Below are 144179 nucleotides of genomic sequence, written 5' to 3'. Positions count from 1 at the left end.
TGGATCTACATCAAGAAGTGCTTTGAATGCACAAAGCAGGGGTAGAACGATTGGGAGAGGAAGTCATTCCAAAAATTGTGGGAAATCAAGAGGAAAGCCAAAGGGGAGGAGGTCTCAATTGAGAGGACTGAACGAATGCTAGTATTGTGGGAAACTAGGTCATAAAAAGAAAGATTACTAGAATTGAAAGAAAAATGAAGGAGATAAACTAGATGGAAACAAGGAGGCAAATGTGGTAAGTAACAAATCTGAATAGGATGCCTTGCTTCTGTATTTAGAAAGTCTTGATGATCCATGGGTTTTAGATTCTGGTGCTTCATTTCATGCTACACCTCATAGAGGTTATTTCATTGATTATATCCAAGGAGATTTTGGCCTTGTTTATTTGGGGGATAATGAACCTTGTTAGATGGTTGGAAAGGGAAAAATTAAGATTAAGTTATAGAATGGGAATCATTGGCTACTACATGAGGTAAGACATGTTCCAAGGCTAAGTAGGAATTTAATTTCAACAGGGCAACTCAATGATGAGGGTTGTGTAGTTACTTTTAATGATAAAAATTAGAAGGTTTCAAAAGGTTACCTTATAGTAGCAAAAGGTGTGAAAGTAGGCACCTTATATCTTTGTACAAGTCATATTATTCATTCTACTTTAATTGTTTGAGAGAAAAATGAAAGTTCAGGAACAATTGTTGCAGTTGAGCAGGGAGAAAAAATAGCTGCTATAGATTCTAATACAACGTTGTGGCACAACAAACTTGGGCACATGAGTGAGAAAGGTATGAAAGTACTTCATTCAAAGAAAGTTTTATCAGGTCTAAAATGTGTTAATATGGATTTTTGTGAAAATTGTGTGTATAGAAAATAAAAGAGAGTGAGTTTTGTCAAGACTGGGAAGGAAAACGAAAAGGAGAAATTAGAGATTATGCATACAGATGTATGGAGACTTGCTCAGGTATGTTCCCTTGGTGGCTCCCATTATTATGTTACATTTATTGATGATGCAACTAGAAAAGTATGGGTTTATTTCCTTAGACAAAAATCTGATGTATTTCAAACTTTTAAGAAATGGAAATGCTTGGTTGAAAATGAGATTGTTAAGAAATTAAAATGTCTTAGATCTGATAATGGTGGTGAGTATTGTAGTCATGAATTTGAAGATTATTTCTCCACTAATGGTATTCATAGACAGAAAACTATTCTAAGGAATCCATAGGAAAATGGAGTGGCTGAATGCATAAACATAACTATGATGGAGCATGCAAGGAGCATGAGGTTGCATGCTAGATTACCCTTACACATGAGGGTAGAGGTTGTCAATGCTGCTATATATTTGATTAATAGAGTTCTCTCTACTCCTTTGAGCTACGTTATTTGAGAAGAAGCATGGACTGGCAAGAAGGTGAGTTATTCTTTTCTCAAAACCATCAGTTGTGAAGCATTTGCTCACATAGATTTTGAAAATAGAACCAAGCTGGAAGTTAAGTCAAAGAAATGTGTATTCATTGGATATAGAATTAATGAATTTGGTTATAGCCTTTGGGATTTTGAAAATCATAACATTATAAGAAGCAAGAATGTCATATTCAATGAGAAAGTGTTGTGCAAAGATTTGTTGCAGCAACATGAGAAGAAAGAAGATGATTATGTAGTGCTAGATGATACTCCAAAAGTTGATGTTCTAGCCATTCGTCATGATGTGCAACAATCACAACAAAAAATACCACACACACCAGTGAATTTTAGATGGCCAACAAGGAAAATTAGACCTCCAAAAAGATTTTCTCCCTCTTTGTATTCTATTTTATTAATAGATACTGGTGAACCTGAATGTTATGATGAAGCTATGCAAGTGGGTACTAAGATTCAGTGGGAGTCTACAATGAAAGAAGAAATGGAGTCTTTACTAAAAAATTAGACTTGGGACTTATGCAAGTTTCCTATAGGTAAAAGAGCTTTACAGAATAAGTGGGTTTATAGGTTGAAAGATGAGGAAGGAGGTAAGAAAAGATTTAAAGTCAGGTTAGTTGTGAAAGGATTTGTGCAGAAAAAGGGCATTGATTCTGATGAGATATTTTCTCCTATTGTTAAGATGACTTCTATCCGTACTATTTTAAGTCTTATGGCTACTGAAGATTTGCATGTAGAGAAGCTTGATGCTAAAAAGACCTTCCTTCATGGTGATTTGGATGAAGAGATATATATGTCTTAGCCACAGGGATTTGTAGTCAAAGATAAGGAGAACTTAGTGTGCAAACTGAAGACAAGTTTATATCGCCTGAAATAGGCACCTCGCCAATGGTATCTAAAATTTGTAAGCTTTATGCATGAGCATGGATATCGTAGGCATCATTCAGATCATTGTGTTTATTTTAAGAGGTTGGATGATGATAGCTACATTATTTTATGTTTATATGTTAATGATATGCTTGTAGCTAGGTCTAATATGGATCACATTAAGGGGTTGAAACACCAATTAGCACATGCATTTGCTATGAAGGATTCAGGGGAAACAAAAAATGTCCTTGGTATGAAGATTTGTAGAGATAGGAAGAACAAAACATTGACACTATCTCAGGCTAATTATGTGGAGAAGGTGTTGCAACATTTCTCTATGGAGAATGCCAAAGCTATCAACACCTAGTCATTTGAAGTTGAATAAGGAGATGTGTCTTAAGACACAGGAAGAGGAGGATAAGATGTCCAAGGTACCCTATACTTTAGCTATAGGAAGCTTGATGTATGCTATGGTATGTACTATGCCAGATATTGCACATGCAATGGGAATCGTTAGTAGGTATATGAGTCATCCATGAATTGAGCATTGGAATGCTATCAAATGGATTCTTAGATATTTGAGAGGAACATCTAATAAGTGTTTACACTTTGGGGGATCTAATATTGATTTACAGGGCTATGTTGACTCAGCTTTGGTAGGGGATATTAATACTAGGCAAAGTACTACAGGTTATGTCTTTACTACTGGTGGGGCAGCCATGAGCTGGGTTTTTACTTTACAAAAGCTTAATGCTTTATCCACTATAAGGGTAGAGTATGTAGCTACTATAGAGGCAGCCAAGGAGATGATATGACTTAAATTCTTCTTTGAAGAATTGGGACACCCTCAGAAGGATAATTAATTGTTTATAGATAGTCAAAGTGCCATACATCTTGCAAAGAATTCAACTCTGCATTCAAAGACCTAACACATATAGTTGCAGTACCATTTCATTCAGTTAGTTTTGAATAGTTAAAGCTAGAATAGATACATACAAATAACAATCCAACATATATGTTGACAAAGGTAGCAACAAGGGAGAAGGTGAACTCCTCTTCTGCTTCAGTTCGTCTTCTAGACTAAACATGAATAAAAGAATAGCAGAGTCCAGGGTGGTTTGATCTAGTGGGAGCATCATGGAGTAGTAGCATAGCTATAGGATTAGTCTCCAAGTGAGAGATTTTTTTTTAGTGTGGAGCCTGATCAATCCCCAAGTGAGAGATTGTTAGATTGTGGCGACTGATTAGGAAAGTGTTGTACACACTTCATAAATTCTTTGGGTCACGGGGCATTGCTTCAAATTTTTTTTTTTGGGTCAACATGTAATTATTAATTATAACCCTAAAGTGGTAAGAATACTTGTATAAAAGAGCTTAGGGTTAGGGATTGTTTTATAGTTGTGATGCAAAATTGGTTCTTGCGGTGATATTGAGCTATAAGGGATTACGAATTGTAATTAGGTTATAATTGCTGGATCATAATAATATCAAACTTCTTGTTTCTTGGATGTAGCCCAGGGATTGGGTAAACCACATTAAATCTTGGTGCCTTGTGTTCTTTTCTATGTGATCTATTATTTTCTATCATTGGTTATATTTGCACGTAATTGTTATTTTTGTCCATGGTTTAGTCCTAACACATTGGCAGTGTTAGGACTTGAAGAAAAGAAAAACCCCTTCCTTTGCCTTCAGTTGCATATTTATCTTTGTGTTTCCTAATAATTTCTTTTAGTTTGAATAACTGATTCTTTATTGTCTTTTCAAGATTATCCTTTTAGCGATATAAGACTTCACTTTTTATAAACATGAAATCCACCTTTGAATAATAATAAAATGACAATTTTGGATAGGTGATATAACTAATTGACAAACATTTTTTGGAGAAGGAACACTTACATTTTATTCATAATTTTTTTTCCACCCCAATCCTTGTTTGAACACTCCGAAAGGGAACTTGTCAATAGAAAATAAATTTCATGTTTATGTCATTGCCTCTACCTAAGAAACAATTGAAAATGATCCATGCATGCTCATATATGTTCTTTTCATCTTTGAAGGATGAATGACTACATCATGTATCATAAATTTAAAGAAGAGCACTAGGAACCCAATGTATATGAAGTTACATTCAATATCTTCATTTGTTCAAGAATTTTGTTAAGTAATTCTCATGGAATCATCTAAATCAATGTGTCTACTCACATCTGATGTCAACGGTACACTAAGAATTGAATTTTGTTTATTCAATATTTATGTTAGACAAGTGTTAATAGTTATTTCCAATTGGGATGGCGTTTAACAAAGAGTTAGTAACAACTTTTTTCGATATCATATGAGTAATTACCATGCTCAATATTTTATCACCCTCATTTTTGGAAAAGTCATGCTTTCAAAAGATTGGGACATGTTGGGTTAAAGCAATCTGTAGGTGACTTCATAATATTTATATACATTCAAGAGAATATTAGTTGTTATTTCTCTCAAAGCCTCTTGTTGTAGACACAATTCCTCCTCAACTTTGCAATATATTTTGAACATTAATAATCATAGAAGCATTCCCAATATAATTATCACCTTTAGATGCATTAATGAATTTAATGTTCAATGCTATTTCTTCAATTTGTGATTAAGAAGTAGCCACTACTTGCATCTTCCTCACTAGATATGTGAACTAAATTTGTACTTTCTACCCTAATAAATTATTCTTTGAATTTTATGCCATCTAAACCCTGGGAATCTTTGAGCTTTGGGTTGTGAATTTTGAACTTTGATTCAAAGAACATGACTTTCAACTTGGTACTTTAAGTTACCTATCTACACTGACTACTTGCATTCTCAAACCTGAACTTGGACTTTTGGTAATTTGACACCTTTAAATTTGCATACTTCTCAACTAGTGAATTTGCATCTCTGGGATTGAACCACTACTTTTAAATTTGGACCATTTGATCTTTGAACTCTAGATTTTTAACCTTTGAACTTTATATTGATGGATCTGCACTCTTGAACTATCAACCTTAGACCTTTAACTATGAAACAAATTTTGGACTTCAAATCATGACACTTAAATCTTAAACTACATTCTCAACTGATCACTTGTGTTCTTCAGATAGAACATGGACTTTTGAGGCTAATTTTTGATTTTGAACTCAAAATTTTGAACTTTTGAGTTTCAATTTCAAGTTCAAAATAAACTTCAGAATATTGTCTTCTCACAAGTCGTAATCTACAAAATCATCATTAGTAATAAAAACCAACCAAAACACTAGGGCAATTCAGGGATTCTTTTTATGGGGTTTATTTTCAAAGTTTGAAAATTGGGAGCTGAAACCACACTTATAATGAAAAAGGTTATTTTTTGACCCTACCAATCTTTTAGGTACTCAATGCCTCTGTATGCCCCTCACAATATTTGCACAACTCCTTAAATGTCCTCCTCTCACCATCATCTCAGCCAAATTGATAGCTCAAAAAGATAAGAAATCAATAGCACAAATTAATGCAAATAAGCTCCTTTCTAGCCCCCTAAGCCCTTACATAGGTCCTCTTCTAAGCACTTCTTCCTTATTTTTCCTCTCGGGTGACCCATTTTCCTCTCCCTAGTTATTTTTTCATCTTTCTTGTAATTTTAACATCTTTTGGCCCTTTGATGTCCTCATTTTGAATTGGGACCTATTTTGTCTCCCAACTACCTTCTTGAGTGGGCATTACCTAGACTAGTCTCTCATTCTCCTCTCAAGATTGGGGCAACCCTATTTAATTTAATTTCTAAAATCCCTTTCGATTAAATAAATCCCCTTTAATCAATCTTAACCCCTAGGATCACAATCAACTCGATCCAAACCATAATAAACTCACTTTATTAACTAATTAAATCTAGTTAATTAAGTGATCCACTTGCATTCTCCTAAAAATATCACTTGCACCTTAATCACACTCTAATCTAAGCCTAATCAAACACTAATAATTTTCACAAATTTAAACATGGAGATTAAGAAATCCTAACCCAAATCAAAGTCAACTCTTGTCGCATCCTCATATTCCCAAGCCCAAATATAATAAACTCTTTATTAAATGGTCTTATACAAGACTTATGCACTCCATCCATCTCTTAAACCTTTGTCCCCTTTACATCTCCCAAAATGGTCACATTCCCTTCAAAATCCTAATTTGGTCTCAAGTTCTCTTGTGACACTTGTCACAAGGATATGCATTTTGGAAAATAGAGTCCCTATAAACTCCTCTCCTTACAATTTGGCCACCCTTAATGAATTCCTAACCTTGCATCTTGACCATCTATTTCCATCTCTATTTGCCTATAAATCCAACCCTTCTCCCTTGACAAATCTGTTAGAGTGGGGTTGCCATTGCACCAAAAGATTGATCTATCAATGCTCAATACAATCGCTCAATATATAGTACATAGGAGGTGGTTAAGCCCTTGTCATGAATCCCGAGGGGAGCATTGAACAAATTTCTAACAATCTCCCCCTTAGCGTTACCTGATAATCTAAGGATTCAAACCTATGACCAATATCTGATACCACTTGTTAGAGTAGGGTTGCCATTGTACTAAAAGATCGATCTATCAATGCTTGATACTTATAGTACACATGAGGTGGTTAAGCCCTTGTCATGAATCTGAAGGGGGGTGGTGAACAAATTTCCAACAAGATCATCCATCTTGTATGTATTTTTATCATGCCATTTTCCTTGAAGAAATAGTCTATATACCCTAATAGTGTCAAAATACCTTCATAAGTCATCACTCATTCTTTGTTGTTGAATCATCACAACCCTTAAAGATGAGAATCCATCCATTAAGTGTACACACCTCATCCTTGGAAAAAATATTCTTCATTTGGAGTCATTGAAGGAGTGAGGTTTTTACTTCTTGGAATATGATGATGAGTACTATAGTTTTTGTCATTGAAGTCAAATATAAAAGGAACTTATAAAGATAAGACTTTTATACTATCGACAGATAAAAGATACTATCAAAAAAGATGGAAGTCAACAATCAGATTAAAGGAAAATATATTGAAGTCACAAATAAGAGAAGAGAGGAAGACAATTTATGGAAAGATCAAGAGTCAATATTGAAGGAACTACAATACCCTAAGATCAAGAGTTAATATTAAAGGATCAATAATAAGGATGAAACCTTAAGTAGAATATTAAGTAATAGTTATGTAGTTACAAGGAAAAAATTGAGGAGAAGATAAGAGAACCAAGACTTGAAGAGAAAGATAAAGGACAAATATTGGAGAGCATAAGGGATCTGATAAGCTTTGGAGGAAAGTGCAATTGGTCAATTATCTTGTAAGAAATCCTAATAAGTTTCTACAAGGTATTGTAAATCCCTTAACCACGATTATCTTTAAGAAATCCCCCCTCCAAAAAAAGATATAAAATATTGGCAAATCTTTCATTATTTTGAAAAAAATAAATTTCTATTCATGAATCTTCCAAATATTTTTATTTTAAACATTATTTATATTGGCGATTATTTTGGAATCATAATTTTTATTTAGAAAATATTGGTGAATCTCAGTAATAATAGAACTTTTATTAATCACCATAGAATATTACAAATGAAAACTGAATATTTTTTAACTCATGGAATATTATGAGGATCATTACATTATATTTTAAATCAATAGTGAAAACTAAATATTGGTGATATATCCCTAAATTAAGTAATAATTATGATAATTATTGGTGAATTAATTTTAATTTCTTCAATAATATATAATAATTAGGCGAATAAAAGCTAATCATATATCAAATATTATGGTGAATCTTTGAATATATTTTTTTTAATAAAAAAATTATTGAGCAAATTTAAATATTTTAGAACTAAAATTTATAAAAATATGGCAATTTAGGTTGCCGTAAATCTTAAATTCTTAGCCAAATTACCAACCAAAAAATTTAAAAATTAGCCAATTGACAAATATTAGCCACTAAAAAATACCTTTCCCTTAACCAAGTAATCTCTAACAAGAGTATTGAGTTTATTGTATGATCTTTTTGTAAATCCTTTAATAGGGTGAATTTTATATAGGCGACATAAAATTGCTTTGTGAAGTAGTCCTAATGAGAATACAAATACATCTTACTACATATCAGCCACTCCTAATTGGGTGTGCCATTCAGAAAGTGACATATTATCTAGCTCTAATTGACAAATCACTTTCTGCTAGAGTGAAGAGTTGTGGGTACAATCCCCACCATAGTTTTTCACTCTAACCATGAGTTTCTACAAGAACAAAAATCTGTGTTATGGATGTGTGAATTGTTTTATGAGTTAGTGATTCATGTAATTGGTCTCAATCACAAGGTTATCCCTAATAACATTCCTTTAACTTCTAAACCCTTCCTTAAGACACACTCAAGACCAGAGTGGTGGTGAATGACTTCCTCAACATTCCCACTTCTCCTTCCAATACCATCTCTATCTTCAAAGTGTCCTCAAGTCTTCTAAAAGGAAACCAAATATTATCCACACCTCACTACCTTGCACCCTCCAAGATCTTTGACTCTACTACACTTCCTCATACTCTTTTCCATCATTTCACCAAGTTTCACAACCGTTTGATAGGTTTTGGGCTTCCTTCTAAGACAAAACAACAAGTTGCTCTAGGAGGTCTAATGGGGGCTCTTTCCTAGTACCCTTGACAAACCAAAATAAACACTAGAATTCCAAAGAAATCACCCAACTAGTTATAGAATCTGTAATGAAATATGAAGACCTAACAAACTTCACAAGATGGGTTTTGGGTAGAGTCTCCTGACCCCTTAACTCTCTAGCCCTATTTTAAGGCTAATTAGGCTTACTACCATAGTTTTCACTAATAGATCTTCAAAACTGAAACCCACATCATAAATGTCTCCTTTAAAACTTAGGAAGTCCTCCCACCTTACCATCTTCCAAACCTCAAGCACCCATGACCTTCTTATTGCCTTCTGTAGTATTATTCTTGATTGTTAGCACACTAAGCACATACAGATGCTTAGCTTAATAGCTATCAGAATTCTTGCAGGTGGGTATTTTGCAAAATAAAAGGTAAATATGAATCTCCATCCTATATTCCTTCTATGGAACAAAAACTAGGTCTTTTCACTGTGGGGATTAGGAAGGAGACTCCATTTCACTTAAAACCCTAAGTATAGGTTAGGGTAAACAACATGTATAAAATAAAGCAAATCTACTTCAAGATAATCCTATTCACTTACAAATAATTAGTAAATTCAAAAGTAAGTCAAAACAAAGCTTTCCAGAATCAACACATGTACTTACTATAACTTTGCAAGGAAATCTCAAAATAGTACTTGTTTTCTATACTTGTTTTCCAAACAAAAGTTGCTTTATTATTTCAAATTCTATACATCCAACTCCAAAAACCTTACTAGGTTGAAGAACATTAAATGTATAGGCCAAGCCTCTTGACCTTACATATTCACATCTACTTGTTTGATCAAAACCTCACTATGACTACTGATCTTCCAAAATACCAGAAAAGTTGCATGACGACTTTTTTGACAATTTTAACAACTATTCAATATTTCAAATCAAATGACTTATAATACCCACAAAACCTTAATAAATCATGAAAGAATCCTAAAAAACATAAAATTTAAGAATTTTGGTCAACTCATAGTGTTGACCAACATTGACTTACCTTTGACTTGCTCATACGCCCTATTACAAGATGCAAGAAATTTGCCTAAATGCATTCTAGGGATGCTTGCGATTGCCTTATTGTCTTATGTCATCTTTGAAATTTATGAAACTCCTACTCTATCCAAAATTGGTGCTTGACCACCTTATTTAGGACCTTGGGCCCCTGCACCATACTCCCATAGTTTGAAAAACTCAAGTCCCTTGAGTTGCTAAGTTCTAAAGAGTGGTGTCATGCTTTATAATATCTTCCTCTATCATCTAGATTGTTTCCACATTAGGTAAGCCTTACCACTTCATCAAGTACTCCTTGTAGGTATTTTTTCTTGTCTTCTTGACTGTCTTAGTGTCTAGTATGCATTCTAATTACAATAGCTTGTTGGGTGCTAAGTCCTTCACCCATTCCACTTTAGAATCTACCTTGCTACTACTATTAGGACTCATACTGTTGTTATCCCCTTTGTACAATGTGAGGTCCACTAAATTGGAAATAGGTGATATGCCTATCCCCTATGGTAGTTTCATTTCATATGCATTATTTCCATATTTATGCAAAATTTTGCAAGGACCAATCTTTTTCATTTATAGTTTGCTGCCTGGACCTTTAGGTAACCTATCTTTATTTTAAAATGCCATAACTAGGTCACCCACTTTGAAATGAATCTCTTTCTTCCTCTAATCTTCCCCATCTTTATACTTGGTTACTAACTTTTCCAAATGATCTTTTAGCTGCTCATGGACTATCTTCATTAGTTTTGCAAGTGTCTCCCCTGTAGCAATTCTAGATTTCATATCTTGTAAATCCCTTATTTTCATGGGTCCCCTTGGATGAAACCCATATACATCCTCAAAAGGTGTCCTCCCTATTGACCTATTAATAAATTCATTATATGCATATTTAGCTTGACGGATTACTTGATCCCAAACTAGACCATGTTGTTTTGTTAGGCACCTAAGTAGATTTCCCAAGGACCTATTCACTATCTCAGTTTGGCAATTAGTCTGAGGGTGATAAGATGATGAATAAACCAAATGTGTGCCAAGTTTCTTCCACAAGGTTCTCCAAAAATTTCCAATGAATTTGGTGTCTCTATCAGTCACTATTTTCATAGGGATTCCATGAATTCTCACTACTTCTTTGAAGAAAAGGTTTACAATTGGAGATGCATCATGGTTGCTCCTACAAGGTATAAAGTGAGCCAATTTTGTGAACCTATCAACTATTAAAAACACCACGTCTACTCCTCTACCAATCTTAGGTAGCCCAAGCACAAATTCCATGCTTATTCTATACCAAGGTTTTACAAGTTTGGAAAAGGTTGATATAACCTTGCATTAGATGATGTGCCTTTGGTCCTTTAACAAATTAGATAACTTTCTACATATCTCCTTACCTCATTCTGCAATACAAGCCAATAATAGAACCTTGCTATTGTTCTAGTGTCTTGTTTGCTTCAAAATGACCTCCAAGAGCACCATTATGCTTTTCCTTGATAATATTTTCCCTCGTTGATGACTTAGGAATACATAACTTGCTGCCTTTGAATAATAAGTCATCTTGCAACACATAGTAAGAAAATTCACCATGAAAAGTGTTAGCATAGTCCAAAAAAGTTTTGTAAGTCTCTCTAAAATTAGAATCCTCCTTATATAGATCCTTGATCTTCTCCAATCCCACACTTTGTATTTTGACATCTTGGATTGAAAATATTCTCTTGCTTAAAGCATCAACCACCTTATTAGTAGTCTCCTTTTTGTGTTTTATTGAGAAGCTAAATGCTTTAATCTTCTCCACTCATTTAGCATGTCTATGGTTGATTTTATCTTGTCTATTCAAGAAGTTGAGGGCATGATTATTAGTATACATTATAAATTCCTTTGGCATGAGGTAGTGTTTCCATTTCTTTATGGCTTGAACCATGGAGTATAGTTCAAGGTCATAGGTGGAACACTTATGCTTAGCTTCATTCAAATTTATTGAGAAAAATGCAATGGGATGATTCTCCTAACTAATGACTACTCCTATAGCATATTTTCTAGCATCACACTCCATAATAAACACCTTATCAAAACTAGATAGCATTAGGGTGGGTAATTCTACCACTTTCTTCTTCAAAAGTTGAAAACTCCTCTCTGGTGTTTCAGTCCATCTAAACTTACATTTAATTCCTCCTTTGATAGTATCAAGGATGGGAGCTACTATCCCACTGAATCCTCTAATGAAATTCCTATAAAAGGTAGCTAAGCCATGAAAGCTCCTAACATTTCCCACTACCTTAGGACTAGGCCAATTCAAAATAGCTTCTAACTTACTAGGATCCATCTTTAGACATCCCTTTGAAATCACAAAACCAAGGTAAACCAATTCACATTTAAAGAACTCACATTTTTCAAAGTTGATGTGTAGCTTCTCCTCATGCAATTTCTTCATCATAAATCTAAGATGCTCCAAGTGTTCTTCTCTATTCCTATTCAATATCATAATGTTATCTAAATAGACTATCACAAATTTTCCAATAAATTGTACTGATACCTCATTCATTAATCTCATAAATGTACTAGGTGCATTGCTCAATCCAAATGACATCACTATCCACTCATATAGTCCCTCATTAGTCTTGAAGGATGTTTTTCACTCATCCCCTTGTTTGATCCTAATTTGGTTATATCCTAATTTCAAACCCAACTTAGAATAAACACATGATTCTCCTAGATAATCCATTAGGTCTTCAATTCTAGGCATGGGAAACACATACCTAATTGTAATCTTATTGATTTCTCTTGAATCAACACAAAGTCTCCATTTACCACCCTTCTTAGGTGTTAAAATTTATGGACATGCACATGGGCTAAAGCTCTTCCTCACTAATTCTTTATTCAATAATTCCACAACTTGTCTACTTACCTCTTCATTTTTCTATGGTGTGAGCTTGTACAAAATGTTATTGGGTAATGTTGCACCAGGCACTAAGTCAATTCGATGGCTTATGCTCTTGACAAGTGGTAATGCTTCTAGTTTCTCCTCTACAACTAGTGAAGGGTATTGTCTTAGCAATTTTGAAACTTCTAGAGGTAGTGGTTATTTATTTTTGACATCCTCTTTTGGCTTAGCAATCAAAGCATACCCTTGAAAATTCTCCTCCTTAATTAACTAAAGGAACTCCCTACCTCTGATCAGTCTAACTATATTATCATCTTGGTCTTGTACCATATGATTAGGTAAATGATCCATCTTAAACTATCTGTCATCCTTCTCTATTAAATAGGTGTTATTTTCACCATTATGTTGGGCCTTCACATCATACTACCATGGCCTTCCTAGGATCAAATGATAGGCATCCATAGGAATGATTTCACATAGAACCCTATCCTTGTACTCACCAAACTCAAATTCTACCCATGCTTTCTCTTCTACTATAAAACTATGACTCTTGTTTAACCATGAAATTTTTTGGGGAAATAAATGGGGTAACCTCTTAAGCTTACACTTCTTTTCCATCTGTAGAGATGCAACATTCTCTATGGATCCAAAATTAACTATAACTTTGCATAATTTTCCATATGCCTTACCTTGAGTTTTGAATAGGTATTTCCTTTGTGGTGTCTCTATCTTCAAAAGCATCTTTAGCATAGTCCTCCCTAGCATCATATTCTCCCCATAAAATACTAGTGTGAAACTCCCAACTTGTGTGGTACTACTACTACAACAAGATTCATCAATCATGGGTAATTGATTCCTTCTGTCTCTATTTTGGTTAGGAGGATTTGTATTTTTCAGTGGACACCGAGCCATTGTATGCTTTGGCTACCCACATGAATAACACTTTATGATCCCATGTCCCCTTCCTTTCCCACCTTCATATCCTCTACCTCTCTTAAATGGCCTCCTTTGCCCTGTAAATCCTTGATTCCCTCTGTGAGAGTTTTTACAAGTGTTACCACCTTCATTTCTCTACTCAATTTTTTGATGGTTTTCTAGCCTCCTTGGAATGTTTCCTCTTCCCCTTTGTTGATTAGTCCTTCCTCCTCTACACCCATTTGAGTTTTATTTTCTCTATTTTATCTTCTCTTCAATCTTTATTACCATTTTAAAGCACTTTTCCACTATATTGGGGCATAAGATGGTGACTTCTTCTTGTATATTGTACCTCAAACTAGTTAAGTATTTGGCTACCTTCACACTCTCTAGCTCCACCATTCTTGATCTTACACAGATCCTATGAAACTCCTATATATATGAGTTCACATTTAGCTTCTTCTGCCTTAGATTATGTATCCTCATATGTAACTAGACTTCATAGCCCTTAGGAACATAAGTATCTCTTATCATGTTAGCCATTACCTTCCATGAAGTAATTTTGTTCTTATCTTCTCTAACTCTATCCTCCTAGATGAAATTTCACTATGTGAGAGCTGCTCCTTTCATTCTTGATTGGGCTAGTCTCACCTTCTTCCCCTCTACTATCCCATAGCATTCAAAATCACTCTCACGAGTCTTCCCTCAAAAAATAGGAGTGTCAATGGATTTACTTCCAAAAGTTTCCAAAGATTTTATGATTGTTGCCTAGTCTACAAGCATGTTATCATATTCATCATTCACGTACTACTCTTCCTTTTCATCCATCTCTCCTTCTCCTTTTTTGAGATCTTCCTCAGTCTTCTTAGTAGTTTTCTCTACTACTCTCATCTTGTTTTCTAACTGCTCTAACCTCTCCTTTAGTTGCTTATTCTAATCTTTCTATTCTTGAAGTTCCTTGTCCAATTTTGCATTCATCACCATCTTTTGTATCCCTGATGTAGAACACTGATCAGGTGCAAACATCTAATCAACAAGCTCCAAGCTAAGCTTAGATATCACTTATGATGCAAGTAATGGGTGTCAATCACAAGGTTATCCCTAATAACCTTCCTTGAACTTCTTCTAAGTTTAATAAACTCCTAAAACCTTCCTTAGGACCTACTCTAGACTAGATTGGTGGTGAATGGCTTCCTCAGGAGTCCCACTTCACCGTCCAATACCATCTCTATCTTCAAAGTGTGCCCAAGCCTTCCAAAAGGAAACTAAATCTTATCCAAACCTCACTCCCTTATGCCCTCTAGGATCTTAGAATCTAATAAAATTCCTCATACTCTTTTTCATCATTTCACCAAGTTTCACAACCATTTGATAGGTTTTGGGCTTCCTTCTAAGCCGAAACAACAAGTTGCTCTAGGAGGCCTAATAGGGGCTCTTTCCTAATAGCCCTATTGAACCAAAGTAAACAAGAAAATTAAAAAACCTCAAACTAAGTCACCCAACCAATTACATAATCTCTAATGACATATGAAGACCTAACAAACTTCACAAGATGGGTTCTCATTCGACTCTTTTGACCCCTTAACTCTCAAGCCCTATTTTAAGGCTAATTAGGCTTACTACCACAGTTTGCACTAATAGAACTTCAAGATTGAAACCCACATTAGAAAAATCTCTATCAAAACTTAGGAAATCCTCCCACCTTACTATATTCCAAACCTCAAGCACCCATGACCTTCTTATTTCCTTTTGTAGTATTATTCCTAACTGTCAGTATGCTTAGCACATAAATATGCTTAGCTTAATAGGTATCAAGACTCCTCCAACAGGTGGGTATTTTTCAAAGTAAAAGTTAAATAAGCATCTCCATCCTATATCCCTTATATGGGCCAAAATCTAGGTCTTTTCACCATAGGAACTAGGAAGGAGATTCCATTTCACTTAAAATCCTAAGTACAGGTTAGGGTAAACAATAGGTACAAAATAAAGAAAATATACTTCAACCTAATCCTATTCACTTACAACTAATTAGTACATTCACGAGTAATTCAAAAAACATCTTTCCACGATCAAAACATGTACCTACTATAACTCTGCAAGGAAATCTCAAAATAATGCTTGTTGTCTATACTTGTTTTCCCACCAAAAGTCGCTTTATTGTTTCAAATTTCATACATCCAACTCCAAAAACCTTCCTATGTTGAAGAACATTAAATTTATAGGCCAAGACTCTTGACCTTACATATTCACATCTACTTGTTTGATCAAAACCCCACTATGATTGTTGATCTTCCAAAATGCAGGAAAAGTTGCATAACAACTTTGTTGACAATTTTAGCAACTTTTCAATATTTCAAATCAAATGACTTACAATGCCTACCAAACCTTAATAAATCATGCAAGAATCCTAAAAAACATAAAATTGAATATTTTTGGTCAACTCATAGCATTGACCAACATTGGCTGACCTTTGACTTGCCCATAGGATCTATTACAACATGCAAGAAATTTGCCTAAATGTATTCTAGGGATGCTTGAGATTGACTTATTGTCATGTGTCATTTTGGATACTTATTAACCTCCTACTCTATCCAAAATTGGTGTTTGACCACCTTATTTAGGACCTTGGGCCCCTATACTAGCTACTATTATTCACTTTGTATTCTAATTACATCATATTGGTAATATTGTAAAACATTATCGGCAAACTGTGATTGAAACTATATGTTTTGGTTAGAAGATTGAATTGGTGTAAATTTTTTAGTACTATGTATATGATTTGGTTAAAAACATATTGAATATTTTAATACTATGTATATGATTTTTATATACTTTATACCCAATATATCAATGAACAGATATTCCATTATCATAGGTGAAATGTAGAGAGTTCGTGACGGTGCACTAGGCTCCATCTAACTTTTTAGATTCTTTGAGAAAGGTTGGGTGCCCAACCTTTCATGTTGAACACCAAATTAGAAGAAGAATGAAAACCTCATTCTTAATCAAGTATAGAAGATGACTCATGTAATCTAAAACTTTGGGAGATGGAATAATTATAATGTCACCTCATCCTGTGTTTGATGTATTTGACCTAATGATCATCTATTGTACCCATCACTTGATGTATCAATATGTTGGTTTAAAAAGTATGATTGTGATATCATATCTCTATTATGAATTGTGATGACATATGTCTATTATGAAAAGATAATATAATTTTTAAATTGATAAAATTTCATTATTATTTTTACTTAATGATTTATGTGTTTATTTTAAAATTAAATCTTAATTTTGAAACATCAGCTCGTTCATAACTTTTAATTTCATCAATCTCAAAATATTCTTCTATGTCATATATATTCATTGATATTCTATTCATTAACTAACATAACTCCATTCAACACTTATAATTCCCTCTCACTTTCATTAATATTAAAAATTCATAAACAATATCAAGAAATATAACATCTATATTGTTGTTGACTAGACTACACACTTGAATTGTGAACATCACATACTAATGATTGACTCCTAGGTTATAAGTGTTACTCTTAGACCGTAAGTATAAAATAGTCATAGTGGACTTACTTTTTTTAAGCTTAAATTTTCCCTTAATTCTTAGTACATGATTTTTAAAATTATCAACTACACATATTTCAATAATGTCAAACTCTCCTTCATGAGGCTACAAATATTTTAGTCCTCTCAAACCTTTTCCAAACAAGAGTTGTAAGGTAGCATATTTCCTCCCAAATGTTGCAAGGAAAGTTTTGGAAAATAAAAGCAAATGAAGAAAAAGTTAAGAAAGAGAATGGAGAGATTTGCTAGATTTGACACAGAATGTATGCATATTTTATGTATAGTGAGGATTTACAAATTTTGGTTTTACTTACCAATACATCCCACATTGAAAGAAAAAAAGGTTTAAGAAGTGACCAACATGACTTGATGCATGACATTCTCCTTAAGTTGAAAAAATGCAAGGGTCTATTATTACTAGTACTTCCAAGTGTTGGGAAGAAACACATAGCCTTTCTACATCCTCCAAGGATTCTACAATATTAGTTAGATTTAGTACTACAAGATTTTGATGTTAATATATCCATTGTTCCTTTTCCAGTACAAAAGAGTATATTCAAATTAATCCAAACAAATTCCAAAATTTAATTATAGATCACATTTAATGATAAATCATCAATGGACAACTCTAAGATATTCTAATCTGCACTATGAGCTCATATTTAATGCTTATAACCAACACAATTCCTCCTAGAGATTCCTATCTAGACCCCTTTCGGTTGGCTTTCATAAATTACAAAACTATCAACCTATTAAATAATTATTTTATAAAATAACTAGGCCAATTAAAATGCAAATTATTTTGCTGAAAATTTTCATCCTCCAAGCTAACTTTGGTTGAATGGTTTGATAGGCCTTTTTCTATTTCTAAGATTACAACCCATAAATAGTTGAGCCATTTCATAAGTTATTTGGCCATTTCTAGTGTGTAAAATTTCCCTTGTAAGAATAAATATTTCCCTATATTTAGAATTATAAGTTTACTACCTTAAAATTGTACTTGTACTTACATGAAATAATAGAACATGTTAGCCATCAATATATGATCCTCCTACTCTAGTTTTCTCAAAATATCCATTATTTAGAACAAATTTCTATAAAGGCTTGAAACATTCCTTCATTAACAAGGAAAAATTAAAAAATGTTAAGATTTTGCTTAAGAGAAAATATTAGCTAATGAATAAGTGTAGCCACTTCTTAAGATAGAAAACATTTTAATAATGTGTAGGTTACAAGTTAAGATATATTACTAGGTTTAGTATTAATTATAGATTGAAACATTACACTATTTGGGAACTAAGCCATCCACTATATGTATCTTCCAAGCTCTAGAGAAAATTAAAGTATTATAAGGTAGCAAGTTGATGCATGCCTGAAAATTTTTCAAATGTCTTCAATCACATTATTTCAGGTTAAATTACTTATTCAATTTGTAATCTATAATTAAAGAAGAATAAAATGCATATTCACTTGGTAGTCAAATAAGGTTGTTTCCCTAAATTGTGGTGCCTTGAACCCGAGCTAGTAAACTAGAGCTCCTCATAAGAATTTTTGTTGGTGCCACAATTATTAATTAATTTGAAATTACAAAATTAGAAGCTTTAGAAATGATAAAATTAAGAAAATGTAAATGGAGGAAAAATTTTATAATCAATGTTGAAGCAAGAAGTGGGTTTCTTTGATACCTATATTCTCAACTAGGGATATTGTGTTCCACATTTGTACAAGGGCTCTCCTAGTTCAAGATTATCACCATCCTCTACAACTCATTGTCTTTTCTTCTAGTGTCACCTTGAAAAATCCATCTTTGTCAAATCATGTAGATTCAATATAGACAGCCATAAAAATTAAATATACTGCAAGAAATTTTGGTTTCAAACATAGATATTTCTTAAAATACTAAGATTCATGCAACTCTAATATATTATAATTTGTTCATACACTTTATAGCCTTAATTCCAAGAATTAACATTATTTGATAGTAGATTTACCTTGTTGATAATTACCTTGTGCACAAAATTTTATCAATGATTAATATAATTTATAGACTATATTTTGATGGGGACACCACCTAAGCACAAAATGGACACGAAAGGAAAGGGAAAATTGTATTAACTATGTAAATATGCTATTACATTCAGTACAGACAAAATAGACCTCAAAACATGCCCTAAGGGCTTACAATAGTATAAGTTTGGAGATAATTTATCCTTTTAGTACCTCCTCTCAAACTCCACTCCGAACTGCCTTTTACAATGCCAGAAATGTTCTTAAATAGACCCCAGAGGGTTAAGGATTAGGAGTACATTCTACAAAGTGCTAGTTGGCATCCACCAATCAAATATAATGCTCCAAAAGATGTGTTAGAAGTCGACACAAATCTAGAAGAATCCAAAAATGGTAACCGAACTTTCGGGAGGCATAACTTTTGAACCGTAGCTCCGATTGACGAACCGTTTACATTTCCAAAAAGCTCTTGAAGCGCTCTATAGCCCTATGGACCAAATTTTCTCATCCCCCATTTTTGGCCCTTTTTGAGGTCATTTAATGCTCCTAACCTAACTTTGAAGCATTCTTAGGAGGTCTCCAAAAACAAAAAAAATTGCAATAACTTTCAAACCATGGGGCCTTTTGACCTGATTATTTTTCTGGAACTCTCTAAGTTACAATTACATTCATATAGCCAATTTACACCTTCTAGTTCACCAAAATGATGGCTCAATTACATACTCCTATTTTTTTGGCATTTACATGTATCTCAAGGTGTTCAAATACTCTATCCTAGAACATTGATAGTGGAACTATGAGAGTTGGAACCTTTATTTGACCCAAATGGGTATCCAGAAATGAAAACACATGAAATAGAAAATGAGTCTAAGTACATTTTTTTGGTCGACATAGGATTGCCCTTATACCTCTAAATGCTCCTGCATCAGACACCCAAGGTAGATTGAAAAGTGACCTTGTCACTTTATGAATGGTAGAGGAAATCTGAAATGGGAAACCTTAGCTGCTGATATCCAAGTTGAGTCCTCTATCGACCGTCCTTTCCAGTTGACCAGATACTCTTCATACTACCTATTTCTAGTACTCGTTCCCACATGATGATGTAGAATGTCTTCTATCTCCTCCTTCTTAGAAGCAGGAATTGGACATGGCTCTAACATCAGCTCCTCATTTGCACCATCATCATGACACTCTGTTAAGTCTAAATTGTTGAAAATAGGAGAAATGTGAATACCATCTGGTGACTCCACCTCATATGCATTTACTAAGTCATGTTTCTTGAGAATTTTGTAGGGGCCAAATTTCTTCATTTTTAGCTTGTTGTAAGTACCGGATGGAAATCTTTCTTTTCGTAAGTGTACCATAACTAGATCCCCTACTTGGAATTCCTTATGTTTTATCCTTTGATCAGCCCTAGCTTTATACTCTTCATTCATCTTGGTAATGTGTGCCTGGACCTCCTCATGTAGATGCTTGATATGTTCAGCAAATTCTTCAGCTTCAACATTTGTCCTCTCTCCTTGCTTTATCTTCCTCAACTCTGGTGCAATCCTTGGGCTACTTCCACATACAATTTGGAATGGTGACCTACCAGTACTCCTGTTTATAGAGTTATTGTAAGGAAACTCTGCTTGTGGTAGAATCAAAGCCCACCCCTTGGGCTTATCCCCAACTAAACATCTCAGCAAATTGGCTAGACTTCTGTTTGGCTGTCAGTCTGTGGGTGATGTGTGGAATTGAATTTCAAGTCTGTTCTCAACTTCTTTGATAATGTTCTCTAGAAATATCCCACAAATTTGGTATCTCTGTTAGAAACTATACTCCTTGGAAGACCATGTAGTCTTACCACCTCTCAGAAAAACATGTTTGTAGTATGGACAACATCATGAGTTCTGTGGCATGGAATGAAATGTGCCATTTTAGAGAACCTATCAACCACCACAAATATTGAGTCATTACCCCTTTGTGTCCTCGGAAATCCAAGAACAAAATCCATACTTATGTCCTCCCATGGTTTTGATGGAACATGCAACGGCTGATATAGTCCAGTATTGTGACTAAATCCCTTGGTAACTTGACAAATCTGACAACTCTGTACAAACTTCTTCACATCATATTAAATCTGAGGCCAAAAATAATGTTCCCTAAGTATGGCAATGGTCTTATCTCGACCAAAATGTCCTGCCATCTCTCCACTATGTTTCTCCTTAATTAGATTTTTCCTCATGGAACTCCTTGGAATACATAATTGACTACCCTTGAATAGCATACCATCCTAAATCAAATAGTCTAACCACTTCGTTCTATCTATAGCAACATGCTTCTTACAAGCTTTCCATGCTTTAGCAAAATCAAGATCCTCAGGGTTCAGATTCTTGAGTTTATCAAACCCAACTACTTCAACCTACATTACTGTAAGAAACAATTGTCTCCTACTTAGTGCATCTACAACCCTATTAGATTTTCCACTTCTATGCTTCAACATAAATATATAGCTCTACAAGAACTCTACCCACTTCATATGCCTCTGATTCAATTTACCTTGGCTATTTAGGTACTGTAATGCCTGGTGATCAATATATAAAACAAATTACTTAGGCAATAAATAATGCCTCCATTTCTTTAAGGCTTGAACTATTGCATACAAATCTTGATCATAAATAGAATACTTTCTTTTTGCATCATTCAATTTTTCACTGAAATATGCAATAGGCTTACCTTCTTGGCTTAATAAAGCTCCAATAGCATTGCCACTAGCATCACAATCCACCTGGAACACCTTTCTTAAATCTAGAAGTGCCAACATAGGTTGTTCTATCACCTTCTTCTTCAACAATTCAAAACTTCTTGCAGCTGTCACAATCCATTTGAACTTTTTTCTATCCCCTCTTATTGTGTCAGTCAGGGGTGCACATATGCCACTGAAATTCTTAATAAACTTTCTGTAAAAACTAACTAGACCATGAAATGATCTTACCTCAGTAGCAGACCTATGAGTAGGCCATTCCAAGATGGATTTTACCTTCTCTGGATCCATTTTGAGACCTTCAGGTGATATAACAAACCCCAAGTAGACTAACTCCCTTTTTGCAAAGATACACTTCTTCAAATTAATTAACAGTTCCTCTTCCCTTAACCTTTCAAGGACACTACGAATATGCAATAAATGTTCTTCCAAAGTCTTGCTGAAAATTAAAATATCATCCAAATAGACAATAACAAATTTTCCCAAGAACTTCTTAAGTACCTCATTCATAAGCCGCATGAAGGTTTTGGGAGCATTCGTTAATCCAAAGGGCATGACTAACCACTCATAAAGACCCTCCTTGGTCTTGAAGGATATCTTCCACTCATCTCCTTCTCATATTTGTATCTGATGATAGCCACTCTTGAGATCTATCTTTGTGAAGTACTGAGCTCCACTCAAGCAGTTCATAAGATCATCCATTCTTGGCAAAGGAAACCGATACTTGATGGTTATCCTATTTATAGCTCAAGAGTCTATACACATCCTCCACTCTCCATCCTTCTTTGGTTCCAGTACTATAGGTACTGCACATGGACTTAGGCTCTCTCGAATCAAGCCCTTCCTCAATAGCTCTTGAACTTGTCTATTTAGCTCCTCAATTTCAGTAGGAGTCATCCTGTGAGCATCCTTGTTAGGAAAACTAGCTCCTGGGATTAAATCTATCTAATGACTAATTTGCCTTACTAGTGGCAATCCTTCTGGAACATTATCCAAGATAATATCTCCAAACTCACCTAGTAAATCTGAAATTTCAAGTGGTATTTCACTACTACCTTCTTTATCTTTCCTAGGAATCAAAGCATTACACATACGCTAATGTTTCATGCCATCTAAAAACTTCCTTCCATCAACAAGAAAAATCCTAGCACTGCTACATACCTCTTCACCATCTTTTTTCATGGGCTTTAGTTTGTGACAAACTCCATCCTTTGTTAGAGAGTATGTGTTTGCATGGCCATCATGTACTGCATGCCTATCAAACTGCCACGATCTTCCCAACAATAGATGGCAAACATCCATTGGAATAACATCACAGAGAACTTCATCATGGTAACTCCCAATTTTGAATTTCACTAAACATTGTTCACTTACCAGGACCTTATGATCATCTTTCACCCAAGCAATCTGATAGGGCTGGGGATGTTTCTCCATCTTGAGCTTCAGCTTAGAGACCATCTCCTCTGATACCAAGTTATTAGTGCTACCACCATCAATGATCACATCACAATATTTATCCTCACACTTGCATCTAGTACGGAACAAACTCCTCCTTTGTCCTAGTTCAATCTCACCACTTAGTAGGACCCTTTCATTTACTAAAGTCTCTCCTCTTTCTGCATCCTCTAAATGTGATGATTGTGCATCCTCATCCACATGAGAAACCCTAGCTTGACCCTCAACTCTCCTATCTATCCTTCCTTGTCATTGAGGGCATTTAAAGGTATGATGACCTTCTTCATTGCAATGGAAATAGGTACCATGAAAGCCTCCTCTTCCTTGTCCACATCCTCTACATCTTCCTCTCTGATTTCCAAAGTCTTGATCACGAGAGCGGTTGAAACCCTCGTTCCTCTAGTTCCTGCTAGTATCCACATCTTCATTTTTCTTTTGGGTTTCATTTCGGCCTCCAGATGACCTACCACTACCCCTTCCTCCTTGACCACACCCTCTTTGTCTCCCTTCAAACCTCTTATTTAGCTTCTCTTCAACTCGTAGGGCAAACTGGTATGCCTATTCAACGCTGGTCATTCTTACCAGACTTAATTCTTTCTGGATGCTAGGTCACAACCCACTGATATAATGAGCAACCTTCTCCTTATTTGCTTCTACATGCCCTACTCTAATAAGAAGTCAGTAAAACTCCTCTGTATATTATTGGACTAATTTTCCTACTTGCTTTAACCCATGCATCTTCTTAAACAAATCAAGCTCATAATCAACAGGAATGAATTGCTTCTTCAATTTGTCCACCATACAATCTCACCTTGTGATCTTCTCCTTTCCTCTTCTGTTTCATTCCAATTGAACCTGTTGCCACTAGATTTTGGCATGGCCTTTTAGTTTGGCCTTTGCAAACTTAACCCTATTTAGATCCCTGATATCCTCATACTCAAAGTACTCTTCTAGTTCATTGATCTAGTCGATCAACTCATCTGGTTTCAAATTTCTTGAAAATACACCCACATCAATTGTAGGTCTTTTCCCAAACTTAGTAATGGACCTAAAAAGCCTTTCCTCTTCTTGATTTAGAACTTCCCCATCAAATTCCTCTTCTGGTCCAATTTCTTCTTCTTCATTATCGTCCTCACTTTCGTTGCCTGCGGCAACATTTGTTCCTCTACGGACCTCCTCCTGCAATGCTTGTACCTACCTTTGGAGGGATCTAACTTCCTCAGGATTAATAGCTCCTATCCTTGCACCATGCTCTCTTTGTGGAGGCATCTTCTTAACTCAAACTCACAACCACATAGTCCTGGTGCAAACTACCTCATAGTGGGCACTCTGTCTACACACTCAGGAAAACTAGCTTTGATACCACTTGATGGGGACACCACCCAAATACAGAATGGACACAACAGGAAAGGGAAAATTGTATTAACTGTGTAAATATGCTATTACATTTAGTGCAGCGAAAATATACTTCAAAACATGCCCTAAGGGCTTACAACAGTATAAGTCTATAGATAATTTCTCCTTTTAGTACCTCCTCTCAAACTCCACTCCGAACTACCTTTTACAATGCCAGAAATGTTCTTAAATAGACCCCGGAGGGTTAAGGATTAGGAGTACATTCTAGAAAGTGCTATTTGGCATCCACTGACCAAATAGAAGGCTCCAGAAGCTGCGTTAGAAGTCAACACAGATCTAGAAGAATCTAGAAATGGTAACTAAACTTTCGGGAGGCATAACTTTTGAACCGTAGCTTCGATTGACGAACCATTTACATTTTCGAAAAGCTCTCAAAGCGCTCTATAGCCCTATGGACCAGCTTCACTTGTCCCCCATTTTAGGCCCTTTTCAAGGTCATTTAATGCCCCTAACTTGACTTTGAAGCATTCTTAGGAGGTCTCCAAAAATTGAAAAACTACAATAATTTTCAAACCGTGGGGCCTTTTGACCTGATTGTTTTTTTGGAATGCTCTAAGTTACAATTACATTCATCTGGCCAATTTACACCTTCTAGATCACCAAAATGATGGCTCAATTACATACTTCTATTTTTTTGGCATTTACACGTATCCTAAGGTGTTCAAATACTCTATCCTAGAACAATGATAGTGGAACTATGAGAGCTGGAACCTTTATTTGACCCAAATGGGTATTCAAAAATGAAAACACACGAAATAGAAACAGAGTCTAAGTACATTTTTGTCAAAAAAAAAATGTGGGTATGAATTCCCTTGCAGATTTGCATCCTAAATGTGGATGTATCGATAATAAATTTAAATTGTCTTTCACAAATTACTAAAAATTTATAGTAATTTGAATATCATGATTTTAGGATATGCACAAAGTGGGTTTGTTGCAATCTTTTAGAAACATTTAAAAGAAAATGTTGGACCAAAGAAGGGTAATTCAAATAGAAAAGGATTCTCATCAGTCAAATCAATGCTAAGATGAGATTGAGAAAAGAGGAGTGTTCTATTGTCCTAAAAATAATAATTTTTTTGTGACTAAAAATCATATCATATAGAAAGGTAACAATTTTTAAGAAGGGCATGTGAATCAAAAAACTCACTATGAAGAAATCCACAATCATTCATGACCAAACCCCAACGTTTGAATCTCTAGTGCTTGGTATCATATAAATAGTATTGATGATTTCCCTTCTCACCCAAATTTACTAAAATTTGAGCCTCTCTCTACTATTAGGAGTCAGTCTCTAAAATAGAATAGTATCTATCAAACATTACAAAAAAATGGTGCACAAAATCGATCTAGTTATTGTCCATTTCTTTCCAAACCTGAGATTTGCAGTAGTCAGGATCTTAATTTCTTAGACACTTCATATTACACTAGACATTTATTAACACTACTTACTCCCAGATCTTGTTCACATACATAATACATGTGCAAAGTACTTAAAAATAAATCACAAATAAAAGAAAAAATGAACAAAAATGCATTTTACATTTCAAAACAACACAATATAATGTTGTAAGAATCACAAAAAGAGATGAGGTAAAACTATGAAATATAACTAACTAGATAAAAATATGAAAGCCTAAACCAGAAAAGAAAAAATGTGTTCCTCCTCTTTTACTTCAAGTGTTGTTCATAATTGAAACTATTTTTGTTTTGTACAAATAAGTAGAAAATGGCTATTATAATTAAGGGTAGATTCAATAGACCATTGGAGCCTATGACAAGTGCAACTTCCCCGATCGTCCACCTCAGAGTAGTATGCAAAAAAATTAAAAATTTCCAAACATGACAAAGAGAATGCTAAGAGCAGGTTCCTTACAATACATAATCATCACTACTTTTGATAGTGCATAGTCACTGAAGCTATTGCCAATCACAATCATAAAGAAGGAATAAAGTCTAGAAGGAGGTGTGCTTGTTTGCATTGAAAGTCTAAAAAGTCCTACATAGAAGTAAAATAGGTTTATGTGCCTCTTCAAATGTTGCACAAGCTTTGCCAATCAAAATAAACAAGAGAAACACCAATCAGAAGGCAATCAATAATATATAATTAATATGACATAAAAACCTTGCAATTTAATCTCTTAAACATACAAATAGAAAAGGTGTTAGAAATATTGAATTCCAATTGGTTGTTGAAATATGGATGATTACTAATTAGATGTTGAGGCTTGACCCTAATTCTCTCCCATAACAAAACTAATAAAACTTACCAAAACCAATGCCTTCAACTTCCTCCAAAAACTTCTACTCATCTTCCAAAATATACTAAAATTCTTCTTCCTCCATCTTCATATGCCTTGCCTTCAACATCTCTTCTCTGCTGAGTCATCTGTCCCACAACCTCTAGCATCATTCATTAACAAAGTATTTCCTACCTTTTTTATATGAATAATTTTATATTTGAGATAAAAACGTCAACTCTAGTTTTATATCTTACAAAGAGGCCATGAAGATTATTATATATATTATGAGCCTGCACATTCAAATATTATTATAATACCCTTTATGTCTTCAAATTGTTTATAAATCCATGAAATTTCTTATCAGTGGCTTTGCATTAAGATTTTGTTTCTCCTTGTTTATTTATATATATATTTGACCAATGTCTATCGAAACATTCCCATTGTTTAATCAGTTTGTTTGGTTACTAAACTTGTAAGTTGGCATTTAAAAAACCAAAAAATGATTTGGTGTTGGTAGTTATCTTGATATAAGCATCTTGACCCAAATTTGTTATTGTTATTGTGAGTATATGTTGTAATATATTATTTTTTAAAACCTTTAATATCTATAAATTCTTACAAAATTCATTGAAAGGGCCAACTGAATGGAATCCATCTGATTGTTTATTTGTGAGCATGCATCAATATTTTGTCTTTCCTTCCACAAAAATGGTCAAGAATGAAGACCTCAAATACATATAAAATATATGCACTCTTACGTGACTTGTGATGTGTATTGCAAACAAACAAATTTCTTGATTTTTTTAAGTCAACTTGCCTTGACATTATTAGATTTACAGAAATTAATTCATTGAATTGGGATTTTTTTATTGGAATCAATTAGACTAGTAGAACATAGGGAAGGGGCATTCATATTTGTATTGTACCCTCGACCAGTTCATGCCACCAAATCATTATTGTTATTCAACTGTGTTGCATGTAAATTTGTGAGAAGTTAAACAAAGAACAATTATTTTTCAATTCTTAACATTTTAAAATTTGGTTAGATGTTGATGGTTATGCAACTTTATAGTTCAATTGTTCTTATAGGCATAATTTTATACATACTCACACTATTATTTTTATTGGTTAAAGATGGTTTTAAGTATTTATATTCAATTTATATTTCAATTTATATATTTAAAATATTTCTCATTGATCGTATTGTCTATAAATTTTTGTTCACATGTGAATTATTTTGAATATTAAAAGAATACTCTAAAATACATAGCTAAATTTTTTCCACTGATTCAACTATATTTTGATTGTGCATGGTGGTGTATGTTTCTAAAAGTTGTATATTATAAGCTAGATTTATCACTATAACAAATTAGCTAAAATAGGGTTTTGAATGTTCATATGTGTAAATAATACATAAATATATTAAATTGTCTAAATAATCAATTACTACAATGTTGTTATGTACAAGTGTTCAATCTTATGTGATATAAAAGATGAAATTATATTATGTATCATGCTTGTAATCATCCAAATTATTCTTCTTAGTTTATTACCACCAACACCACCCCATATATCAATCTACCTATGACACACACATATGTATGTAAACATAATTAACACACGTTTATTTTTGTGTCTCATTTTGTTCCTCCCCAAGTTGTATTTGTAGGTGGTTTTTTAATATTGTACTTCATTGTGGATAAAATTATATCACAAGTGTAATATTTTATTTATTTATTAGATATATTTTACTTCACCTATGTAAGTAATAATATGTGGGCTACTAGTTTGAGCTCATCAAGTTTAACTACTTCCTATTTAATTTTTTTATTAGAAGAATTTAACTATCACCCTTTCTAAAAGGACCACCCTTTACTTGAATAGATCAACTCCTCTCCTAATTGTGTGTCTGGTAGCATTTCATTCACCTGGGTTAGTATTTTCCTAGAAAATCATTTTGATGTTTTTGCAAACACAAAATAATGCTTCAATGGGAGATGTATTGTCTAATGTGTTTGTGAATTCTTACATGTTGACAAAATGTATGAGAAATGTGTTTTGTAATGTCCCAAGTTACAAACCTAGGACACCTAACCAAAAATATCATATATGAAGAGCAATATATTAATAAATCAAAAAATAAGATACAACATTAACGTACATACATCTCATCACATGTCAATGCATGTGCACACGTGATGTTCTAAATGCAAAAAATAAGACATGACTAACCCATGAGATGATGATCCACACCATGCATAATGTTAGACAAAAAAAAACACTCAAAAGACACAATTATTCCCACAATAAATATGGCCCACAAGACTAAAATTAACCAACCAAAAAATGAAACTATCATGATTAATTTATGAGTGTGAAAAAATGACAATTAGCTATTAGATGCATGATTGCATTCTCTTCAAAAATCAATGCAAGGATAGAATGATAAAACCATTTAGCTCAAATTCATTCCTTAAATATTGGTGATGTCACTCACAACATGAATAGAAACTTACACAAGCAATGAGATAACTAGGAGATATCACATCTCAACTACGCAATTGGATATTGTTTCCCTTGATGCAAGATGCACTTCCTAAATGATTTAGGATGCTCCCATTATCAACACAAACACACAAAAATAGAGGGATATCAATAATTTGCAAAAATAGAAAATGGGCTTCTTTTTATCTATAGAATTACAAATTTCAAAAATTCAACATGTAATTCCACATGGTAATTTTCATTACAATATTATTCTATAAGCCAAAGCCACCACCAGTAACCCCCAACTAGCCTAGACAACCCCAGGCCTTCTTTATATAGACAACTTTCCACCACCCAAGAATGTTCTAGAATTTTAGCCCCTGAACCTTAGGCCAACTAAACCTAGTTTTTAATTATATTTCATATTTTATTACATTAGAGTCAACCTAAATAATTTCATTTTTCATAATTTTAGGTGGCACAACTCCAAAGACCATAACTCAAAAATCATTGCTACGATTGACTATGATACCCCTTTTACAGAAACAACACCACCTGATCTACAAGGCTTGATTATTCAAGATCTAGTTTTTTGGGGTTGAACCCCTTTTTGGAGGCTCAAAGAAATTCAAAACTAAGTTAACAAAATTTGTACACAAAATTCTCAATAACTTAACAAATGCACTTGGTATTGCAATGAAACTTTACTAATAGGCCAATACATCTAAAATGAACCTCCATGGATGATATTAGAACATTATCAGCTTGATTGACCAACTTATTCAAAATAGTAAGCTTCTAAATAAGAAACTTTGTATAGAAACAACCCTTGTTGAAAAGACAAAAATATTAATTTTTTTGGGTGATGCAAGATTTCTACAGGCCCAAGATGCTCCTACATCATACACCTAGTATAATGTCACGTCTTAGGTGTTGAGAGGGAAACTAAGATGGTTAACCTCTTCCTTTGTCATCCATGATGAATCTTCAACATATTGTCCTTTCCATTTGACAAAATATTTTTTATATATCATGTTTCTTTTTCTTCTACCAGCATAATTGTCTAGTATATCTTTAATCTCCTTTTTAGTTGAAGTAGTTTCTAGAATATTCTATTGTTCTTCTATGATCTCATCTTCAATGCTTCCTTCATGATACTTTGTCAGTTCTGAAATGTTAGATACTAGTGAAATATTCAGTTCATTTGACAATTCTACTACATAGGCATTTCCTAAATCATACTTCTTTAGTATTTTTCAATGTCCAAACTTCTTCATCTTCAACTTATTATATGTTCATACTAGAAGTTTCTCCTTTCTCAAATGAACCATGACTTCATCTTGAACCTAAAATTCATTATTCCTCCTTTTCTCATTTGCCTTAGCCTTGTACTATGTATTGATTTTAGTGATATGCTTCCTCACCTCCTCATGAATTTTCTTCAAGTGCTCTAAAAAATCTTTAGCTTCAACATTACTTATTTCCCCTTTGTCCTACTTCCTTAATTCATAATCATTTATGGGACTACTTCCATATGCAACTTGGAATGGTGATTTACTATTGCTCTTATTGGCATAATTATTGTATGCAAATCCTTCTTCTAGTAAAATCAAATCCCATCATTTGGTTTATCTCTGACCAAGCATCCCATCAAATTTTCCAAACTCCTATTCACTATTTATGTCTATCCATTATTCTATGGATGATGTGATGAGATAAATTTTAAATCTATCCTTAATTTATTCCATAATGTGTGCCCAAAATACCCAAAAAACTTGGTGTCTCAATATGAAATTATGCTTTTTGGTAGACCATGCAGTTTCACACTTATTGCCACATGAACAACATCATTATTCTTTTTGTAGGGATGAAATGTGTCAACTTTGGGAACCTGTCAATAACAATTTTTTTTTTGAATCATGCCATTTTTGTGTCCTTGGTAAGCGAAGATCAAAGTCCATACTAATATCCTCCCATAACTTCTTTGATACAAGTAATGGCTAATATAACCCTTTATTATGCTTTGCTCTATTTTTCATTTAACATACTTTTTAACTCTATACAAACTTGTTGACATCTTGTTGGAGTTGTTGGCTAGTAATAGTTCTCACTAACTTGAGAAATGTTTTTATCACAATAAAAATGTCTAGCCAACCCTTTACTATGCATCATCTTGATGAGATTATCTCTCGTAAAACTCCTTGGAATGCACATTTGATTTCCTCTAAATAGCATACCATCTTGGATGATGAAATCCAACCACTTAGTTATCTATAGAGTAATAGGCTCTATACAAGCTTTTCAAGCTTCACCAAAATCAAGATCTTCTGGGTACAAACTCTTGAGTTCCTTGAACCCAACAACCTCAATTTGCATCTCTACTGGAAAAAATTCCCTTGCTAAGAGCATTTGCAACCCTGTTAGAATTCACATTCCCATGTTTCAAAAAAAAATGTATAACTCTAAAAAAAATTAACAAATTTCAAATTCCTCTATTTTAACCTTCCTTGGCTATTCAAATATTGCAAAGCTTTATGATCAATATATTAAAAAAATTCCTTGGGAAGAAGATAATGTCTCCACTTCTTCAATGCTTAAACTATAGCATAAAATTATTAATCATAAATATAATATATTCTCTTTGCATTAATTAGCTTCTCATTATAATAGAAACATGCCTAAATTCTTGACTCAAAATAGCTCCTATTGTATTACCAATAGCATCACAGTCTACTAGAAAAATCTTATTAAAATATGTTAGAGCTAAAATAGGGTGTTTTGTAACTTTCTACTTTAATGATTCAAAACTCTTATCTACTCATGTAGTTGACTTAAAATCCTTCATAACCTCTCCCTTTTTTTTATTCAAGGTTCCTATTGGATATTTTTTTCCACATTCATCCCATCATTGATAATTGATTTGAGAAAATTTCAATGTGATGAAATCTATTATAGCGGGTTAGCATGTAAAATTTGCAGCTTGCCTTCATGTTATGAACATTTTTGTATTTTGCAGGGTAACCTTTTTTCCCCTTACAAAATGAAAAAATGCTTATGTTGTGTCATGTGTCTCCATTTCATTCAAGTAGTGGTAATGTAACATTTTTCCAAGGTTAAAGGATCACATTGATTCCATGTGTCCCAACCTTCATGTCATACATATTTTCAATGGTTAATGGGATTGTGCCATGTATAAGGATGTTAATATTTCATACTATCCCTTCTTGAAATTTCTTCTACCTTTTTTATGGGGGATTGTGCCAACTATTTGACTAAAGGGATTTTCTTGTAACAATGGGTGTTGTAGGCCCATGTTAGTATGGTATTTCTCAAGATTTTGTGGTGTGCACATTTTTTATGATCAATATAACAAGTTTATTTTTCATTTTCATAACAACTTGTTGGAAGTGCTTGTGAAATGGTGATGGTCAACAAGTCAACCATACTAGTGTATGCAGGTGGGTTAACACTTTGTGTTATCCTATCCCTGTATTTCTTGATAGAGGCATGATTTGATTTGTTTACACCCAAAACATGTTTCCAAGGCTAATTGTTTTTGGGCATTATATTTACTATGCCAATGCACTCCATGCCTATTCATTTCTTTTAGGAGTAGAATCTATTAGATTTATCCTTGTACTAGATTGGTACATTCATTTTAGATTTTTTTATTACTTCCAAGAGCAAGTTTAGTAGAATGATCAGATTTGATTCTCATTTTTTTTATTTCTCTCCTTTGTAATCTAACTCCACTATGGTTGGATTTTAAACTTAAAGTTCTATTTGAGTTACACCTACAATCTTAGAAAGGCAATTCTTTATACATATTCTCAGTTCTTCTCTAGTTCTTTGTAGTAGCATTATACTTTGCATTTGTAACTGTATTTTCCCTTCCATTAAAGAAAATCTCTTTTTTGACAAGTCTTCTTTTCATTCTAGTGTCTTGTGCATTTTCATTTTCCTTGTAGTGAATGTTTCATTTTCTATATTCTTGATTTGTATATCATTTTTTATCTATTGGGAGTTGTTGTGTAGTGAAATTCATTTTCCTTTTAGCATTTGATAAGTTCTAACCTCCATACAAGTTAGTGGAGGGTAGTTTAGAGTTATGATCTATGTGTGTTGGGTTTTTTATTGATATTTAGTGTAGATATAGGTAGAGGTACTAACCATGTTTCAAAAAAGTGCATCACCCCCTTTCCCTTTCAACATACTTTTATGTAATCCTTCTCTCATTTCCCTCAAAGTAGTAGTTTTGGTGCATTCTAATGGTAAGGAGGTTTTCCTTCTCTAGAGATTCAACCTAAGAGCATAAGTCCCAAAATTAGAGGTTATTTCCATGTTACATGAGGTCTATCATAGATAACACATCAGGCATGGGTGTAGACTTTTGTATGAATAGTTTTGGGCATGCTTGGTGTAGGGACATAGATTCAATTGCATAAGCTTGTTGGTATCTAGTTTGACCTTCATTAATTGAGAATTCAAATATTTTTCATAGTGATAACATTATTTCAAGGAATTTCATCAAACATCTTAGAAAATCTAAGTGCAAATGTATCGGTTTCAAGTAGAAACAGTGTTGGTATGAATATGATGATATTTGATCTTTTATGTTTCTTTGGGATTTTCATGAAGTTTTTTTTTTAAGTGTTACACTATCGATTCCCTCTATAGAGATTCTTCCCATTTTCTCCCATAACATGATATTTCTCCACCCCCCCTAACATTTTCCATCTCAATCAAGACTACAACTTAGTTTCACCCTATGTTTCCCTACTCTTCTAAAGGGCCCCATAATGATTCTACCAATCTAGGAGGAAGATTCTCTCTGATTATATAAATAAAATAGTCCTTGGATTTGCTAAGTTATTGAAACATTTTTATTATGTTCATAATCCATGTGAGAGCATAGATAGTGGGAATTTATATTCTATTAAGCTCGAGGACTTATGTCCAGTTAGTTCAAGGAGTTGTATAAAAGCTTTGAGTAGTAGAAAATGATCTGTTGAGATATATAATATTTCCAATGAGGCTCACCAAGTCTTTCTCATATTGTAGAAAAAGGATGAAATAAGAGGGGAAATTCGAGGAGGACCTTGATATAAGGAATACTATTGCAAATGAGGAGGAAACAAGGCTTAGCCTTGCTCAAATACAAGCAGCTAGAGAATAAGAGTCTACAAGGCATAAGTTCTATAGCTCTAGACAGAGAAATCCTCCTAAGATTAACATCTCAAGGTTCTTAGATCCTCAACCTACACTTTAGATACCTCTCAATTTTGATGGTTGTGAGCCCCCAGATGATTACTGGTATTTCTTCATCATTGATGAAGAAGTGAATATATGATGGATTAATTCACAATGAAATCATTGTCCTTGAGGAGGAACAAATTAATGTGCAATGTCGCAACAAAGAAGATAGTTGAAGAAGAAGAGTTTATTTGTAATGCCTCACTCGGGAACCCAAGAGAAATAAACCTAATAGGTTACAATGTTTACTGAATTTTTTTATTATAATAAGTTTAAACAACATCAAAGTGACAATATTGGAGAAGAAATATATATACACATCAAGTACACATAGTAAAATTACAAATACATTTTCCATTCCTCAAGGGTTCCTTCATGTTGAATCATATTAAAAAAGTTAGTATTAATTAGTTTCAGTCTCAAGTACAAAGTATCTTGATCATAAAGAAATAAAAAATACATTATCACATAAGCAAATGCATAACTACAACTAACAATATGAAATCACATCTAATGAAAACATCCACTACACATGTCACAAGGTATGTATATACAATACAATATCCCGTAGGATCTCAAAACACATGATACATAGATACATCAAATGAATAGAAGTCTCCAAGATAAGAATAAGAATGATAATGGTACCACTGTATCAATAAGCATCCAACATCTAGCGATGTAAGGGGGGACATAAATGGTAAGAAGACACTACATCTCGACCATTTAGTCACCTAATCAGGCTCTCACTCCCACCATGCATGAGAGAGAATGTATGATCCATACATAATAATAAAATCATAAACCAATACTAGGTAAGGAATCTTGATAGTGAAATCTACCTCAAGGGTAACACCAACTACGCAAGAAGAAGAGATAACCAAAGTAAAAAAGACACTCATCCAAACCAACATCACATACCAAAATCAACAATAAACACCAAGTATAAATCAAATATCAAAACCAAAAAGATACAACCTCCTCAAAATCAATTCAAGTGTCACAAGCACAATAGCCATCATATAAAAATTGTCATCAATAAAAGTAAACCACTAATCACTAACTCCAACAATAAAAACACCACCAATGAATAACTGATCATTCATTAATAAAAGTCAACTATCAACAATAAATGACATCCAATCAATGAGTAATGAATAACAATGAATACACCATCAAAAATAATATCTGACAAGTACACCACTAAAGGAAAATATTAAAAAACCATTAAGGAGACTCAAGCTACATACTATGGAGTGCCATCACATGAGCCAACTCTAAGGTTACCCTAATAGTCTCTCAAGATCCCAACCCCCTAGTGACTCTATGTGGAACCAGAATACTCTCTCATGAAGATGAGGAAACTAGTCATACCTCTCAAGGTATCATCTCATTCTCGTCCTTAGTCTATACAAGTACTCAATGAATGGACAAAGAAAAAACTCTATCTTTTTAATTTATCTCAATGTATGGGGGAGGAAAGTATTTTAATTAAGATGTTATCACTTGTTACACAACTTACAATGAGTTACCATAGCAACCACTTTGGGTTCCTACCCCAATTGCAAGCCACTCCTATAAACATGCACCTAGACTACCTTCCTAAAACTCATAAACCATAATTGTGTCTCATGCAACAAAAGTAATATTGATCAAATTTGGTTCCTTAATAGGCAACCCAAAAATAACATTGGCTCTCAAAACCCAAGTTCTCATAAATGCTCATCAAAAGAAATCTCTATTTAAATCATAAAGTACATCATGACATCTATTCAAATCATCATAAAAGATATCTCAAAAATGCCTCTAGTGCACATCCTAACTTGGCCAACTAAAGAACTCACAAAGAAAAATCATCACAAAAATAAACATCACAAGACTATAAATAGAATATTAGAAGACATATAGTTTTCAGCCACATGATTTAATTTCGTCAATGTCTCTTGTTTAGTTTGGGTAATAAGGATGTGCTTAGAAATAAAGTAAGAGTATACATGTTAATATAAATTGTTATACTAATATACTTATTTAAATCAATAAGTGTTTAAATGTCAAAACTCTTTGTGCATTTAAAATATTATGTAACATTATCATGGTTTTAATTTAAATAATCTTATCATGAATGATTTAATTAATAACATAAGTGTAAATTGAAATTATTAGTTGAAGTTAGAACTTTCATTATGCAACTTTTCCGCCCATTTTCTTTTTGAATTTTGAATGATGGAGGACCCTAATCCTCCGGATCTGCCACCATGCCCGGACCTACAATTGGTGCTTGTGGTGTGTAGAGATGTAGACTACTTGATTAGCAGTGGGTCCATTGATGTAGATAGGTCAGGTAATGTCAAGTCAGCTTTGGAGGAAGGACGGTTGAGAGTGGACATCCCTAAGCTGGGGGGAGGAAGTTCTGCTTGCTGTTAGCAGGGAGATACCCAAAAGTTGGATGTGGGTTCTCTATTGAGATGGAAGAGTGCGCTTATGGGTACCAAGATGTCCAACCCCAAAATAGAGAATCCCAAGGTAATGCATGGACAAGAAGGTCCTATGATTGCACCCCTTGATAGTATGATGGATAATGTGACTTCTGGCCTCAAACTTTGTGTTGTAGGCAGATTTGTTGCTTTTTGCCCTTCTATTGAGATAGTAAGGAAATGGATGGACCATAAGTGGAAGGTCAAAGGAACTCTAAGTGTTTCTGCCATGCCAAGTGGTCTTTTTTGTTTCAGATTTACCACGAAAGAAGATTCAATGTGGTTATTTTTGGGACTTGGTATTTTGGTAAGCATTGTCTGGCCCTGACTAGATGGCATCTGGGATTTGATGCTAGTTTGGAACTAAACAAACTTGCCCCAGTATGGGTAAGATTACCTAGCCTCCCTCTAGAATTTTGGGATGAAAGGATATTAAGATGGGTGGGGAACTTTGTTGGTAATTTTGTTACTACTAACAAAGTGACAATGCAAAAATAGAGACTTGTCTATGCTAGATTTTGTGAATGTAGCACTGAATAGAACACTACCTACTATGGTTGCTTTAAAAACTAAATGGGGTGAGAGAATGCAGCCCATAGAATATGAGAATGCAAGCTTGTTTTGCCAAAGATGTGGGCAATTTGGTCACCTTATCATGGATTGCAAAGCTAAAATGCAAAAAGACAAATAGAAGGAGAGCTCTCCAGGGATAGTTATGGAGACCATTGGGGAACCTTCAGTACTGACTGAGAAGATAGTAACGAAACCTTCTATGACCTTGCCCAATATGACCTCCACATAGGATAACTGTTTGAGTCCTAGGGGAAAGGATACTAAGGAAGATGAGAAGGCATAGGAGGAATACCCTTTCAAAAGAGATTTGGAGGATCTTCTGGGCTCACCTTTGGTGAGAACTTTGGTGGAGGAGTGTCTGAAAGATGGAGAAATAGAAGGAACCAATAGTCTGCAAGATTTGACAACAATCTAGATTGGGGGGAGCAAGCTTGAAACCCCTTCTAAGGAGAAAGAGGTAACCCCCTCTATTATGGGCTCCTCAACAACATGGGGCGGGGGAGGGGTGGGGGACCATAAGCATAAGGAAGGTGATTTAAGGGAGTTAGTTTGCACCCTTATGAGGATGGTCAAGGCCTCATAGGCTGAGATAGGAGTGAGAGTAATAGAAAGCATTGATAATATAGATAAGGAGATGAGCCCCTCTTCACCTCAGGAGGAGGATAATGATGAATGGGAAGTGCAAAAGAAGAAGAGAAGGGTAGGGAAAAAACCATATATTGGAGTATAAGGAACAACAAGAAGACCATCAAGAAGAGTTACCAGGACAAAACAAACTGCTAGAGATGTAGCCAGTGGTAAACAACTTATACTGGAGATAGTAAAAAAATGTAAGAAATGAAACTCCTTTCATGAAATATAAGGGGATTGAATAATTCCCAAAATTAGTATGCTCTAAAGCAATTAATATCTTAGGAAAACATAGATTGTGTATTAATTCAAGAGACAAAAATGTCTAGCTCCAATTTTGATAAAATTGATAGCTATATTTCGTTAGGGGTGGGGTATTTAGATATGGATTCAAATGGAGCATTGGGGGGAATTGCTACCATGTGGAGTCTAAACTCATTGAAGGGCTATGAGATCTGGAAGGAAAAAAACTTTATAATTACTCATTTCCAATCAAATAGCCACAATTGGAAACTGATTAATATCTATGCACTTGATAGAGAATTAGGGAGGAAGGAAATGTATGACAATTTGATAAGGATAACTGAAACTATGTTGGAGGAGCAATGGATGTGTATGGGTGATTTCAATACTCCTCTTTACCATTTAGAGAAGAGGGGAGGCAATAGAGAATGTCAGGAGAGCTTGCAAGACCTAAGAGAATTTATGAGGAAGTTGGACTTCATGGATGTGGAGCTGAGGGGTAACCCATACACCTGGACTAATAATAGGAAAGGTGAGGATCTCATTCAGGTTATACTAGACAGATTATTACTATCAGGGAATTGGAGTAGCATGGGTAACTCCTACTTGGAGAATCTCAACAGAACGGTGTCTAACCACTCAACCATCTTATTCCATTGGGAGGATGGCTTTAAAGGGGGAAGAAACCTTTCAGATATGAAATAATGTGGGAATCACATCCAAAATTCAAAGATAAGATTTAGGAGTGGTGGAATATAAGAATAAAAGGTACTGCAATGTACAAACTTACCCAAAAACTTGATAATATTCAAAGAAATGTCAGAGCATGGGCTAAAAGTTCATTTGGGGACATTTTTAAAAGTAAAGGAGAAGTAGAGGAAAAGCTAAAAAAACTCCAAGGGGTTATTGCAGAAGGGAATAACTCAGAGGAGAATATTTAGGAAGAGGAGAAACTTAGAAGGAGGTGGAAAGAGATCATCCAAAAGGAGGAATTTTTTTGGAAACAAAGATCTAGAATTCAATGGCTGAAGGAAGGGGACAAAAATACTACTTTCTTTCATAGATCTGCTTCTAACCACAAAAGAAGAAACACTATCTCAAAACTAAATGAAGAAGGGGGAAGGGTGTTGAAAGAGAAGGAGGAAATGGGGAAACTTGTGGTAGACCACTTCAATAAGGCACTTAAGAAAGATAACTTCGTTGGGAACCAAGTGATCAGAAGAAGTCTGATTAATTCAATCCCAAGGAGTATAAGAGAAGAGGAAAATGATCTAATCCTTGGTAAGATCATGGAAGAGGAAGTGAAAAATGAAATGTTCTCAATGAAATCTTTCAAGGCCCTAGGGCTTGATGGTTTCCACCTGCTTTCTTTTAGCATTTCTGGGAGGTGATCAAATCAGAGGTAATTTGGGCAACTAGGGATTTTTTCAGAACAGGTAAACTACTACGGAGCATAAATAATACCTTTATTGCCCTAGTTCCAAAAAAATCCAATCCTCTAAATTTGAATGATTTTAGACCTATAAGTCTATGTAATACTATCTACAAGGTCTTTGCCAAGGTTTTAGTGAATAGGTTAAAGCCTTTCTTGGAAAAAATTATTGGTAGTCCTCAGAAGGGGTTTTTGCCAGGAAGGAAGATCCTTGATGCGGCTATTACAACCCATGAGGTTATCTATTCAATGGAAAAGAGCAGACAACTAGGAATGGCATTCAAGTTGGACATTTCCAAAGTTTATGATAAGGTCAATTGGGACTTCCTTCAGGATGTACTAGAAAGAATTGGATTTAAAAATATGATTATAAACCTGATAATGTTGATGGTGAGCTCAGTGCAATACTCTATCCTACTAAATGGGTCCCCATGGGGTAACATAATTATAGGAAAAGGCTTAAGATAGGGTGACCCACTCTCACCATACCTGTTTATCATGGTAGCAGAAGTCTTGGGAAGGTCATTCTATAAATTAGTGAATTTGGGCTGCATTAAAGGTGTTAAACCAGCCACTAATGCTGAAGCTAAGGTTATACAACAATTTGTGGATGATACCTTCCTATTTGGGGAATCTTCAATCATGGACGCTGAAGCTTGGAAAATGATTTTACATAATTATGAAGAAAGCTCAGGGCAATGGGTGAACTACCATAAAAGCAAGATTTATTTCTTTAACACTGATTCTTCAGTTCAAAGAAGGATTGGGAAACTATTGGACTGCCAATCCGCTTGCCTACCAGACACTTATTTAGGCCTCCCCCTCACTACCAAGGAGGTTTCTAATGAATTTTAGAATACAATAGTGGAGAGAATTCAAAAGAAGCTTGCAAGGTGGAAAGGGAAGAAATTAAGCAATGCCAAAAAATTACAACTGATTGTTGCTGTTCTTTAGGGAATCCCTATTTATTTCTTATCCATATATAAGATTAATCTAAATATGGTTGAGAGAATTGAGAGAATTTAAAGGAGTTTCCTATGGTCAAGGACTGAAGAGAAAAATAAATTAAATCTGGTCAACTGGGAGGAGGTGCGTAAACCAAAAGCTAAGGGGGGGCTTGGGATTAGAAGAATGAAAGACCTTAATAAAGCTCTTCTCAAAAAAATTGGATGGAGACTGGCAGAAGGAAACACGGGATGGGGAAATATTATGAAAGCTAAATATTTGTCTAATACCTCCTTTTGGTGGAACCTATATAATAATGACCTCCTAAGAGGTTCAAAGATTTGGTAGAACATTGTTACAAATAGAGGGCTACTAAGAGAAGGATTGAGGTGGATTGTGGGCAATGGCTTCAATATAAGGTTTTGGGAAGACAAGTGGATGGATGAGAAACCACTGGCCTTAAGTAAATATAGTGGTTTAATGGAACTCCTTAAGGAGGAGGACATTGGGGTTAAAGTGGGAGACTACATTGACCAGGGGAGGAGATGGAATAAGCTATATAAGGAGGACTATCCACAGAAGATAGTTATTCTCATAGAGAAACTAGAAGAACTAATAAAGGAATAGAGACTCCCATTATTGCCACACAAGGATATCATGGCTTGGGATTTAACTCCGAATGGGAACTTCAGTGTCAAATCTTCTTATACCTTAATGTTTAATAAGGAACTATGCCCAACTACTTAGTGCAAGGTATGGATCAGTAACCTTATACCTAAGATTAATTTCTTTTGGTGGATGATTCAACATGGAAAAATTTTAACAATTGGTAATTTGAAAAAAAGGGGATTCTAAATAAAAAACCATTGCTGCCTTTGTGAACAAAAGGAAGAAAGTATTTACCACCTTTTCATTGAATATCAGTTTGTGGTTGACATCTAGACTAAGGTTTGGGAAAGATTGGGGGTGGTTTGGGTTATGAAAGATAACTTGGGATAGTTTGTGGATAATTGGGATTGTCCATTCCATCATCCAAGACTAATCCTTTTATGGAAGATTATCCCACCATATGTATGCTGACACATATGGAAAGAAAGGAATAACAGAATATTCAGGGAGGAAAATAGGACGGTTGAAGTGGTTTTTGGAGCGATGAACAAACTGTTGAAGGAAAATCTAAGGGTAGCTAAATATAAGATGCCAAAGGAGGAACCTAGAAGACTTGAAGGCATTGTGGCTAAGAATTTGGGTTGTGAAGAGGATTTCTTCGTATTTGATAACTTCGCTAGAAGGAGGAGACAAAAAACAATATGGAGACCACCCATCATCACACAGTATAAATTGAATTTTGACAGAGCTGTGAAAGGAGGATAGGGAGCAGCCGGGGGTGTGCTGAGAGACAGGAATGGTGATGTGCTATTGGTTTATGCAAGCTAGGAGGGGATTGGTAGCAATAATGTGGTAGAAGCTATGATGTTATTATGAGGTCTTCAACTCTCTAGGGAAAGAAACATTTTAGAGTTAACTATAGAAGGGGACTCCAAACTAGTGATTGATTGGGTAAAGGGGGAGGCAAAATTGGGATAGAAGATTAGAAATATCATCTTGGATATTAAAAATATATTGGAGGAAATGAGAATGGTCCACCTGTAGCATATCTACTTGGAGGGTAATCAAGTGGCAGACACTGCGGTTGCCATGGGGTTTAACGTTAGGGCAATCACATGCTGGGAAAATTTAGTTGATATCAATGAAAATCTAAGGATGTTGATATCCAAGGAAAAAGGTGGCAAAATTCAAAATGGTGATCACTAAATTTAAAATTAAGGCCAAATTAGGCAAGATGGAGAACTTTGTTGCTAAATTAAACTTTAGCATTTTGGAAATAAGAGATAGACATGGTCGTACAAATGACAAGTGGAGTAATTACAAACTAAGGAAATTGTCTTTTTGTAATTATGGAAACTTGTTACAAGCATCAAATCACTCTCCAAAAGGAAGTACGATAGATATTATGGATTGGGATGTCAAAAATCAAGGGGGAGAGAAAATTAGGTTTTTTAATACCCACGAATCTCATAATAAGATGTTATGGGATTCTAGAGCACATCATACATGGGTCTGTAATTTTGATCCCTATTTCCTCAAAGGATTTAAGAAAGAGAGTAGCCATAGAGAATTTGAAAGTGATAAAGTTTTGATGCATATTTCTAAGGAAGAGAGGTCAAATAGTGGAGGAATTGAAATGGGAGGTGATCTAAATTGGTTGGAACCAATGAGATTAGAGAACTTCAAGGACAGGATGGCGACCTAGTATCTTTTGAAAGAAGGGGGTTTTTTCCCTAAATGATGTCCATGGCTAGGTACGATGAAAATTGTGGATTACAATTTGTGAATAATTGGAATGATAGGAAGGTTACAATCAATGACATTACATTTCAAGTCACAGAGGAGGTAATTTCCATAGCAACAGGACTCACAATGAAGGGCAAAAAAATTCACTAAAGTCTTAGATGAGGCTAGCACAAATAACTTCTTTGTGGAGAATGAGGAGCTAATTCACTATAGAGGAGGGTTTAAAAGGGATAAGTTACCTCAGCCCTGGGATGATGTGTGTCTGGTCCTGATGAAGTATCTCACACTGGAAGGAAGGTTTGGAGTGTGCTATTATTATCATTTTCCTTTGTTTAATCACTTTAGAAATAGGGATTTCATTTCCATTCTATTTTTCCTTCTGCATTCACTTGAGGATATGATTAATGATATTAGGGAAAAAAAGAGTAAAGGCTTAAACTTCACCATTATTCATCAGGGGTTAATTTTTTGTCTATATCAGTTCCACTTAGCTTTGTGTCCCCCTAGAGAGGTTGTAGTGGAAAACCCCCACCATAGACTTATTTCCCCCTGAGCTCCAATACAAGGACGAAAATCTATACTCCCAGGCCATCTCCTAGCAAGGATGCTAAGAAAAAGATAAAACCTAACATAGCCCTACAACAAAAGGGAAATAAGAAAATTAAAGTTGATAAGGTGGTTGAGGTTTTTGGAGAGGATTCTGGTGAGGATATTGGGGGAAAAGCAAAATGAAGGTCTGGTAGGTTAGATCAGTCCCAGGCTAGGGTTAAGCAGAAGTCCATCAGATATTTTGTTGAGGAAGTTGAAGAAGATATCTTAGGCAATAATAGTGACAGAAGGGAGGAGGAAAATATTTCCAACTCCAAAAAGGATGAAGGTAATGAGGAGTGGGAAAAAATTTTCAATTCTGGAAACATTTTGATGGATGATACTCAAACTCAAGTGTTAGATGACAAAGAAAGGAATACTGAGACAACCGATGCTTCAGCCAACATCTCACTTAAACCCATTACTTTTTGTGATGAGATGAGCAAAAAGGATAATTCCCCAATTACCATTTCTTCCCCTGTTAAGGAAAATTTGAAATTTTCCTCTAACCCAAGGGTACTGTAGGATAAACCACAGGGACAGAAAATGAAGGAGGTTGCTGCAAAGAAGGTCGAGGAGCATAAAGAGGAGACTGAAGTGGTGGAGGAGCATCACATGAACCTAGAGGAAAGGGTCAAAGCTTTGGAGGAGGGGTTTTTCACCTTCTCCAAGTTTGGACTTAAAGTTACTCATGCTGCTGCTACTACCCTACAATTGTTGGCATAGGAGAAGGAGGAAGTTGGCTTGGACATGGAGGACAACAAATTACTCTTCAAGTTTCTTGCTGATGACTGGGCCCAGATTCTACTTCATGCAAGGGGAAAAGGGAAAAAATAAATCTAAGTCTTTTTTAGTTCTATTCAGTTATGGGGATCTAAGGATCCAAAGACTTTATATACTTTTATGGCAGTTATGGTTTTGTTGGTAATCAGCTATATTTAAGATTTTATTAGGCCTGGGTACCTTTATGGACAATGTGGTTAGTAGCTAGGTTGTTTCCTTTTTGGTTCTAGCTTTCTGGTTTATGATTTAAGTCTCTGCCTACTGGTACTCCTATTTTTTTTGTTTGTTTTTGTTACTGGCTAGTAATGTGTTGGTTACCAGCCTTTTGACTGTTAGGGGCCGACCCCCTTGTTTTTGGTCGCTTTTAATTTCAAAAACATAAGTGTAAATTATTAGATAAAATATTAATATCAATTTCATTTCCAAAATATTAATTTGACTTATATATAAGTCCAATATTAATATTTACTTTTTCTTTAATTCATGATGTAGCTAGAGATAACTCAAACTTGAAATTATAACTTTAATTAAGTTATTTATAATTTCTCTCAAAATATTTAATATTCATAACTAGAAGATTATACAATGAACTCCACTATAACTTCTCTTAAAATATAACTAAATCACAATTATATATTTATTTATTTCTCACTTGCATAAATAAATATAAAATAATTTATATGCAGCTAATAGTTTAACTAAACTTAAAGATTCTTTAATACCAACATCCACTTTATAACTAAATGAGTAGTATTAATTTAATTTTTAAAATTAATAAATAATAATTTTTATTTTTAATTAATATTTTAATTTTTTGAATTAATAAATAATTCCATTTTTAAAAAATAAATCCTAAATCAAAATTAATAAACATTCATTAAAAAATAAGTTTTTATTTTTAAAAATTATTATTTATATTAAAATAAATCTTCCTAAAAATAATAGAATTATGTAATTTTCTGTTTTCACATGGCTAAGATCTTCTAAAACATGCAATCATAATTCCTTTCATTTCTTGAATGCATTTGTGTTCCAAAAAGATTTTCAAACAACAATTTTGTTTGAAACAAAGAAAATTACATGTTTTGCTTGATGAATCTTTACGAGGGTTTCTATTGAAGTTTTCATATAATTTTCTTTCAAACCCTAACTGATAATAGTCATTGTTCTTTAAAATTTAATGTTGAATTCTTTTCGGTTGCTCAAATTGTTGGAAACTTACAATTAGTACAATTGTTGTTTTGTCATTGATGTCAAATCTATGGATGAGACATATTGCTACCTAATCTAAATGTCATATCTATTTGATTAATGAAGAGTATTTGAGAGTTGCACATAACTATAAAACCTAGAGGAAAAGTTGAAGTTATGAAAAGGAGTTACAATGGACATTTGATTAGATAGAATTTGATAAAGAAAAGAAATTATTTATGTCAAGAAAGATAATCCAAGTTGAGAAAAATAGTAAAATACTAAGGAGTGCCAAGTAATGCTAGTGTCATCCAAGCCACAGTTAGTAGAGAGAAAATCTAGTGTTGATGGAGCATTAACATTGGTTGAGAAAGTTAAATGATGCTGAGCCAGAAATATTTTCAACGACCGAGTATTTCATTATTGATTGTGTCAAAATTCAGTGATTGCTGAGTGATAGTAAAAGATCAAATTCAAAGAAATTGTAAGATCAAGCCGACCAAGTTGGTTTCTTGGGAGATGTAAAATGTGTTGAAGATAAGATTGATTAGTTGGATCATTAAATTCAAGGTGATGATTAGGTAAAGACCTAATAGAAGGATTCTAGGGAAGTTTCTAGAGGATGTTCAAGAAGATGTAAAAACACATTAAATCAAGTTGAATATGATCATAAACTCTAAGATCTACAGTGGATGTAGAAAATAATAAAGCACATATTGCCTATTTAAGATGATACAGAACCAAACATTTGGTGCCCAGTCTAGCCCCAACAAGTGCATGTGCAAGTTTGTATGTGAAGCAAGTCATACAGAGAAAGGTTGATCAAATACACACAAGTGAGTGGATGTGAAGCTAAAAGAGAAAAGCTTGTTGCTGTGATGCTATTGGTAATAAGTGAAATTGAGAAGAAGGCTTAAGTGTTGATGAGAAGAGTAGACTAATTTCTTGAAGGGTGTCTAAGAAAATCAAGATCAAAGATGACAATGAAAGGATTATCAGTGAACCAACATAAGGACCAAAAAAAGATCTAAACTAGTAAAAGTGAGTCGTAATCACATAGATCAAAACCTACTAATTTCTTTCTTATCATTATAAATATTTTGTATTGAAATCCTTTTAACAGAGCTTGACCGAACAATCACTTGAAGTCTTAAAAGTCTATGTAAATCCTTTAACTAGGTGACATTCTAAATGGAATTATCAAAGTCCTCTTACAAGGCCACTCCTAATAAGGTGATTAAATCTGCTAACTAGGTCACATTTAATACTGTGTATTGTAACCTTTAACAAGTTTGGCTCCTAATAGAGCTCACTTTGAAATAGTGAAGAAGAGTGACATGTTGCTAGTGGTTTTTTCCAAATTGGGTTTCCACATGAAATCCTAGTGTCAAACTATGATGAATGTCTTATGAATGTTTTACATGTGATCATGTTTTCATTATGCAATGCAAGTTAAGTTTATGACAGTTTTGCAGTAGAGATCGAGCAATAGCAGGCTATGCAAGATAAGTTGAACAATGATGTGTTCAATGTTTAATTGTTCAAGTGGTACATATAGACCTTGAGTAACTGATTCACCACCCCCCTTATTTATTCTAAAAATTTCTAATAATTGGTATTAGAGCTCAATGCTTATAGAGAAAATTTTGAAGGTATTTAAAGCTAATGATCATGACAAACAAGAGAGATGTACCCAAGCTGAATAAGGAGAACTTTCTTGCATGGAAAACCCTCATGAAGCTTCACATATCTAGTATTAGTGATGCTGCTCTCAATTTTCTAAAAAATTAATATGTAGAGGTAACAACTACTGCTCTAAATGTTGAAGAACTGAGATAGAAGTTAGATCACAACCAAGCAATGTTGGAGATTTCCTCGACCCTAAGCTATCTCAAGTTTGATGACCTAAAAGATTGCAATATTGCAAAGAAGATGTGAGACATATTGAAGACAATATATGGAGGTGATGAAAATTTACTAAGAGCCAAAGCAAAAAGCTTAATAGGTAAATTTGATGATATGAGAATGAGGGAAGGTGAAAACATAGTACAATACTGCACAAGAGTTAAAGAGGTTGTCAATACTATTCGAGTAGAAAAGGGAACAATTGAAGATGAAATAGAGATAAGCAAGGTATTGAGGACTCTACTTACTATCTATGCTATTAGAGTCTCTACAATGTAGGAATTGAGATCCACACCAGGTAACAATTTGACCTTAGAAGGTGTAGCTGGTAGACTTATTGCTTTTGAGATGTTTAATTTTGATAATTAAACACTTGCTACCATTGATTCTGCTTTCAAGTCGCAATTGTTTCTTAGTAAGAAGAAAGGAAAATATGTGAAGAGTGAAAGTGATAGACCTAGTGATGAGATAGATGAACTTAAAGCCCTCATTACAAAAAGTTTGGAAGAGGAAGAGGTAAATACAAAGGTAAATTACCTATCATTTTTGTTCCATGCAACAAAGTTGGTCATATTGTTGTTAGATGTCCTAAAAGAGAAGACAAGGATGAAAAGAAGGAAAGCAAATACACAAGAAGAAGAGATGACAAATACTACAGAAGAAGAAAGGATGAAAAAGGTAAAAAATCTTATTATATTATTGAAGAAAAGAGTGATAATGAGTCTAAGCGTAATGATGATGAAGTTATCTATGTTGCTATGAAAGAATAGTTTGATGAAGATGAGGAAATTACATTAATTTCTTATGTGAACAAAAGTGAGTGATGGATAATTAATGGTGGATGTTCCAATCATAAGGACAAATTTGAAGATGTTGGTCCATACAATGGTGGATGTGTTAAATTTGGTAATGATATCCCATGTACTATAAAAGGTAAAGGCACTATTCAACTAACTGGCAAGATAACATGTGAAAATATTTACTAGCTTGAAGGACTTAACCACAATTTGTTGAGTGTTTCACAGCTGAAACAAATAAGGTTGTAGAGTTGAATTTCACAATAGAAAGGCCAACATACATGATAGTGATGGTAAGCTAATTGGAATTGGTGAGCAAATAATAGGTAACTTATTCTATCTAGACCTATTAGGAGAAACATGTATGTTTGCACAACAATAAGATGTTTGGTTATGGCACAAAAGATTATGTCATGTGGGTTGGAAGTATAAGGTAGGCTAGGTTATTGAGAGGGGAGGGGTGAATTAGGAACCAATAAATATTTAACTCACTTCACTAATTAATACTTCATATATTATTCTAATTTAATTGCATGCATGAATCAATGAAAGCAATAAAATATTCATAACACTTTGACACAAGATATGGTGACCCAGAAACCTTAAAATTAGAAAGTAAAACTAAGGTGAGGATGATACCCACAAGCTTTAGTATTGTAGTATAAAGATGGCCTATTAAGACTTACAATTGGCCACTTCTGGTGATTTGACCTATTAGGAGCAATATGGATTGTTAGGTCCACCTTGTTAAAGCATTTACAAACATATAGTGAAGTATGCACTCTATTAGGAGATTTAGCAAAAGGCTTTTAAGTCCACCTAGTTAAAGAATTTGATTGATGCACCTATTAGAATGAATTAGTGGTTGATCTCTGGTTTGCAACTATAATGTGTTGATTGAGATTCCTTGAACTGAAATGATTACCTAAATATGATAGATAAGTCTTTGTTGTACCATATAATTCTTGTAGCCTTCAATTCACACTTTTTGGCTTATACTTCTTCACATACTCAATTGATTAAAATACCAAATTCATTATAACTACTTACTAGAGTCAGATACAATACCAAATTCATCATAATTTACAAAGCTAGACCATTTTTGTAACTTGGGTTCAAAATAAAAAATCAATGATGTTCTAACACTCAGAAAGCTCTGGCACTCAATTGAAGTTGAAGCTCAATCCATAGTAATCACTTCGAGTAGCATGAACTGGGTTAGTTTTGTATGACTTGGTGAACACTAAGAAACTCGGTAGATAGAAAATCACTCGATTGATTATGTATGACTCAGTCAACACTGGATTCACTTTGTTAACAATATGAGCTTGGTAGACACTGTAGAACTTGGTTAACACTACAGAGATTATTTAACACTAAGATCTTCATCACTTCTACTAGATAGCTTAGTAGACATTGCTACACTCATGCTATGCTATAAATTGTCTCAAATGCTCAGCAGCAACTAAAATACTTGGTTAACACTATTGGATGAATGATAATCTTAGTAGTAACTATAGAGATTTGTAGCAATGTAACCAACTGACTAATTGTTAAGTCACTAATAGACAAATTGACCTTAATTTCAACAATCTCCCCCTTTGACATTATTGAAAAAACACTTATCGTACCAAAATCAAAATTCTCAAAATTACAAATCAAAAACTTCCTTTATCAAAATTCAACTCAATTTTGACTTCCTACTCTTGTATCTCGGTAAATTACTCTAATTTTCCAAAATTACTTTTGTAAACATTTTACTAATTATCTATACATATTCTTAGTTGTATATTACCACTCCCCCATACATATATCTCTCCTCTATACATATATCTGGAGCATGATAATACTCTCTAGACACATAATCTTCTTCTTTCATTTTATCAATAACATTCTCATCCTTATTATTAATAAGCATATTTACTCTTTTAATTCTCCCCCTTTTTGACATAAATTCCAAAGGTGTATAATATCAAAAAGTTAACACCAAAATGTGATAAGAAGTCAGTGTGTACCTTCAAAGTGATTGACATAGTCTTGTCCCAATTCTCTTGCAATACCTTACTTGCATGCAAGGCTATTTATACCTCCACTTATAGTTCCATCATGTGCTTATCTATGGAGAATTTTTTGTCATGGGTGAGTGTATTTGAATTTGCAATGTGCTTTTGCAATTCATCCATGTTTGGAAGAATCATGCCCTAAATTTTTGAGACTGTTGTCCTAATTCTGGCTTCTTCCCTTAACAATTTTTCTTGTAGATATGTTAAGTATCTGATCTTTGTAAAGTGTTCAAAGGTAAAACTTGGATCAAGTGATAGCTAGCATGGACTTGCTTATGGTGTTGGATCTTCATAGAAAATATTCTACCTCTCTGTTGGGTTTGGAGTTGGGTCTATCCAATACTTTTGTGTCCCCTTTGTTGGGTTTTGGTGTGGGCTCTATGCATAAGGTTGGGTCCACTACTCCCCCCCCCCCCCCCCCCCCCCCCCCCCCCCCCCTCCCCCTACAAGGGTGGGTGGAAAGATGTTCTTGTTGGTGACAAGGTGGGAAAAAACAAGCTTCAGGATCCCAAGGTCACCAATGGTATCACAGGACTAGAAATTTATTACCCTGACAGTGTTGTGGACAACACTTCTACCTCTCTCAAACATTTTGTTGTGGGTCATTTTAGCTCCTTCAAGCCATCAATTGAGATGACTATGAAGTGGGTGGCATTGAAATGGTCTATGAAGGGAAGTGCTAGTGTCTCAGCCATGCATATTGCCCTCTTCTTCTATTGCTTCACAACTATTGAGTATCTATCGGCTATCCTCTTAGGGACCTCATATTATGCCAAACACTATCTGGCCATGGAAAAATGGCATCCTAGCTTTGATGCCAATTTAGAACCCCAAAGCCTGGCCTTGGTGTGGGTCCACTAGCTAGGACTGCCATTGGAATTCTAGAATGAGAAGATATTGAGATGCATTGGAAACACCTTTGGTCATTTTTTGTAGAAAACCAATAACACTAATTAAATCTAGACTTTTGTTTGCTAGGTTTTGTTTGAATGTTACCATTAATACAACTCTCCCGACCATGGTCACATTTTCCTCTAAGTGGGGTAAGTGGGTCCAGCTGATTGAATGTGAGAATTTTGGCCTACACTACAAAAAATGTGGGTTCTTTGGCCATGTGCTAATGCCTTGCAATGCTCTGAAGGACAAATAAAAGGTGGACTTTCCTGGCATTGTTAATGACTCTACTATGCTAGGGGAACCTTTGGCTTCTCCTCTAGGAGTAGTTACTAAAGGTTTGAAGGACATCTTAGGTGTAGTGTCACTAATGGCATGCCTCATGCATGGCAAGGTTGAGGTAGCTAATAAGTTGATTAAGGATTGAGTGACAAAATGAAGAAAGTGATAGATATGGAGGAATACCCATTTAGGAAAGAGATAGATGATTTACTAAATTCCTTTATTTTGGGTGAGGGCACTATCAATCGTGCTCTTTAGGAAGGTTAAATCAAAACCCCTAGTGGTGACATTATGGTGTTGGTTGAGACCACAAGGAGGTAGACCCTGCTAGAAGTGCTTCTATTGGGAGTTATGTGAGCCTAATTAGAGGGCCTATAAGGAACCCAGATCCCCTACCTATGGTTCAAACCATAGTGTTGGTCACTCCTACTAAGAAATCCCTACCACTTATGGTGGTGGTGGGGGGGGGGGGGGGGGGGGGGTTTAATAATGGTGATCCTAATATGATGGAACACTAGGGGATCTTTACATTGAAAAGACTCAAATTGGTGTCTCTTGAGGTAGCAGAGGATAAAGGCACAAGAAGACTTGAGGTGGTTGAGAGAAAGATGGCTCTCTCAACCTCACCTCATCCTCTCCCCAAAAAAGTGTTATGAGTGAGTGGGAATTCCCAAAAAGGAAAACCAGGGGTGAAAAGAAATTAGATGTGGGAGTCGCTACCTCAATAGGTTGTGTTAACAAAAAAAGGACTCATATGAAGCAAGTAGCAAGGGAGGTGGCCAGTGGAAGACAACTTACACTAGAGAAAATTAAGAAAGGTAAGAAATGAAATTCCTCTCATGGTATATTAGGGGGTTGAAAAATTCCCAAAAATAGTATGCTCTTATACAATGTATCCTTTTGAAAAGGATTATTGTATCCTCATTCAAGAAACTAAGATGACCAATCAAAAATTTTCTAAGTTGGCTAATAAGATATGGCCTGGGGAAACTCTTTACCATTTGGAAGTGAAAGAGGATTTAGGGGGCCTAGCTACTATGTGGAACCCCAATGTCATGAAGGGTAGTGAGATCCATAATGAAAAGAACTATGTGATTATTAAGTTCAAAAATGATAGAATGGTGTGGAATCCGGTAAACATTTATGCCCCAAATACCAGGGTTGGTAGAAGGGAAGTTTGGGAAAAGGTTGGAAGAAAGGTGCAAAACTTGAAGGAAAAAACCTTGAGGTGTATGGAGGACTTCAAATACCCACTTCACCCTTTGGGAAAGCTTGGGGACATTAATGACTTCTCTAAGAGAATGTAGGATCTTTTGGATTTCATTAACACCTATGACCTTGTGGATGTGGACCTGTAGGACAACCCCTTTACTTGGTCCAATAATAGAAAAGGCCAAGACTTGATCTAAGAATTGTTGGACTGACCCCTAATTTTTGGAGACTATCCCCACATCATCCCCTCATCCCTGGTCAACCTCTCAAGAACTATTTCTAGCCACTTCTCATTTTTGTTCAATTGTGAGGATGTGATTATGAGTGGGCCTAAACCCTTTAGATATGAAATCATCTGGCACTCCCATCCTAATTTTAGGAATAAAGTAGAAGAATGGTGGAACATTAGAGTAGATGGGACTGCTATGTTCTGACTGACTCAAAAATTTGATAACATCAGAAGAAATGTTAAGGATTGGGCCAAAAGATCCTTTTGGAATGTGTTTAAAATAAAAAAAGGAGATTGAGAAGGAGCTTAAAAGACTACAATCATCCATGGTAGTGGGAGATGTCACTGAGGCTACCACTCTTGAGGAGGAGAACTATAGGAAGAAGTGGAAGGACACTCTTGGTAGGGAGGAGATCTTTTGGAAGCAAAGGTCTCGCATTTCCTGGTTGAATGAAGGTGATAGGAATATTTCCTTCTCCCATAGATCTGCTTCAATTTATAAAAAGGGGAATGCCATTACCTCTTGGGAGGAGGAAGTTTAGGGAGGACCTTGAATGAACAATAAGATATGGGAAGACATGTAGTGAAGTTCTTCACACAGGCCTATAAAAGGGAAGATGGGTGAAGAAACAATTTCAGGAGAAGTATGCTCAACAATATCCCAACTATCTTAGGGGGGAAGAAAATGATAAGATCAAGGAAAAAGTATTAGAAGAGGAGGTTAATAATGTTGTGTTCTCCACGAAAGCCTATAAGTCTCCAGGCTTAGATGGCTTCCTACTTGCCTTCTTCTAGCACTTCTGGGAAGTGATAAAAAAAGAACTTATTTGGGCCACTAGGGATATGATCAAAATTGGGAGGATGCTAAGGAGGATCAATAAAACCTTTACTATCCTTGTGCCTAAAATCCAAACACTAGGCACCATAGGGAATTTTAGGCCAATCAGTCTCTACAATACCATCTATAAGGTCTTTTCTAATGTGTTAGTTAATAGGATTAAACCTTTCTTGGACAAGGTTATTGGGAGTCCTCACAAGGGGTTTGTCCTAGGTCATCAAATCCTAGATGTTGTGATTACCACACATGAAATCATCCACTTTGTGTACAAAAGTGGAAGACCAAGTATGACCCTCAAACTCAACATCTCCAAGGCCTATGATAGATTCAATTAGCCTTTCCTCTATGATGAACAAGTGGGGTTCAGTAAGAAAATTGTGAATATCATAACAACTATGGTGGAAACCACCCAATTTGAGGTGCTGCTTAATGGGACTCCTTGGGGTAGCTTTGAAGCTGAAAGAGGCCTGAGATAGGCTGATCCTCTTTCCCCTTACCTTTTCATTATGGTGGCTAAAGTGTTAGGAAGGTCAATTACCATTTTGGTTCGAGTAGCTTGAAAGATATCAAGCCAGCTACTACTCTGACACTTGAGGTTATCCAACAATTTATGGATGGTGCTTTTCTTTTTAGAGAATCCTCTATCCAAGAAGCAAATTCTTAGAGGACCCTCCTCACCAATTATGAGAAATGCTTAGGTTAGCAAATTAATATAGTTAAAAGTAAGATTTATTATTTTAATACACCCAAGGTTTTGTATGTGAAAGTTAGAAATGTACTTGGATGCTAGTTGGAAAACTTCTCGAATACCTACCAAGGCCTTCCTTTGACTATCAAGGAAGTATCTACCACCTTTTGGAACTCTATTGTAGAGAGAATGCAAAAAAAGATGGCTGGGTGGAAAGGAAAATTATTAATTAATGCGAGTAAACTTCAAATCCTGGTGGCAGATCTTCAAGGAGTACCAATATACTTCCTCTTAATTTTCAAGATAAACTAGAATATGGTGGATAAACTTGAAAAAATGTGAAGGAAATTCCTTTGGTCTAGCACGAAGGAAAGAAACAATGGAGCCTCATCAATTGGGAGATTGTGTGCAAACCTAAAGATAAGGGGGGCTGGGAATTAAAAGAATTTCTAATATGAATAAGGCTCTACTCACCAAGGTTGGATGGATAATGGTTGAAAATAAGACCAACTAGGGAAGGGTCATGAGGGCTAAATACTTAGCCAACACTCACTTTTGATATAACCTCTTTAATAATGACCTATGTAATGGCTCAAAGATCTGGAACATCATCTTCAAATGTAGGCCCCTCCTATGGAAGGGTGTGAAATGGCTGGTTGGGAATGGTAAAAGAATAAGATTCTGGGAGGACAATTTGATAGGGGGGGAACCATTCATATACAACAAGTTCATTGGGCTATAAGAACCCTTAAAAAGTAATGTGGGAACAAAGGTGGAAGATTATATTGATAAGCAAAGGAAATGGAAGTTGTTATCCACCTTGGATATCCATAATAGAGAGGATTGCCTTGTTAAATAATATGAGGAAATGATGTGCCACCACACTTTCCCTATACATTCTCGGTGGGATGAGGTGATTTCGGATAGGAGGACTAATGGTTAGTTCTCAATTGGCTCTACTTACCAGCTTATTTTTAAGAATACTTAAACCTCAATTAGTTGGAGCAAGGTCTAGAATAGATAGTTACTACCAAAAATCAAATTTTTCTAGTGGAAAATCATGCATGGTAAGATCCTCACTACTAAAAACCTCTAAAGCAGAGGTACTCAGATAACCAACCGATGCTACCTCTACAAGGAGGAATAGGAAAGTATTGTTCACCTCTTTTTAAAGTGCCATTATTCTTTAAAATTCTAGTCCTACATCTGGAATAAAGTATAGATGGCTTGGGTCATTAATAGAGGCTTGAACAATGTGTGGAGATTTCGAAATGCCTCTTCATCCACCCATGCCTCAGAGTCCTCTTGAATCTCCTCCTCCCACATGTTTCCTAGGGTATTTGGAAGGAGAGAAAAAATAGGGTTATTTGAGAGGAGGGAAGGGGGGAGGAATTTGTGGGAGAGATTTGTGTAAGCTCATCATGGAGATGTTAAGGTGAAAAATTTTAAAATGTCATAGAAACCCCCAAGTAGGAAAGAGGTGGATGTTGTTGGGAAGTGGAATATTCTCCTCAACTTCTAGAATTTTGACAATTAAAAATTGGTTACTAGAAAAAATACCCATTGGTTTTCTCCCACTGGGTCCATAGTCAAACTAAATTTTGATGGTGTTGCACTAGGGGTGCAAGACACAACTGGAGGTGTAGTGAGGAATGAAAAGGGTGATGTGGTTGCCTACTCAAGAAAATTGGGTTAGGGAATCAATAATGTGGTAGAGGCTACTACCTTACATTGGTAGTTAAAATTTCCTATGGAACTAAAGGTGAAAAGACTAACCATAGAGGGGGAATCTAAACTCATCATTGACTCTATTCAAAGAAGTATTCATCTTAGGTGGGCTCTGTGTCATATATTGGGCAACATATGCCAGTACCTCACAACCATGGATCATTATAACTTACATCACACCTATAGGGAAGACAATGTAGTGATAGATACCTTGGCTAGTTTGGGGTTTGATTTAGAGAACATAAAATTATGGAGGAGTGTTGAATCATTGCCTAACTCTATAAATTCCCTAATTAATAGGGAAAAGACTCCTCTAAATTAGGTCAAATGACCTTCTAATATTAGAGAAGGGGCCAATTTGGAAAAATTTCTATCATTATGATAGTTAAGATCATCTTGAGTTTGAAAAGATGTTTCACAAGGTTTAATTATGTAGATCAATTCATGAATGGGCACAAAGAAGGGGATGCAATTAATAATACTAGCTTCAAAATTTGTGCCATCATTTTTGAGTGTTATGGCAAAGATTATGAAAAGAAATCACATTATGACTAAGGCTAGATCTTTAAGGTATTACGTGTGGAATTCTTACACTCCCTATGTATACAAGGATTAGTAATGCAAAGAACACTAAATATCAAATCAAAAGTATTCACAAAAGTAAATAAACGTAACCTCAAGATAGACTAAGATGAGCTCTCAATTGAGAATATGAGCTATTAATGGGTTCTCTCAATGAGAAGCTCTCTTGTTGAGTAGCTTTATCTAATTAGATAGGATGTATGCTAAATTCTCCAAAGGATTCAATGGTTTTCTTGATGGATTTTGGCTTGGGTGAATAGATTTGATGTAAAATGGCTTCTCAAAAATTGCATTATGGCTTTACTTCATGATCAAAATGGCATTACTTTGTTACTATGAGTGATTGTGTTAAAATGGCTTGGGAGAGGATTCCTTAAATAGGCAAAGGGCTTGAGGGATCAAGGGCTAGGATGCAAGGATGGGAGAAAGCTTATGGAAGGTTTAGATTGAATGACAGGAGAGCACATGGATTGTGCTTCCTTACAGCCAATAAGGGAGTGACACATCTCACAGGGTCATTGGTTAGAGCAAGAGGGGTTGAGGGGTCAACAAAGGAGCCTCAAAGCTCATAAAGACCCTCATAATGGCTTGTAAGAGCAATGAATGGGCTTTTAAGAGTCATTTATGGCTTTGTGAGCTTCATAAAGTTTTATGGTTGGGATATTTGTGAGAGAGTTGAGATATTTTGACTTGGGTTGGATTAAGAAAGTCTTAAGCTTGACATAGGAATGTGCAAATGATTAAGGCTTGGATTAGGCTTGGGTTAAGATTAGATTAGGCTTGTTAGAGATGGGCAAGTGGATGGCATTTAATGAGGGTGGGTGAAGGAGGAGATATTTGTTGGCTTTGGCTTGGGTTAGCAAGTCTTAACCCATGTTTAGGGAATGTCACAAGGTTAGGGATGCCATTAGGACTAGGGTCGAAGATAAGGATTGACATCTTCTAGAAGAGTCTAGGCTTTGGATGAGGATGACGACATTCTAGAAGAGTCTAGAACTTCCTAGGATGAGGATAAATAAGGTTTTTAGGAAATAAATAAAGTTTTATTTATTTCAAGGGTTTGGGTTAAGGAGATATTTATTAAAATATTTTTAATAAACATGAGGATTAATATTTAATCTTGATTAAATATTTTGAGTTGGGATTAGGGGTAGGAAATGATGGGATTAGCCTTTAATCAAAATTAAAGAAGGATTAGAAGATTTTGGAAGAGGTTAGTGGTCTTAAGAAAATTGGCCAAGCTTTGGACAAAGAATAAATAAATAATTTATTTTGGGATTTTTGGTCAATTTATTAATTAAGTAATTAATAAATAAGGAAATAATGTTTAAATAAGAATTAAACATTTTTGGGAGGGATTCCTTAATTAAATATTTTTAATTAAGATAAAGGGATTTAATGGCATAAAAATAAATTAATTAATTAATTAAATAAATAATAATTTCATCAGGGACTTTTTCAGAAAATAAAAAAACTTTATTTTCTAAAGGATTTAGGTTTCTACATTTTTCCCCTCTTTGACATAGTGTTGAGATAACACTATTTCAAAGAAGTTTGAATATAAACGACACGAGGAAGATGTTTTAGCAACAAAGTTACCCCAGTCTTGGATAAGAAGGAGAGACTAGACTATGAGATGCCCCCTCAAGAAGGCAATAGGGAGAGAGAATGAGGCTCAATGGCTTCTTGAAAAATACAAAAATTTGGGATAAGCAAGGAGACTCAGATTGGCAAAGAGAAGGGGCTGAATTAGCTCAAAATCTCACTATGGGAGAATGATAAAGGAGAATGAGATGCACAAGAGGAAACAAGCTTAAGACTTTAGGGAAGGTGGAGGATGAAGGAGTGGAGTGCTATAAAAAGGAATCTAGGATAGGCAAAAGGATGAGGGGATTATAAAGCTGATGCAAAAGGATTTCAAAGAGTCAGATTGGCAGAAGATGGGTTTTGGAGATCCCTAGGACTAGGATTGTGGATCTTGAAAGATGAGGCTTGGTGGATTGATTGGATTGGTGGATGTAGTGCCTACTCTCATTCACATCTTTTCTGGACATATTGTTGCTATTATTATTAGACTATAATGGACTAGTTTTATGTTGATGGATTAGTGGTATTGTTTTGAGACTATCAGACATTATGTTATGGATTTAGAGGTTATGTGATGAGATCATTTAGACTTTACATTTCATGCATACATGATGATCATTACATTGATTTTAGTTATTTTTGATGATTAGTTGATGGTTATTATCTCATGTGTTTTATTATGGATACTTACCCCATACTTGCATGTGTATGGTGTGCATGTTTTCTTATTGTACGACATTTTTGATGTGGTTAAGGAAGGGAGTCATAGTCACCTGCTTAGTCGAGATCTACATGATGCACCACTTCTTACCATTGTCTGGTTAGCTTAGCATTATATATATTGTATGTACATGCATGGTTTTTCTGCAGGTTGCAAGTACTGGGTATCGACTTCCCTGAATTGCCAGGATGAGCGTACCCTATTATACTATCTCACTGATAAGAGAAGGGATATAAATTCTCAAGTCCAAATCCCAAACCCTTAAGCCAATTGTCCTAGTGAGGTAGGACAAGCATCTGGATATCTTACCCACCGAATGTGTCGGATGACATAATTCATGATTTTTAACCCTTTAGACTGAGTTTGTGTGATTTTCTCTATGATGGGTTTTCATATTTTATCTTGGAGCTCTATGGCGAATTTTCTATTAATTAAGTCTTAATAAATAGATTTAATTAATAAATTAATTGTTTGAGAAAATTAATATAAAATATCATGTTATTTTATATTTTGGTTATAATTAATTAAATGTGAATTATTTGTGGAAAAAGGTGTAAATAAAAGAAAATTAGAAATTAAACTTAATAATAATAATAAAATAATAATAAAGTAGTAAATAAATAATAATAATAAAAGTTATAAAAATTAAAATGAAAGTTATAAAGATTAAAATGGAAGTTATAAATATTTAATAGAAAATTATATTAAAAGTGAATTGGAGTTATAAGCTTGCATGGGAGTTAACACACTTTTCTATTTCTCAAGTGTCAACAACACGGGGGTTAGTGCATTAATTAAGCACATGGTGTCTACAACCCTATGGCTCATCTTGAAGGTTGGAAAAGACCCATGCTTAGTTGGTGACACCTTCCAGCTGTTTCTAGAAGCATTCTAGATGTTTCCTGAGAGCTCTTTATATTCATGCATTCATAGAGGCTTAGAGGGAGCGTTTCGAGTGCAATTTGGAGCATAGGAGGATTCGAGAATTCTAAAGAAGGGAGCTTGCTTTGCAAGTTTTTCAAGGAAGAGTGAATTAGAATTAGAATTCGGGTAGATTCTTGTGATTTTTCTTATGCTATTTTCGCATCATGCTTTCCCTGTCTTCTTCATTTCTTCCATATGTCTTCTAAGAAATTTCATATTTTTATGCATTCTCTATATGGGTAGTCTAATTTATTTGAGAATTTTATATGCATAAATCTGAGAAGAACACGGGGCTAGGGTTTAAATTTTTAGCCAAATCCATTAGATGATTTAATGGATAAATTTTGAGACCAAATAGTTTATAGAAAAATTCTAGAAATTGAGATTTTTAAATAAATTGTGTACATGTTCATTGTAAAATATACATGTTTATAATTTTCACATCTGCATACACACACACACACACACAGATATATATATATATATATATATATATATATCTATATATATACATATATATATATATATATATATGTATATATATAGATATATATACATATATATATATCTATATATATACATATATCTATATATATACATATATATATATATATATAGATATATAGATATATATATATGTATATATATATATATATATATACATATATATATATATGTATATATATAGATATATATATATGTATATATATCTATATATATACATATATATATATATATATGCTGTGATATTTGATTCTGCAAGTATATTTAAATACACACACATATATATACATTGGTTAATCGTACTTAATAATCGCAGTGAGAAATATATATATATAAATCGCATTGCGATTTGTATGGGATCGACGTTTGAAAAAATGTTATTGAAAATACATTTGTGGGCGGACGGATTTATTTTCCCTACCGCTGCCAACTTTATTACCACTGCAGTATCGCAGGGTACTGCAGTATCGCAGGGTACTGCAGTATCGCAGGGTACTGCGAGATCGCAGTGTACCTACGATCGACAGAGTACCTGCAACCCGCAGCGTGCTTACAATCTGCAGGTCATACATGCGCCGGCAGTGTTAATAATTCCATGCAGTTTGTTTTTTTAAAATGGACATTGTTAAACAATATTCCATATGTTATGAATTTTGGCTTTTCAATGATGCATTGTTATTAAAAAATTAAATGTTATATATATATATATATATATTTATTTATTTATTTATGTATGTATATAAGTATATATATATATATATGTATATACATTATCAATAATAAAAAATTATATATTATTTGATGTTTGGAATTTAAAGAGAAATTCTTTAATAACAAGATATTTTATAATGGTGAGCAATATAGATTCAATATAATCTTTAATTTAGAAAGATGAACATGGAAGGATTTTCAAATATTATTTTTAAAAAAATGATGGGGGTTTAAATGGAAATATAAGAGACATTTAGAACATTTAGGAAATTGAGTTTAATGGTAGAAACTTTTTACAAAAACTTGGGCTAGGTTAAACATGAAGTTTCTCCACTTGACAATCAAATTGGGAAACATAAATGAGACTTTTGCATTTAAATTTAAGTTGAAAACTTAGCAAAACCTAAACATGTGTTTGCATTGTGTATTCTTTATGCTATTGTTTTGGGTTTTGGGTTGACTAGTGTTGACCACTTATAGGACGTCTACCAAAGGCTTGGGGGGGTTATGTGATTGTGATGTCATGATGATGTTTAATCTTGATCTTTATAAACCCAACCATGGTTATGTGATGGAATGCTCTATGTATTGGATGTGACTACTAATTGTTATAGTTGAGATTCTTATGTATGAGATACTTGACTTAACCATTATTTTTGGTCATCGATTAGTTATCCATGGTTATTTTCTAATCGCCATGATGGGACTGTGATGTGGATTTATTCTTGATGATGTCATGTTGTGACATGTTTGACTCAACCATTTTTGGAGTCTTCAATCAGTATGATTGAGATATATTTTGGTTATTGAGAACCATTGGATACTTTGATTATCAGTGATACTTCAATTGCCAATAGAGAGCTGTTGTGTTCATGATTTTCTATGGATGTTTGCTCATGGAGATTTGATGCTTTTATGCATATTTGATGATTTTATTATGGATTATCTTTTGTGATTTTGAGATTTATGGTTCCATGAGCTTAGGGTAGGATATCTGCATTTAGTGATGGGAAGTGGCTTGCAATGGGGCCGGGGCCATAAGAGGCTGCTAGGGTAACTCATTGTAAGTTGGATTAATAAGTGATAACATTCACACCTAATACTAACTGAATGAACCTAAAAATATAAGAGTTTTGTTCTCGCCCATGCCTTGAGTGCTTGTACAGGCTAGGATGGGAGTAGTGAGATGCATGGTTGTGACCTTGCATTCCGTAGTATGCCTTGTCAGTATGAGAGGATAGTAGTGGCCGCATAAAATTAGTATGGACCCATGGAGTTTAGCTAACTGCCAGGGTAACTTGTACGTGATAATTGTGATGACACTTTCCTGCTTGCATTGTAGGTTCCTACATGTCATTGTGTGCCTCTGGGATTAGATGTCAGATTTTGTGTTTGGAACCTTTGATTTAGTATACTTTTAGGATTCCTGGACTTATAGAGATTTGTGCTATGTGATTTTGTTAGCCTGTTTGGGACTTGAGATTATCTCCTCAGCACAATGGGAGTGGACCACTTAGGTACCACACGGTCGGGTGGTAGTGTATTTTCCACTCTTATCATTTGAGATTCATTAAGACATCATGGTTGATGCGTCCTTCACGATGGTGGATATGTATCCTTTCATTGATGATTAGCATATGTTAGATGATGTTACCTTATTCTTTTATTTGCATCTTAGATTATTATCTACATATGATGTTGTATATGTTAGGAGTGACATTCCTACTATGTTAATACCGATGATCTCTTCAATGATTTGGAATGTTATGCACAGAGGGATGGCTAGGGCCCACGATGGTCTAATGATGCTATTAACGGTTGGGAGGAACCGTGCACTTAGTTTATTATGTTTGATCTTTATGATGGATGTATATGACTTCTATGATGATGTATCATGTGTACCATGTGATTATCTTTACTTTGATGTATCATGGATTAGAATAGGATGATGTACCTTATTCTATGTATCTATATTCTTTTGAGCTTGTCATACCCTATGACATGTACAGAGGATGAATAAGCATTTGAAATGTAATGTATAAACATTGTACTTATCATTATTATTTCATGTGGATGTTGTACTACATGGATTCATGTATCTAGATGTAATCCAATGTTAAGGGATCTTAAAGGATGTAATCTATTATGTATGTTATGTTTAATTTTAGATGGACATTGCTATTGCTTCCGTTATTGTGCATAAGTTATACGTGGTGTTTACCTTCATGTTAAAAAAGAAAATGCTACTAAACTTAGTGAAATTCTAGGTTAATTCTTTGGATCCCTTGGCGGGGCATTACAATGGATCCCTAAGAGAAGGATTGTGGATCCCTAAACCTAAAACTAAAGATTGATTCAAAGAGATACTGATGCATAAGCTGGGGTAGGAGAGATAGATGCTGGATATGGATGGGGGATAATGGAGATGAAGGGAATCCATTGAAGTGTTGTGGTATCCACAACACATGCCCCATTCCTCACTAGGAATGGGGACCCCCTACTTTCTTCTGACTCTCAGGCTCATAGTTCAAAAATTAGAAGAAGGAGAAATTCTCATTTAAATCAGTTAGAAAAATAAAAAATAAAAAATTGCACGCATGCATACCGAGGCGTGCGCACTTTGTAAGAACAGGCAAGGAGAGGGGGTTATAAAACCCCCTCCTTCCTCCTACTCATTTCATTTATCCACTACCTTGTTTTTTGGCTAAGGGAGGAAGGTGAGGAAAACTCTCCCCCCCACCCCCCTCTCTCTCTCTCTCCATTCACGCTGCACGCGCCCTTTAGGGCTGCGTGAGCGCCGTGCCGCCCTTTTGGACGCATGGCGCACGCGGCGCTGCGTCCTCATATATATATATATTTATTTAGTTTATTTTATTTAATTATTTTTTTAAATATATTTGATCAAAAAATCCAAAAAAAAATTTTGAAAAAAAAAAAAAAAGATTAAAAAATCATAAGTAAAATAAAAATGGTTTTTGAGTATAATTTTTTCTAATGTGTTTTATGTATCAAGTAATTAATTATTTTTTCTTTTTTTGTGACATGCAGGTAATACAATCAAATGGCATCCACATCTGGATCAATAGAAAAGCCAGTCGTATACAAGTTCTAAGGCGTAACCCCAAAGTCATGATTGCACAATGAACACTCTGAGATCAAAGACACAAAACTTGGACACACGAACTTGGAAGAATTTTTGAGGGTTTGTAACAACCCAACGGAAAGATCTTCTTTGAGATCCACCTTAATACGGTCTGGATTGGTAAATGCAGCATCACATCCTGGGACTATTCAGTTAGCTAAATTGATTATGACCTTATCCCGACATTTTGTTCCCAAGGAAAGGGTGGTAAAGAGTGTCACTGCGGAAGTAGGCTTGGATCTACGACCTGATAATATCGAGAGACTCTTTCACTTACCTAGAGCTGATCAATTTTTCAAGCTTTCATATGAAGCAGCTAAGAGGTGGCATAAGGATCATCACCAGGAGGCCATGGACATCATATATTCCTCATACTTCATTGAGAAGACATCTCGACGAAAGACAATCAGAAAAGTAGATATGGCTCAAGGATATATGAGGTATGACATTGGATATTCAATCATTCTCTTGAGCAGAGTTATGGGATTGTCTGTAGCAGGTCATCTCACTCCATTCATGGTTAACTTCATTGAAACCATCAGACATGCAAAGATGCCACTAGATTGGGCTACCACAATTAGTGAGAACTTGTGTGATCAGTTGCAGATAGTAAAGGACAAGAAGAAGTTCTATATGACTTCTTATGTGATATATCTACTTGTAGCAAGAGCCATCGACTATCCTGAGTTGTACAAAAAGGGTAGTATGCAGGATCCTAATGCATGGCCGTATATAGCTTATCCTCAGCTAGTTAAGAAAAAGCTCTCACTGTAAAGCAAAGAGTATAGGATTGTGAATGATGCCTTTATCTTTGCCATCATTCGATTCATCGAAGGAGACTATGGAAAGAGATTGTCTGATTAGGCCAAGGCACAGATCACAGCTCTCGATGCATATTTTATCCAGTTCTAGACATTCACATACATTCAGGTTAGTGGTGCATCTATCCATCCAAAGAAGCTCCCAAGCTACCCAAGTGACAAGTTGGTTCTGATGAAAATTTCTCGACAGATTGAGTCAGCCTATGAGAGGATCAAGAGACAACAAAGGCCTTGTTGGGATTGGCATTTTCGAATAGGGGCATACCAAGTAAAGAGAAAGCAAGATATCTCGACTTTCAACTGGGAGTGGGAGAACTATCCGCTTGAGGAATATAACTCTCCCTGGCCGTTCTTTGATAGTGTTGGTAAAGTGGAAAATTTGGCAAGAAAAGAGTTCTACCAGGAGGATGCCATTGAAGATCATTGGATGAATGCCACAAATGACTATGATGTCCATATCAAGGACTATTGTAGAATGACTTTGTATTTAGCAAAGTGGGCTCTCCATTTGACCATCTCGGATGAGATAAGGCTACAAGATTCGCAGGAGCTACTAGATCCCTTATTCAATATAGATAAAGTTGATCAGAGGCCCATTCTGAATGCAAAAATTAATAGAGAGGAAGGAGATGATATTAATCATCGAGCAAGACATGTCATTAAAATGACAAAGATTTGGATCAAGAAACCCTTTCCACTTGATCCAATTTTGGATACAGTGATATTCCATATACATGCTTGCCCAGAAAAGGTAAAGGGGAGGAAAGTCACAGTTCCTATCTTTTGGCTCCAGTCTCCTATCAGGCCGAAAATGGTCTACCAACTTGATCATTCAGTGGGATATTACCATCCACCAGAGAAGAAGAAAGAAAATAGGAAGAGAGCTTCTCCTTAGAGGATCCAGATAGAGCATGTTGAAGAACAGGCCCCTTTATAGCAACATGAATCTACTCCCCAGGACCCCCACAACTCTGAGATTTCTCATATCTAGGTTGATTTTCCATTACCTCCTATTTTGTCAAGCCAGCAAGAGGAGGGAGAGATTCCAGAGACATCCATTCCTCTGATGCATCAAGAGCTCACTTCTCCTATGGTTCCACAGAAGCAAAGGAGGGTCAAGGTTAGAATGAACAAGAGGCAAAGAGTTCATAAAAGATTAGTGCCTAATCCATATGTTCCTGAAACCATTCCCAAGGAAGAATTAGATGAGGATGAAAAAGAGTCAGATGAGGAGGAAGAGCAAGTGCCTCTACAAGGGAGAACCTGACTTGCCAAAGCTACAGAATTGGAAAGAAAGAAGAATGTCACAAATACCCCACCACCCACCCAAGCTGAAATAGTAGAGCTCTCTTCGTCGAAAGACAAAGTACAATGATGGGTGAATGAGCAAAGAGAGCTAGGTGATGATATTCTCTCCATTCCAGATTTTGATTTCATGCCAGTAGGTATAGAATTGGTTGGAGATAAGATTAGACATACTCCTACAGGTGAAATTCAATAGCAAGATTGGACATAGATGCCACCTGAGACACACGGTCCTCATCCAACGCCCCCATCTTCACTTCAGTCTATGGTGGTAGATAAGGTTTCAATGACACCCCCACCTCTAAGTTCAGAGGAACATGTTCAGAAAGAATCATCATTACAAGGAGAACCAGAACCAAGGACTAATGAGCCACTGAAAGAGGCACAGGTAATGGAATGTTTACAATAGCCTTCACAACAAGTTGAGGATCAAACTACAAGATCTATAGAAACTGAGACTATAGAAGAAGAACCCTCACAATAGGAAACTCCAAGCAAAAATAACAAAGGGAAGGAGGTAGTTGAACACATCCCTTCATCATCTAGAGCTAAGGTTGAAGAAAGACATATCCCGAGATGGTTCCGAAAGGAAATAATGAGAAGTGCTAAGCATCAGTTCCTTGCTTCAAAGGATGATATGTATGACATTATAGAGATTTTGAGCAAGCCTGACTCTCCATTATAGGATGCAACACCATTTTCATTCATTACTACTACTTGAAATTAAGACCTATTTGCACAAGTGGCTCATCCCTCGAAAGGTATAGATGAAGAAGCTGTTAGCCTTTAGGACTATGAAGTAAAGGATATCACGTTAGGGAAACCTACATGGGATACTTCTCGACAAATGATGACTATGGGAGTCAAAGAGGTTCTTAACTACATCGAGCATGATGAGATTGAAATCAAAGCACTTTGAAGGCAAGTTGAGATCTTGAAAGGATATCTAGCTGAAGTTATTGGTCCTTTTGATTTTGAATGCCCCGAGGAGACTTTGACTACCATTCTTAAAGAAGGTGAAGGTGTACGGCTCAATCCATTTTTGAGAGCTTGTCAGGATTGGCGAGACAAGCTTGAGGATAGGGGTATCACTATAATTACAGGAAGTCTGAAATTATTGCATGCTACACAAGACAATGTTGATAAGATCATGGCAATTTTGAGGCAAGACTTCAGCATTATGGATGAGGTACGGGTTTGGAGCAAGGATTTGCAAATTCTACAGGCCATAAAAGGACAAAGGTACCGCATTTTGATTGATTTATATACTGGCAAAGATCTAGACATGATAGATGATTGGATAGAAAATAATGTAGAAGGAAATAAAGTGATGGAAACATTGCATGATGAGATACATAGGCTCAAGGACCAAGCTCGAGAGCAAATTTTGGAAGCAAAAAATTTATATAGTGATGCATGCTTGGATATTTTTGAACATGAAGAATGAGAGAAGCTTTTATCAGTTGAGGTAGTGGTAGAAAACTTTAGAAAGACATTAGAGGAAGGATCTAGTGATGAAGACATCAGACAAGCCTTCAGGACAGAAGAAGCATTGTTAGAGTTGGATACCAAACTTGGGGATTTTGCAGAAACTTGAACTGAGGTGGACAACTACAAATAGAAGGTTAAAAATAAGTATGAGGCTTTGGATCTTCTTGATGCTGCTAATATTACTGAGATTATAGAGAAATTCAAGGGCAAATATCCAAACATATCTTTAGGATGAAGATGAACAAAACCCAGAAGCCAAAATTTCAATTTTGACACTTAGAAAATTTTTGAGGTTTTTGACTCAGTCGAGGTCCACAGGTCCACAAAATTGTAGGTCCCCAGCTCTGCAGGTCCACAACTCTGCAGCTTTGCATTTTCATAAAGATCCATAATTCAGAGGTGCGCTGACAGTTGACTGCCAGTTTCAAAAATAGCACTTTCCATGCATTGGAAACGCATTTTGATGGCAAGTTAACTCCAACACACATCCAATAAAGGGCTAGCTTCTATTTTGGGTGTCTCCATGCACTTCTACTTCGACTGATGGCTTCCTCCTACTTTCTCTCTCATGATTTCATTATTTTTGACATGTAAAGGGCTCATGCATCCAATTAATAAATAAAATATGGATGGAGTCCCTCTAAGCACTAGCTAGATTACTAGTTTGTATATATTTAGTTTTTTTTAATGTTTTAAAAAGCATTTTATTGCATTAAGATATCTCTCACTCTCAATATAAATTGAGGAGACGATTTCTTATAAATACCCCATTGTAAAATGTAAAAAAGGGCCACCGTTATTATGCAATAAAATTATGTTTTTGGTGTTAGCATTTGGAGTGTAGTTATTCTTGCCTGAATGTGTCACTGTTTTGTGGATTTATTCATGAGATTTTGATTGAGCCAAATCTTTATTGCATTATTTCTCGTTGTGCGATCTTTTAGTTTTGGTGTTTGCTACAGATATATGAATTCCGTTGACGTAATGAGCTTGAGAAGAGATCACCCGGTTGTGTCTACATAGCTTTTTGTCTCGCATGAGCGCACTTTTCGTGGCATTGGTTTTTGATGAAGAGTGAAACATCATTCGATTTGTTACAAATTCTCACCGACGATTGCATCAGTGGATTCTAGGAAGTGCTACTCCTATTTTCATTGGTTTCCTACCATTTTTTTCAAAGGTTTAACTTGCAGCGTGTTGTGTTCTGTAGCTTATGTCCGTTTAGGAATTTCACTTTCAAGTTATTTGATTTCATGTTATTTTCTTTCAGTTTTGTTATTTTCTTTGCTAACCCCCCTGTTATAATAGGACCTCATAGTAGCTGCATTGTTAGAGTTGCATTCATTGAAAAATAGAAAATACAAAAACATTGTTCTTTTGGTGTGATATTTTGAGATAGCGAACAAATTTTACTTGATTTCAAGGTAAAAGAGTTTTTGGAACCAGCAAAGGCCTCCTCATGAACATTCACATTTATCTTCTACTGAGCGAATTTTGGTACGTCACAAAACAAACACTGAACCTTGGAGTGAGTCCTTAAAAAGATTTTCTTTTCAAGAGAGGAATTACACTATGGATTCCTGTTGTTGACCTTGTGCAAAATGAACGCCCAACAGAAGTGGCACTAGAAGGAGGGCCCCTACAAAGAACATACTATTGAAAACAAAAAAGATTTGATCAAGTTTCAAAAAATTTGCACCCTTGCAATTATCCTACACTACTTAAAAAGTTTAGAAATCACTTCTAAATTTTTTAGAAATTCAGGTTCGCAGCTCCGCAGGTCCATAGTTTCGCAAAACTCTGTGGTCTACAAAATTCAGAAGAAGTGAGGAAGTGTGCTTCTACAAAGGTGCACTTTTCCTAGAATTGATACAAGCTGGGAGATATTGATCCTAGATCCCCATTCCAGCAAGCATTAAGATCTTCACCAAGTGCCCAAGAATTTCTAGAGCTTACCCATTTTCGTAAGCCACGTAGTGATAGAGGAATATCCCAAATTCAACCACTTCCATTCGACATTTCATCATCTTCTTCTACTCCACCACCCATTCAACCACCAAGTGGACCTCCACATATTTCAACACTCCCATCACCTTTCCACCTGCCTTTAGGTCCACAAAATCCTCCAATGGCCTTTTTTGCAAACAAAGTTGATTCATCCCTTAGCTTGAGAGGTGCCCTCCACGAACTCCCTAAGAATCCCGAGAAATTTTGTGCAAGTTTTTTTATGGAGAAACAAGAACTGCCAAAGATCATGTCAAGATTTTTTAGGAAATTTGCAATCGGAAGAAAATTGCTAATGAAGATGTGGTTCTTCATTTTTTTCCCTACTCTCTAGGGAAAATTTCCTTCAATTGGTACGTGAACCTACCACCAGGATGTATTGGAGATTGGGACACTTTTGAAAAATCATTTTTGGAACAATTCAAAACATTCATCAATCTAGTAGTGATACATCAAAAATTCATATAGATAAAAAGGGACCCAGCTGAAACGGTTTCACACTTCAATCATCATTTTCATATAGCCTACCGCAAGTTGGAGACACCGTACACAATTTTGGTTGAAGCTTCCATCCAAGTTTATTTCAATGCCATGGATCCTATTACTGTGATTTTTCTAAGGAGACTCCTTGCAGCAAATATTGACACATTGGACAAAGTCTTTGCAGAAGCAATTATGTTCACAAAGCAAGCTAATCCTAATGGAGGAGGAATGATGCTTTCTACGGAGGCAATCCCTACAATGCCAACGATTCCTATGGGAGCACCCACCGTACCTAGTCAGTTCATACCTATGAACCCAATTCCATTACAATAGGTACTAGCTCCACAAACTCAAGCGATAACATATCCAGGGTATGAGCCCCTAAAAATAGCCTTCTTTGAACTAAAGGCGATAGTTCCTGTGGAAGCAGATAAAAATCTCCTGTCAAAAGTTGGTCAGATGAAGAAAACCATGTTGAAAATGAACAATGAATTGACGTGTATTAGATTGTCTCAAGGACAAAGTAACAACTTCTAGAGAAATAATGCTGGCCCCTACAACAACAATTTTGGTCAAAATTACAACAGGAACTTCGACAATAATGGCAACAACAATCCAGGAAATAATGGGGGAGGAAACAATTTCAATCCTCCTGATCGCAACAATGGCTTCCAAAGACAAAATCGACAATGGAACACTAGACCAAATAATGGAAGCATTCTTGCCGATAAAAACAACATTCAGTATGCTGACATTAATCAGTATGATGATAGCCAAAATATGCCTAACAACGATGGTGCATACTACAATGGTAATCAGGATGTGAATCAAAACTCGCCAATGAATGATAATCAGCCTCTTGTTCAATTCAATGCAATGCTATTAGAATCTTACGATTCTACCCAGAATGTACAAGTGGAACAACAAGAAAATGAAGAATTCTCGTTCCCTTTTAGTCAAGAACCAGATCTTCAACATGATGAGATGTTTTCCTTTTGAAATGATAATCGAAACACATATAATCTCATAAACAAAAAGGATTCCTTGACTGATGGAATTCCTCCTAGTTTGTAACCAACCCCACCTGATCCTAGAGCAAGCAATAATCCACCATCGGTAAGGCCAGCCCAAGGAGGACCACAGTATCAGAATCAAGTAAACATATCGACAATACTGAGGAACCCTTCTTGGTCTAGTAAAAAATATAATGCGGTTGAGGACCTAAAGAAAACAAAAGCCAATATGTCCATGTTTGACATGTTGCAGAATTGTCCACAACAAAGAGAAGCACTCATGAAGACATTGGATAATACAAAGATTTCCCATAATATGAATAATGTTCCCCAAAAGACGGTGCCACAACAAGTAAATACTATAGAAGCAATGCCTACTATGTTCAAGGACAAAGTCAAGGTACCCCCATTTTTGCTGAGCATAACGATATATGGAAATAATCTACACAATTGTCTTATTGATTTGAGAGCCTCTTGTAATGTGATGCCATTATCAATAGCTCAAAGGCTAGGATTTAATCCTCAACCCTCTAATCGAATGGTAATACAGTTGGATAAAATAGAGGTAAAATTCATTGGAGTATTGAAAGATGTGCAGATACAGCTAACAGTTGATCCTCGGATCTAGGATATTGTTGACATGCATGTAGTTGACATCCTAGAGACATACAAATTACTCCTCAGCAGAGAATGGACAAAATGTCTGAGAGGATGGTTCTCTATAGATTTCACTCAATTATGGTTTCCATGGAAAGGTTTGAACAATCAAATCAAGATAGATATTGAGGCCAAATTGAAAATAATGATCACGAATTACAACGCCTCGAATGAGGTAGCATTCTTACAATCTAACTTGGGGTCGTACAAAGTGATGCTATTGAATATGGTCCCAAACAAGACATCTCAAGATCAAAATGAAGAACCTAAGGTGTCGGTACCCAAAAGTGAGACCGTGACACAATTCATAGAAAATTTGGTGACTAATCTACAATGTTTAGGAGAGGAAGCTGACCCTAGTATCCTCCTCCTTCCAGCATTTTGCCATTTACACAAAGTTAGTCATTCAAAGTTTGAATGTTTAGCATGACAAGAAGCAGTAGCAAAGGTTTTGACACAAATAATGGAAAACAAGAATATAAAGACCTCAAGTGATGAAATTATTGAAAGTCAAGATTTAGCCAATTCATCCAACCTTATTGAACAAACTGAGGAGGAAAGTGAAGACCTAAATGTATCATACAACGATACCTCTTCAGATGGTGGAGGTTTATCTTCTCCTCCTCCCGGGATAATTAAAGTTTAGAGAAGAAGATGGTATGTCAAAGGTAAAGGATGGACTTCAGTAGTCATTCATCCTGAACCTAAACTCAAACAAATCAATGAGCTAATAGGGAAAATTTAGGAGAAGCAAGAAAAACACACTCTTCCTCTATCCACAAGATATGAAGGAGATTCATCAAGCCCTACATGAGAAAAGTTACAATGGGTGCACAAGAAATAGTTGTTCAAAGCTCAAGTAAAAGAAAAGTTAAGGAAAAACAAGCACAAAGTCAGAAAATTGATAGAAAATACAATTTAGACACTCCACTTCAATGGGTCCAGATGCAAATCAGGAGCTGGTGCAGGTATTGAACTAATCAACCCAAAAGATAGGTCTTTCTATGTCGCATATCGATTGCAGTTTAGATGTACTAATAATGGTGTAGAATATGAAGCCTTGATTCGAGGACTTCTCTTTGCATTGGAAAAAGGAGTTACTGCTCTTATAATCGAAGGGGATTCTCAACTAGTGATAAGACAAGTAAAATCCATATACTCATGCAACGACAAAAGATTAATTGCTTACAAGAAAAGGGTATGGGATATAATGGATGACTTTGAAGCTCTGAACATCAAATCCATTCCAAGAAGAAAGAATGTGGTAGCAGACACCCTTGCAATTCTAGCCAGCGCTTTACAACCAGTAGAAAGAACAAAGTTGAAAAGATTCTCAGTTGAATTAGTTGTTGTTCCTGCCATTCTTGAAAATATCACAAACTTTCAAGTCTTTCAAGATGATCAACATATACTCGAGTTTATTATGTGCAGTCACCATTTCTAAGGACAAGAGATTGATGATACACCTGGAGACAAGCTCGAAGATGATGAGCTTGAGGATGGTGATGGAATCCTTAATTTGAAAACCAACAACATTCTAAAAGGGATGGTTGAACTTGAATGCATCTTCAACCATGACGAATCAACACTCCATAGAAGGGAAACTCAAGAGAAAGGAATCAAAGAATGTGACTCGTACAATTTAGGCACTGATGAAGAACCAAAAATGGTGCCAATAGGAAAAGCATGCAACCAAAAGGAATGGGAAGACATGCTCAAGTTTCTCATTGAGTACAAAGATGTCATTGCTTGGAGCTATGAAGAATTAAAAACTTATGATCCTGAGATTATCACACATGACATCCCGTTGAAACAAAATGCTAAACCTTTCTGGCAAAGACAACGACTGATAAATCTAATAATCGAACCACTGATTATGAAAGAAGTAAAAAAATACTGAATGCTAAGATCATATTCCCTATTTGTCATTCCACTTGGGTAGCAAATTCGGTCCCTATACAGAAAAAGACTGGAGAGATTCGCCTTTGTGTTGACTTTTGTAACTTGAACTTGGCATCTCAGAAGGATAACTACCCTCTACCCTCGTTAGATGAAGTGTTGCAAATCATTAATGGTTCAAAGATGATGTCATTTTTGGATAGTTACTCAGGATATAACCAAGTGATGGTCGATGAAGAAGATAGGCTAAAAACTTCTTTCACGACCAAGTGGCGAACCTTTTCCTACAGAAGGATGCCTTTTGGGTTGATTAATGCGGGAGCTACATTTTAATGAGCAATGGATGAAGCCTTCAAAGGATTGATAAATAGGTGTATAGTCATCTACATGGATGACTTGACTATCTTTTCGAAGGATCGAAGTACTCATATTGCTGATCTAAGGTAGGTATTCAATAGATGTCGCAGGTACGGCATATCACTCAATCCCAAGAAATGTTCATTCGGTGTTACTAAAGGAAAGCTCCTGGGACATGTCATTTTTGAAGTTAGAATTTCCATTGATCTAGATAGAGTTGAGTCTATTTTGAAGTTAGCACCTCCTCATAGTTGGAAGGAATTAAAATCTTTTTTTGGAAAGATAAACTTTGTATGCAAATTCATAAGTGGTTTCACAGAGATAGTGCACCCCCTCAATAATTTACTAAAAAAAGGGGCTAAAATAGAATGGGTACTAGAGATAAGAAAATCCTTCCAAGATATTAAGGTTGCCATCTCCATAGCCCTGGTTTTGGTAAGTCCAGATTATGGGATACCCTTCAAGATCTATTCCTTTGCTTTCGAACATTCTTGCGACGGGATCTTGACAAAGAAAAGAGAAAAGGAGGATGAATGACCCATTGCTTTCATGAGTTCTCCTCTAAAGAATGCTGAGTTAAAATATTCAAATCTTGATAAACTGTCCTTTGCGTTAATCAAGGCAATAAAGAAGTTATGTCACTACATACTCAGAAGTAAGGTGTATGCAATTGTACCTGACCCAGTAGTAAAAATGCTTTTGATGCAGAATGAACTTGGTGAAAGAAGAGGAAAGTGGATGCCAATACTTCAAGAATTTGATCTAGAGATTCAACCTATGCGATTAGTTAGAGGCCAAGGATTATCCAAAATGATCGCTGACAATCAAGAAGGAAGTCAAAAGGAATTCAAATTTGATTATGAAAATGATGAAGATGATCAAAAGAAGATGGTTGTATCACAAGTTGATATCAATCAAGGTGTGGTGATAGATGTGTGGTACCAGGATATTGTCTATTATCTCCTACAAGACCAATGCCCCAAGTGGATGAACAATTTGCCACGTAGGGGACTTAAGATGAAATGTGAGTTTTACAAGTTACTTGGTAACAAGTTTTATAAAAGGAACTACGAGGGGATTTATTTGAAATGCTTAGAACGTGAAGAAGCTAAGGATGTCCTAGAAAAGTTGCATGATAAGTGTGGTATGGGACACGGTTCAGCAGAAGCCACATCACACATGATTTTAAGATCGGGTTTTTTTTTTCCCTCAATATTCAAGGATACGTTCAAGCATGTGTGTTCTTGTCATACATGCCAGACTAGTGCTAACAAAGAGAGGCACCCAGCAATGCCACTCCAACTAGTATACGAGGTGCACCCTTTTGTAAAGTGGGGACTAGATTTCATTGATTCAGTAAACCCACCATCATCAATTGGACATGCATTCATCCTTCCAGCTACTGATTACTACACACAATGGATGGAGGCTGAGACTTTTAGAAATTGCACTGCTAAGGTGGTGACAGACTTTTTGGAAGAACATATTGTTACCAGATTTGGAATGCCTTTTGCTCTTGTATGCGACAATGGATCTACATTTGCATCTGCATTTTTGACACAATGGGCATTTGAAAACAAAGTCATCATCAGATTCTCTTCAAATTACTACCCGCAAGGAAATGGGGTAGTGGAGTCTACAAACAAAAATTTGATCACTATGATAAAATGACTGTTGAAGGAGAACCCTATGGATTGGCATACACAATTGAAATGTGCCTTGTGGACATATCGGGTCAAAGTAAAAAAGGCCTTGGGTACTTCTCCTTATCTACTTGTTTACGAACAAGAACCAGTATTCTTGCTCAATCTTAAGATTCTTGTTTTAAAATTCATGAGTGGGTATGTGGATGACACTGACAGAGTACAAATCCGATTGATGAATCTTTTGGAAATGGAGGAGAAATGAATAACTGCATTAGAACACATGGCTAAACATCAAGCCGTTGTCAAGAGATGGTTCAACAAGAGGGCCACCATAAAATCTTTCAGCATTTTTGACCTAGTCCTACTTTGGGATAAGGCGAAAGAAAAGCTGGGAAGCCATACTAAGTTTCAACCCTTGTGGACAGGGCCATATCATATTGCGAAAATTCTCGGAGAAAACACATTCAGGCTAAGTTCCTCACAGGGGGAGTTTCTACCTTGGCCCTTAAATGGGCAATTTCTGAAACATTATTTTGAAGCCTAGAAAAAAAAAAGACGAAAAAAAAAAATTAGTTAAGTTTCATTTCCGCATGTAGATTCAATTTTCATTTTGGTGAGAGTGTTTAATTCTACAAGTGTGTTTCATTTTTTCAAGTTGTGTGTTTGCTTTTAGTCGTGTGTTTTCTTTTAAAGTCAGGTCTGCCCTAGGGGGTAAGGTGTACTTGGGATTTTTCTCAAGACTTTACTAACAACTCTTTGGTTTTGATTTCAAGAAGAGGTATTTCTTTGTCAAAACATTTGGATGATTATGTGTCTTATACCAACCGAGCAACCGAAATTTCTTGTGGAAATAGGGGACTTTCAATTTGGAAATCAGAAGTTTGGACCAACAAGTTCTCAACACTTTGCAAATTTAAAGATTTGAGTGTGTTAGATGTTTTTCAATTTCAAGTCGAAGATGACGAGAAATGATCCAAACTCTGACTAGTTCAAGCAAGAGGGGTCTCCTCAAAAGGTTACTAAGATCATTGTTTGGCATGAGGGTTTCCTAAAAAGTTCTAAAAGAGGAACGCAAGGGATGTTCATAAGAGATCGAATCCAAGAAATGACACTGATGTTTTGGCTACATAGTCTAAGTGTAGTCAGGATACAAAATTCAAAAAAAAAAATTAAAAAAAGAAAGAAAGAAAGAAAGAAAAGACAGTGTTAAGACTGAAGGATTCTAAAGATTTGAAATGGCTAAAGATATGTTGCAAAACAAAGTGTCTCGTATTCAAAAGTACTATTTCATCAAAAGTAACATGTTGAATGACAAGGAGCAATTATGCAAAAGGCCATAAATTAAAAGAACATGACATCCTGCTAAGAGCCCTCAAACTAATTCTCTCATCTAGTCAAGCAATTAATTGATAAAGAGTCTTCGTGGAGATTCCAAATGAATGAGCTAGGAGGAGTGGAAGATTGTTTCAAGTTGTTAAAAAACTTTGACTGACTATAGCCTGACATATCAAAAGGAATGAATACACAATGCACACACTGAGTCAGAAGGTTTTGAGTTTTGAGATTTGGACTAATAAAGTCATCCAAAAGATGCTTGGGATGTTTGAAACTCGGTCGGTGTTTGACACACAATAGAAGAATGTTTTCTGATGAAGAAATACCTTGGTCATTTCTTCCTTTTTTCGGGGCTATTTGTTGTGGTATCCACAACACACACCCCATTCCTCACTAGGAATGAGTCCCCCTACTTTCTTCCGACTCTCGGCCTCATAGTTTGAAAATCGGAAGAAGGAGAAATTCTTGTTTAAATCAATTAGAAAAAGAAAAAAATTTGCGTGTGCGCTTACTGAGGCGCATGCACTTTGTAAGAACAAGCAAGGAGAGGGGGTTATAAAACCCCCTCCTTCCTCCTACTCATTTCATTTTTCCATTAGCTTCTTTTTTGGCTAAGGGAGGAAGGTGAGGAAAACTCTTCCCCCCCCCCCCCTCTCTCTCCATTCATGCTGCGCGTGCCCTTTAGGGCTACGCGCGCGCTGCACTGCTGTGTCGCCCTTTTGGATGTGCGGCGCTATGTGCACCTTGAAATTTGCATGCGTGGTGTTGCACAAGCCTTTGAGGCGGCGCGCATGCGGTGCTCCGCCACGATGCCCCTTTTGGCGCGCGGTGCAAGCTACCGTGGCCACCGCCCTCATATATATATATATATTTTTTAATTTTTTTTTTTTATATATTTGATCAAAAAAAAATTTAAAAAATTTAAAAATTTAATTTTTTTAAAAAAAAAAAAGATTAAAAAATCATAAGTAAAATAAAATTGGTTTTTGAGGATCATTTTTTTTAATGTGTTTTATGTATCTAGTAATTAATTGTTTTTTCTTTTTTTGTGATGTGCAGGTAATACAATCAAATGGCGTCCACATCTAGATCAATAGCAAAGCCAGTCATATACAAGTTCCAAGGCGTAACCCCAAAATCACGATTGTACAATGAACACTTTGAGATCAAAGACACAGAACTTGGACACACGGGCTTTGAAGAATTTTTGAGGGTTTGTAACAACCCAATTGAAAGATCTTCTTTGAGATCCGCCTTAATACGGTCTGGATTGGTAAATGTAGCATCACATCTTGGGACTGTTTAGTCAGCTGAATTGATTATGACCTTATCCTGACATTTTGTTCTCGAGGAAAAGGTGGTAAAGAGTGTCACTATGGAAGTAGTCTTGGATCTACGACCTGATAATATCAAGAGAGTCTTTCACTTACCTAGAATTGATCAGTTTATTAGGCTTTCATATGAAGCAACTAAGAGGTGGCATAATGATCATCACCAGGAGGCCATGGACATCATATATTCCTCATACTTCATTGAGAAGCCATCTCGAGGAAAGACAATCAGCAAAGTAGATATGGCTCAAGGATATATGAGGGATAACATTGGATATTCAATCATTCTTCTAAGCAGAGTTATGGGATTTCCTGTAGTAGGTCATCTCGCTCCATTCATGGTTAACTTCATTGAAACTATCAAACATGCAAAGATGCCACTGGATTGGGCTACCACACTTAGTGAGAACTTGTGTGATCAATTGTAGATAGTAAAGGACAAGAAGAAGTTCTTTATGACTTCTTATGTGATATATCTACTTGCAGCAAGAGCCATCGACTATCTTAGGTTGTACAAAAAGGGTAGTATGCAGGATCCTAGTGCATGGCCATATATAGTTTATCCTCAGCTAGGTAAGAAAATGCTCTCACTGCAAAGCAAAGAGTACAGGATTGTGAATGGTGCCTTTATCTTTACCATCATTTGATTCATTGAAGGCAACTATGGAAAGAGATTGTTTGATGAGGCCAAGGCATAGATCACAGCTCTTGGTGCATATTTTATCCAGTTTTGGACATTCACATACATTCGGGTTAGTGGTGCATCTATCCATCCAAAGAAACTCCCAAGCTACCCAAGTGACAAGTTGGTTCTGATAAAAATTTCTCGACAGATTGAGTTAGCCTATGAGAGGATCAAGAAATAATGAAGGCCTTGTTGGGATTGGCCTTTTGTAATAGGGGCATACCAAGTAAAGAGAAAGCAGGATATCTCGACTTTCAACTGGGAGTAGGAGAACTATCCTCTTGAGGAATATAACTCTCCCTGGCCATTCTTTGACAGTGTTGGTAAAGTGGAAAATTTGGCAAGAAAAGAGTTCTACCATGAGGACGCCATTGAAGATCATTGGATGAATCCCACAAATGACTATGATGTCCGCATCAGGGACTATTGTAGAATGACTTTTTATTTAGCAGAGAAGGCTCTCCATTTGACCATCCCGGATGAGATAAGGCTACAAGATTCGCAGGAGCTACTAGATCCCTTATTCAATACAGATAAAGTTGGTGAGAGGCCCATTTTGAATGCAAAAATTGATACAAAGGAAGGAGATGATATTAATCATCGAGCAAGACATGTCATCAGAATGACAAAGAGTTGGATCAAGAAACCCTTTCCACTTGATCCAATTTCACATACAGTGATATTCCATATACATGCTCGCTAGAAAAGATAAAGGGGAGGAAAGTCACAGTTCCTATCTTTGCACTCCAGTCTCCTATCAGGCTGGAAATGGTCTACCAACTTGATCATCCACTGGGATATTACCATCCACCAGAGAAGAAGAAAGAAAAGAGGAAGAGAGCCTCTCCTCAGAGGATCTAGACATAGCATGTTGAAGAACAGGCCCCTTTGCAGCAACATGAATCTACTCCCCAGGACCCCCACAACTCTGGGATTTCTCATATCCAAGTTAATTTTCCATTACCTCCTATTTTGTCAAGCTAGAAAGAGGAGGGAGAGATTCCAGAGACATCCATTCCTCCGATGCATCAAGATCTCGCTTCTCCTATGGTTCCACAGAAGCAAAGGAGGGTCAAGATTAGAATGAACAAGAGGCAAAGAGTTCATAAAAGATTAGTGCCTAATCCATCTATTCCTAAAACCATTCCCGAGGAAGAATCAGATGAGGATGAAATAGAGTTATATGGGGAGGAAGATCAAGTGCCTCTACAAGGGAGAACCCAACTTGCCAAAGCTACAGAATTGGAAAGAAAGAAGAATGTTACAAATACCCAACCACCCACCCAAGCTGAAACAGTAGAGCTCTCTTCATCAAAAGATGAATTACAATGATGGGTGAATGAGAAAAGAGAGCTAGGTGATGATATTCTCTCCATTTCAAATTTGGATTTCATGCCAGTAGGTACAAAATTGGTTGGAGATAAGATTAGAGATACTCCTACAGGTGAATTTCAACAGCAAGATTGGAAGCAGATGCCACTTGAGACACAAGGTCCTCATCCAACGTCCCCATCTTCACCTCATTCTATGATGGTAGATAAGATTTTAGTGACACCCCCACCTCCGAGTTCAAAGGAACATTTTCAGAAAGAATCATCATTACAAGGAGAACCAGAACAAAGGACTAATGAGACACCAAAAGAGGCATAGGTAATGGAATGTATACAATAGCCTTCCCAAGAAGTTGAGCATCAAACTATGGGATCTACAGAAACTAAGACTACAGAAGAAGAAACCTCACAACAGGAAACTCTAAGAAAAAATGACAAAGGGAAGGAGGTAGTTGAACACATCCCTTCATCATCTAGAGCTAAGGTTGAAGAAAGACATATCCCGAGATGGTTCCGAAAGGAAATAATGAGAAGTGCTAAGCATTAGTTCCTCACTTCAGAGGATGACATCTGTGACATTGTAGAGATTTTGAGCAAGCTTGACTCTCCATTACAGGATGCAACACCATTTACATTCATTACTACTACTCAGAATCAGGACCTATTTGCACAAGTGGCTCATCCCCCGAAAGGTACAAATGAAGAATTTGTTAGCCTTTAGGACTATGAAGTAAAGGATATCATGTTAGGGAAACCTACATGGGATAATTCTTGACAAATGATGACTATGGGAGTCAAAGAGGTTCTTAACCACATCGAGCGCGATGAGATTGAAATTAGAGCACTTCGAAGGCAAGTTGAGATCTTGAAAGGATATCTAGCTAAAGTTATTGGTCCTCTTGATTCTGAATGCCCCTAGGAGACTTTGACTAACATTCTTAAAGAAGGGGAAGGTGTACGACTCAATCCATTTTTGAGAGCTTGTCAGGATTGGTGAGACAACCTTGAGTATAGGGGTATCACTATAATTATAGGAAGTCTAAAATTATTGCATGCTACACAAGAAAATGTTGATAAGATCGTGGCAATTTTGAGATAGGACTTCAGTATTATGAATGATGTATGGGTTTGGAGCAAGGATTTGCAAATTCTATAGGCCATAAAAGGACAAAGGTAACACATTCTAATTGATGTATATACTAGAGAAGAGCTAGACATGATAGATGATTGGATAGAAAAGATTGTAGAGGGAAATAAAGTGATGGAAACATTACATGATGAGATACAGAGGCTCAAGGACCAAGCTCAAGAGCAAATTTTGGAAGCAAAAAAGTTATATAGTGATGCATGCTTGGATATTTTTGAAGATGAAGAATGAGAAAAGCTTTTATTAGTTGAGGTAGTTGTAGAAAACTTCAGAAAGACATTAGAGGAAGCATCCATTAATGAAGACATTAGACAAGCCTTCAGGACAGAAGAAGCATTGTTAGAGTTGGATACTAAACTTGGGGATTTTGCAAAAACTTGAATTGAGGTGGACAACTACAGACAAAAGGTTAAAGATAAGTATGAGGCTTTGGATCTTCTTGATGCTGCTAAGATTACTGAGATTATAGAGAAATTCAAGGGCAAATATCCAAACATATCTTTAGAATGAAGATGAACAAAACCCAGATGCCAGAATTTAAATTTTGACACTTAGAAATTTTTTGAGGTTTTTGACTCAGTTGAGGTCCGCAGGTCCACAGCTCCGCAGGTCTGCAGCTTCGCAGATTCGCAGGTCCATAGCTCCGCATTTTAATGAAGCTTTGCAATTCAGAGGTGCGCCAACAGTTTACTGCTAGTTTGAAAAATAGCACTTTCCATGCATTGGAAACACATTTTGATGGCAAGTTAACTCCGACACACATCCAGTGAAGGGCCAGCTTCTATTTTGGGTGTCTCCATGCACTTCTACTTCGACTGATGGCTTCCTCCTACTTTCTCTTTCATGCTTTCATTGTTTTTGACATGTAAAGGGCTCATGCATCCAATTAATGAATAAAATATGGATGGATTCCCTCTAAGCACCAATTAGATTACCAATTTGTATATATTTAGTTTGTTTTAATGTTTTAAAAAGCATTTTATTTAATTAAGATATCTCTCACTCTCAACACAAATTGAGGAGATGATTTCTTATAAATACCCCATTTTAAAATGTAAAAAGGGCAGCCATTATTATGCAATAAAATTATGCTTTTGGTGCTAGCATTTGGAGTGTAGTTATTCTTGCTTGAATGTGTCATTGTTTTGTGGATTTATTCATGATATTTTGATTGAGTTAAAGCTTTATTGCATTTTTTTTGGTTGTGTGATCTTTTAGTACTTGTGTTTGCTACTGATATATGAATTTCGTTGACATAACGAGCTTGAGAAGAGATCACCCGATTATGTCTACATAGCTTTTTGTCTCGCATGAGCGCACTTTTCGTGGCCTTGCGATTTGATGAAGAGTGAAACATCATTCTATTTGTTACAAATTCTCACCGACAATTGCATCAGTGAATTCTAGGAAGCACTACTCCTATTTTCATTGGTTTCCTATCAATTTTTTCAAAGGTTTAACTTGTAGCGTGTTGTTTTTTGTAGCTTATGTCCGTTTAGGAATTTCACTTTCAAGTTATTTGATTTCATGTTATTTGCTTTCGATTTTGTTATTTTTTTTGCTAACCTCCCTATTAGAATAGGACCTCATAGTAGCTGCATTGTTAGAGTTGCATTCATTGGAAAATAGAAAATACAAAAACATTGTTCTTTTGGTGTGATATTTTGAGACAGTGAATAGATTTTACTTGATTCTGAGGTAAAAGAGTTTTTGGAACCAGCAAAGGCCTCCTCGTGAACATTCACATTTATCTTCTATTGAGCGGATTTTGGTAGGTCACAAGATAAACACTGAACCTTGGAGTGAGTCCTTAAAAAGATTTTCTTTTCAAGAGAGGAATTACACTATGGATTCTTGCCGTTGACCTCATGCAAAACGAATGCCCAACATGAAGCTTTTTGAGCAAGGGGATACTTCGAAGAGAAGTACCAGGATATAGTTGAGCACTAGATTTGCTATAGGACTATTGGTTAATTGCCAAGGTTACCAAGAACATCAAGGCTATGTCACCAACCATCCAGAGGACTGACGAACTAACTTGAAACAAACACACAAGGATTGCCCCAGCATCACACATGAAACCTAGAGGATACAATGTGAAACTGAAACTGGGTAACCCACAAGCAAAAAAGAAACAAACAAAAGACTTGATCAAAACTGTACATTTAGAGTGCCCCATTCATAGCATACCATGATATGGAAGATCATGGAAACCTTGAGGAGGGGACAAAAAGATTGCTTGGAAAAGATACTTCAAGACCCAAAAGGAAAGATTCCAAATCAAAAGAAAGCGAAAATCCAAAAGAGAACCATTTGCCAATGATATGGGTAGGACGAGGTACTAATAGACCAAGATCAGACATGAGGAAAGCTATATCCTACAAGGATCTATCGAAGAGCACCTAAGCTGGTGGATTTGGATGAGTGATGCACTGGGCAAGCTGAACTGAGAAGGATAACACTTTGATGATAGGAGATCTAGCTAAAGGATGCATTAGAATAGCTAACCAAGATTTGTGCGATGTGTGCAAGATGCTGATCAAGGATGAACTTACACATAAGTTGGATAGATACAATGGTACTAACCTAAAAAGGATGTACAAGCTGACGGACCAAGATATGGTACAAATGTACAAGTTGTTTTGGAAAAGATTGGATATACAAGGTATGATACAAGGTATAATACAAGCATTGGATACAAGATTATTTACAAGCTGTATAGGAGCTCTAGATGATAAGATAGTGGGATGGCTCAAGTTGGTTCAAGATGCAGAAGCTAAGGATGAGGTGATAGCGAAAGATATGGATTTCGCAGGATGCATCCAATGATGATGATAGATGTGCAACCAAGGATGGGGACAATGCTAAGGTGGTGGTAGCTGAGCTGATAGATGGTGCTAGAGTGAATGGCTAATGAGAGGATGACATTGGATTTGCATGAGGATAGCCTAGAGTGAGATACCAATGAAAATGGAGGATGGACAAGACAAGATCTCCCAAGAATACAGTTCACCTAGTTAGAACATGACATGCGCAAGGAGGGCTTACAGTGGATGTGATAGGATTGAAGCTAGGATGGAAAATCTCAAAGTGCTAGGGAGATGGATGATAGATGGGATGATGGGGTGAGGTTGTAGAACATAAGTGGATAGTGATAGATAAAAGCTAGAGGATGAAAGATAGGTGGATAAATTGGAAGATGGAGTTGGATTGCATGATGTGACCAAAAGCATGAGGATGGACTAGAGCGAGATACAAATGATAAGGGAGGATGGAAAAGACAAGATCTCCAAGGAATACAGTGCCCCTAGTCAGAAGATGACATGTGGAAGGAGGGCTTATGATGGATGTGATAGGATTGAAGCTAGGATGGGAAATTTGAAGGCACTAGGGAGATGGATGATAGCAGGGATGAACGGGTGAGGTTGCAGAAGATAAGTGGATAGTGATAGATAAAAGCTAGAGGATGAAAGATAGGTGGATAAATTGGAAGATGGAGCTAGATGGAAAGATGTGACCAAAAGCATGAGGATGATAGGCTAAGCTAGGGATGGTTGGATTATGCATTACGCTTCTTTACCAAGTTTTCATCATGGTACTTGTCCAAGGCGCTTGAATTGCCAAGTTTTCACTAGTGTATGCTTTATTTTTCTTTTTTCTTTTTGACTTTTTTGACTTTGGACTTAGAAGGAATGATTTTGGCTTTCTTCAGCTATTTTTGGCTTTTTTGGGATTTTTCACTAGCTGTTGAAATGTTCAATTTTGTTGCTAGCTGTTGGTACACCATATGTATGATTTATGCAATAGATCAGATTAGATGGGATTGATGGTAGGAGATGGAGGGATGAAAAGGCTAGAATGGAGCATGAGATGGGGATGCTTGCAGGATCAACATTGGCATATGTTGGAATGGGTGTGAAAAGAGCATATGGGGGATAGATGGTAGATGCGGGCTTGATGGAGGATTTGTGGAAGTGCACTTGGGGATATAGGCACCAAAGATGGACTTAGGAGATGGGGGACACAAATCACTGGATGGGGGATTAGCAATGGTGGATGCCATTATGCATTAGGTTTCAACTTTTTTGTTTTGGATCCACATGGTTTTGGATTTTCTTTTCATAGGCTTTTGCATTGTTTTGAATTCTTTGATTGGATTTTTCCTTTTTGGAGTATGTCTTTTAGAATAGACATATGATTGCCTAGGATGTGGATTTTTAGCTTTATGCATTTTGAAGTTGGCATTCACATTTCTGTTGTAAGCTTTTGGAAGATGGTTAGGAGAAGCTTTGTGAGATGGAGAGGATATGGAAGAGTGTGTAGGGGGATGATGATGGATGATGTGCCCTGATATGTGCCTTTGTTGATGTTGCATAGGAATGGAGGGAATAGGATTTTTATGATGGCTGATAGGAGGATGGACGATGGTAGATTTTGGGACATGGGGACCCAAAATGGATTTAGCAGATGAAGGGGGGATATGGTAGGTTTTTTTGGGTTGCAAAGATGGTGGAGGGGGGATAACATAAGATTTCTTGAAGGAGTGATGGGAGGCTGGTATGGTAGGCCTGGAGATAGGCTTGGTTTGGGGATGGCATCTACCAACACTTTTAGATGGTGAGCCTTTGGATACATATACAAGACCATGAAATCCTAGATTCTTTTATGCAATAATAGGCTTTTGGATTCCTTGCTCTTGTGGTCCTAAACCTTGACCTTGATAATGCCATCGATTGAGCATTTGAACGAGCTAAGGAAACTTTTTTCTTGTAGAAAATGGTAAAAGTGCTTTATTAGATGTACTACAACAGGGAGATACTATTCTTAATTATTTTTCTGAGAGGGGGCCACCATGGATTAATGTAAGTGAACCAAGAGGGTAGATTATAGATGGTGGAATAGCTTGGATAGGTGGTAAGATGGAAGCATGGAGCGGAGGAGATGGCAGGATAGGATCTTGATTTAGCTAATGGGATGAAAAGATATCCTGTAGTAGAGGAGGTATTGCTTGAGGTTTTTGAGATGGAGGGGATGGTGACTGCACTATGGATGGAAGACATGGTATAATGATATCTTTGTTTTTTCTTTGGGGGATGTCAACATGCTTTTGGGCAGGATCTTGATAGGATTGGATTGGAGTGGATGGTGCGATAGGAAGTAAAGGGATGTATTCTTCAAAGGCAGCAGATGGATAGATGGGTGAGTAGAAGATGGATGCATAAGGGTCATTATGAGAGATTTGGGAAATGCTTGGAGGTGATGTGGATAGGATTTGGAGGGATTTGACAGGTGGTGGGATTTTGATGCTTGCGAGAAGTGGAAGGATTTTAAGAAATTTGATGGATGGTATGGGGATGATAGTTGTGGGAGATGGAGATGATATTATAGATGGTCAAGCTTCATCACTGACTACTTCACATGGTTGGATTAGATGACATGGTTTATCAACTGTTGGAGGCAGCTTTTCTTGTATTTCTTCTAGGCGATTCCTGGGAGACTCGTGTGTCAAAGGTGGACATAGTGGATTGATAGGAATAGCTGATGTGATGGAGGTGGAAGATTGGAAGCTTGGTTGATTGGGTGATGGAGGCGAAGCTGGGATATGAGATGGCATGACTAGATAGTTTGGAGGAATGCTTGGATTTTGGGGGATGGTTGGCAAAAGGCATCTAAGGTTCTCAAGATACCCATCATAGTCAACAAGATTTTCATCATCATTGGAATAGGATGTAGCAAGAGAAAGGACAATGCGACCAAACTCATCATTATAGGGTTGGGATTTCATGTTTTGATGATGAGTGGGATGGGGATGGGGTCTTGCATATGGATGAACATGGAAGCTCATGGTTGGATTTGGATTAAGCACAAATTTTGGATTGGTTGATGAAAGATTTCCTAGGGAGAATCAAAGCTGCATGACAGACCTAAGGAGGATTGGCATGAGATTTTTGGCTTTCCTTTGGATGGAAGACTTCAAGGGTATGCTATCAAAAAGTGAGAGTTTTGCTTTCCTATGTGCAGGATTGGTGGCTTTTGGTGTCAACTTGAGGATAGACAAATGATCCTATGGGCATGGCATGTGATTGACCACTTGTGGATCCCAACCTTTAGCTTAAGTTGATGAGGGATGACAAGTGACAAGGCTAGATTACCCTAGACAAAGCTCTGTCAAAGGGATAACCTTGGGGAGATTGAGGGATTTGGATAGATTGATTGGATAGCAAACTCTGGTAGAGTAATAACTATTTCTTAAAGGCTTGGGTGATTTTGGATTGGGTTGCTAGCTGGTTGGGGGAATGATTTGGATGGACTTTGGATTTCGGATTGTTCTAAAGCAAAGAACTAGATAGATTCGGTTGTGGCGGGGGAGCATGGATGATTTTTTGATGAGGCAGTGACTACAATAAGTATGCCTTGAGCTAGGAGATTTTTGCTTTTCTGGGATTTTGACCAAAGTTGGCAAACATTCATTCAAAAGATATGAACAAACAAGAAGACAAAAGTTTGGAGCAAGCATGTCAAACACACCAACATCTTAGGAAGCTTTCTACAAGGATTAAATTTGGATTAGCTAGCAAGTACTTGATATACGCAAGGCACGTGAGGCCCAAATCCATAGATAAAACCAAAAAGATGTCACACAGTCGAGAGGAGTGGTAACCCACTTCTCCTCTTTCACTTCTCAAGGGTATAAAATTCCTTGAGGCTTAGCTCAAGTGAATGAATTTTGATCCCAAGAGAGGTGTCTTTGGATTCACCTCCTGATCTTTATACTCTACCAGAACGCTAGAGTTGAGGTCATCCCAAGGGATGATGAAATCCCCAAGTAGGTTTCCTAAAACTTAAACAAGATTTTGGATCCTAATCTTATGCATGCAAGATGGCCTCGAAAGATGACAAGGGGAGAGTAGACTTGGATGATCTTGGGCTAAATGATACTTTAAATTGGTTAGTACATTCTAGAATTTGTAGTCTTGTGAAGCATAAGAAAGTTTTTTTTATCATTGGCTACTACATTTCTAGCCCCACCTTCACGATTTTTTGAGTGCAAATGAGAATTACTGAGATTGAGGAAGGGGTTATCGCTAAGGAAGCTATTCATATGGGTGAGTACTTGAATAGGTTGGAACCCACTAAAATGGAGGAATTTTCTAAAAGAAAGGCCACTTGGATTCTGTTGAATGATCTAGGTTTGTACCCTACATCTAGGCTAAGGTAGGCTATAATGAGAACCGTTCACAACAATTTGTTGCTAACTAGGAGGAAATGGCAGAAGGTTATGAAGGTGGTGGATGAGGCAAGTATGACTAGTTTCTTCGGAGTCAATGAGGCACTGGACCATTATTGCAATGGTTTTAGGACAGATAAACTGTTAAAACCCCAGGCTGATGTTTTTCTAATGATTGTGAAATACCTGATGGTGGAAGGAAGTTATGGTGTGTATTACTTTTATCACTTCCTGCTTCTTAACCATTTTTGTAATAGGGAGCTTGTTTCCATTCCTTTCTTTTTAGTGCATGCACTTGAAGAGGCTATGATGGATATTAGAGAAAAAAGGAAGAAAGGGGCAAACTTCAATATCCTTCACCAAGGGCTCATGTTTATCCTTTTCTAATTTAAATTTTCCCTTAGCCTTCCCTGTGTGATTTCATTTGATAATGTCCTCCCCTTCGGGGCTCCCCTACACTTAGAATTTGTAGGTGGAAGTTATGCCCGCTCCCCTCACCCTTCCTCTAACAAAACCCTTCTTAAGGGTAGGAAGAACAAGATTATCATGGAATAGACTAATAATAAGAGAATTAAAATGGAAAAGAGGGTGGAGGTTAAAATTGGGGATTCAGATGAGGAAGTTAGTGGGGGTAGAAGAAGGGCAGAAAAAATTGATAAGACCCATGGAAGAGTTAAGCAATTGGCTTGTCACTCTCAGAAGGACAAAGAGGATGATACTAACTCTAAGGAGAGTGATAAGAACTTGAGGGATGACCAAGAGAAGGAGAAAGATGAAATAGAGGAGGTGGACAAATGGGATGATACCCTAGATGGTACATGGGATTTTGAGGCCAACAATCCCATCAAGGACCCCTCCCTTGACCCCACCCATGTGTCTGCCACCATCACCCAACCTCCAACTAACAACTAGGAGAACTCCAAAACCATGATTGACTCCCTTGACACCATATCCTCCCTAGTCAAAAAATATGGTTTGGTTAACCTAAATGCCCCTAGTAAAAATCTTGTGGTGCAGGATAGCAGCACAATTTTGGAAAATAACAAGGTGTTAAAGTTGGGAATGGAGAAGAAAGGGGAGGTTACCCTGAAGGATCTCTAAGACTCAAAGATAGTGTAATACTGTGGAGGAGGGTTTCTCCCTATTCTCAAAGTTCACCCTTAAGGTGACTCACATGGCTGCTACTACTCTACAATTGTTGGCTGATGCATTGTAGGAGGACAACTTAGGGAAGGAGGACTCAAAGCTTCTCTATAGCTTCCTTGTTAAAGATTGGACCAAGGTGCTCCTAGATGGAAAAGGAAAGAAAAAAGATTCCCCATAGTGACCCTTTATTTTCTGTTGTGTTTGGCACTCTAATGGTTTTCATTCTCCATCCTTTGCTGATGGTTTGGTTTTTTTGGTTAAACTTTGTTCTAGGCTATAGGTGGTATGATGTGATGACCACCTATATGTTTTTTGTTAAGCTATTAAATTTTATTGGTCCTAAGGATCCCTAGTACTTTTAATTAATGTTATTCTACTACTTTTTTTTTGGATGTAAATCCTTAAGGGTAATGTGTGTGGTTGTCTACTGGTTTTTGGCTAACTTTTTGTTGGTTGTGCCACCCCTGTTGTAATGGGCCAGTCCCCTAGTTTTGGCTACTTTTATATCAAAAACAAATAATAAAACAAAATTATTGATAGATATTTCTAGTGAAGTAATAATAGTAGAAAATTGTACTTGATCAATAGAAATCTTCTATGCTACTTGCTCCAAAACTTTATTTTCAAATTTTCTCTTAGCTCTGCAACAATTTTCTTGTCCATTCAGTTCTTCATTGTACTTGTGGATAATTTCAACTAACTGATCCATAATATGTTGTTTCCCATCAACCTCAATATTTGGAGCATCAAAAAAAATTCTCTCAATGTCATCAAGGACTTGATCAATCTTTTTCCTTTCTTCTCTAAGATTTTTTTTCTTAGCCCTTTTCTTCCAAAGTTCTCCAAATTTTTGTGCTTAGATTTTAGACTACCATCCACACGTAGTTTTTTGTATGCCTCATTCATTTCTAGGGTTCCAAGTTCCTGAATAGAATAAATATAAAATGATTGGATTTCATGAACAAGAAGTACCTTAGGTGGAATCTGAGATTGCACTTGAGTAGGGTCAAGTGCTTCTACAATCGCTAGACTCAATTTTTAATGTGGGAGCCTTGCAATCAACTCCACAAACCAATATTTCATAACCTTTATTAACCTTTTTACTTCAAGATGCCATCACTAAATAGGATTTCAAACATAGGATTAATCTTCAACAGCAACTGCTTAAAATCACTTGGAGGCTTTGAATTCACTCTTTTCTCTATGCTCTAAAAATTTGTGGTGAAACAATACATTCGATTTCCTCCTTTTAACAAATTTCATTCTTTACAATTTCCATTAATTCTTCATACACATATCCACTTGGTTTCATCTTTAATACTTAGAAGACACCTTCAACTTGGTAAGGTCTCCCGACTCAATAGGAACTACCAACTCAACATCTGCATCCTAGATAAGATATGTAGCTTGACCTTTCTCGATAAGGTCTTCTAACCTAACCTTTCTCAGTAAGTTCTTGAACTTCCATCATCACTCAATGATCCTTGTGCATCTTAAATGCTCATATGGATCTTTCTTCTTACTAGCTAGAACTAATGTTTGATGACTTTTTCTGAATCATAATTATAGTGATCTCCATAGGGAACTAAGTCAATGTGATTGAGCCACCTAGCTCATTGACTTTGGTGTCAACAACTTCATGACTTTGGCTTGCATTCTCTAGATATTTCTATATACATTTTTGCCTCATTTGTTTTCTAATATTGTTAGCTTTGGCTTTCTTTTCATCCTTAATTCTACTAATGTTCATATAGTTCTTGGAAAGGTGTCCAAGTTTTGTGGAAACAAAACATCTCTTTGTAGTGTCTCTTTTCCTCGTGTGATGTTTTACACAATTTACTCCAATGTGCCCAAACTCACCATAGTAGTGACATCTACACCATGTGTTATAATCTCATCCAAATATTGCTTTCACAATTTTTTCTTCTAGGTTCCACTTCTTGGTCTTACACTTTGAAGATTTGTGTCCTTTTTTGTTGCAATTATGACACTTTCCATCAAACTTAGGTTTCTCTATGCATTTACTTTCTCTTTGACCATGCTTATTTCAATTAAAAAATCTTCCATTGAATTTTGGTTTACCATTGCTCCAAGACTTATTTGATGTATGACTCATCTTGCCACAATGATTGTAAGTAGGTCTTTTTTTTCTTTTGATCTCCTTGCTAAAATGATTTACCTTCTTCAGTATATCCTAGTCTAGCTTTTCTTTCATGTCTATGTTGAATTTTCTCATTCAACTAATTCATGCTTTCTTGATATTTCATCATTATTTCATTAGTTTTCTTTTCAATACTAAGATCATTCTGCAAGCTTTCATTCTTTGTCCTTAGATTGATAAGCTTAGTATTTGCATCATTAAGTTGATCAATAAAGTCTTCTTATTGAGGGAAAGGTGTTGAATTTCATTATCCTTTTCTTCTATCTCTTCTTTGGCTTTGTCTTTTTTCTTCCATGACTTCACATAATCTGACTGTTGGATTTCTTGCTCCCTCTTCAACTTTTTGACTTCTTCTTGAAGATTGGAATTCTTCTCAAGTAGGTCTTTGATTATTGCATTAACTTCATCTAAATTTGTTACTGGACATAAGTCTTCAATTATTTCTTCAATATAGAGATTGTGATCCATTTGTGTTGCAAGATCTTTCCTTCTTTTCAATGATTGAGAGTTTTGCTCCTTTTTTGTCTTAAGTTATCCAATGGCTAATTTAAGATCCATCTTTTCATTCTCAATAGCCTTATCTAGCCTATATACCTCCATTTCTTCTAATATTTTCTCAAGCTATTAAACTTTTGATGTGAGAACAAAATAGCTCTGATACCAATTGTTGGAAATATAAGGTAGGCTAGGTTACTAAGAGGGGAAGGGTGAATCACAAACTAATAAAACTTTAACTCTTTTCACCAATTAATCCTTCATCTATAATTCTAATCTAATTGCATGCATGAAATAAATAAAACATTCATAACACTTTGACACAAGATATGGTTACCCAAAAACCTTCCAATTAGAAAGTAAAACTAGGGTGGGAATGATACCCACAAGCTTTAGTATTTTAGTATAAAGTTGTCCTATTAAGGCCTATAATTGACCACTTCTATTGATCTACCATTATAGGAGCAATAATGAATGTTAAGTCCACCTTGTTAAAGAATTAACAAACATACAATGAAGTATGCACTCTGTTAAGAGATTTAGCAAAAGACTATTAAGTCCACCCGGATAAAGGATTTGATTGATGCACCTGTTAGAATGAATTAGTGGCACATCTCTAATCTACAACTATGATTTACTGAATGAGATTACTTGAATTGAATGTGATATATACTTCTCTATTGTAACATATACTACTTGTAGCCTTTAATTTACACTCTTCTTCTTATACTTCTTCACATAATTAGTTGATTACATACTTGGATATGATACAATACATTACATATATATCAATCCAATTAACTACTTACTGGAGTTGGCTACAATACCAAATTCATCATAATTCACAAAGTCAGCCCATTGTTGTAACTTGAGTTCAGAATACAAAATCGGTGATGTTCTAACACTCGTTTGAAGTTGAAGCTTGGTCCATACCGATCACTTCAAGTAGCACAAACTCAGTCAGCTCGGTATGAGTTGGTGAACACTGAGAAAATTGGTAGATACAGAATCACTCAATTGACATTGCATGACTCGGTCAACACTAGATTCCCTTTGTTAACACTATGAGTTTCGTAGACACTGTAGAACTTGGTTAACACTACAAAACTTAGCTAACACTAATATCTTCATCACTTGTACTAGATAGCTTGGTAGACACTGCTACACTCATGCTATACTATAAACTATTTCAAATTCTCGGTAGACACTGTGAAGCTTGACATGAACTACATTATGAATACTTAGCTTGGTACTAATTGAAACACTTGGTTAACACTACTGGTTGAATGATAAGCTTGATAGCAATTAAATAGTTTAGTAGCAATGTAAGTAACTAACTAAATGTTAAGTCACTAATAGACAAATTATCCTTAATGTAAACAATGTGAGTTTTGATAATTTGGTGAATATTAGTAAGATGAGAAAGTGAGAGGATTGCCTAAACTAAAGAAGCCCGACAATGCTATGTGTAAAAAATGCCAATTAGGAAAGATGCTCAAGTCTAGTTATAAGAGTAAGACATATACTGCCAATGATATTTTGGAATTGGTTCATACCGACCTATGTGGACCCATTGGTGTTAAAAGTTAGTGTGGACATTAATATTACATTCTATTTGTGGATGACTATGATGTTTCTTAAAGTTAAATCTAATCTTTTCAATTATTCAAGTGGTATTTAGAAAGATTTGAAAAAAGAAAGAAAAAAGGAAGAGTTTGAAGTGTTTGAGATCTGACAGAGATGGTGAATTCATTTCACATGAGTTAAACACATTCTACAATGACAAAGGAATTAAAAGATAGATGTCAGCACCAAGGGCCCCTCCTTAGAATGGGATAGCTAAAAGAAGAAACAAATCAATAATGGACTATGCAAGAGCACTAATGATGGAGAAAAGTGTATGAGAAAAATATTGGAGAGAAGCAGTTAGTACTATTGTCTATACCTTGAATAGAGTCCAAGTCAAGAAAGGTACAGATGCTACACCTTTTGAAATATGGTATGGTACAGAGTCTATAACTAAAATTATCATGCATGCATATAAACATTAAACAATGATAAGGGACAAACATGCATCACCACATAACACTTGAGATTTTGGTGACCCAGAAACCCTCCAAGAATAAGAAGGTAAAACTAAGGTGGGGATGATACCCACGAAATTATTGCAGCAATTGATTTCAACCACTTCTGATTGTTTGCCCTATTAAAGGCCTGCCCTGTTAAAGGCTACAACACACTGTTAATATGTGACCCTACTAAAGGATTTCTACACCTTGTTAGGAGTGTGCCTTGTTAGAGGACTTAAGAACATTCAACTTAGAATGCCACCCTGTTAAAGGATTTACGTAAGCCTTTTAAACCTACCTAACTCAATAGGATTTCCAAATTCCTAATACAATTGCGAGAGAGTATTAGAATAATACACCTGAACTAATGCAATCTCTAATGTTGATCTTAGGCTCTTTATTTTCTCATCTTTTTGTGATCTCTGCTAGATTTGATCTACTATTTGTGTTCCTTGTTCTTTTTTGATCAACTAGATGTGTAAATGTTGTCCTTTCCACTAAATCTTTGACACCAATGCTCTACAACGACCTCAATAAAAGGTTCTACTGTTCCTTCTTCTCTCTAACTCCCATTCAATGGCATCAGGACTCCCTTATAAAGATTAGTGGATCATTATGCATCCTTGGATAAAATGTTCCCGCTCAAACTCTAGAAATTCACCCATTGGCTGCATGCAATTCCAATTTTTTGATTGGCTGCATGAGGATCGCATAGGTAAATGGAAGGATTTGATCTTATCTCCTTATCCTATCATGAGTCATGCATAACTCTTTTACATCTTGTTTTGTATTGGCACAAACTCTTATGCTAATCATGTGTTGCTCGGCTCATAAAGTAATATTGATGCTCGACACCATCTATTCTGGATTGCTTAGCATCCACTGTGCTTCTTGCATTACTCAGCTCCTGTTAGTTTTCTTACATTTCGTGGCTTCTATTGATTCCTAAATCACTCGGCTCCTATTAACTTCACAGTGCTCAGCACACACTATCTTTTGATCTACTTGGTACATGTTGAATTCTGTATAGCTCAACATATACTGTAATGTGTTATGCTTGGCATCAACTATAGTTTTCTTCACACTATCTATGACTCAACATGTCTAGTAAAAATGGTTAAGTGTGTTGACACTCATTTGTCAATCTTATTTATTTGATCAACAATCTCCCCCTTTGACATGAGTGTCAAAAATACTTAACTGATCATTCATGATCTAAATCTTATTTGTACATTCTTCACTTTCAAAATTTCAAAAAAAATTATTGTGAACAATAATATACTTGATGACTCCCCCTTAGTTGATTATGCCTTGTCATATCATGAATTCTGTTTTCTTGTGCCATTGTGCCTAATGTATTTTATTTTCTCCTTTAATATATCTCTCCCCTTATGATATTAAATCTAATATATCTCTCCCTTTATGATATCATCTCCCCCTTAGAATATTATCTCCCCCTTTTTGATACTGATGTCAAAGGGTCCTAAATGGTAATGCCATGCTTGGCCAAAAATGTCTTATTTACCTCAAGGAGTATCTTGAGATCTGCATCCTAGTTATTCAATGCAATATCCAATGACTTGTTTTGGATTGCAAGCTCTGTTGCTAGATCAACAAGTCCTTCATGAGTAGATATATTTGGATCTTTCTTCAGGACTGTTTCTACATACATTTTCTCCTTATGTAATATCTCTAAGTGAGGAGTGATAGAGGCTTGTATTTGTATTAGCTTTTCTTTAATAGTAGCCTCTTATGCTGATAATGCAGCTAATTCCCTCTGAGTGTGAAGTGTGTGAGCAAATTTCTTTTCACTTTGTGCAGAATTTGAGGGTAATTGCATGCTGGAGAGGTTAAGTTTACTCTCAAGAATCAAAAATTTTGAATTTATTTCTTGTGTGAACCTGGAAAAATCACACAATTTTCTATAAAGGGAAAAGATATTCCCTAACACAATCTTTACATTATCCAATTTCTTAGCTAGATCAACCTATCCCAAAATTATGTTATTAGCTATCCTCTAGTTGACCTTGCCTTCAAACTTCTTTTCTAACCATTCCATAAGTTTTGCATTTGTATCATGGTCTTCATTATTCACTTGATCAACTATATCAGATAATTGCTCAAGGATTGGCCTGCTTGAATCGGGAGGTTGTAGGTTGAAGGCAACCATGAATATATCTTTGATCTCATTCATTGCCTACTTGTATTTGTGGTCTTTCCTCATTGCCTCTTGCCTCCTTTTCTTATCCAATGCACTTTGTATCTCATACATCTTTTCTTCAGTCAAAGTGCTTGAATCATAATAGGTTATTTTAATTTCTTCATCAAGCTCAGGAATGCCATAATGAATGGTCCTTGCTACCCTGGTAGAACTTGAGCTTGGTGTACTGACATGTAAGGTCATCATTTTAGTACTCAGCTTCTGAATGGGTTTGGTAGGAGTACCTATTTTGGGCAATTCAACCAAGGTTTGTGTTGCAAACTCCTCCTTATCCTATGTGTCTTCCCTATCCTCTTCTTGCTTGGCTTCTTCTTCTTCTTGTGTCACTACTACTTGAGGTGTACTTGTTGTCTATACTGTTATCCCTATGACTTCCTCTACTATTGCACTCAGCTCCTAATCATCTTGTATGGCTATTCTTGGTGGTGATGGAGGCGGTAGAAATGAAATTCTGGTAGTTTGAGTGATTTGAGGTGGTTCTTGTGGTGACACCTTGGCTTCTTTGAGTTTATCTACTAACTTTTGGAGATCATCTACACTGACCAATATGGGACTTGTACACAATTGTGCTTGAAGAGTTATTTGGTCAAGGATCATAGTGAGATGCTCTGTAGTTAATGGATTGATGTTTTGACAAGAGGTGTCAACAACATCCTTAATCTTTATGATTTCTGCAGGTGTGGTAGTAGAGTGAGGATGACTAGGAGGTGGAAGTTGTGTGTCTTGCACACTTTTCTACTAATCAGTACCCTTGTCTTCATCTTTTCCTTCCTCCTCTCCTTCTTCCTTGTTTTCCTCTTCTTCAATCTTTTTCTCTACTTCTGTCTTCTCTTCTCTCCTCTTCCTTCTTTCCTCTGGTTTAGTAGCAGCTTCTTCTTTGTACTCCTCTTCAAGGACATCTTTAGTTTTCTTATACAAGTTCTTCCATGCTCTTGTGGTTCTCTATACAACTTCTTCAATTTTGTTTTGGAGAATGGAGAATGCCCTATACTTAGGTGTAAACCTAGTGTTATGCCTTTTGACTACTTGAATTACCTATTCCTTTGTCAAATTAGGCAATATGCTTGCTAGTGTTGATTCCCTCATTTCCTTCTCCATCATTAGATAGAAATACCATCTGTCTTCTACAATTTTAGACAATTCCTTTGGCAATTGTCCATCTAGTTCAAGAGTTGTGTACTTGAACTATGCCATTAATGCATAGACTGATTCTTCTATGCTATTATATTCCTCTTTACTAAACTTATTGAAATCAATCTTTTTCATTTCACTTAAGTCTCCATTCCTAATATTTTCATATAATATATCAATTGAAGACTTAGGAGGATGACTTACCTTTTTAGTCTGATCTTCCTCATTAGTATCAGGTTGAGCCACATATCTTTTTCTTTTCCTTGGCTCTTCCTATGTCTTCTTGACTGTCTTCTTCTTCTTTGTAGCTTCCTCTTTGATCTTTTGTGTAGAGGCCCTTGTTGTAGCTCTGGTTGTTGGCTTTTTGGGTGTTTTCATGTTAGCTTTCTTTGGTGAGGGTTGAGAAGTAGGAGATGTCTTTGCCTTCCTTTTGATGACTTTTCCTTTGATGGGTGCTTCCTTGGTTTCTTCTTCCTCGGCACTCTCATCTTTATCTTCACCTTGGCCTTGTGACAATTCAAGTGGCCCTTGTTCTAGTTCATCCTCATCATTCTCATCATCACCTTCTTCTTCTCCTTCACTAATATCCTCTTCTTCACTTGCTGCACTTGTTTCCCCAACACCAAACTTCTTCTTTATTTTCTTTACTAACTTTTCCTTTTTCTTTATTGCTATGGCTATCTTGAGCTTGATAACCACTCTTGATTTGATAGTGTCATACATCCCAAATACCTTTGTAGATTTGTCCATTTCTTCTGCAAGTAATGATGTGATGGCTGCAAAATCTTGGTCAACATCAAGCTCATATCCCAATGGTCTAAGTCATCTTACTATTAGAAGGACTATTTGAATGTAAGTATAATCAATCTCAACCAAAAAGCATATGTCATTTACATGCTTTTCTACCAGTGAGACTGGTATCCTCCTTCTTTTCTTCATTGCAATCTTGAAATCATCAAACTAGATAGACATTTGATCATCAAAGCTATCCCCCATTTGTGCAATGAAATCATTTATTTGATCAACAATAGTTTTATTTTGACTCAAGTTGACTTTACCAAATGAAGGGAATTCCTTTATCACATAGAAGAACATACAAACTAGTACTGACCCAAATTTACATTGTGCTCCCTTAGACTTTCTAATAGCTCCTTGATTTTCATTAATCTGCTGCAACATGAGCTCTGCAAGGTCATAGGTGTGGTCTTTCTTTATAGGCTTATATGCCACATCCACTTCTATGCAGGGTACACTATTCAACCTGCTGGATTGATAAATTTATGTGATATGATTCTCATAGAAAAGTCTAATAGGGGGTCTTTTATTGTGTCAATTGTCATTCCCTTGTTATTCCATTTTGCACCTATGTTCTTCTCTATTGTTTCCTTCATTTCACTTCTCAATGTCTTGGTCCGATCTATTGTTGGAAATTTTGTAACCCTATGAACCATCTTCTTGGTAATCTTGACTGGTCCTTGTTCTAGCTAGAATGATCCATCATGGATTCTGCTGAGTATTATGTGTATCCACTCAATTTTAAATACAATTGGAAAAATTAGGGCTTTGGTTAAACCCTTCTTCTCTATGATAGAAAACTCATCTTTCAATATACCATTATCATAGAGTTTGTCAAAGGCATTCAAGATTTCCAAGTCTCCTATGGCTCCTATTTTGCAGTTATAACACTTTTGCACATCCTGAACCATAACAACTTTTTTAGGGATGGAAGATAGGGCACCAGCCGGATCATTTTTATATGCAACTTTTGGTATGGTCCTAAACTCAGGTTGCTTAACCTCGTTGCTAACAAGTCAAATCTCATGGCTCTCTTTCCCTTGGGTCATCTTTGAACTAGACACCATTTTAACAAAACTAGGGTTTGATGATTAAAGAAAACTTCATAAACTATAAAACTCGGCACCTAAAGGAAATATCTGGTTAAATTCTTAGATCACTTGGGTAGAAGGTTAATCAATGTAAATCATTGGATGAAAGATTGAAAATTGCTCAGTCGTGCTCTTGGTAATCGCTCTTCATTTGAATGGCTCAAAAATGAATTGATTTTTTCTTTTAAGTGACTCAAAAACCTTGCATTTAATGCATTTTTGTACCTTTACTTGTCACTCAGCTTCCAAAGGTTTTTAATCTCAGCATCCACTCAACAGCTATACTTACTTAGTATCTACTAACTTTGTTAATAACTCGGCCACCACTACAGTTTCACTCGGCATCCAAAGACAGCTTGGCATCATCTTTCAAAAAAAAAATTGTCTTGGCATCTTGTCTCATGCAGATTTATACTTTGCAGTGCTTCTTCATGGTTTAGGGATGATGTATGATACTTCCTTATATGTATCAGCCTTGTAGGCTCATCTTGTGATTAATTGGATGAGAAATGATCACTTGACCTTGTGGGTGAAGTGACCCTTCCATTGGATGTACTTGATTCATCCTTTTTATGCCATGTCTTCTTCATGTCTATTCTGATGTGTTCCACATCAATCTTTTCTTTGCCCTTATTTACTTTAGTCTTGGGTGCCTTGGCCTTTGTTAGACAATTCCTGCAAACGTGTCCAGTTTTCAAGCAACTAAAGCAAGTAGTTTGGTTCAACCATCTTTTATAGTTTCTCTTGAAATGTGTTCTTATGCATTTCTAGGGTATATGTCCATACTCTTGACAATAGTGACAACTATGCCTTGTATTGTAGTCCCAATTCTAATTGTATTCATAGTTGTCCCTTCTTAAATGTTGATTTGGTGTCCACATAGGCTTTGATCTACATTCAAAGCCTCTATGTCCATACTTCTTGCAATTATGGCAATGTCCATCAAATCTTTGTGTCCTTGTGACTTTAGACCTGCAGTCTTGTGTCATATTTCCTTGCATGTTGCACTTGTGACAGTAACCCTTCCTTTTCGGTGTGTTTGGCTGATTGATCCTCCTACTCCTACAAACATTAGCAGTATGCCCACTTTTATTACAGTAATGAAAAGTGGGCTTAGAATCCTTACCTTTGTCACTCCTTTGCTTAACAATCTTTGATGATTCCCCAACTTCAATGCTATTGTATCCAAGTCCTTATGTATCATGGGCTGATCTTGGGGGTTTTAGCAACTGTTCAAATTACTTGATGGCTTCACTTGACTTGTTGAGATTTTCTACTATTTCTTTTTCTCTGTTCAATTCATTTTGTAGTTGTTCATTCTACATCCTCAAAGTAGAGATCTCAATATCTTTCATATTGAGTTCATGATGAAGGTTCATCATTTGGCCAAGTGTATCCATCTACATGTTTGAGATTCTTGTTGATTCAGTACATTTTTCTTCAAGTCTATTTGCAAGATTTCTTCTGTCATCTTCTATCATGACTCTATCCTCAACTGCTATTTTCTTTTGTTCAGTGATTTCAAAAAGCATCATGGCCTTTGATTCATGCTCTATTTTAAGAGTTCTTATCTCTTCTGCTTGAGCTCTATTTTTCTCCATTAGTTATGCTATTGCTGCATCAAATTCTTTGGAATCTCCTTTGGAAAATACTTGTGTGGTGTCAATCTCCTTGTAGTGAATATCATTTTTGGCTATAGCTAATTCCTTTCTTCTTTTTAAGGATTTTCTTAATTCCTCTCTAGCTTTCTCTACCTTGTGTAGAGCGAGATGCACATCTATCACCTGGTTCTCAGTGATCTTCCCAAGTTTGAAGACTTCCATCTTCAGATATTTTCCTCCAAGTTGTTAGGCTTCTTCTTGAGAGAACTTGGCTCTGACCAATTGTTGGAATGTCTTAATGGAAATAAATCTTCTGAGGGGGGGGGGGGGGGGGGGGGTGAATTAGAAGTGTTGGCTTTTTATCCACTTTAAAACCCTTAATAACATATAACTAAAATTATCATGCATGCATATAAACATTAAACAATCATAAGAGACAAACATGCATCACCACATAACACTTGGGATTTTGGTGACCCAAAAACCCTCCAAGAATAAGAAGGTAAAACTGGGGTGGGGATGATACCCACGAAATTACTGCAGCAATTGATTTCAACCACTCTTGATGGTTTGTCCCATTAAAGGGTTGCCTTGTTAAAGGCTAGAACACACTATTAATATGTGACCCTATTAAAGGATTTCTACACCCTGTTAGGAGTGTGTCTTGTTAGAGGACTTAAGAACATTCAACTTAGAATGCCACCCTGTTAAAGGATTTACATAAGGATGTTAAACCTACCTAGCTCAATAGGATTTCAAAATTCCTAATATAATTGTGAGAGAGTATTAGAATAATACACCTGAACTAATGCAATCTCTAATTCTAATCTTAGGCTCTTGATCTGCTCATCTATTCCTGATCTCTGCTAGATTTGATCTATTTTTTGTGTTCCTTGTTCTATTCTAATCAACTAGATGTGTAAATGTTGTCCTTTCCACTAAATCTTTGACACCAATGCTCTGCAATGACCTTAATACAAGGCTTTGTTATTCCTTCTTCTCACCAAATCTCATTCAATAGCATTAGGACTCCCTTACAAAGATTAGTGGATCATTATGCATCCTTGGATAAAATGTTCCTGCTCAAACCCTAGAAATTCACCCATTGGCTACATGCAATTCCAATTTTCTGATTGGCTGCATGAGGATCGCATAGGTAAATGGAAGGATTTGATCTTATCTCCTTATCCTGTCATGAGTCATGCATAACTATTTTACATCTTGGTTTATATTGGCACAAACTCTTATGCTAATCCTGTGTTTCCCATCTCATAAAGTAATACTGATGCTTGACACCATCTATTCCGAATTGCTCAGCATCCACTATGTTTCTTGTGTTACTCGGCTCCTGTTAGTTTTCTTGCATTGCTTAGCTTCTATTGATTCCTAAATCACTTGGCTCCTATTAACTTCACAATGCTCGGCACACACTATCTTTTGATCTACTTGATACATGTTGAATTCTGTATAGCTTGGCATCTACTATAATGTGTTTTGCTTGACATCAACTGTAGTTTGGTCGGCACTATCTGTGACTCGGCATGTATAGTAAAAATGGTTAAGTGTGTTGACACTCATTTGTCAATATTATTGATTTGATCAACATATTCCACCAAAAGAAAAGCTTATAAGTGTTTAAATTCTAACACTAACAAAGTTGTGGAAAGTGCAAATGTGAGAGTTGATGAGTTTATAGAACAAGGTGATGCTTCATGTAATGAAAAACCAAAAGAATATAGTACATTCATCTATGTGGATGATGATGCTCCCAACACTCAAAATGAACACACAAGTCAAGCTGCAAGTTGGCATCATATAGGAAATGATGGAATGCAAATGAAAATTGCCAAACAATAAAGAGTGGGTACCAAGTAATAGACTAAAGATGTCAAGTCATAGATAGGAAATGTTGACCATCATATAGTGAATGTCAAGCATTTAGAATCTGAAACAAAACTAGAACAAGAAAGAGAAAATGAGCTAGTTATTGTTTTCTAGATGAACCTTAAGAAGAACCAACAAGAAAGCTACCTGTATTAACAAAATATGTGAGAAGACATCATAAACCTAATCAAATCATTGGAGATGTAAAATTAAGTGTGGTGACAAGGAGAAAACTCAAAGGTGACACATGCTTATTATGTGAGTTTGAGCTTAGAACAATAAAATATTCTTTTAACAATAAAGATTGGATACAAGCTATGAATGAAGAAACTGACCAGATTGAGAAGAACAATACTTGGACTTTAGTGCCAAGACTTAAAGACAAAAATGTTTGTTTGTGTTTCAAAACTACTAAGAAACAAAATATTCAATACCAAGATGACATTACTCACACAATCTAAAGACTAGCCAACTCTTATTAACAATTGTATGTGCAAACGATTTGGGCCCAACTTCAACAAAACCAAGAATGGTTTTCTACTCTTCAGGCTCTGTAAAACCAGGGTGGGTATACCCAGGGGATGATTTAAGATTGGGAAACACTGTATGAGGAATATTTTAGTTTCATTCTAATTCTCATCTCAAATCCTCAAATACATACACAATCCATGACAATTTGCTAAACACATCCCATATAACAGATCTGGCTAAAAATTCTTCTAAAGGTCTAATGATGTTCTCAACAATAGTGGTTAACTGAAGCTAAAACATTCCATGCAAACAAGTACAGGCCAACTTTGAAAATCTTCAGGAAATAAAAGTAAAATTGATTATAATTCTGCATCTGAAAACCATTCATGACACAATTTTCTTTTAGCTAGATCAATTTGACCAATGCCTAATCCATTGGGGTTCAGAGTCTTTCACAAATTCTTAGATCTAATTTCTTGTCTTACAACAAATTTTATCAGAAATTCTTATCAGAATTCATCATTCAAAAATCCTTTCCACTACTAAAGAAACCTTATCAAATTCATTGAAGCTTTTACTTAATCCATTGAACCAATAGCAGTGATGAATTGACATACAACCTAACTAGATTGCATTCAATTGCACAAGCCTTTACTCATACAATATCAAGATAACCAAGTAATCAAAAGGAGATAAGATTCAGAAAGAACTGATATGGGGACAGCTCATAATTTGTATTCATTTTCTTTGAAAATTGTATACATTTACAATAAAATTAGAATGACCTTAGGAAGGAACACAGGGATCATTGTATTATTCATGTATTCTCAGGAACTAATAGAGAAAATGCATCACAAACTTGCTCCAAACAATGGACCAAAAATAGACTAAGTATCACTTAGAAAAAATAGAATTTGGACCCCTTCTCTAGCCCTCAAATCTCACTCATATAGTGTGAGATGCAACAAGCTTCAGGCTAAGAGAAAGTGACAGGTGTCCTTTACAAGAAATATTTACATGCATCTATCACAAAATGACAAAAAAGTGGGTAATAGAAGATCTCTGAATAAAAACATTCTTTTTGGTGGGTCAGCTTTTGTCATATCTTCTAACATTGTTGAGTTGGCTGCTATTCTGATCCCTCTTCGTATGCAACTGCCAGACTAGTCAACGATGAATTTTGTTCTGATGATGGCACATTAACCTCCACTTGTGGGTTTTCACCATCTTTATCTTGTATGATGGGAGTAACTTCTACCTTTTTCTCTTCTTCACTAGTATCAACATCCTATGTTCTCGGGCCTGCAACTGAAAGTGACTGATTATTCTTGTCTTCTTCTTCCGGTTGGGCTTGGGTAGTAACGGTGTCAATGATTTGGATTTCCTCACTCTGCACCTCATCATTGTCAATTTCATCTTCATCAAATTGTTCCCTAGTCATTTTTTCCATCCACTTGTCAACTAAATGTGTCATATGGCCAATTGAATTGCAAAATATCCCTTTGTCTCTTTAATATGTATTTAGCCTCATTATCAATAGCAACAAATTCTTGTTTTAAAGAATCAAAGAATATTAGGGCCTTCACCATTTCTTCTATTGTGGTATCCCACCATGCATGCCCTGTTTCATTTATGACTTGATTCATTCTTAAACAGAATAAATCATCAAGTTCCTTTGCCCATTCCTCTTTGCTTTTCAAATTATTTCTTTTACCTAGGGCACGAGGAAACAAACTGAATTTTTGGCTCTTGTACTTGTTCAAGTAGCCTACTATTATTTTTTGTAAATGAATCCTTTTATTGTCAAAATCAACAAGATCAGAAACGATATCAATTTTTTTTTCTCAATTTGATCAAAAGAATCATCTATAACAGAGAAACACAAAAATGTTATTGCTTTCTCCCTTCTTACCCATTTATTCACAACAGGCTTTAGAGCCTCATCATTGGCTTTCAAATCCTCCTAGATACTGATCACCCTGGCCAACTGATCATAAATTAGTGGCCACTCAACTTTGTCCCCCAAATATGTGAGATCTTTTTTATTTTATCTTCATATTTGGATTCCAATTCTACATGTAAGGCCCATAGTTTACCTTTTTCTTCTTCAAAATCCTCAGCAGTGTAGTACTGTGGCCTTTTGGTTGTATCTAGTATTTCTATGAGGGAGGTGGATTTGAAGGGTTCAACTGGGGGGTGAGGGTATGTTATTCTTGGCCTAGTGGATTTTCCCAATAGCTTGTTCTCAAGCTCAATTCTCTTTTTTACCTCTTTATTGTAGGCATCCACCACTGCTTCATACTTGCTCTATAGCTCAGTCATCTCCTTTTCTTCCCTTTCTACAGTAACCAAAGTAAATTGAGAATAATCCAAATTCATGTGGGCTACCTGTACATGTGAGGTATTAGCAACTCTCCTCACAATGATACTCCCTATTAATCTTGAATCATCAGGCTATGATGGAGTAGCCCTGGATCCTCTTCTTAATGACCACATAACAAGAGCAGCTTGGTCATTACTGAATGCAGTTCCCAAGAACTCCTTTTTATCTGGATCTTGCAATCCCAAATTATTTCACACAGAATTAAAAATCAAGGCATTAGCAATGTCCCAATTGGGCAATAATAAAATATTTTCAGCCTTTACCATCTATCTCCCCTCTTCAAGGGTTATATTCTAGAACTCTTGTATCATTTTTTCCTTTATTTGATTCTGAATGGAGGCTTCATCCATTTTAGGATGCTCTGCTTTCATATTTTTACATCTTTCCTTAAAAATGTGCATGTTTTCCCTCCAAGAAAATTGATGGAAAGCCCTAGACCTTACAAAATTATCATCAGACAAAAATTGTTGACTAGCTTGTTCCAAAATAGGGTCTAATTCCCTTCCCCAAAAAATTTCTATAGTTAACTCAAAACTCGACATAGGAGGCTCCTGGGGGTTCCCTTAATCAATCTCAGCTTGGGTAACAAAGACTCCCCCTTGTGATCCAATTTGTTCATTTTTTTCATCAGTGAGCTGCTCATCCTCAATTCTCATAGGGGTTTGGGAAGGTCAGTAACTTTCATCATGTGGTTCCTCTTCCCTTATTATCTTTCTTCTCTTATGAGAAGGTTCATGTGGCCTTTCTTCAAAAGTAGCACTAAGTGATTCAACTATCTATTTTCCTTTATTCACAATAGGCCTTTGATCATGAATGATAGTATATCATATCCTCCTTTGCACAACTAGTGGGCTTGCCCCTATATTGGGAGTGAAACCCAATCTTCTCATCATTTCCCTAGCTTTATCTAGAAAGGAATCAATGGAATGTTGCTTCTTCTCATTCATTACCTCCATTATTTCAAGGAATGTACTCATAAGCTTATTTATTCTATCTACAATAGTTACAGCATTACTAAGAGGACTATAATCTTTATCAAAACAATTAATAAAATCCAAAACTTTTGAATAAACTCTCCATTTTTCTTTATTTGTTTCTTGCTCCTACAAAGAGTACTCATTCCTTATTACATCTTCACAAAAATAAAATTCATGCTCAACTGGACGAAGCTTGATCCTATGACTGAGAGCTGAATTAAAGAAACCTTCTGCATCACAAAAATGAGAGTGAGATACTGCTATTTTATACCACTCAAAAAATTTGTAGAGGAAGACCCACCCTTTGTTGCTTATTACAAACTGGTAGACTATTGTTAATGTGGGAAAAATTGATCCTATTCCCCTTTTGTGCAAAAAGGCTTCTTCTACTCCTCCCAATTGCCACAAAAATTTAGGTACTCCTACCTTTAAGGGCACTTGGTAAGGTAGTACATGGGGTGCTCCCTTGAATCCATAAATTCTAATAATATTTGAAATTGAATATGGGATAATATCTCCCCAATTATGTGAAACTTTCAGATTATGGGGTTTTTCCATAGGCCTAATAAGGTACATTAGTGCCTTAGGAATTTTGGGATTGTCACTCAATATGAGGCATCTCAGTTTGGAGGCAAAGTGCATGTCAAATCTAACAAAACTAGCATTTTTTGCCTCCCCAGTCATATTTGCACTCCATAATTGAGCTAGCAGTGCTTCCCCCTCTTTTTCTCTATTCAAAACCATTTCTTTACCAAAGTATGTGACCCCCTTAAATAGAAACATGTGCATCAATAGGGAATATTGGCCCCAAACCTTTTCCACCTTGCCCTTTGCAATCCCCACCAATCCACTATGAATCTCATTATCCAAATAAGAAGCAAAATCAAAAATTATTTCCACACTAAATGAGGAGATTTGAGTGATCATATACATAAAAATCATAGGGATAAAGTCTTCTCCACCCTCTCCAAAAACTCTGCACATGGTCCTGTATATCTCTACTACCTTGGCATTGAAGCATGATTTCTTGAAAGTTTCTTTAGAGCATGATGTTATTGCTAGTAAGGTTCCAATTCTGCCAATGTGGGCCTTCAGTGCACCTTGTCTAACTACATCCTTCTTTGACATATATTATATTTCTAACTCTATAAAATCAATGGACACATGATACCTAGTGAGAGGTCCCAAACAGAAAACTTCCCTAATCTCTTCTGGACTGATGGTGATTAGAATTTCACCATCTACTCTTCTCACTACCCTAGTGGCTTGATCATAACTCTTCACCATGGCCTCAAGGAGGTCATAATCCATGAATACACTAGGAACAACTAGCTTTCCCAAGTCAAAATTTCATATATTGGCATGTGGGGCATACAATTTCCTTTCTGCAAACCATTTCTTGAACAAATTTAAACTGGTTTGCGAAGTTTTAGCATCCTAGACACAATTACGCTTATCATATAATCCATCATCTATCCTCAACCTAGGGTTTAATGAGGTCAAATTTTTAACTTGCACTGTCTCTACAATAGACTCAGGTAGCAACTCAAGCAAGTCATTATGTACATTTCTATCTAAGTAATTTACTTGACCTAAAAATCCCTCTTCGGAGGCATCTTTGATTATGTTTTACAAAACTAAAAAACCCACAAAGATTACAGTAGGATTACTTACTTGAATTTTGCCCTCATTTTCCTCTATATTCCTACAATTTTTTATGAACATACTGCTTCACAACTTGCCAAATTCTAGCACGATCTTCTTTAGTAATTGCTTCTACTCAGGAATACCTCGAAATCTTTGTTTGCATAAGGTGAAACAGATAAAATCTTTTGTATTATACTCTATTTTTCCTCACATATGAAGCTTTCATGTCTAATTAATACACAAAGTGGCACCACCTTCTACATTTAAATTTGCGCCATCGATCTTTAAAAATCCTATGATCATGGGATATGGAGCAAGACAACTAGGCATATCACTTGACAAGTTGGTTAATTGATCAAATGAAATCTGTCCACGTACATAGCTCCTTCCTTGATGACACTTCTGTCTAGACCCACTAGCAACTAAGGACATGTGTCAATAGGTCGCTACTTGGCTATACATAAAGAATGAGTACCTTGCCATAGTGAAGCAGTAATAGCCATCAATCTAATCTTGATCTTGCGAATGATATGTTACTGTATTGCTTAGAAAAAAAATGTTGGGCCCTTGTTCACTATCTTGCTATATGTATCACCCTAGCAACTCTTCATGGTGAGATAGCGACGACCATTGATCTGAGATTAAATCAAAGGTGGAGAAACTGCACAAAGTTCCCTAAAAGGTGGTGGGTCTCGTACTCGCTATGTTGCATAGCTTAAACAACTTGCAACTTTCCAAAGTGAGATAGAGAGGACTATTGATTCCACCTTGATTTGACAATTAGGATCTCTTGTACACTTTATGAATGGGACGTGGGTCCAGGGTATTGATGACATAGGAAAATCTGCATTGTTGGCACCCAACAAGACCTTACTTTAGTCCTAGTCACCATCCATGTTACTTGAGGTCCCACCAGTAGTTAATTTTGTGGCACCTCGCTACTTCACTAATGGCGAGATGTCAAATTTTTTTGATAGTGAGGTAGTGAGCTCCGGCAACTTTAATAAAACTCGGCGCCGTGAAATACAAGGACCCATCAAATCATTATTGCTCCTACCAACTACTTCTAACAATAGCAGTTATTACTTGTCATGCCACCTGGACAAATCATGGTTACTAATAAATTTCGAGGCCACCATGTCTTTAATTTTATGGTGCCTCACTACTTCGCTAATGGTGAGATGCTCATTTTTTCTAATAGCGAGGTAGTGAGGTATCAAAAAAATCCTCATTCCAGTGTCGATTTCTATTGTTACCCTTTTCCTTTTCTAACAGTACTTGCAAGGTGTACATGACTGCAAAGTCAACTAGAAAATAATTCTTCGACTGTCGTATCTTTATTTTTTGGTCCCATTTTATAACTTCTTGGCACTCACTACCTAGCTATACATAAAGAGTGCCCATGTTTTCATAGTGAGGTAATGATAATGGTGGATCTATTTAGATTAGACGGTTGGGGAATCTGAGAGGAAAGGTAGCTCGAGGGCACAAAAGATAAAAAGACAACAAAATATTCAGCCTATTTGAAAATTCAAATATTTTGCACCCCCTAAAAAAAGGAATGAGACGTAGGGTTTTCACAAAAAATTCTCAGAGGCTAGCAAAAGGATGACTTAGCTAGAAACCCTATTATCCATCAATGGGTACAATCTGACTTTTCTATATCTGGACAAAGGACTTCTATCATACGAAAATTTAGACCAACAATGTCATTGGGACAAAGTGGGTTTTTAGGAACAAACTCAATGAAAATGGTGATGTAACAAGAGAAAAAGTAAGATTGGTATACAAGGGTTATGTACAAGAAGGAGTTGGCTATGGAGAAAATTTTTCTCCTATGGCAAGACTTGAAGAAGCTAGAACTTTGCTTGCATACTCATCTTAAAACAAATTCAAGGTATATCAAATAGATGTCAAATTTGCATTTTTAAATGGTATACTAGAGGAAGAAGTATACATTGAACAACCTAAAGGATTTGTAGATCTAGATAAGAGAAACATGGTATGTAAACTAAACAAAGCCCTTTATGGATTGAATCAAGAACTAAGAGCATTGTATGAAAGGTTACATAACTATTTAGTGAAAATTGGTTTTGAGAGGACAAGTGATAATAGAAATCTATATTTGAAGAATGGTAAGAACAATGAAGCATTGTTATTTGAGATATTTGTTGATGATATCATATTTGGAGGAAGAGAAGCATTATGTAAATCATTTGTTGCTGAAATGAAAAGGAATTTGAAATGTCTATGTTTGGTGAATCAAATTCATTATTGGATGACAAGAATGTCAAATGAAGTTTGGTATTTTCATTTCACAAATCAACTACATCAAGGAAATATTGAAGATTGTACTGATGATTCTACTAATGTGAACTAGACCCTATACTAATCCATGATAAGAAAATTGCAATATTTGTTCACAATAGATCAGATATTGCATTGGTAGTTGAGATAGTTGATATATGTTTGGAAAATCAAAGAGCATCATATGATGGCTATAAAAAGGATAATGGGATACCTAAAAGGTAAAAAAGACTATGGATTGTACTACAAGAGAAGTGATAGATTTGAATTGAAGGTTTTCACTAACTTAGATTGGGTAGGAAATATTGATGACAGGAAAAGCACTAGTGGACATGTATTCTTTCTAGGAAAGAGACCAATCTCATGGAGAAGCAAGAAACAAAATTATATTTCTAAATCAATAACTAAAGCTGAGTATAAGGCAGCTATAGTGAATTTTTCAAATATAATGTGGATTAATCAATTGTTGAAAGGCATGCAAGAAGAGATTACAAATCCAATAGTTATCTATTGTGATAACACAAGTGCTATTAACATTTCAAAAAATCTAGTGATACACACTAAGACAAAGCATATTGCTATCAAAAATCACTACTTGAGAGAATTAGTTCAAGACAAAGATGTGAAGCTAGAATATGTGAATACAAAGGAACAAATTCTTGACATATTTACAAAACCATTACCCAAATATTCTCATGAATATCTTAGAGGTAAATTAGGGGTTATTCTCCTAACTAAGGCTAACTAATAAGCCAAGGTGTATTTCATCACATGTGCTAAAAAAACATTCTACATAGTGGCACAATATAATTCTACTTTGGGACATGCCTAAGGTAGAATACTTCAGTAAAACATAAAAGATCAATCATAGATAGATGACAAGTATCACCTAGACATGCAAAATATATATAATCCAAATATATGAAGAATTTAAATGTGAGACAACTACACATCTTAGGTATTGTTTTCAAAGAGGGAGAGATTACTAATATAAAAAAATTGAAGAAGAAAGAGGGTGAGACTATTGAAAGAGGGAGAGATTACTAAGAAGTCATAAGATTACTAAGAAAAGAAAGATAAACCTCAGAGGGAGAGAATCATGGAAGCAAGAAAATTGATAGAGGGATTCTAAAAGTTTGAATGGATGAGAATTAGAATGAAATTAGGGATAGAGATCATTCATGGAAGTGAAATCTTTTGGATTGTATGGTAACTATGTTATTGTTAGTATTTCAGATATTTGAGATGTTGCCATCAATTCCAAAGATGGAGATTGTTGGAAAATTATAAGTGGAACAATTATTGTTTTGTCATTGATGTCAAATCTATGGATGATAAATATTTCTACCTAATCCAAATGTCATATCTATTTGATTGATGAAGAGGATTTGAGATTTACTCATAACTATAGCACTTAGAGGAAAGGTTGAAGTTAAGAAATGGAGTTACAAAGGAGATTTGATTAGATAGAATTTGATAAAGAAAAGTAATTGTTTATGTCAAGAAAGCTAAGCCAAGCCAAGAAAAAGAGTAAAATACTAAGGAATGTTGAGTAATGCTAGTGTCAACTGAATCATAGTAAGTGTTGAGCTAACCTAGTATTGACCGAGCATTAGCATCGATCGAGAAAATTAGTTGATGTCAAGCCAGAAAGATTTTTATGGACTAAGTATTTCAGTATTGAATTAGTATTAGAATTCAGTGATTGTCAAGTGATAGAAAAAGATCAAATTCAAAGAAATCATAAGATCAAATTGACTTAGTTGATTTCTTGGGAGATGTAAAACATGTTGAAGATAAGATTGATGAGTTGGATTATTAAATTCAAGGTGATGATTAGGTAAAGACCTAACATAAGGATTCTAGAGAAGTTTCTAGAGGATGATCAAGAAGAAGTACAAATACAATGAATTGAGTTAAATCTGATCATAAACCCTACAATCAATAGTGGATCTAGAAAATGGTAAAACACATATTGCCTATTTAAGTTGATATAGAAAAAAATATGTGGTTCCCATTCCAACTCCACCCAGTGTGTGTACAATTTTGTATTTGAAGAAAGTCATATAGAGAAAGGTTGATTAGATACACACAAATGAGTGGATGTGAAGCTAAAAGGGAAAATCTTAAAAATGTGATTTTTTTGTTGATAAGTGAATTTGAGTAGAAGGCTCAAATGTTGATGAGAAGAATGGAGTAATTACTTGAAGGGTGCCCAAGAAAATCAAGATCAAAGAAGACAATGAAATGATTATCAGTGAACCAACATAAGGACGAAACAAAGATCTAAACCAAAAAAAGTGAGTTATAATCACATAGATCAAAACCTACTATTTTCTTTCTTATCATTGTAAATAGTTTGTTTTGAAATCTTTTTAATAGAGGTTGACCTAACATTCATTTGATAACTTAATTATTTGTGTCAATCCTTTAACTAGGTGGCATTTTAAATGGAATGCTCTCTTACAAGGCCACTCCTAATAGGGTGATTAAATCCTCTAACCAGGGCACATTTAATAGTTTATATTGTAACCTTTAACAAGGTTGGCTCCTAATAGAGCTCACTTTTAAAGAGTGAAAAAGAGTGGCATGTTGCTAGTGGTTTTTCCCAAATTGGGTTTCCATGTAAACTCCTAGTATCAAACATGATAAATGTCTTATGAATGTTTTACATGTGTTGATGCTTTCATTATGCAATGCAAGTTAAGTTTATGACTATTTTACAGTAGAGACCAAGCAACAACAGGCTATGCAAGATAAGAAGAATAGTGATGTGTTTAATGTTTAATTTTCAAGTGGTACATATAGACCTTGACTAATTTATTCAACCCCCTTTAGTTATTCTAAACATTTCTAACACATATCTTGAGTTTTCATGATTAATTGTCAACAACATGACCTTAATCAAATAAAATTTTAATTTTTTTTTTTAATTTTTTTTTTTTTTGGCAAAAGTGAGCAAGCCACTAAATATATTTATTAAATAAAGTCTAATTCAAAAGCTCAACTAGGAAAGAGATAGTAAAAGACACCTAGAATCATCACTATATACAAGAAGATTTAAACATCGATATTTACAAATTTCCATATCAATGAAGTAGAGATACCTTGTTTACAATTTGGAGATAAGTATTCCTCCAATTACATAATTGAGTATTAAATGACTAAATATCAATTTTTTTTAAAAATGATAACTATTAATAGCCAAGAAATCTCACTCTATTTCTGCACTTTCGGACCAATCACATGAAACCAAGGCATCTAAAACCTGAGCAACTCTTCCCTAAGTAGAATTGAGAATGGGCACAGGTGAGGATTCTCATCTTATCCCATGAAACAGATCCCATGTATAGATAGGCATGACATCAAAATCCACATTCCATCCCTGCTCCTAAGCACCATGTGGCAACTTTACTAATTCTCAATAGTATATGATTAACCCAAATATTATAATTAAATCATTTACCAAATAAATCATATAGTCACCTTCACATAAAAGAAAAATTACCAAAATAGACCAAAACCCAAAATCAAACAACACATGCAAACATAAACTCATGAGTTTAAAAAGGGTGGAAAGTCAAATACATGTCCTCCTTCTTAGGACAAGTAATTAGGCTATGGCTAGGATTGGACCTGAACATTATCTCCCCATTCTTACCATTGAGTTATTGTGATAGGGCATGCTCATCTTGGCAATTTAGGGAAGTCAATGCTCAATACTTGCAATCTCCATAAAAGATGAGCATGTTTGTATACATATATTTCTAATATAAACATGCAATGGAAAGTGTAATCAACTAAAAATGGTCATCTAGACTATGAGTTCCCTTTCTATCATTTTTGATTAATTTATCCATTGGTTGTCTTTGATCAAATCCTCAAAAATCTATTTATTTGATTATAACCTATGGTATGACCACTTTATCCCAAGTTCATATTTAATTAAAAGAACATGTCCCCCTTTTGATTAAATAAAATTCCCCACTCATCATTTATCCTAAATGTGCACACATAAAGCATTATTCCTATTTTAGAAATAAAAGAAAAGGCATTTTTGTCTACACATGAATGCACAATTTCCTATGTGAGAGGAATCTTCTAAATTTAAAAATAACTTTAATTCTCCTCCACACATTTCAAACCCTCTCAAAAGTCAACCATTAATTGTGATTGGTTGAGATGCTTGTGCACATGGATCACTCAAGATGTATTCTCCTCCCTTGATTATTCCTCTTTTTCCTCTTAGTCTCTACCATCCATTTTTATTTAAAAGGGAGGGCTCTCTCCTCATTCAAAAAATCTTAGGCTCTCATGCTATTATTATGCTACAGGTTTTCTTGGTGATTTTGGAGACTTGGAGCATTCTTGCATTTTAGCATTTTCACTTAGCTCTCAATGTACTTACACTATGGCATACTTTTTAGGTTAGCTTTATTTATGCTTTACCTTAGTTCTCTTTGTTAGCTTGCATTTAATTTATAATAGCTTGCATTTGCATTGCATTTTATTCTAGATTCTTCGATATTGGCACTCTTGCCTCTACTCTTTGAATCTCTTGTTCTATAGTGCACCTTGCAAGGGTTGCATAGTTTGGTTCATTTGAGAGTCATCATCTCATAAAATTTGCACATCGTAGATAGAGAGCTATAAGCTGGCTCTTGAGACTCCCTCTTCCATGGGTTCTCTCAAGAATAATGGTTTATAGAAGTATGGCACTTTTATGCACACATTTTTGGCACCCACTGTGAGGCTTGAATCAAGTTTCTAGCCCCATATATATAGTTACCACCAAAGTAAGGGTCACAACACTGAAAACTATTTCAAGCACGAGGATATAATTCAAGATCTTACTGAGGAAGGAAAAGTGGTCACAGATGGCCTCATTGAAAATGCTGATCAAAATTCTTTTAAACAACCCTTGCCAAAATATGAGAAAGCTGAAACCTTTAAAGCTACTAAAAAGAATCATGATACCAAGATTACCTATGCTTATGCTGACACAAACAATGTTATAGGCATGCTTGAGCCCGTTGACTATTTATGCATGACAAATTCTAATGATGACAACCAATATGTAGTTGAATGACCCAAATTTTTCTTAAAATACACAATGGTCCTCAATACCATAATGACTCTAGACCTAAGGTAGTGCTCCAGGTGATCGATTCTTTCTCATCACAAAGTGAATCACTTAATGTTGTTACTAGGGGCAATCTAAGGTTATTCTAAAAGTTGCCCATGATCCTAAGAATGCTTAATCTTCTAAATAACCAACTTCTTCCAAGATCTCCAACTATGACCTTGCCAGTCAACTACAATTAACCCTGACTCCAATTTCCATTTTTGAGTTGTTAGAATTGTCCCCTTTGCACAAGCATATCCTCAAAAAAGCTTTACATTCTGCCAATGTTCCCATAGATATTGATGAAGAATGATTCCAAGCTATGGTGAACCACATCTCTTCACCCCATTATCTAACCTTTTCTAAAGAAGATGATCAAGCTCTTAGTCATCCCCACAACCTTGCTCTCCATGTCAAAGTCCAAATCTTCTGCACTCGTGTTCACTGAATCTTGATAGACAAAGATGCAAGGTTAAACATCATTTTGTTTAATGTAATCCAATAGTTGGGCATGTCTGAATTTTCCATTGACCCTAAATGAAAGATCACTATCAAAGCCTATGATGAGGTTAAAAGACCTTCCAAAGGTCTAATTATGCTTTCAATTAGAATTAGTCTAGTTGAGAAGAATGCCATTTTTTTAAGTCCTAGATATACCACTTGCATACAATTTGTTTTTGGGATGACCATGGATTCATGACATGCAAGCAACACCCTCTATGTATCATCAGTGCATCAAGTTACCTTTTAATTGTATTGAAGTAGTTGTCACTGCTAACAACTCAATGTCTATTAACATGCTATCTACTGTTGAAACACTAGTTCTAGATAATCACTCTTCTCACGAGTAGACATCATCCTTTATAGAATGTGAACATAAATTTAAAATGATGAGCCTTGGTATGGGTGAATACACTCTAGACTCTATTGTTTCTCTACATGTTTCTCCTTAGTCTTATGGGAAAGCATCTGCTAAAAAGAAGCCATATGCTTCTGCTATGACCCTTTTTGGCACTTTTGTGTGTCCTTAGTTCCCCTAGAAGCAAAAAAAGAAGAACAGGCTATTAAAGAGTGGATATATAGGGGAGAGGCAGATGAGGAGGACATTATAGTCACCACTCCCATTTCTCCTAAACAGTATGGAAAAGGATATAAGATACTCTTAGACATGGGCTATCAAGGCCACGAGTCCTTAACTAGCAATAAAAAAGCTCTAGTTGAACCTTTAAGTCATACTCAAGGTCATGATACTGTTGGCCTCGAATTTAAGTTAGAGGATAATATACCAACATTTGCTCAAAATGCACCCATATCTAGTGAATCAGAGGATGATGATCCTTCCTTTTTTTCTATCACTTAACAAGATGAAGACTTTATGCCCATAACATCTCTCCTTTTGGGAGAAGAAACATTTACCACCAATGATGATGCTAAGGGTTCCACCTCTAGATAGCTAGAAAAAGATGAATCTGATTAGACAAAATATTGCTCGTCTAATTGCTAGAGATTAGAGTATGGACTCTCAAGAGTATGAATGGGAAAGTTTATCAAATGCCTCTTATGAACTCAGGGTTGATGTCATTCACACTTATGCAATCCAACCAAATGGGCTAGATGAGCCTAGTATAGGGATAGATGAGTTTGGCTCGCAAAGTGCCTTAGTGGGCCACACTGGTCCCTCGAGGACTATTCCTAATCTAGATACCTTTATGACATTCACTATAGGATCAACTTTGCATGTCACTAGAGATGAGTCTTTTCATGTCAATAAACTTGAAGCTTCTATAACACTCGTTGATTTATCCCAATCTCATAGATTGGCCTATTCAACATCAAAAATTGGAAATGCAGTCTTTCTGAAATGACTATGAGATTGCCTATTACCTAAATGCCATTGAACCTATCACTTCTTCCACCAGTGAACCCATGATTCATATGATAGAATCAAATATCAAGTACCTTAGTCATAAAATCAAAAGAAAATATAAATGGTCAGATGGTGAAAACCACATTGTGGTGGTATTTGAGCTTTAAAATAGTAAAAATAAAGACGTATCTAATGGTTAAAACCTCTTTGAGGCACCTAAAAATGAGGTACTTGGTAGTCTAGCAAGATATTTTCTAGATAGATCATTAGTTCTCATTGATCCTACATAGCCTATCCACTTGGGGAGAGAGAAATCTCCTAAAATCGTTCATGTAGCTCAATCATTGTTAGCTAGAATAAAGGAATAATTTGTGCAATTTTTTCAAGACAAAAAGATCAATTTTACATGGGCATACTCAAACATGCCTAGGCTTGACATAGATCTTATCATGCATCATTTTTCTATTTCTCCTAATATCAATCCTGTTAAACAAAAGTTGAGAAAGATGCATCCACATGTAGCCTTGTTGGTGAAAGCAGAATTGGAAAAACTCTTGAGTGCAAATTTTATCAGAGCTATTGACTATGCAAAATGGATTTCCAACAATGTACCTATATCCAAACATGATAAAACTATATGAGTTTGTACTAATTTTAGAGACCTTAACAAAGCATGCCCCAAGGATGACTTTCCACTACCAAACATTGATATGATAGTGGAAATGATTGCGAGTTATGAAATGTACTCCCTTATGGATGAGTTTTCTAGGTATAATCAAATTAAGATAGCTCGAGCTGATCAAGAGAAGATCACCTTTACATGTGCATGGGGTACTTTCTATTGGAATGTCATGCCTTTTGGGATCAAGAACACTAGTGCTACCTATCAAAAAGAAATGACCACCATATTCTATGATATGATGCATTAAAATATGGAAGACTATGTTGATGACACACTAGCAAAATCTAGAAAATGAGATACATATGTTGAAGACCTTAGTCTGATATTGGACCATATGGAAAAATTTAAACTTAGGCTAAACCCAAAAAAGAATTCCTTTGGTGTCACTTTTGGAAAATTTCTAGGCTACATTATCTCAACAAAAGGTATTGAGGTTGATCCTGAAAAGGTCTAGGTTATCATGTCCATGCCTCCTTCAAGATATATCATCCAACTTAGAAGTCTACAAGGATGTCTATAATCCATAAGAAGACTTATTTCTAAATTTGTTGATAAACCTCAACCTTTTAATAAGAATTTTCATAAAGGCTCTACTTATATCTAGAATTACAAGTGTCAACAAAGTCTAGACCAAATCAAAGGATACTTGGAAAAACCTCCAATTTTGATGCCACCTATTCCAAACAAACCTTTGATCTTGTATATCTCAACTACAACTTCTTCTCTAGGAGCACTATTAGCCCAAAGTGATGATACTGGTAAAGAATGGGCTATATATTATATTTTTCAAACTTTTGTTTCTTATGAGATGAACTACACCAACATCGAGAAGCCCTGTCTTCCAGTGGTCTTTGCTTCTCAAAAAAATTGACATTACATGTTGGCACATATAGTTCACCTAGTTGTTAAAATTGATCCTTTGAAATATTTGATGAGCAAATTTGTGCTCACTAGTTGCCTAGCTAAATGGATGATGATTCTTTTATAATTTGACATTAAGTATGTTGAACATAAAGCCATCAAAGGACAAGCTATAGCTAACTAATTGGCTGATTTTCCACTAGAGGATACAACACCCATACAAAATGGAGTTGGATCAGGTATCTCATTTGTTTCCCCTCATGGATATATGATCCCCAAATCTTACAAACTCTTATTCTCCTATAAAAACAATATGGTAGAATATGAGGCTTTAATAAATGGGATCAAGATGGATCTTAAATGGAGAATAACTAAATTACATATCTATGGAGATTCTTAACTTTTTATTAACCAAGTGAACAATGACTATCAAACAAAATATGACAAGTTGATACCTTACAAAAGGATGATAGATGCTCTAAGAAACTACTTCACTTTTGTGACATTTCAAAAAATTCCTAGAGAAAAAAACAAGGTTGCTAATGCTATGGCCTCTCTAGCATCTGTCCTCCAACTACAAGAATGTGAATCCTAATTTGAGTTCCTGGAGGAAGAATTGTGTCATCTTGCCTATGATTCCTTAGATAACCAAGTGATCTGCACTATTGTAGGTCGTGATTCCTAGTGCTATGTGGCCATTTTTTTTTACCTACATGATCAAATTTTTCTTGAGAACCTCACATGGAACCAAAAATGCCAATTCCTCCATAATGCCTCACATTACACTTTGGTCTCTGGTGACTTGTATAGGAAGGGTCTAGACGGAACGTTTCTTAGGTGTGCAGAACTAGAAGAGTCTGAAAAGGCACTTGCCAAAGTCCATGATGACATTTGTGGGGCACATTCTAATAGCCTTGAACTTTCTTGAAAGATACTTAGGGTGGGTTATTACTAGCCAACTATGCAAGCTAATGTTGTTCATTATGCCAAGTCCTATCAAAAATGACAACTTCATGGTAACTTAATTCATACTCCTGAACATGTGTTGATTCCTTCTATGACATATTGACCATTTCAACAATGGGCCTTTGACTTGGTAGGCAAAATTTACCCAAGTTCATTAAGTGGTCACAAGTTTATCATTGCAACAACTAAGTATTTCACCTAATGGGTTGAAGTTGTGCCACTATCTACATAGGCAAACATGTTGCCCTATTTATACTAAATCACATCATTTTTCAGTATGGTATTCCTTCCTCTATTGTCACTAATAATAGAGGGAAATTAAAAAATAAGGACCTCAGGCATCTATGCAAGAAGTTTTAAATCAAACAATACTGGTCTTCTATTTACTACCCTCAAGGGAATGACAAAGTAGAGGCCTCCAACAAAACATTGCTAAAAATATTGCAATGCACAGCTCGTAAGTTTGGCAGAGATTAGCACCTACAGATCAATCTGGAACTTTAGGCCTAGAGAACTACCATCTATACTCCTACAGGGGCCACTCCCTTTTCTTTAGTCTATGAATCTAAGGTCATTCTCTCATTAGAAGTAGAGATCCCCTCCTTGCAAGTCTCCTTACATGAGTTGATAACTGATAGAGACCATAGAGCTATGCGAATACAGGAATTAGAGACTCTTGATGAGTGTCATAATGAAGCTTTTGATCACATGAGGGCTTATTAGAAGTGCATGTCTACTCAGTATAACAAGAAAGTTTACCCACATGAGTTTAAAATAAGTGACTTTGTGCTTAGAGAAAGTCCAAAAAATCAACAACATAGACAGTAGAAGTGAAAGTTTAAACTTAACTAGTTAGGCCTATACATTATCATAGCATTAATTGGGTTTGGTGCTTATCAACTGTCTACTCCTAAAGGTGAAGAACTTGCAGAGCTTATCAATGTGCTACATTTAAAGAAGTTCTATGCTTAGAGGCTTACTGTTCAACTATCTTGTACATATCTATGATCCTGAAAAAAATCCTAAAAATTAGAAAATGTTCTGAAAAAATGATCTTAGTGAAAACCTAGCAATAGGTGCTTTGATGTATCACCAAAAAAATCAAAAAAATCCAAAAATCCAAAATTTTTGAAAAAAGTCCTAAAAAAATTTGCCATGTGGTGAAAACCTGGAAATAGGTGCTGCTTGAGACCCTTGCACCTATGTCTATTAGTCTCAATCACCCACTTCGCAACACATTTCCTAGCTTGGGATTGTTTCTTGTCCTTGTCTTGGGAGCACAACTACTTAGCCTATTTGAGGTCTCCTTGTACATTAGGGTTTATTTGGAAACTCACAAAATAGTGTTTCTCAGGACTACTCTCCCTTTGACATCAAGTGTTTCTCAACACTTTTTAGATAGTTTACCTACAGTCTCTGATGTTGTGATATTTCTCATTATCAAATTCAAGTCTTGAAGAAATGGCCATGTCACTCACACACATGCACTTAAACACTTAAATGACTGAACGATGTTGATCTTTATTTTCTTTGTGTGATGTCTATTCTAATTTCTTTGCTATATGTTCCCTCCCTAATAGTCTTTCAAGGATGTCATTGACTAGAAGACTGGGGGCATGGGGCATGTTTTCTTGATTTCTACTTGTGGGTATACTTTGTTAGTCTACAGTGTTTTGAGCATTCATTCTTGTCCTACTTAATACTTTGACTAACAAATATATCATCCTTGACTATTTTTTGCAAGACCACAGTTGGGGGTTTTCATAGCACTTATGTCGTGTTATAGGTGTAATCTTGCTAAATCAAACTTAGGGAATCTAATTACATAGCCATCTTGACTTACATGTCTCTAATGCTTAGATTGGATTTCCACATATTTATCTAATATCAATCATATTCATATCCTCATAGTTATACTAGTGATGATTGTATGATCTTATGATGTCCCTCATAAGGCTCGATGATATAAACTACAACCTACTTATGTAACCCTTACAATTGCACCTTTTCATACTAGCTTGCATGCTAGGGTTCATTCTAGCTTAGCTTTGAATTTTGCATGCTGAGAGAGGTCTCTTCTTTATCTTTCATGGACATGTCAGCTAACTATGATCATCCTTTTCTTACCTCTTCTCAATCTTATCTTATCTCTTCTTTTCTATCTTACCATCTCATCTATGCTTTTGACCTATCTTTTCTAATCTCAACATCTTGGATCCATTTTCAAGATCGAAATCCAAATTCGGCTTCATCTTGCTAGTCAAAAATTTCTTCTTTTTTCTATGTAATTGGCAGACTTATTGAGGCTTAATCTTTGAATCTTCTTGGGGAAATCATCATTTTTTCATTTCTTCATAATTTCTACTCTCTTCACTCTTCGCTTTCATTTCTATTACATCTCATTTCATCTTTCTTCTTTATTTGACCTAATTATTATGATTTATCTTTCTTAGTAAAAGCTAGTCAAATTGGGGCATATCTTCATCGCTTGGTGGTCACTTGTTGGTCTTAACTGCTTATCTATCATCATGAACTCTTCTTTGCTCTAAATTGATCAATTTATGCATCTCCTCTACCTCATTTTGATTTCAATCTCGAGGGGGCATGAATATCTATCATTGTTGCAAATTTCTTTTGACTAAAATTATCTATTTTCTCTTGATCTATCTTCTTTTCTTGGTGTTAGTACTCTTCTTGAGTTTCGATATCATCGCTATCCTAGTTTTTAGAACTATTTCTATAAGACTATACATTCAGGACTTGCTATCTCTTTCTACACTTCATTGTTCATAATTAGATCTCTCTATCTATCACTACTTACTTGGTTTCTATTTTATTTGATGTAATTTATTCTTAGATCAATCACACATTAGTCAAAGAGGAGCAAATGCAATCAACTAAAAATGGTCATCTAGACTATGAGCTCCCTTTCTATTCTTTTTGTTTAATTTAATCATTGGTTATCTTTGATTAAATCCTCAAAAATCTATTTATTTGATTATAACCTATGGTATGACCACTTTATCCCTAGTTCATATTTAATTAAAAGAGCATGTCCCCCTTTTGATTAAATAAAATTTCCCACTCATCTCTTGTCATAAGTGTGCACACATAAAGCATTATTCCTATTTTAGAAATTTAAAAAAATGAATTTTTTTCTACACATGAATGCACAACTTCCTATGTGAGAGGAATATTCTATTTTTAAAATAACTTTAATTCAACTCCACACATTTAAAACACTCTCAAAAGTCAACCATTAATTGTCATTAGTTGAGATGCTTGTGCACATGGATCACTCAAGATGTATTCTCCTCCCTTGATTATTCCTCTTTTGCCTCTTAATTTTTATAGTCAATTTTCCTTTAAAAGGGAGGGCTCTCTCCTCATTCAAAAAATCATAGTCTATCATGCTATTTATATTCTGGAGGTTTTCTTGGTGATTTTGGAGACTTGGAGCATTCCTACATTTTAGCATTTTAGCTTAGCTCTCATTCTACTTACATTATGGGATACTTTTTAGCTTAACTTCATTTATGCATTAGCTTAGTTCTCTTTGTTAGCTAGCATCTACTCTCTAAATCTCTTGTTCTATGGTACACCTTGCAAGGGTTGCATAGTTTGGTTTATTTGAGAGCCACCATCTCATAGCCTTCATACGTCATAGATAGAGAGCTATAAGCTAGCTCTTGAGACTCCCTCTTCCATGGGTTCTCTCAAGAATAATGGTTTATACAGATGTGACACTTTTATTCACATGGAAAGGAGTGACACATCATGTAGATCTTGACTAGTAGGTAACCATGACTCCCTCCCTTAACCACATCAGACATGTCAAACAAAAAAGTAAAAAAAACACGGACACCATACACATGCAATTATTAGGTAAGTACTATAATAAGTCTTGAGTATAAATCATTATATATTCAAACATGAAAACTCATCATTTTGAATATAAAATACTCATCATTTGATATCATCATGAAAGCAACCACATTTACTAACTAAGAACCATTAAAGCATCATTAATGTGCTAGTAATCATAATCATCAATCAACATGTGAAATATAATCAACTAATTAATTCTTTGTTGATATACATTTAATCCAAGTCATGAAATAATGTCATATTTATAAATCCAATATCCTTGAAACTAACACATACATGAAATAGGCATAAAAGAGTGTGGTAAATATAATGGAAAAAAAAAAAAAAACTATGGGTGGGCATTACATTATTTGTTCTTTAGGACATCATAGGGGTTTTTGTGAGATGGGGACATCATAGTGGATGGAGGAGATTGATTTATATGAGCTTGAAGCCTCATATTTATCCAACAATTCATATTCCCCATATGAAGAACATGTTTTGTAAAAACAAAAAAAAGAGAGAGCACTACTAGCTATACCTTTAGAGACATATTTTTTGGACCAATAGAGTACAAAGGTTGCAAAGCACAATAGTATGGTCAAGGCTGATTTCTTAGACCAAGTACCATCAAGAGGATGACCCATAAGGCATATAGCTCTACAATAGATCACCAAATTTCCCCTAGTCATGCTTGTTCCAAAGCATGAGGGTAAGTATAAAAAAGAGGAGCAAGTATGTCTTTCTCAAAAGCACAACATCTGAGTACTAGAGGAATATTCTTTTTTTAGCATTGGAAAGGTGTTTTGTAGTGCAACAATATGTATTTCATGCTTGTTGATATATCTAGTTTCCCACATGCATGAAAAGATTAAGAAAATTGTAAGGAATGGAGGATTAATTTCTTTTTTTGTAAATACTTGTACATGGTAGAGTAGGTTTTTATATCTTTCCAAGAAGTGCATGAGAACATCTATTCCCTTCTTGAGATAGAAAGTTCTATAGTTTTTGTTAGTTGTAGAGGTTGTAGATTTTTTGAAGTTACATGTGGCTAAGGTGTCATTATCTATTGGTGACTCCATGCCTAATGGATTGCTTAAGGCTACTATTATTATTCTTAGTAGGCAAACACTCCCTTTGAGTCACTAGAAATGTTTACTATTCTTGCCCCCATTCAACCCATAACTGGTAACCAATTTGAGAGACTTTCAATGGGCTGAAATATGTCATAGTGGGTTAACACATAAAATTTATGATTAACCTTCATGTTATGCACATTTCACTATTTTGTAGGGTTCCCCTTTTATCCCTTACAAAATGACTAAACGCTTATGTTTTACCATGTGTCTCTGTTCCATTAAAGCAATGGTGGTGTAGCATTTTCCTAGGGTTAAAGGCATGTGTTGTTGTCATGTGTCCAAAATTTCATGTCAATCTATGTTGTTTTTAATTAGTCTTCTCTTGAGATTAAACCTTAGAGAACAATATCCACACTCAGAGGTTGTTTCTTTGTTACATGAGGTCGGCCAAGAATAACGCATCAGGAATAGGTACAAAATCTTGTGTCAACAGGTTCAAAAATACTATGAAAACTCCTTATAAACTTTTTGTAAAAGTTAGCCAAACCATGAAAACATCATACCTTAGTCATATTTCTTGGCATTGATTATTCATGAATAGCCTTCATCTTCTCGAGGTTCATTTTTAGACTTTCTATTGAAAATAAAAATATGATATACTATAACTCCTTCATAAACTGTATTTATTTGGATTAATCAACATTTTCTCTTTCCTTAACTTTTTAGAAACCCTATGTATATGCATTAAATGCTCTTCCAATATCTTACTTAAGATCAAATTATTATCTAGGCAAATAATGACAAACTTACCTAGAAATTATTTTAGTAACTCATTCATGATCAACATGAATTTATCAATACATTAGTTAGCCAAAAAGACATGATTAACCACCCATAGAACCTATCCTTTTTCTTGAACAATTTTTTTCATTTATCTCCTTCTCTAATCTAAATTTATTAATATCTACTCTTCATATCTATTTTTGTGAAATATATAGATTCTCTCAAATAGTCCATAATATCATCCATCCTTGGCAAGGGAACTATGCACTTGATAGTATTTTTTGTAATGGATTGAGAATCTATACACATTCTCTATTCCCTAGTCTTATTTGATGCTAATACTATTGGTACAACAAGTCAAATTAGACTTTCTTGAATCAATTCCTTCAACAACAACTCTTGTATAAGTGTCTATTCAACTCTTTACTTTCTAGTCATGTCATTTTGTGGGCCACCTTATTTGGAAAAATGGCTCCTAGAATCAAGTCCATCTAATGACTAATCTTTCTCACTAGTTAAATTTCATTAGGCACATTATTAGATATAATATCCTTAAACTCAACCAATAAATATGAAACTTCTATAGGTACATCTTCTACTTCTTCCTTAACTACTTTTGGAATTAAGGAAAAACACATATTCTTACACCCCATACCTTCTAGGAAAATTATTTCATAAACTAAATATATTTTGGCATTACTATATATCTTTTCTTCTATGTCTTCAATGGCTTTATCTTATATCACACTTCATCCTTTGTTAGGGAATATGTATTCAGATGACCATCATGTAAAACATGCCTATCAAACTGTCATGACCTTTGATGTAGAGGGAACGACAAGAAAAGAGAATTCTTCAAACTTCCCTACCAACTTCTCCAAAAGAGGATTATGACTTACTTATTTTTAAGGATGGTTTCAAGGGTCTCCAAAGAAGCCCCCTAAATAAATCCAACCTACCCTAAGAATTCCAAAACACTTCGCTAAAATGTAAAGTTTGAAGCAAATTTTTGTTTTAGGATCCAAGTCCCTCAAATTGTTGATTTTGTAGAAATCCACCCTAATCCTCTCACTAACACTTCCTTTCACTTGGAATGGTGTTTTCCTATGCACTAAATTAGCGTGGTTCAATAGTTAGTTTGATCCCGAGCTCTACACAAGTCTCCAAACTCAATTTGGGCTAGTAGGAAAATTAGGCCTCCCTAATTAGTTATTGCTGCCCAACTTTAAAAACATCCAAAAGAATACCCAAAAGAATTCCCTTTTTTTCAACCTCACTCTAGACTCCAAGAGATAAAAACTGGACTCTACTCCAGGATCCCCTAACCCCTACCTTGTACACAAACTTAATATGCCTAATTAGGCTTGGTTTACAAAGAAAGTTCAAGTAGATGGGTACATAGAATTAGTCTAACCCCTTGGATATTTTTCTCCACACCATTTCACAGTATTCCCCATTTTTCATGTCCTGGTGACATGAATTATCACTCAAATACTTGACGTTGCATTCTCTAGTGTCAAATACATTATGATATTTGACCTAGAGTTGGATAGAAAAAATCAAAAACCATGGAGACTAACCAAAAATATTTGAAATCTATTATTAAACATACTCAAATTTCTTTCCCCAAATGGTCATTGAATTCTATTGGTGGAAATGCAAGTTATGCCTCGATCTTTATCACACACCCTAGAAATGAGGGTTTCTAGAACAAACTACACAAAAGTTTATATAAATTTAATTTAAAAATATCAAAAAAATATGAAACTAAGTGAAATGGTTAACTACTTCATCCCTCTATCCAAATATGCAACTTGATCCAATTTTCCAATCTGTACAAGTCTGTACAATCACAGAAATCATTGAAATTACAGGTACATATAAGGTTTTATTTCTCTTCAATGCCTCAAATATTCATACAACTTCCTCTCCAGTATGAGAGATGTCTAATATGCTTATATAGGCCTCCCCCAATAGTCACAACATAGAGAGGCCATTTACAACTAAAATTTGAAAAGTTGCATCAAAATTATAACTTTTCAATTATGCAAATTTGACAACTTTTACAAGTTTTCACTTAATTACCTCTTAAGACCTTTTCATCAGTTAGGAAAAGTTTTAAATGAATTTTTATGTTCCTAACATATTTATTGTAACCAAATAAAGAAGAAATTTTTGAAATCCTATGGTGACTCAAGGAAATCCATGATTTATAATGCATCACTAGACCCCTTAGCCTTACAATTTTGCAAACCAAATAACCTATTATCTATCTTTGTCTAGTCTCCTATGACCTTTCTAGGGAAGTTTTGCATTTTTTTGCTTGGGTTCTCTACACCATACTGCCCTGGTCAAAAGAAACTCAAGTCTCTTGAGTTGGAATGTCTACAACCGGGTATCCTACCTTCAAAATATCATTTTCAGTTATCCATGTTGCATCTTCTACTAGTTGATTCTTCCACTTGATCAGGTAATCATAGTAAGTCACTCTCCTAGTCTTCTTGTTTACACTCTTGGTGAGGATGCATTCAATCTATGGAGTTTCCTTGGAACAATTTGCACTAATTGTTCATTAAACTAATCTGCAACTTCTCCTTCTTCCACATCACCTTTGGAAGGAAAGATGTTTGCAACATTGAATATTGGAGATAGACCAATGTCAAAAGGAAATTCTATCTTGTAAGCATTATTCCCACACTTGTGTATTATCTTCTAAGGTCTAATCTTCTTCATCATGAGTATAGTGTAATTTCCTTTTGAAAATCTTTCCTTCTTGAGTTGAATCATCGTTGTATCTTCAAATTTGTATTGGAGTTCTCTCTTCTTCTTGTCTTCTCGTTCTTATATTTTCTTGAGGTATGCTTCAACCTATCTTCTTGTACCTACTGATGAATATCCTTCATTAGCAAAGTCCTCTACTTGTGCACTTATCTTTTCCATGGACTATTTGAAATGGGGTCATCCCTTCACTCCTATTGACTGAATCATTATAAGAGAATTCTACTTGTGCCAATATACTATCCCAATTAGTGTCATGTTATTTTGTCAAACACCTTAGGAGGCTTTTAATAGATCTATTGATTACCTTAGTTTTCCCATCAGATTGAGGATGGTAGGCTAATGAAAAGCACAAATTTATGTCAAGCTTCCTTCACAATGTCCTCCAAAAGTGTCCAAGAAACTTTGGATCCATGTCTAATATGATGGATAGAGGCAATCCATGAAACCTAACAACTTCCTTAAAGAATAATCCAGTAATATGATGCATCATGTGTTGTCCTACATGGAATAAAGTGATCCATTTTTGAGAATCTGTTTACAACCACATAAATGGTATCATAACCAGATTTGGTCCTAGGAAAGCCTAATACAAAATCCATGCTTATTGAATCCCAAGTAGGAATAGGAAGTGGGGTATAAAATCCTGCACTTGAAGTGTGGCCTTTGGATTTTGAACAAACCAAACATCCTTCCACATAATTCCTTACATTTTTCTACAACTTGGGCTAAAAGTAATGTCTTCTTACTTGCTCCAATGTTTTGTCCACTCCAAAATGTCCCACCATGCTCCCACAATTTTTCTCTTTTATGATGTTCTCCCTTATTGATCCCTTAGGAATGCACAATTGGCTGCCCTTGAAGAGTAATCCCTTGCATAACATGTATTCTACAAACTCACTATGATATCTATCTTACTATTCAACACACACCTTATAAGCTTCTCCAAAGTCCTCATCTTCTTAGTACATGTCTTTGATGAAATGAATACCATCATTGTTCAACCTTATCTCTTGCACCATAATATTCCTCCTACTCATTGCATCAACAACCTTGTTTGAGGTCCTCATTCTTGTGCTTAATGATGAAGGTATAGGATTGGGGAAATTCCACCCAATTGATGAGTCTATAATTCAACTTTTCCTACTTGTTCAAGAAACTCAAAGCATGATTGTTAGTAAAAACAATAAATTCTTTAGGCAATAGGTAAAGCCTCCACTTTATTAGACATTTTACCATGGCATACATCTCAAGATCATAACTTGAGTACATTTTTTTAGCCTCATTAATATTTTCACTAAAAAATGCAACATGCCTTAATTCTTGACTTAGGACTCCACCAATGACCCTTTTTCTTTCATCACATTCAACTATGAATACTTTGTGAAAATTAGGCAACACCATGATTGGTCATTGTGCAACCCTTGTCTTTAGATATTTGAAGGCTTGATCTACTTCATTAGTCCATAGAAAATTGCATTTTCTCCCCCTTTTTATCTTGTCAATCATAGAGGCACAAACATCACTAAAGATTCTAATAAATTTCCTATATAAATTGGACATACCATGAAAAGTTTTTACTTCTGATTTAGTCCTAGATGTGGGCTAGTTGATTATGGCCTCAACCCTTTTAGGGTCCATCTTAAGGTTGTTATGAGAGATCACACAACCTAAGAACACCAATTTAGTTTGCCAATATACACATTTCTCCAAGTTTATCTTCAAGTTCTCCTCAGAAAACATCTTCAAAACTTGATCTAGATGCAACAAGTACTCCTCCTTGCTCTTTATAAATATTAGTATATCATCCAAATATACAACAACAAAATGTTACTAAAAGTCTTGAAAACCTCATTCACCAATCTCATGAATGTGCTAGGGGCATTGGAAATCCCAAAAGGAATCACTAGCCATTCATAAAGTCCCTTGGTAGTTTTAAATGTTGTTTTCCACTCAACCCCCTCTCTAATCCTTATTTGATGATATCCACTCTTTAAATTCACCTTTGAGTAATATTTGGCTCCTCCCAAGCAATCCATCAAGTCTTCTATTCTAGGGATGGGGAATCTATACCTAATAGTGATCTTGTTGATGGATCTAGGGTTAGTGCAAAGCCTCCATGTACTCTCCTTCTTAGGTGCTAAGACTGGGGAACTGCACAAGGGTTAATACTTTTCCTTATGAAAAATTTGCTCAACAATTCCTCTATCTACCTTGCTATCTCCTAATTTTTCTTTGGGGCCATCTTGTATGCTACTTTTTTGGGAAATGTGGCTCCTAGTATGAGGTCTATGTAGTGGTTTATCTACCTATGTGGTGGAAAATTCTTTGGCCTACTACATGCAACCACTCCCTCATATTGATATAGAAGTTCTTTCACTTCCTTAGGTCCAATGTTTCTTCATTTTTAGCTATCCATGTTCTTAGTAACTCTTTCCTTCTTTGGTCTAACAATCAAAGAAAAACATGGTGTATCCTTCCCTTTGATTGTCTACATAAAATCTTTCTCTCCTACCAACATGATAGTACCCTTGACTACTTTGTCACTTGTTTCCTGATGCAGTGGGTTCATGGTGTAATAAACTCCTCCTTTGGTTATATGGTACACATTGATCTCTCCCTCATGCCTTGTTTTTACATCATGTTTCCATGGTCTCTCTAATAGGAGATGGCATGCATCCATTTCAAAAATATCAAAAAATAAATTGTCTTTGTACTCTCCTATGTTGAACTCTACCCAAACTTGTTCACTCACTAAGGTGTGTTTGTCCCTTGTCAACCATGAGGCTCTATATGGTTAAGGATGAGGTATTCTTGTTAACTTCAACTTATCAACCAACTCTATAGAAGCAATATTTTTAGTTGAACCAAAATCAACTATAACTCTACATACCTTCCCATTCACCTTACATGTTTTCTTGAACAATGTATTCCTTTGGGATGGCTCCTTTGCTGTAGTTATATTCAACAAGGTCCTTTGCATCATGAAATGCTCTCCATGGTCTAAATCTTCTTGTCTAGTCATTGAAGTCTTACTACCATACCCATCCTCTCGAGTTAATTTCAACCTCCTTTCTCCTCCTTTGTTATTTGAACCAAGCTTTTTAAGGCACTTAAAAGACTAATGGCTAATCTAATTATAGTTGAAACACTTACCTGTGAAGACACTTGGTCCTCTTCCCCAAATCTTCCTCCATTGTTTGATCTTCTCTCTCTAAAGCCACCTCTTGAATTGGATTCTCCTACTTGTTCTGATTGATGATTCTCATCTACTACCTTATAGGAGGTACCTTTTCCATTGAACCTCCTTCTTTCTCTAAAGTTGTTTCCTCTACCTATGAATTGATGCTCTCTACTCCTCCTTTTCTTTTCTTATACCATTAGTTCCATTTGATAACACTTATGTATTGTATCTAGTCCAAATAGATTGATCTCTTCTTGGATGCTATACTTCAACCCATTCTAATACCTTGCCAACTTCTTCTTTTCACTTTCATTGATCTTTTCTCTTAGGTTCAATCTATGGAACTCCTCATTGTAAGAACTCGCATCCAAGTCCTTTTGTCTAAGGTTCTGCAACTTCTTATGCAAGAACACCTCATAGTCGTCAGGCACAAATTGCCTCTTGATATCCATCTTCATCCTTTTCCATGTGGAGATAGGATTATTTTCTTTGTCTACTCTCTCAATTTTTAAGAAATTCCACCAACTCAAGGAAGGGCCTTTGAGTTTTGGTTTTTCCAATTTCACCTTTTGATTTTCTACCACTTCTTCACATTCAAAGTAGCTTTCTATGACCTCTAGCCAATCCATGCATTCTTCATGATTCATCCTCCCATGAAATATAGGTAGTTCTAGCCTAGCTTCTCTCCTTCCTAGTTTTCCAAGGGCTTCTATGAAACTCTTTTTCTTTGAGTCACCCATTTCTATTGATTACTCTTTAGGTTCCTCCTCTCTATCTAATTCATCAACATTTTTGCCAATACCTCTCATCTCCTCTAGCTTCTTGATCTTTTCTTCCATCTTCTTGATCCTTGCCATCCTTCATGATTTTGGAAAAATCAGCGTTGGTGACTCTTGAGGGCATCTCCTCCCCAATATCTTCATTTTCATCTATCATCCTTGTCTTCTCCTAAGATCTTTTCTATCCTAATACCACTTGATGCAGAGGACACATCAAAAAAAGTGAATTCTTAAAACTTCCCTACCCACTTCTCCAAAAGAGGATTATGACTTCTTTCTTTGTAAGGATGGTTTCTAGGGTCTCCAATTAAACCCCCTAAATAACTCCAACCTACCCCAAGGCTTCCCAAACACTTAGCTAAAATGTAAAGGTTGAAGTGACCTTTTGTTTTAGGAACAAAGTCCTTCAAAATTCTAATTTTGTAGAAATCCACCCTAAGCCTCGCATTGCCCCTTCCTTTCACTTAGATTGGTGTCCTTGGCACTAAACTAGGGTGTTCCAATAGTTTGTTTGATCCCCAACTCCACACAATTCTCCAAACCCAATTTGGGCTAGTAGGGCAATTAGGCCTCCCTAATTATTTTTTCCCAGTCAACTTCAAAAACCTCAAAAAGACTACCCAAAAAAATTATCTGGGTCACCCATGTCTATTGATTCGTCTTTAGGTTCCTCCTCTCTATCTGATTCATCAACATTTCTTCCAATACCTCTCATCTCCTCTAGCTACTTGATCTTTTCTTCTATCTTCTTGGTCCTTGCGATCCTTCACAATTTTGGAAAATTCAGCATTGGTGACTCTTGAGGGCATCTCCTCCCCAATGTCTTCATTTTCATTTGCCATCCTTGTCTTCTCCTAAGACCTTTTCTACCCTAATACCATTTGATGCAGAGGACACATCAAGAAAATTTAATTCTTAAAAATTCCCTACCCACTTCTCCAAAAGAGGATTATGACTTCCTTCTTTGTAAGGATGGTTTCTAGGGTCTCTAAAGCAACGTCCTAAATAACTCCAACCTACCTCAAGGCTTCCCAAACACTTAGCTAAAATGTAAAGGTTGAAGCAACCTTTTGTTTTAGGACCCAAGTCCTTCAAATTGCTAATTTTGTAGAAATACACACTAAGCCTCTCATTTCCCCTTCCTTTCACTTAGATTGTTGTCCTTGGCACTAAACTAGGCTATTCTAATAGTTGGTCTGATCCCCAACTTCACACAATTATCCAAACCCAATTTGGGCTAGTAGGGCAATTAGGCCTCCCTAATTATTTTTTCCCACTCAACTTCAAAAACCTCAAAAGGACTACCCAAAAAATTTACCTTTTCAAATACCATTTTCAGCCTTAGTCTAGATTTGAAGAGATCAAAACTAATCTCTACTCCAACATCCCCTAACACCTACCTTGTATGCAAATATAATAGGCCTAATTAGGCTTGGTTTACAAAGCAAGTGAAAGTAGATAGGTTCATAGGATCAGTCTAACCCACTATATATTTTCCTCCACACTGTTTCACACTATTCCCTAGCTTTGATGTCCTGTTGAGATGAATTTCTCACTTGAATGTTTGATGTTGCATTCTGTAGTGTCAAATACATTGAGATATTTGACCTAGGGTTGGCTAGAAAAAATAGAAAACCATGGAGAATGACCAAAAATATTTGGAAAATATTAGTACACATACCCAAATTTCTCTCCCCAAATGGACATTGAAGTCCATTGGTGGAAATGCAAGTTTGGCCTCCATCTTTATCACACACCCTAGAAATGAGGGTTTCTAGAACAAACTACAAAACATTCATATAAATTTTATTTGAAATATTAAAAAAATGTGAAACCAAGAGATATGGTTCACTAATCCATCCCTCTATCCAACTATGCAACTTGATCTAGTTTTCCAATCCGTAGAGGTCCTTACAATCACATAAATCAATGAAATTGCTTGTAAATCTCAGTTTATATTGCTCGTCAATGCCTCAAATCTTCATTAAACTTCCTCTCTAGTATGGGAGATATCTAATATCCTTATATAGTCCTCCCTCAATGGTCACAAAAGACTAAGGCCATTTGTAACTAAAATTTTAAAAGTTGCATCAAAAATACAACTTTCCAATAATGCAAATTTGACAACTTTTACAACTTTTCACTTAATTACCTCTTAATACCTTTTGGTCAATTAGGAAATTTTTTAAATGACTTGTTATGTTCCTAAAATATTTATTTAAACCAAATAAACAAGAAATGTTTGAAATCCTATGGTGAGCCAAGGAAATCCATGATTTATATTGCATCACTAGACCCTTTAGCCCTATAATTTTGCAATTTCAAACCAAATAGCCTATTATCACCCTTCTAATATCCTATGATCTTTCTATGAAATTTTCACATGTTGCTGCTTGGGTGCTCTGCACCATCCTTCCTAAAAACATATAACATGAATCTATAGGCATGATATCACATAGTATCGCATCATGGTAGCTCACAATATTGAACTTTTAGATGTATTATTGATTGACCAAGACCCTATAGTTGTCCTAGACCTAGGTATTCTAATATAGATGTAGTTGTATCTCTCTTGAGATTTAACTTTGTAATCATCTCCTCTAACACAAAATTGCTACTTCTCCTACTATTGATAATCACATTACAACATGTATCCTTACACTTACACCTAGCACGAAACAAGATCCTCCTTTGTTTATGTTCATTGTCACCACTTAAAAAGACTCTTTTATTAACTAGGGCTTCTCCTCTTTCAGCATCTTCAAAATATGATGACTTGGAATCTTTGTCTACTTGTGTAACTCTTGTCTAGCCTTAATCTATCATATTTTTTCTTCCTTTGGATTGAGGACATTCTTATGCTCTATGACCTTCTTCTCCATAGTGAAAAAATGTTCCAAAAAAGCCTTATATTCCTCTTCCTCTCTAATCCCTACTATTCTAATCATAAAAAATGATTGAAATTGTTTTCTTTTTTATTATTACTACTATTGGCCTCATACTTCATTTTTTAATCTTCATTTCAGCCTCCATCAGATCTTCCATTGAATATTCCACCACAACCTTTTCCACTTTGCCTTCTCTCAAAATTTGTGTTCAATTTTTCCTCTACTCTTAAGGAAAAATGGTATGCCTCTTCAATACTGGTCATTCTAACAAGACTCATCCTATCCTAAATACTTGGCCTCAACCCATTAATGTAACAGGTAACTTTTTTCTTTTTTCTGTATATTCCTAAAAAGATCTTCCCACTTGCTTCAACCATTGCACTTTATTTAGTAACCCAAGCTCATAATCAATAGGAATAGACTACCAATTTCATTTATCCATCATATGAGTTCATCTCGTGAATTTATCTTTCCCTATTCTATTTCTCTTTAACTAAATCTCCTGCCACCAAATTTTTGCATGCCTTTTCATCTTATCTATTACAAACTTGACCCTCTTAGGACCTTTGATTTCATCATACTAAAAATGTTCTTTTAGATCATTGATCTAATTGATCAACTCCTTAAAATCCCCAAAATTGTGGGGACTTCATGGTTGGGTATTTTTCCAATCATGGAAATGACTCTAAGAAACCTATCATCCTCATGATCCCTATCCACTTCTTCTCCTCCCTATTCAACATTATCCTCTTCTTTGAATTTATCCTCCATTTCATATCTCATTGTAATATCACTCCTCTATGAATCTCCTCTTACAATGTTTGCATGTGTCTCTTGAGGACTCTAAAACCATCAGGTTTCACATCTACAACTCTTTTATCATGTTTCCTATGTGGAGACATTTTTTAGCTTATCACTCAAACTCAAAACTATGATCCTGGTGCAAACTACTTCACAGTCAATTATCTATCTAGAAGCTATGAGATATTTTCTATTTGATATTGCTTGATAAAAGTAATCCCCTTAGCTACAACACAAATGCATCCAACAAATAGAGGGATAATAATAATATGCAAGAACAAAATGGGCTTCTAATTATCTCCAAAAGTATGAAAGTACACATTTTAGAAATACAATATGCAAAGCCACATGGGTATTTTCCTACAATATTTTGTAAGCCAGAGCCACCACCAATAACCTCAAACTTCTAGGAACAACCATACGGGCCTTCTTTATATATGTAATTTTCCACCACCCAAGAAGGCTCTAGAATTGTATTCCAAGACCTTGAGGCTGACCAACCTTACATTATTATTAATTTTCATATTTTATTACATTATAGTCAGCCCAAATAATTTTATTTTTATAATTTCAATTAGCATAACTACTAAAGACCATGACTCATCAATAGTTTCTCTAATTAATTATAATTACCCCTTTTCAAAAATGGCCCCGCCTAATCTATAATGACTAATTGCACAAGCTCTAGTATGCTAGGTTTGGATCCATATTTAGAGAATCAAAGGCCTTCAAAGCTTAGTTCAAATTTTTTATACCAAAAATTCTCAATAACTTCACAAATATGCATGGTATTGTAATAAAACTTTATTGTAGGCTGATATATCTAAAATGAACCTACACAGTGAAATTGAAATATTATGAGCTTGGATGAATAACTTACTAAAAGTAGTAAGCTTCCAAAAATAAAAACTTTGCATGAAAATAACCCTTATTGAAAAGAAAAATAGAAATATTGTTGGATGATGCAAGATCGCCCTTACATCTAGGACACTCATGCATTGCCAAAGATTTCCAAACACAAGGGATAAATCCATGCAAGAGCTTACTTCACAAGGAACTACAAACAACTAAATACTTCTCATATAATATGTGACTACAATGAGTACTACAACATGCCAAAAGACAAAATCACATAGAATAGGCACTAACATGCCAAATAGAGAGTACTACGACATGCCAAAAGAAAAAGAATGCCTAGAAAGGACACTAATGTGCCAAATAGAGACTAACACATGGAAGAAACATGTTTCTATCCTTGATTAATATCCTAATATTTTTCTAGATTCTACCTTTAGTTTTGGAATCCAAAATTTATACTTGATTCCAAAATTTAGATTATAGTCTTGTCTATACAATATAATATTTTTTTTATATTTATGTTGACAGTATACTAGATAAATACATATTTTTAGATCTTGTATTTAAGAAAAATGCCCATGAATTACGAAAAAAACAAAAATTCAACACAATCATATTTGAAAACACAACATGGGGCTAGTAGGGAAAGGAGCCCAATTACAGACTAGATCCGATACTAAAGAAGCTTTCCAAGAGTACACACAAAAGTAAACACAGAAGAAAAGTGACAAAAAAAATTCATAGATTTACTAATTGATCACACATGATAAACAACATCCAACATGGTCAACTGTGTATTAGGATTAACCTCAGACAAAAATAACAGTTGCATTCAAATATAACCAATATCAAAAAATAATAGATTCCACAGGAGAGAACACAAGACACCAAGATTTAATGTGGTTCACCCAATCCCTAGGCTATGTCTACCAATATCAAGTCCAATATTATTATTATCCAGTTATTACTATTGGCAATCTCTTACAGCTCAATACTGGTGCAAGAAGCTACAATATCACCATTATATTATGAAATCCCTAATCCTAAGCCTTTTTATACAAGCTTTTTTTGCTTAAAAAATTAGGGCTAGAATAAGTCGTCCAATAGAAAAAATAACAACCAATGTCTTTTACAATATAAGGTCATTTTTAGCTTTGCGGGCATTTCCCTCGAAAACCCCCATGGGAGCATTGCCCTCGACCCCACCCTATATTACAATAGGGAGCACACCTGGGGCGCTACCTTGAAACCCCCATGGAAATAGTATGGGAAGAAAACTATGCCGCATAAACCTCTAAGTTTTATTAGGCTCCACATCACAACATTGTGAAGCCTTCTAGGTTGATTGTAAAAGATTATAGAAATTGATCAATTTGCATAACTCATAGAAGGTTTTTATTTTTTAAACATGGGTATAAATTCCCTTGCAGATTTCCATCCAAAATGTGGATGTATTGACAAAAAAAATTAATTTTCTTTAACAAATTACTAAAAATTTGTTGTCATTTAAATTCCATGATTTAAGGATATGCACAAATGTAGTTTTTGAAAAATTTTAGAAACAAGTTTAAAAGTAAATGTTGGAGAGAGAGAGAGAGAGAGAGAGAGAGAGAGAGAGAGAGAGAGAGAGAGAGAGAGAGAGAGAGAGAGAGAGAGAGAGAGAGAGAGAGAGAGAGAGAGAGAGAATTCAAATGGAAAAGGATTCTCGTCAATCAAATTAATGTTTAGATGAAACTGAGAAAAGAGGAGTATTCTACTGTCCTAAAAATAAGCAATTCTTTAAGTGACTAAAAATCATATCATATAGAAGGGTAACAAATTCTAAGAAGAAGCATGGCATGTGAATCAACAAACTCACTTTGAAGATAGTCCCAGTCATTCATGATCAATCCATAATACTTGAATCTCTAGTGCTTGGTATCATATGAAAGGTATTGATGATTTCCCTTCTCAACCAAATTTTTTTAACTTTGAGCCTCTCTTTGCTATTAGGAGGTGGTCCCAAAAATAGAATAATATTTATCAGACATTATAGAAAATTGGTGCACAAAATCAATCTAGTTGTTGTCCATTTCCTTCTTTATTATAGTAACAACTCATGGCTCCAAACCCTAAATTTCTAGTAGTGGGAACCTTAATTACTTATACACTTCATATTATGTTGGACATTTGTGTACTCTATTTTCTTCTAGATCTTGTTGCCCTATAAAACACTTATTCAAAGATCTTAAAACTAAATCACAAATAAAAGAAAAAATAAATAGAAATGCATTTAACATTTCAAACCAATACAATATAATGTTGTAAGTGTTGATATAAGATTATTTTGGACTAAAGAACTTGTAATGGAACAATCATTATTTTGTCAATGATGTCAAATATGGTACCTGCTAGTAAGACAATTTCATTTTGGTCTGAAAGCTATCATTTAGTTGATTGATGAAGAGGATTTGAGAAGAGGAGATAACAATAGCAACTACAGAAAGGTCAAGTTATTTGGTATGTAAAACAAGCACTAAGACCAAGAAAGAAATTGATACTATAATGTATTAATTATCTAATTAAATTATGAGATGAAATATTACTCAAGTTGAGACTAGAAGAAGATCAAGTAAGAAAAGTGTTTGCAAAGCCTTGCTGAGTAGTCAATACAAGCTGAGAAAAAATCAGTTGAAGCTAAGTGAAAAATAAGAGGTTCCAAGAAAAGATGAAAAATAGTACAAGCCAAGTGATTGTTAGTTTATGTTGAGTAAATTTTAGTTGGTGTCGAGCCTCAGAAAAATTTAGTGTTTTTTGAGTGAACTAGTGTTGGCTAAGTGACAACAAACAGTGTCAAATCAAAGATTTGACAAACCTAAGCTGACTATTTTGTTTTCTTTAATTGTGTGAAGCATGTGGAAGATAATCATGATGAATTGGTGGCATAGAATTCAAGGTAAACAATTTTTAGGTGAATTCAAGGAAGATTGTAGAGGAAGTTTCTACAGGAAAAAAATGGAAAAGTGGGTAGATTCATTGAATCCTACCTAACCCTATAATTGACAATTGTGGTTACGTAGAAAAAGATCTAAATTCTCCATTTATAGAGATAACTAGTTAGAAGCAATGGTTGTCATGTGTGAGAACCTTAGAAAGACAAGGACTCTAGGGTATTGCTTCATTCAGTGGCCAAACAAAGGTGATCGCGATTGGCATGCAAAGCAAGAAGGCTTAAGAGTATCTATGCTTGAAGGGTGAACAATCTATCAGAGATGAAGAGTATGAATGCTAAGAAGAATGGAGGATTGAAACAACAATCTATAATCTACAAGTGAGTTCTAATTTGTTATCAGATCAAGCCTTACTATTACTTTCTAATCATTGTATCAGTCTAGGGTAAATCCTTTGGATTAAGGTTGACCTAATAGTCATTTGTAAATCCTTTAAACAATGGAATGGTCTAAAGTCATCTAACAAGGCTCACTCCTAATAGGTTGATTGAAATCCTTCAATCGAGTCACATTTAACAGTGTATATTGTAATCATTAACAAGGTTGGCCTTTCATAGAGCATCGCTTCAAAAGAGTGATAATTGGTAGCATGTTACTGGTTGTTTTTCCCAAATTGGTTTTTCACGTATAATCCTGTGTCAAATTGTGTGAATATTCTTATGTTGTTTCATGCTTATGTTTCTGCAAAGTTGTTTTGACCTAGGAATGTAACCTACAAATTTTAAGTATATTATGATCTAATGGATGCATGCATATTGAAATTTTATGGATATGGGTCTACTAAACATTAAAATTTTTTATTTGTACATCTAGAACTTGGATAACTAATTCACCCCGCTCTCGATTATTCTAAAAAATTCCAAAAATTGGTTTTAGAGCCATAGTGCTTGAGAGGATTAGTTTGAAAGTACTGAAAGTAAAAGATCATAGATGCCTAAAACAAAGGTACCCACGCTTAATAAGGAAAAATTTCCTACATGGAAAGTCTAATGAAGCTACACCTAGGAGGTCTTAGAGACCATGCATAATCTACCATCACCACTAATCATGTTGACCCTGCCAAAGTCCCAACTACTAATGATGTGAAAATGAAGAAAGAACACAATCAGCCAATGTTGGAGATTTCCTCTACCCTAAGTTGCTCTGAGTTTGATGATATCAAGGATTGAGATAGTGCAAAGAATATGTGGGATGCTATTCACACCATTTATGGAGGATATTAAATTTTTTTGAGAGCCAAATCTGAAATTCTAAGAAGTAAGTTCGATGACATTAGAATGCAAGAAGGTGAGAACATTGTTCAATATTTCTCTAGAATAAAAGATGGTGTTAATTCTATCAGAGGAGCTAATGGTATCATTGATGATGATACTATATTGAGAAAACTATTGAGGACACTTCTACCCATCTATGCTATTAGAGTTTATGTCATACAAGAACTAAGATGTATACCTAGTACTAATCTATCTCTTCAAGGTTTGATAGGTAGGCTCACTACCTTTGAACTCTCTAATTCTAATAACTTCAAATTTGAGAATGTTAAATCTTCTTTCAAAGCTAAAATTTCATTAAAGGTACCTAAAGATAAAAAGAAAAAGGTAAAATGTATCTCTAGTGACAGTGATATAGATGAGGAAGATGTAGAAAAACTTGAAGCATTGCTGGCAAGGAGTTTTGACAGAGGAAAAGGAAAATTCAAAGGTAAGTTACCTATAATGTGCTTTAATTGAAATGAGGTTGGTCATATTGCTGCCAGATGCCTAGAGAAGAAGAACAATAGAAGTGGAGACAAATACAGAAGCAAAAGAGATGAGGCAAACAAAGATTACAAAGATAAAGGAAAGAAGTCTTGCTACATTGCTGAATAGGAAACCAAAGATGGATATGATGACCATGATGATGAAGTGGTGTATGTTGCAATGAAGGATGATTTTGATGAGGATGAGGCAATTACACTAGTATCTTATGTGAACAAGAGTGATAGATGGATCATTGATAGTGGGTGTTCACATCACATGACTAGAGATATAAGTAAGTTCATTACCCTTGATTATTATGATGGAAATAGTGTAAGGTTTGGTAATGATGTACCCTATCTGATAAAAGGTAAAGGATCTATAAAATTCATAGAAAATATCATGTGCGACAATGCTTATTATGTAGAAGGACTTAATTATAACTTGTTGAGTGTGTCACAAATAATTTTGAGAGAAAGATAGCAAAGATCTATGAAACTGATGGGAAACTAATTGGAAATGGTGATCAGACTAGAGGTAATCTATTTTATCAGGATATGAATGATGCTACTTGTCTTGTTATAGAATTTAATGATGTGTAGCTTTTCCACAAGAGGTTATGTCATGTTAACTTTTTTAACTTAGTGAGTATTAGTAAAATGAAAAGAGTCAGAGGTTTTCCTAAACTAAAGAAACTTGACAATATGATTTGCAAATAAAGTTAGCTGGGCAAGGTGACAAAATATAGTTTTAAAAGTAAGACTCACACCTCTAAAGAAATTTTGGAAATTGTTCATTCTAATTTGTGTGGAGTGATTGATGTGCAAAGATAAAAAGGTAATTAGTACATTATTCT

This window comes from Cupressus sempervirens, chromosome 8, assembly GCF_028749045.1.
Source record: "Cupressus sempervirens isolate cs-2001-9-10 chromosome 8, ASM2874904v1, whole genome shotgun sequence".
Lineage (NCBI taxonomy): Eukaryota > Viridiplantae > Streptophyta > Pinopsida > Cupressales > Cupressaceae > Cupressus > Cupressus sempervirens.
Note: the sequence above shows the minus strand (reverse complement) of the source record.